Source organism: Miniopterus schreibersii (genome assembly GCF_964146895.1).
Source record: "Miniopterus schreibersii genome assembly, chromosome: 9".
Classification (NCBI taxonomy): Eukaryota; Metazoa; Chordata; class Mammalia; order Chiroptera; family Miniopteridae; genus Miniopterus; species Miniopterus schreibersii.
The window spans coordinates 1,301,933-1,405,231 of NC_138118.1; the positions used below are offsets into that span (position 1 = coordinate 1,301,933).

General features: G+C 46.6%; 1 protein-coding gene across 2 annotated transcripts; it reads right to left on the minus strand.

The window, feature by feature from the left end:
- Window positions 1-3,815: 3,815 nt before the first annotated feature.
- RBM33 (RNA binding motif protein 33) lies at window positions 3,816-91,435 on the minus strand. 2 transcript variants are annotated; one of them, XM_081147440.1, is made up of 18 exons: window positions 90,856-91,435; window positions 79,113-79,191; window positions 77,224-77,272; window positions 76,190-76,266; window positions 74,011-74,323; window positions 63,995-64,166; window positions 58,454-58,662; window positions 57,600-57,879; window positions 53,635-53,693; window positions 38,398-38,530; window positions 37,668-38,011; window positions 36,151-36,429; window positions 34,539-34,826; window positions 31,013-31,627; window positions 18,319-18,525; window positions 15,737-15,925; window positions 9,982-10,070; window positions 3,816-9,665 (listed from the first exon to the last, which is right to left on the minus strand). In XM_081147440.1, the coding sequence occupies exons 1-18, from the start codon at window positions 90,896-90,898 to the stop codon at window positions 9,617-9,619; spliced, it is 3,474 nt and encodes a 1,157-aa protein (XP_081003566.1). In that variant the 5' UTR covers window positions 90,899-91,435; the 3' UTR covers window positions 3,816-9,616. The 2 variants fall into 2 exon arrangements, with proteins under 2 accessions (XP_081003566.1, XP_081003565.1); XM_081147439.1 differs by having other exon boundaries at window positions 18,319-18,528.
- Window positions 91,436-103,299: the final 11,864 nt, after the last annotated feature.

Consider the following 103,299-nt stretch of genomic DNA (forward strand, 5'->3'; position numbering starts at 1 on the left):
GCCCCGGCCCGGCTCAGCGCTGGAAGCGGCAGCCTGCAGAGGGGGGCCCGTCGGTCCCCGGGACCACGACCCGCGCCGGCCTTATTTCTTCCTCTACGATTTAATTTACACAAGCCCGTGCACCCCCTCGTGGGCCCCAACACCTGCCGGGCCGAGCGGTGGACACCGCGTGGCCACACCTGCCTCCCCAGCTGGGGAGCTGAGCTATTTATAGGCAGCGCTGGGGTCCTGAAGTCTAGGGGTTCAGTCACAAACGAGCTTTCTCAGGTCAAGGACGCGAGCTTTAAAACGCTGTTGTCTGCCTGCCGGTGCGCCAGGCAGAGGGAGATGAGCCCCTGTTCTCAGGGGCAACCAGGGGTGGCTGCCCCAGGCGGGCCCTCTAACCAGAGGCCTGGTGACCCACTGGTACACCTGGTCGGACAGCACACCTGGTCACCCACTCTCTCAGGGACCCTGGTCACCCAGCTCTCAGGGACCCTCTGGACAGGTGAGGTGGGGCCCCAGGGCACTGGAGGGGAGGCAGCAGTGGCGAATCCCCGGGGTGCCCACCATCCTGTTCCCCGGGACAAACAGCTGAGGGGCAGGGGCAAGGGGGTGGTTCGCGTCCTGGTGTGAGAGTCGGAGATAAAAGGCCTGGAGAACAGCATTCTGGGTAGTTAGCCGGTGGGTTTCTGGTTCGGGTCCATAGGTCTCCACTGGGAATTTACAAGCCTGTTTCGGGCGCTAAGGAAAACCGTAAGGAATTCACGCTCTTCCTGCACGTTTCTTAGCACAGAGTGGAAAAGCCACATCATTGCAAGCGAGACAAGTCGCGAGGGAGTCCCCTCCTCCCTGCAGGCCCCTCCTCCCCTCCTGCCTGTCGTCATCAGCAGGTGAAGCGATTCTGAACCGGGCCGCGTTCCGGCCCTGCTGATGGTTACAGGTGAGAAAGTTAAACTTGAAGAAGGAAAGAGTTTTCCCAGGTTGCTCAGGGAAGGAGGCGGTTTGAACCGCCCGCCCTGGGACTCAGGTGTACGGTGTTTGTGAACGCACCCCAGTGGGTGGCGGGGGAGACAGGACCTCACACCGCTGCGCACACACTGGCAGCCCTGGGTCACTCTCCCCAGGGACCCCTCTGTGGGTGCAGTTCAGCCTGGGTACCTGGCCTTTCCCCCAAACTGGAGACGACACGAGAGGGCTTCATGAGAACATATGCACAACATATATTACATGGGGAAAAGCTGGCTCCAAAACATTACGTACAGTGGGGTCCCATTTATGTGTGTACATGTGTGCATGTGTTTGCGTGCACGTGTGTGCGTGTGTGCACGTGCATGTTTGTGTGTGCTATGTGCATGTGTGCATTTCTGTATTTGCATGTGTGCATGTGCACCTTTGTGGGCATGTGCATATGTGCATGTCTGTGTGTGTGTACATGCATGTGTGTGGTATACACACACACACACACACACACACACACATACGCCCTCTTAGAAAAAGTTGGGCAGGATGCACACGGACATCTTCCCAGTGACTCTGGGTGAACTTACAAAGTGACCTCATTTGTCTCATGATAATTTAGTCGGCTGCAAGCAAAACGAATATGTTTTCATTTGAAAGGGTTTAAGAAGTTTCTTGTTTTGTTTCCCCTCCCAGCCCGTCCTAGTGGCTCTCGGTCACAGTAAACCTGGGACAGCCACTGAGACACCGATCCTCCTGCAGATGTGGGCCCTGCTGTAGCCGCGGCTTCCGGAGCCCGCCGTGGACTAAGGAACCTCTGGGACGGTGGTGAGTCTCCATCCTTGAGGGAGCCTTAGTTCTTCTGAAGGGTCAGGAGTCTCAGAGGGCGACCTGGTGGGGTCCGGGGTGAGACAGAGCATGGGACGTCCATGAACTGATGAGACTCGCCTGCCCCGACTCAAAGCCAGCGCCCAAAGGGCATCCCCCAAATATTCTCATTGTTGAGGCAACTCCTGGGGCTGAGCTAGGGTGACCTGAAGAGCCGGGCTCCGTCCTGACCAAGCCACACCCGCTCTTCAGGCTCAGGTCCCCATGTGTGACAGGAGGAGTCGGTCCCCAGACCGAGGTCTGGCCCAGCTCTGACATTCTCTGACTTGTCTGACTGTTGGGGCAGTGCTGGGACTGGCTTGCTCTGTCCTTGGTGCCCGTGGCGGGCCCTCCATGAAGACTGGGTGAGTGGGGGGGGGGGGCGGCAAGCAAATGAAGCGGTGACGGCAGAACGGGCATGTCAGGGAAAGCCACCTTAATGTCCTGCTTGGCCTCTCCCGTCTGGTCCCCAGGGAGGCGGGCTGTCCCAGTAGTCGAGCGCCACCTGCTGGGTGGCTCTGAAACCTGCAGTCAGGACCGCTGACAGCTCCAGGCTGTCTCCGGGAAGAGCCCAGACCCCACCCAAGTAAGCCCCACAAGGAAGGGCACTCAGGAGCCTCCCCCAAAGCACAGAGACCCCTAAGCAGATGAAGACAGAAGGAAATGGCACCTCGAGAAGTCGGATGGGGAGCGGGTGTGTGCACGAGACAGGTTTCCTGGGAATCCTCACTGTGGTATTTTCAACAAAAAAGGGGGGTGTCAAAATGTGGGATTCGCTGTAAATTGTTTCTGCCTCTTCATAAGGCTTCACAAATCGGCAACAACACTCCGGAGACACTGTGTCCCGCATCGTGGCCAACTGCGCCGTTTGTGGGTGGCTTTGGGAGCTTAAGGGATACAGGGCGAGGGTTCTTGTGACCACACTTCCGCACAAAATTAAGGTGCTTACTGTAGCTGGGAGTTGCCTGCTTCAAATCAGTGTGGGAACAATACTTACTGGGAAAGGAGAACATGAGCTAGGTCAGCCACCGGGGACAACGTGGCCCTCGGGAGGGCAGCGACCCTGGGTGGTGGTGGCCCTGGTAGATGACCACAGGTAGGAGGTTCTGGGTACAGGTTCACCTCCGGTTCTTCCAAGGATCTGGGGTCTCAGGAAGCAAAGTGAGGGAGGGCCGTCCCCTCCATCCGAGGCCCCAAGAGCTGGGGGAGGAGGCGGAGCCAGCAGACCTCCTCTGTGGTGAGCTGGGCAAGGCCAGGCCAGAGAAGGAAACCCAGCTGCAGGGACTTTGCTGGGGACAGGCAGCTTGTCAGTGGGAGGGTTGCTGCAGCCTGGAACCTTGCTCCTGCCACCCGCCTCTGCTGGGGGTTGGGGTGTGAGGGAGGAAGGGAGGGAGGATCTGTCACTAGATGTCCTCACCCCTCCTGGTCTCAGTCCCAGGGCCCTGCCCCTTCATCACGGGGCACAGGTTTGGACACAGGCTCAGATGCCCCTTGCCCCTCTCAGATCTGAGTCCCTCCCGGGCCGGCCAAGGCTGCTCTCGCCGCCCCGTGGGTCCGCAGCAGTCCCGTCCCTCTGTAACCCAACAGCACCGGTCTCTGCGCACTGAGAACCCCAGGGTGGGGGGACCACAGATGCAGGTGGGGCCAGCATGGAGCTGAGGATCCCTGAGGGGCACGACCAGGCTGAGGGCTGATTTCCTTGTTTGGATCTAACGTAGACCACAGGCGAGACCGCTGCCTCTCAGTGCAGCCACCCAGCCCATCGGGGAGTCTGTTCCGACTCCTGCAGACCCTGCAGCAGGATGAAGAGGTCACCTTGACCTCAGACGGGAAGGCCCATCGCTCAGACATGGGTTCAAGGCAGAGGGCTGCACCGAGGGGGCTCGCCCGGAAACAGCGCCCGGCCATCCTCGGAGGGATGGTGGCTGAGCTCTCTGTCCACATGGGTAAGAGGCAGGCTGGGCCGAATCTGAGCGGCCAGATAAAATAAAAGCTACAGAAAAAAAGCAGAAACTTCAAGATACTTTATTAACACATCTTTCAAAATTACAGTACAGCTCAGAACACATTTCAGCATGGATCACAAACGATACACAGCAATACATTTCCAGCTCTGTCACTACTGCTCCCACATCTACTCCTGAGGCCGCACAGCGACTGGCATGTGGGGAGTGGGGGAGACAAGGCAGTGCCACCCCGCCAATGGAGCATGTGAGCTCAGAAGGACACACGAAGTAGGTGAACCCAGAGGAAGGAAGCAGTCAGCTGGCTCCGAGCGCTCACGGCGCCCACAGCTTCAGAGCGGACAGCGGAGCCGCCCACACCCGCGTGCGGCGCGCACTAGGTTAGCAAGGGCCAGTCAGCCTGAGCCGGCACCTCCCAGCGGAACAATAGGCGCGTTACTACTAACACTGAACTCATGCAAAAGCGGTCCTGCCTGCAAAGTAGAGGGCAAAACAGAGGGTTAATGACACGCCAACCAGCCAACCGCTGCGCAGGACGCTGGCCTCTCCCAGTCACACTGCAAAGTAACAGAGTCCAGTGTTATTCTGTCCAACCAAAGACCTGGAGGAGAAAGTGAGGAGTGAAACCTGTCGAGGCAAAGGTTGAGGGAATCCAGGGGAAACAGTGCAGACTGGGCAGAGGAGCACAACATCCCACCTCGAGGTGGTGGGCAGACCATGGGCACTGGAGATGGGGAGGGAGGGAGGGCTCAGCGGGAGAGGGGCACGGGGTGGAGGGTGGGGAGAGGTGGTTCGCAAGGGGAGTCCAGAGGAGGCAGGAGCCCAGGGGTCCCAGGACCAGACCAAGCAGCAGCAGCAGCAAGGAGAGAACCAGCTCAGAAATGAGAAAACATCAGGTTTAGGGGCGGAGTTGTTGTTGAACCTGAAAGCTAAACAGTGGAATTAAAGCCTCAGAGTTAAAAGTCCTCACAGAGGAAGGACAATTCTGGATCCCGCGCCTGTGGAAAGCAAAGCGGAATTATAAACCGAAGGGCCATCTGCTCCTCAGGGGACGTGTGAGTGTGTGCGTGAGTGTGAGTGTGCCTGCACATTTAAAAACCTGAGTCCTGCAGACGCGACTACACGGGCAGAACACAGCAGGGCAGCGTCCCCGACAAGCAGCGCCCCTCAGGCCTCGCCGGGCAGCAGGGTGAGGCAGTGGTGCTGAAAGGTGCGAGGCCCGCCTTCCAGAGGATTCAATTACTAAACAGGATATATGGAAATGATACACCTGTCCACTGGGTGGAACACAGTAAAATTTAAAAACCACACACTGTTTCTTTATAAGGGCCTGCATTTTTCTACATACCTTTAAAAATTAGTAAAACAAAGCAGAGCAGAACACCGACAGGAGGCCCTGTTCACACTTCAGTCGGTCAGAAGGAAAAGGAAAACCCTCTTCTCACGAAGGACCTGCCCTAGCTGCCCGTCTCGACTAAAAGGCTTCCTACCAAAGCACGGCACGGAAGAGTGAAGGTTTGCAAGCTCCAGAAAAGGCTACGCCGTGTACAACCAACGGCCCTTCCCAACCACAGGTCAGCGGAAGGTGCACCTGGGATCCAATATGAATCAGTGGGTCTTGCTCTGGTTCTAAGTGCGCAAACCACGCACTTTACGTGATGAGAATTAAACAGGTTGCAAAAGAACCTTACACAGGAATCCGTAGGATTCAGTAGTAAATCAAGGCTCTCACCTCTGGAGAAGCCTTACTTCAGGGTATCCAAAATAACGCTTCACTCACTAGTGTTAAAAACAGTTCAGGAGGGTGATTAAAATACTCATTAAATACAAAAAAACAAACGAAAAACCCCTAAACTTTCCCCCTAATGGATCTGACTCTGGCTTCCTTCATGGGGGCCCTGGTCCTCCCACCCCCCGTGAGTGAGCCCCCTTTAGAATTCTCCCTGAGAAACTGGTGAAAAACCAACAAAACCTTAAGAATTTTCTCTAAATAATCAAACGAGAGGAAGGGGCTCTGCCTGACCAAAGGGAAATAGCAGCAGGTCTGACAGCAAACTGAACTGGAGGCCAGGAGAGGCCTGTAAGCAGGCAGGGAGGGGATTCAACAGGACCCTGGAAAGGGCACTGGGGCAGCAAGGGGGCCCACCGCCATCAGAAGGACAGCAGGCCCGCGCGGGCACCTCCGGACAGCACATGCTGCCTCCAGGCTCCAGTGCACAGACCTCGCTCCAAGCCTAACTGTCCTCAACAGGGTCCCGTCAGTCCACTGGTCTACCAGCACTCCAAGCTTACCTTCGATTCAAAAGAAACAAAACACAAAATAAACAGAACAAACAAAAAAACTGAAAGCCAAAACAAAAGACGTGTAACTGCTCAAAATCAGCTCTACGAGTGGGTCCTGCTCACCTGCCCCACACGAGCCACCAGGCCCTCCTGTGGGGAGAGTGGGAGGGCCACCAAGTGCAAGGTGGCTCTCTGTCCACCCTCCCACCGTCCGGCAGGTGCTGTCCAGCAGACACCTACAAGGCCCCGTGTGCCCACCACCCGCACCCTTCTCGACTGGACTGCCTGCTCCCGAGTGGCTGTGTTAGCAGACGGTCTATGATGAAGTCTTACGGCTGCTTCATTCCACAAAACCGTCCACAAGATGGCTCCCCTTCTTCCTGCCCTTCACCCCACATCTCCCCAGCTCCTCCCAACAACAAAGTTCCCTGTTGGCAAAATTAAGCAAAATGCTGTTTGGAAAAAAGACCCCTGGGTGCAGGATCTAAGCTGTCACAATTTAGCATCGCTACAGAACCAAGCATGAACAATTGTTCTCAGGACCTTTACAAATCACGAGGACAACCCAACTTAAAAGTACTTATGACGAAGCCCACTCCTCCCCTCCTGCCCACCCCCCAGGGGTGAGGCCACAGGCGCCCACTCAGGATGCTGCCTGTCCAGACACGGGACCCTCCACATTGCTTTGGAAAGAGACAAGGTTTCTCCTGTGGAAGAGTATCAGTATAGGATTTAACAGACGTGGCCCGACCAGCAGTACACAAGCTTATGCTCAGGCAGGTGGCCAGGTGAACTTGTTACAGCACAACATCAAACAAGGCAACACGAAGGACAGCGGCTCCACATGCGCCTGCTATTTACCTCACGAGGTATACTGATAGTCACTGTTCTTAGCTCCTTGGACTTGTGAACAAATAATACACAGGTCAGGGTAAACGTATTGACTTACTCCCATCTTTATAAAAATCGAATACACACAGGACACGTCAACAATTACGGAACTGCATCCATCAAACTTGGTGAGACAACACAGAAGAACTAGCAAACAGCTACGGTGCTGCTGGATTGAAAGCATCGCCAATAACACTTTAATTTTAAAAGGTCCGTATTTACAGTGTGTGAAGTGTGCCTGCATCTCGTCTGAATGCATGATAAATAAAGAACAGAGATAATGGTTGCAACAGATCTTCCAAGAGGGCTCAGCTATGGTGCCTGACTTCCCTGCGAGAAGTGCACCGAAAATGGAAATAAAATGACTCTCTAATTCTGCTTCTTTCCTTTTCTGCAGTTTCCTCCAAGGAAACTCAGCTTTGCCCCCAGGCCCGGCTGCACTGCAGGGTCCAAACTCAGGGCTGGTGCCTGCCGGCCAGGCACTGGGCGTGCCCATCAGTGCTCTAGGAAAGGCCTACTTCACCTGGACGGTGGTCTTTCAAGGACAGGGGATCAAGAGAAGGGTGCCCGTGTGTGCACAGTGCCAGCACCCACGTCGTGCTCATGCCAGAGCAGGCCCTGAAGCAGCCGTGGGTAAATCCAAAGCAGCAGTGTCCACACAGGGCTAATTCACCATCACTGACTGGAAGGAAGTACCCTGCCCGCCTGCTTTCTAGAGACAGCATGCGGGTTATGGTTTCCAAGCCACAGCACACGCAGACCATTTCAGAAAGTGGCAAAAGTCTGTCCACTTATCTGACTGGGCCAGCAAGTCCTTGTGACACGGTCCATCACTATGAACCTTCCCGCAGGTGGCCGAGTGAGGCGTGGTCTGGATCTCTCCTAACTACAGCTCCCGGCTACGTCGTCACTCCACTGCCGCTCTCCGCACACTGCACTAACTCAGCCACAGGTTTACGTATGAACACACCGGAGCTGCCTGTGAGAGTGGGCAGTAGCCTGGTCAGGGCACTGACTCTGAGACGGCGCAGGCCATTCAGGGGCTCTCTGGAGCAGGGTGGCCAGGTGCCCCAGCTGGTGGGAGTTCCAGTGGATCCAGGAGTCCTACGCTTTCCTGACCTGAGCTGACATCTCCTGTGAGCCCCATCAGCCTGCACCCCCGTTTTCTAGGCTCACTCTTCGCACACAATGCCACCTGAGAATCAGTGCTACACAAGGTCTCACAGGGGCTGGATACTCCCTCCAGTTATGGTCACTTACTTTGAAAAAGTAAAATAAAATCTACGCTGTGCAAACGAGATGGTACAAGCTCTCACGAGCGGGGTCTCAGTTCCCACAAGGAGGCCAAGACACAAGGAACCTGGATGCACAGGCCTTGGGCTCCCATGTGGTCCCCCTGGGTAACCAGAGACAGTGAGTGGCAAGAAGCCTCTATCAATTCTACGGATAACTCTGACATGACATCTTAGATATAAAATACAGCTAAAAAGTCTAAGTTTGCCCTCATATCATCTGCTCAAATACTCAGGTCCACGTTGGAGTAAGTCCTAGAGTGAACTCCTCCGTGAGCAGAAACACTGTAAGGCACTTTCAATCTCCGCCCAGAATGAATTCTCCTAAAGCTGCTCTACGGGGCATGGGCATCATCTAAAGGAGCCCATGCAGAATCACTCACGGGTGACACAGCCCCCTCACACCAGATGCCTCGGGGAGTGGTATGCCAGGGTCAGTGTCACCTTGCTCTCAGGTTGGCTGAAGGACAGCGCAGCCCTGCTCAAAAGGCCTTCAAAAAAAACAAAAAAGGGTTAATCAAAATAATGACCAGCTTCCCTAAGAACACTGCTGTCAGAGCCAGTGACGCGAAGCTGCCCTGTGGGCTGCATTTAAAAAGGAAAAAAACCCAACCAGGTCTGTTCAAGCTTCTGGCTGGTCCTCCGCCTGGCAGGTGCACTGTGCATCCCACCAGGCAGGGAACTCCCGCTGCCAGAGCGCCACACCCAGCTTCCCTCCCCCAGGGAAGCGCAGTGGTGACAACCTGGTCCTCGCCCTATCTGGGAAGAGTTAAAAGGTGAGGAGTCCCCTAAGGAGCTCAGAATATGCAGCTGGTGCTTTTGGAATCTTTACAAGAACAGAATCGGCTGCCCGGGGCCCCTCCCCCACCCTGCTTTCTGGGACAGGCAGCTGTCAATCACAATGACTGGCGTTTGGCCTGTTTTACCAGAGCCTTTGGAGGGCCTTCTGAGAGGACGGCTGGGTCTAGCCTGCACTGAAGATAAGTGCAACCATTATCAAATATTCTTTGCTGTGAAAGTACTTGGAATTTGTGCTGCTGATGTTCCTCCCTGAACCAAAGTCCCGGTGAGCGATCGATCAGACAGTAAATCACGAAGCACAGTGTCTACATGCATTGTAAGCACTTTGAAAACAAAAGAAAACAAAAACCGGAGTTCTCGGAGATGGCAACAGAATTTGGAGCCATCGAACATGGAACTCCAGCCTGCCACGTCCCGCAAGTTCAGCTCTCCCGGAACCAATGCTGGGCCGCCCGCCGCTTGGACAACAGTGAGCAAGGATGGACAGAGGCCTCAGCTGGCGGGTCCTGTGCAGGCAGCTCCCTCGAAGAAATTCCACAGCGTGTGTGTGCAGTGCAAGGTCATCCTCCCTGCTAGAGATCACTCCACAATCAGGGCCACGTTTATGTGGGACAGGTCTATCATGTGTCTGTGGAAGTGAAACAAACCCTATTAGGTTAACTGCATACCAGTGGTCGGCTTACAGAAGAGGGAACTAGATGGGAAGGGTGGGCCCGTGAAGGAAAGTCTACTCTAGGCAAGCGCAGACTGGCAGAGAAGTCAGCATGAACACAGGGACAGTGTCCACATGAGGGGGAAGTCGCGCCCACTGTGCACTGCTGCGTCTCGTGACAGGTGGACAGGCAGCAGCATGCAGATCAACAGCTGCTGGGACAGAGAGCAGGCCACAGGGGAGAGGTCCCCGCCCGCGCCCCCGGCACCAGAACCAGGGAATCCACTGCTACCTGTGGAACTTCTGCTGAAACGCTAGTGCATGGGCCGGCTCCTTAAACTTAGCTATGGCTTTCCGTTGCTGGGGAAGCATCTGTAAACTCTAGAGGAAGAAAACAAAGACATTTTAACATCACGCTGTATATGGTTTAAAACAACTGTATGTACATGCAAACATTCAATTTAATACAAAATTTGGAGCTCAGACTGATACCTGGATCACTAAAACAAATTAATTCTATCTCCATGGCAATTTTTCTTACCCATCCAGATAATATATCCAAAAACAATCTGCTTCAGCAAGTCATTCCCCTGACCAGCAATCCACCCTCCAAGCCTGGCGCTCAGGCCTTGCATCCCCTGGCCATGCCAGCTGCCCAATCTTCTCTCTAAACCTTCTCTGAGGCCTGGGGGCAGGTACCCCAGAGAGTCACTTTCTCTTCTCATGCCTTCCTGTCAGGCAACTGTCCATGAAAATACTTGGCTCCTCTTCTAGAAGAACGTTTCTGGACTTCAGTGGTGACTCCCCAACGTGAAGTGAAGGCATGAAGCTTCATTTTTACCATCCACCATCTAAAGTGGTAAAACACCTGCTGTAAGAAGACTTGTCTATTTGTACCTAAGTGGCTTACACCTCAGTTTTCTGGAGGACTGTCAGCCAAGACAGCATAATCTGCAGTGAAGTTCCTCAACCACGAGAACGGCTGGTTCTCCAGCGGCCAACACATGTGACGAGGACACTGCCTAAAGTCTGCTTGCTGGCTCTCCCCATATTTATATTTTTGTGCCCTTTCAATAAAACAAGCCCTGTTTTCTAGATATGAGGATGAACTGTAGAAATTGTCACTATTCAACCTACCAAAATGACAAACATTAGGGATTTCTTTGGAAGGAGAGGAAAAAACATGTTGCACTAAAAGGTAAAAAGCTTATGATCACCAGTTTCCACATCTTCCTATAAACACGAATCACTCAGAACAGACCTAAAGCTAAAGTCCGTCTCAAGGATCTTTACTCCGACTCCCCTGCCCCTCACACACAGCTCACTGACACGCCGACTGAAGGCTACACTCATCAATTTTCTCCCCGATTTGCTGTCCATTTTTCAGACAAGCCGTCTTCAGACAATTTCTGAGAAGAGTAATTGTTCTGCTATTAATCACAAAACACTAGCTGGAAGCCTCCTGCGTTCACACTCAGCAGTCCCCGCAGGACCCTGTGCCAGAGCTGCAGGGGACACTCCACTAGCAGAGAACAGGGCACACTGTTTAGGGTCCTGGCCTCTTCCCCTAGGATGAGCTCCTCTTTCTAAGAACAGTCTGTATGTGTCAGTGTTACACAGATAAAGAAAAATGTTGTTGGGTATGAAAACAGTTCTGCAGTCCTGACAGAGCCATTAAATGCTCTTCCCCTTTCGTCAGCGATTCCTCACACCTTCAGGAATCGCCTAAAGCCAAAAAAGATGCTAGTTGTTTTAAACACAAGTGAAACTGCTTCAAAGCATCCCCATTTAGGGGATGGTGGGAAGCCCTGTCTTCCACCTGACAGCCCTGCAGCCCTGGGGGGCAGTCAACCTCATCCCGGCCCAGCGCTTCTCGTAGGAAATGCAAAGGGCCTTGCTCTGGAAGTCTCTTCTGCGCAGGTTCACTGGCCTGTTGCTGGTGGCGGCGTGGCCAGAGCAGCAAACACTGCTCCGAGGGGTCTGAGCAGGAGTACGGGGAAGCTGCAGCAGCACCTTGGGCAGCCCCGTTCCGCCAGCTGTCAAGGACTTGGCAGCTCCTGCTCATGATCACGCCCGCCATCCCGCCAAGCCTGGGTCTCCTCTGACGCAGGTGCTGCCAGTCTCCCGCGCTTCCTCAAGTCCACATCCACGTCCAACACTGGTTGTCCTGTGTTCCCCGTCCTACCGAACAATCCTTCCAAACACACAGCTCAGCTCTTCAGAGCTCTGTCTCCTCACACTGTTCCGAGATCCCCGTTTTCCTCTGGCTTAGTTACAACAGTTCCAGAACTTTGCATGAGAGCCTCCAGCTTACATGTTTTCCATGAGAACTTCAAGTCCTATGGCCATGCCCAGACCTACTTTCAACCTGGGGACGATAGGTTCCAGGTAGTCTATGTCTGACAGTCCTGCTGTCCATGTCTCACTATCCCGCTGTCTTTTTCCTCAGATGTCCTAAATGCAAAATGACTGCCTGCTTTCACTGGAGATGCCAACGATTTTATGCCACCCACTAGCCCTTCTCCATCAGTCAGAACCAGACGCAGTGAAGGAGATGTTCTCATTGGCCCCCGTCACCTTCAAAGGTCAGTGTGTGTCCGCTGTGACCTGCCTTCCTGGCTGCTTAGAGGGCTCCCCATCTGGGTGGACTGGGATGCTTTTGGGGGCTGGCGACTTGGTGTCCTGAAGCAGCTGCAGGAAGATAGCCCTTGGGACAGGACCGGCTGCCATCAGGTGGCCAGCAGGTGGGGCACTGCTGCTGTCCCTGCTTTCCCTCAGTGACATGGGACGTTCTCCTTTCTTGTTTCCCTCCCTGGCAGCTTATGCCAGGGAGCAATGAGGTATGTAGTGGCATTTCCTGTCTTCTGTGGTTTATGAGTCTGATGGAAACACAGACTCACAGAGGTGAAGTGCTCAGTTCGAAAGCTGCACACCAAGAAATGGCAAAATAGGGACTTAGGCTGAAGCGCATCTCAAAGCCCGACTCCAGCTGCTACAGGCTGCATGATACTTCCAAGGATGGTCGGCAAACAACACAGATGTCAGCAGAGAAAGTGACTTTCACAACCCTGGGCAGAGGCAGCCACGTCTAAGCCCAACTGTTACACAGTGAGGATCACAGGGAACCTTAAGTGATCACGAGCTCCACACTCTTGTGAGGAGATGGTTTTCTGTTTTTATACCCTGGTATTTCGTTCATTATAGAACAACAGATTTTTCTTCACACAATTTTAGGCACAGCCCTGCACACAGGAAACAAAGATGACGAAGTGAAGGGGCCTCAGAGGTTGTGACCCTTCTGCTCCCAGATCCTGACAGCTGACTGCTCGGTCCTCCAGATGGAGCAGGAGGTGAGGGCTAGTCCCTGGAGAAGGCGCTCCTGCAGCCCCACCCCCAAGGCCCTGCCCTCGGGTAGGACTGCTGGTGACACCCCATGGCTCTGATTCTCACTCGCCCTCTCATCTGAAATTCTGAAATGCGTTACTTCCTTCTCATGTCATTTCTCCCTTCTGGTTAGAACATTCTACAAAATCTGGTCATTTTTCCTTATTGTGTAAATAACGAATCTATAGACAAGTGTCTTTTTAACAGACTTTCTAGAGAAGTGGAGCATTATTAAGGGAAGAACATAATCTGAGAACTACCTCCTGCCACACGAAGAGAGCCTCTCAGGTCCACAGCTAAGGCAGCAGAGTGACATGCACAGCAATTTTCTACAATTAAAGGGACCAAAAAACAGGGTCCTGCCTAGTGCAGGTGCCACCACTGCTATTACACTACGTGGACACGAGGTGGCGTCACAGCCCAAGGCTCACAGGCTTAGCTGGGTCAGGTGGAGGCCCCTCCACCCCATCCCTTCCAAGTCTATTTATATTTAAAACATAATTATAGCAAAACATTGTTATAAATATCTTTTCAAAATTTACATTCAACAATATCATCCTAACCCTGTCGGAGAAGCCTGTTACATCAGCGTGGTTATAAACTTAAGAGTGTTAGCCTTTGTGACTGCAGCAATTAAGTATCTCCACTCCCACTCACATCCATCCCCCAGAGCAAGGCTGGCAGAAAACAGGAACACAGGCTCAGTTCCCAGGGTGGGCACACAGGCCCCTGCAGAAGTGCTAAATTCATTACTCCTCGGGGGCTTTCTCAGGGACACATGGGACCTCACCTTGTACTTCATTTTAAGGGTAACTGATGTGACCTAGAAAACGTCTTCTTGTTTTCCCCTCTCTCTCATTAAAACAAGCAATTAAGCAATCCAACATGGTTTTTGCTCAGCTTCAAGTGTCCTCACTCAAACTTTATTATTTATAACACAATGATCTCTAACCCTTCTTTCTCAGAACAGGAAAAACAATGGCAAAATGGGAGGGGGAAAGGTCATACAAGAGATCTGTAACTCCAAAATGCAAAATTCAGTTGGCGAGACTAGGGCCAGGTGGCTGAGCTGTTTGCACTGCAGCCACCGAACCTCAGGTGGCGCTGTGGACTTAGCACTGGCCACGCAGACCCAGGTCCAGAAAACAGGAAGGAGGACTATCAAGGGTGCACACTGTCCACCCCACAGAGACAGAAGGACATCGGGCTGCAGCATCAGCCCTCACAGGGAACACTGGGCTCACTGATGACCTGTGACATGACCTCAAATTTTCAGCCACCGTTGGTCCGAGAGTCTCAGATCAGGATGCCCACATTTGTGCACCTGAAATCCTCTAGAGTCAGTTCTGTTCCTGCAAATCAGCCCCAATTCCTAGTAACTGTCTGGGAACAATGACCCCCATGCCCTATGCCTCTGACGACACCATGCCCTGCCCACACCACGGGAAATCGACTCTTAAAAACAGAGGTCAACATTCTTGTTAACTTGTGATTACTACATGCAAATAAAACTAACCCTAACCTCTCTCTGGGAACCCAAAGTGAGGGTGAATGGGAAGGAGAAGTGTTTAGGGCATTACTTACGCCTCACAGTTAGGAACTCTCAACAGTACATGGAGGTTTTTAAACTCCACATTTAAAACAATTACTTGTGTCAACTGTAGTCTGAAAATGTCTCCCATCCACTCATAACGTAGAGACCACTGGTGCTACTCAGAAACCTATCCATCGGGCAGTGTGCAAGTGCTCTGCTCTCACACACAGACCCACTGGGACAGAGAATGCTGGCCACAGCTGACTGGGGGGTGACACTTGGCAGGAAGGCCAAAAACAAATGAGCTGCTCAAGGAAAACCAGGTGAGCCACCTCCTCGCTAGGTGACCGACAGGGCTCCTGAAGCCGCGGGGTCCCAGTGGAAACCTTGTGGACAGAACTGAAAATCCATCTGCAGCCAGTCCTGCAGAGATCGTCAAGTACGCAGACAGCCAGTTTTAGGAGACCAAGTACAGTCCACAGGATTTCCTATTTGTGAAATCTAACCCCAGTTCCACAGCTGTTAACGTGGGAGGCTGTTTCTGGAATTCAAGGTCAAGGAGGCTACATACTTATTATTTTTTTTTTTTATTTTTTTTTTTATTTTTTAAATATAGCTTATTGACTTCAGAGAGAGGAAAGGAGAGGGAGAGAGAGAGATAGAAACATCAATGATGAGAGAGTCATTGATCGAGCTCACAACCTGGGCATGTGCCCTGACCGGGAATAGAACCCCGACTGCCTGGATCCTAGGTCGACGCTCAACTGCTGAGCCACGCCCGGCCAGGCAAGGAGGCTACATACTTTAAAATGTTTTAATTATTACAAACAACGAGTGTGTGACAGGCAAAAAGAACTATATACATAGGTGCATACGTGAACTTTAGGGTAATCTGAGGATTTCAGAGCATCGTCTGTTCAGTTGGATAGTTATTCCACAAAGTTTATACGTTGAGCACCTGAAAATTTCCAAGCAATCGAACTCCAGGGCTGAAGCTCTGACAGCAAGTACACACAGGAGAGACGGCACCTGTCCTCCTCAGATGCATCATTCTAACACCACTTTAAACCAGGAAGCACTGAGTTGGGGGCTGGACAGAGGACACAGGCGCCGTGAGCAGGTGGCCTACCTGAATGGGTCCCACCGACATGAGCAGGCTCTTTAGCTGGGCGTCAGTGGTGGACGAGGACAGCCCTTCGACAGACACGACACAGGGCTGCGGCTTGCACTCCACTACCCGCAGGTTCTGCTTGTTTGGCATTGGGCGCCCGCGGCCCATTGGCCCCGACGCTCCCCGGCCTCTCCCATGCATGAGGACCTGCCAACGACAGGAGGGACTGGTCAAATTGGAAGCTTTGGTTTTTGCACAGCTACTAAGATATAAAAGTGAGCAAATAATTCAGAATCCATTAAAATACACCACAAGCTACAGGATTTTCTATAGTTTTTACCGTGCTCAGAAAATAACAGAATGGAATGGAATAACAGACGTGAATGGAAAAGGCAGGAGCCGGGTGAGAGTCGCACCGGAGACCAGCAAGGACGGGGCGGCATGTGCTGTGTTCTCGCCGTGTTGTGGATAAAGTGGTAGGCCCTTGGGGTCCAGAAATGTGCTGTCAGCAGCACACTTAGGAAAAGCCCAAACTAATGATGGAGAGACCTCATCCTCACCCCCAAAATTATGACATCGCCGGTCTAAGGTGGGGTCCAGACCTCAGGAGTTTTTAAAGCTGCCCAGGCTTCAAACCACTGTTCTGGGATCTTTTATGGAGGACAGAGTGGCTCTTTCTCATACATTCTAACTAGGAAACGAGGCAGAGCACCGGGGCGAAGTGCCCCCTTGCAAACAGAACTCATCCAGCCCAGGTCACAAGTGGAAGGCGGCCAGAGTGGGACTGAACAGCACCAACTTTCCCAGGACTATAACATTTCTTAACACTCCACAGAAGGTAACAAAGTTACTCCTGTGAAGTGGGTATTTCAACGAAAACACAGCAGAAGGTGCAAACTGGGCTGGCTAGAAACCATGGTCTATATATATATATATATATATCGATTCCTGTGCTCTAGCTGTAAATTATGAATTAATAATATCCTTGGCCAGAGCACTAAGCTTAGGCTCCAACAGGAGAGGAACATGACTATCCTCAAGTCACAGGAGAGCAAACAGAGGTGTAGGATGAGAGAACTCGGGAGCTTTATTTAGGCCAGCAATGCTCAACTGGTGTGCCACACACTTTTTGAAACAGACAACACCTGACTATTCAGTCAAGGGCACTGACCTCTGCTCCCTCAGATCGTCAAATTAAAAAATGACAACAGCCAACACAATAATAGCCGTCACTGTGAATGAATCAAAATGATACCATTGTTTGTTTGTTTTTGTCAGATAGGCAATCAATATATTTTTTTGGTGTGCCGCAAAATTTTATAGTGATTTTATGTGCCATGAGATGAGAAAGGTTGAAACTCACTGGGTTAGGCACAGAGCTACATGGGGTGGGGTGTGTTTCTAAGGTCTTTTTCATCGTATGTCCACGACAGCACCTGACTGAAGAAGGGCTAGACTGGACCCATCTGAAGACTGCACCTGAAGCTGTGACTTCCTGGCTCTGCCCACCTGTCTCCTGCTGCCAGAATGGAAGACTCTCATTTGCCCTACCTCATATTATGTTTATAGGATAATATGCCAAAGTAATTAAAATACTTCCAAGACCCAGAACCATCTTCATATGAACACTACTACTAACCCTAACCCCACAAGACAAGAAGGTGGGACAAACTAGTTGACTCCAGAGTGTTCTAGAAAAACAAAGCAGGTGCCACAGCCTCTCCCTCCCCTGCATCACTTCCTCAGACAAAGGCATGTGGATTCTGCATAAGAGAGGACTGTGCTCTCAGTAGAGGATAGTTCTGGGGAAGCTGCAAAGGTGCCCGTGTCTAGGGGCTGAGGGGCAGGACACACCACCACCAGGACAAAGGAGACAAAGTGGCGATGCCTCTCAGAGGGGAGGCCTTAAATTTGGCTCACAAAAGGAGAGTACTCACTCCCCCAGGCGGGGTCCTGGCTGCCCATGCCTCTTTTCTAATGACTGTGCTCAGAGAATAAAACACCCTTCAATCCAGAGGGCAAGGGAAGGAGGCAAGTTCCAGTGTCAGGGCCACTTTTTTGGGCAGGGCACTTCACCCCCAAGGCCTGGGTGTAACTTGTCAGCTGCAGTAATGAGAAGGAAATGGAGAAGCCAACACCTGGCTCAGCCTGCGGAGTCGCAGAACCAGTCGCATAGCTCAGAGCAGCAGGAAACCACCACACCCTGGGTGGCAGGTGTTGTGCAATTAAAAAGTCGTGACAGGAAGCGTGCTCTTATGGCACATCAGCATCCAAAGGGAGAACCCCGGCCGGGCGTGGCTCAGTGGTTGAGCATCGACCTAGGATCCAGGTTCGATTCCCGGTCAGGGCACATGCCCGGGTTGCAGGCTCGATCCCCAGTCAGGGGTGTGACTCTCTCATCATTGATGTTTCTATCTCTTTCTCCCTCTCCCTTCCTCTCTCTGAAATCAATAAAGATATATTTAAAAACAAAGGCAGAACCAAGGAAACTGAGGGCCCTTTATCCCCCTATTTGAGCACCCCTACTATGTGCCAGGCACTCCTTCCTATCAAACCATTCTACCTTCACACCCACAGTACCAACGAGGGCACAGGCATACCTTCTTGGCTGGGTGGATCCCTTGGATGCTCTTGATGCCCGGAGGGCCTGTCGGGTATACATGGGCCCCGACCGGCAGGTGCTGGGGCTGCTGAAGGGCCCCCTTGGTCAGCGTCACCTTGCGGGCAGGCTGCTGTCTCACTTCTGGGGGCTGGGGGGGCCGCTGGGGCTGGCTGTCTGGATGAAAAAAGCCATCGCTCTCCCCTCCCTGCTGGAAGGAACAGGGTAGCATGCTGGTCAGTATCTGCACAACCAGACATCTCTCCACAGCACTGGTCAGTGATCAACTAAGACACAGAACCATCAAACACCAGGAAACCAAGCCCGTCCTTCTACTGGAGCCACTAGGAAATGCCTCACTTGACAGTGTTTGCGTTTTAATAACATTTTTGAAATTAAAAAAGCTAAGATTTTGGATTACTATACTCACTCAAGAGGTCTGTAATTAAAGGAAATGCTGTTTAGGTTAGTGAAATACTGCTTAACTTGAAAAATACTTCATACTTAACATGCATTTTCCCTTTGCATGAGCACTGGTGTTAGAACCTCAGAGTCTGCATAAGCAGTGGTTTTAACTCTCAGCTCCTATTCAAACCTAAAGGTAAGCAGGCTGCCATGTCACACAGCCCTGGTTGTGGTTGTCCACCCCTTCCTTCCTCCGACACAACGCTGACCACTCGGACTCTGGGCACAAGGCTCTTCCTGCAGAGTCACGAGTGCCATCACCAACCAGGGTCTGTGACTACAGGAGGACCTCCTGTATTCTAGTAGGTGCTTTACAAGTACCAGAAACCCAGCCTTCTGCACTTACCTCCCCTCATTTCATGACCTTAACCGTTCATCAGTAAAGAAGCAAGTACACTCTCAAGCCATACAAACAGTCGTGACTCCACCAGGCAGCCTAGAATCCCCCTGGGTAGGCCCATCGGCCACTTTAGGGTGAGGTATAGCATCTTTCCAGCAGGGAGCTGGTGGTCACAAAGCAAGAGTGGATACAAGACAGTCTGGCCTAGCCCTGCTAAGTTATGTCATCTGAACAGAAATGGCTGCTTGAAGGTGAAAGCAGATTCAGCCTTCTGTGAGCACCATGCTCTGCTCCCGACATAAGCAGGAACCTATCTGTCAATGGCTAATAAACCTTCCCATGCAGACTGCTCAGCTATGCAGTGTTTCCAAGAGGAACCTGGTAAATTAGCCCAGAAGCAGCCCATTTATTTTCTGTCTCGTCCCTCTAAACAATCTTTGGAGACAGTTTAATGCAACAAAGGGAAGGAACGGGATGAAACAAGCCAGGTGTAGGCAAAATTTTTGCAAAACCTGCCCGAACTAATGGGACCTAAGAAATAAATGAGATTAAAAGACACTGGGCTTCTGGCTACGGAAGCAAGGAGAAATCGGCAAAACTGCACCACCCTCCACCCCACCCCCATAAGCATGTAACTGGACAAAATGAGCATTTCAGGACTCCGGAAACGGAGCAGCGAGTGCGGTGGATAAAGGGCAGGTGGAGTAGGAAATCCCAGAAGGCTGACCTGAAACACCTAGCAGCACCGTCAGCAAATTCACTGGAGGGGATGGGGAGCACCCACAAATCTGATGACCTCTGGTCTCAGTCCTGTTTGCAACAACAGTCGACTAGCCAGAAATCCTAGCCAGAAATCCGAGAAACCGAGGAAATTCTGGCCATGTAAGAGCTACTGAAGTCCTCCCCACACTGCCGACAGAGCCTCGGGGCAGTGGCAAGAAATAAGAGCCTGAGTGGGCTGCAAGTGTCCCCTCCGACCCACACAGACCACCAGCCGAGGGCCCCAGGTACCTGGACACAATCTCCCTGAATAACTGACCACTAGGCTATGCAGCAACAGGGTCAACCCCTAGGAAACTAGACTAAGAAATCAGAATTTAAAAACTGGGGGAAAAAATACTTTGAACTGAAATAAAAATACAACATATCAAAATCTAGAGGATGCAACTAAGGCAGTTATATCAGAAAGGAAAAGACATCTAAAATCAGTAACGTGAACTCACATCTGAATCAGACAGAAAAACAAAAAGAAATCAAATCCAAACAGAAGGAAGGAAGGAAGGTCCCAGTGACAGGCGTTGACACAGCAAACAGAAAACCAACAGAGAAAATCAATGAAACCAAAACCTGGATTTTCGCGATCAACAACACTGATAAGCCTTTAACTAAACAGACCAAGAAAAAAGGAGAGAAGACACAAATGACAAGATCAGGAAAAGAAGAGGGATCATCAGAACTGGCACTACAAACATTAACAAGGGTCTTGTGAACAACTTTATATCAACAGTTAGACAATTTCAATGAAATAAACTCCATAAAAGAAGCAAGATACCAAAACTGATTCAAGAAGAGACCATTAAAACCCTGCGAAGACAATGAACTCATTAAAAACCTCCCAGAAAGAAAAATCCAGGCCCAGATGGATTCAGTGATGAATTCTATCAACTACTTAAGGGAGAAAGACAAACCTTATCCAATCTCAGGAAATAAAGGACAGTACTGCCTGGAGGGTTGGCCAGTGCAACAAAGGGTCATGAGTGCGATTCCCAGTCAAAGGCACATACCTGGATTGTAGGTTCTATCCCTGGCACTGGTTGGGGTGTGTGTGGGAGGCAACCAATTCAATGTGTCTCTCTCACACCGATGTCTGTCTGTCTGTTTCTGTCTCTCTCTACAACCCTCTTCCATTCTCTCTTAAATAAAAAAAAAAAAATCAATGGTGCCCTAGCCGGTGCTCAGTGGTTAAAGCATCAGCTGGAGGATGAAGGGTCCCAGGTTCGATTCCAGCCAGGGGCACACAGCTAGGTTGCAGACTCGATTCTGGCCCCGGTCAGGGCGCATGCAGGAGGCAACCAATCAATGCCCGCCCCCCCCCCCCCGGAATGCAACAGAAAAAATATCCTTGGGTAAGGATTAACAACAGCAAAATAAAACAGGAAAAGGAAGGACATTCCCACTCATTCCTTGAGGCTGCTATTACCCTGATTTAAAAAAAAAAAAAAAAAAAGCCAGACAAAGACATCAAAAGAAAAGAAAGCCACAAAAGAATATACCTTGTGAACACACATGAAAAAAATCCTCACCAAATATAAACTCACTCAGCAACACAGAAAAAGGGCCATACACCAGAACCAAGTGAGACTTGTCCCAAGAATCAAAAGCTGATTTAATGCTGGAAAACCCATCCAGGGAGCAGACCACTCAGGGAAGGCAGGATCACAGGATCTCCCACACTGAGGTAGGAAAAGCCTCCATCAGGAACCCTCACCAGACCAGGAGCAGGAGGGGCTTCTATCAACCCAAGAAACACCTGCCACTCACATCACACCCAGTGGTGAGAGGCCCAGTGCTCTCTCCTCAGGACCAATCAGCACACCTGTCACCTGGGGAGCGTCTGGATGCTAGTGGTCCTGGGCTTTCATCCAGAACCATCTGATTAGAAGCTCTAAGGCTGGAACCCAGCATGGCATAAACGTCTGCAGTACCAGGAGTGTACCAGGGTCGGCACAGACATTGTCTCCCTCAACCCTCCCCACGGTAAACATCATCATCCTCACTTGGCAAATGAAAACCCAAGGCCCTGGGTCACACAGGGAGCGCTGGGCCTTGCTGCCCCCTGGTAGGGGTGGTGCTTCCAGTCCCACAACTGCTTCCAGCTCAGCTGTGGAAACAGGAAGACTAACCATCACCCAACTGAATTAAACGAAGAACAGCTACGATAATGCTGTGCTTCTGCATTTTTCTAAAAACCATGCTAAGCTGTCAAGGCTTAACTGTAAATAACAATCTTTCATTTTGTAAGAAAACCAAAGTGTTATTTTCCCCAAGTGAGAGAACAATTCTTCCTTCTCAAATTCTTGGGGAAATTTTAAATTCCAGAGTTAAACTACTCTTTATGAGTAAAGGGCCAAACTGTTCCAGGTGTGGCCAGGAACATTTCTTCACACCTAACTCTCACAGAGACAGGCCAAACTGAATGCACACGTTTATGTAGGAGTTTGCTAGAACTCAGACATACGGTTACAGCACCGCAAGCTGGAAACTCAAAAGTACTGTCGATTCAAATTAGGAATTTCAGAATCCTGCTGTCTGAACGTAAGGAAACAACTGGTCATCTGTGGATGGCAGATTATGTTCTAGTCCAAAACAGTGAGCTCACTCTGAAAGTGGATTCCTCTGAGTGGACAGGTCACTTTAAATTCCTCCCACGGCAGTGTGCTTAGACATAATTTTAAATATCTTTCACTTCCTCCAAAACAGATGAGAAATAAAGAAGTTTGGTCTATCTTACACCAAACCGTATATTCTTTGTTGTTTTTTCCCTAAACAATTATCTTTCAATGTATTATAAAAAACGTATTTTTAGAGTAGTTTTTCTTAAATATAAAGGCACTACCTGAATTAAGAAAGCTTAGGGAATACTTTTTATCACCTTAATCATTACAAAAAGTGTGGTTCGTAGCCACCAACATGATGAGCAGGACAAATTTATTTATAACGGATGGTTTAAATGTACAGATAAAAAGGCTTTATTGATACTGTCAGGGCATCCTGCAATTTGACAGATCAAATCTTATTTCCATTCTTGAAGCCCATGAAGAAGTGGTATCACCAACTTGCATTCACTAGTGAGCACATTGATTAATCCCTCTCTATAGAAATCTCAGCTCTTGATTACACCTATCAGACGCTAAGCAGCATTATTCTGGAGTGACAACACTTTGACAAATTCCCCAACCATTTTTCTCAGCCTTTGTGGCCCTGCTAGCTTGTATTAACCCTGATGAAAAATTAATTTTCCTTATCTTCTCCTAAACCCCAAAGTCCAAATCCGCCAAACTGGCAACTCTTTCTGTAAAGGTATTATGAAAACCTCTAAAAGATTAATTGCATGTCTTCAGGTGACATTAAATTAATTTCTGTACTCATGACAGACACTTGATACTCCGTACTGAGAGGACAGATAACATTGTCAGGACACACAGAAGGACAGTGGTTGGGGTCCCAGGGCAGCCTCTTGTGAATTCTCCCTCCGATAAGGCCTACTTCACTGTCACGGCAAGGCACGATCCCACAGCCCCCAGACCTCCGCGCACAGGTTTCTATTAACCACAACAATGCTGGGCCTCACCCTATAATCTTCAGAAGCTCACTGAGAATCTGGACAACAAATATATGCATGCTATATGAAGTTCCTTAGTACAAACACATTTAAGGCTCTATTTTGCCTTTGAAGGAGAAAAGGTAAGAGAAACAAGTGGGCTAACACTCTCATCCAGGTTCCTCGGTCAATTCCCTAATTAAAGCTGCAGCATGAGATGAGAACACTTCACCTTTGCAGCGTTCACCTATTCTCTGCAATAAACTATCCCGACATATGGCGAGCATGCAAATGTTTCAACAATGTCCATCTAAAATGCTTCCTACAAAATTCTGGAATGGGTCCACATGGGATGAGCTGGGACAAACTATGGGGCAGACAGACCTCGGAGCGCTGAGGCTTCCTGAGGAGAGCTTGGGGGGGCACACACACTGGGTTTGACAGCAGGTGACAACACAGAGACTCAAGGGCTCTCTCTCAACATGCTCCCTCCCCGAGATTTGTTAGGTTTGAGGAAATCTTTAAGAAGCAAAATTAACTGGCCTTTGGAGGAACAAAGCAGAGCCCCGAGCCTCTGAGGGAATCCTACCAGACTCTCCAATTCCAGCCACATGAATCTGGGTCTAAAAAGGAGACAACTGCTAACGTGGAACTGTGGTTCCTCCAGCCACGGAGCCATGGACTGAGGCTCTTCCAGCAAGAGCCCCACAAAGGGGTGAGGCCAAAGGCACTGCAAGGCAGAAGCTTCCAGCCTGCCCTGGCTGAAAGCGGCAGGTGGGCAAGATAGGAGTCGGGCTCTCAGGTCCCAAGGTGCCCCCCCCCCACCAGAGCAGTGTCTTCCCCACTCAGTCTCCCTCACCGGCTGATCTTCCCATCACAGGTCTGTCCTTTACCACCTCATGCCCAACTGCCTTCTTCTGGCCCCCAGCGTGGCCCTCCCTCAGTTAGGAACAGGCTGTGGCTTCCCTGCCACAGGAACTTTGCACGTGCTCTCCCCCCTCTGCCCAGAGGGGTTTTCCATCCCCCTGCCCTCTTCACTCAGCCATTGCCTCCTCTCCACTCAGTCACTTCTTTAGGCCTCCCTATCATACACCCAGGTCACACCCAATGTCTGCTCTGACTTGCAATGGTGACACACTGGAGTCTGCTCAGTGCCTGGGTGCTGAGGAATTGCTCTTTCTTTGCAGCTACACACAGAGCTCCTCAGCCCCAAGTCAGGTCTGCTGCAACAGCCACTGCCAAGGGCATCTCCACGTCTGCCAAGGAGGGTGGGGGCCTTAAGAGACCTGCCTGCCACACCCTCCCTCCCTGCCATACCTTCAACCTCAGTCCTGCCATAACAAAATCCCTAACCCTAACCCTGGTCCACAGAGACTCATTTTTAATATTTAAATAGTGGTGTTTAATCCTTTTGGAATTCTCACACAAGGACAATCATTCGAAAAATGAATTCAATGCAGCAAAAAGCATTTTCTACTCATGTTGATGACCTAATTCAAGAAATGTAACATACAACAGAATCCAACCAATGCAGGGGGTCTCCTAATTCACTTTCTGTCTTGAAACTCACTGTAGATGAACAGATATGCTGACAGGGCCCAGAGGCAGTGACACCCAGAGAACAAGCCTGGGTGCTCTCCACCATGAGGACACAGTGCTGCTGCAGAGCGAGGCTCAGAGGTGAAAAGAGGAACCTAACATTCTACACCAGAAAGCACGGCTGTGTCCAAGAAATGCTGGACAGCGCCAGCTTACAGGGGCGCTCCCAGGTCAACCTGGGGCCATTCCAACACCCAAATAAATGGTAGTAACAATTCACTGGATAAAATAAGAACTCAAAGTCCATGTTGCTATAATAAATGAGCAAATAAGTGAGCCAGGGCAAAGAGAAAGCTATCCCAGCAGGAGCACGGCAGCGAACAAGCAGTAAGGCAACGCTGGCACGAGAGATGCCGGTGCTGCAAACACGCTGCAAATCCACAAGCAATGGGATCCTTAGTCTCAAAGCTCTTCCCATGAATTACTTATCCACTACAAAGGGTGAGACTGCAGCTCTACAGCAGGGAGACTTGGCTGACACCATCTGATACAAGCAATCAAAGTGCCAACACTGGACAAACCACTGTTGGGTGCCTGCTGGTAGGACGCCGTGAGGAGGACAGGATATCCTTCTATGCGTCTCTGCCAAAAACACTAGCCCAACACCCATCACGAGGAAACAGGAGACAAAGCAAATTAAAGGACATTCGACAAAATATTTAGCCATGTCTCCTCTTTAAAAAGGTCTGAAGAACTGCTCCAGATTAACAGAGGTTATAACTGAAATACATGGTCCTGGGCTAGATCCTACACTGGGGAAAACAGGACTGTACAGGAAGGACACTGTTAGGATGACCGATGAAATCTGAGTATGTACTGTGGGTTAGGGAGCAGTACGGTATTCATGTTAAGTTTCCTGGTTTTTTTGATCATGTACAACTGTAGCTTTGTAAGAGAATATACCTCTGAGGTAATAATACACTGTGTCTCCAACCTACTCTCAAGTGGTTTAAGAAAAAACGTGTGTGTGTTTATGTGTAAAAGGACAAAAAGTGAGAAAGTAAAAAAACAAAGACAGCAAACACAAGCCACTGGTGACTCTGATGAGGGTGTGCAGAATACCTTACACTTCTTTTGAAACCTCTCTTAAAATTATATCAAAATAAAATGTTTTCTGCCCCACAGACAAGGTCAGATATGTGCACATCACCTCTTCTACCTCTTCAGAGAACACCTGAGACGACCTTCTGAGCGGCAGGAGCGGTTACAAATGCAATGTAACCCCCCAAGACGAGCCCAGGCGACCTTCTGCAGGGGACCTTGGCACTGCGCTCTGGCTGCCCTCACAGTAAAACCTGAGGGCTCACCCTGGACAGCGGGCTGTTCTGCCTGCCGGCTTCGTTGCTGCTCCCACTTCTCTGTGTGGCCAGCAGCACAAAGGAATGTTGACTTAATTTGCTGCCAAATTCTTAACATTTTTATCACCACGATTAGAACAAAGCAGTGAATTCAGAACTTGCTTTCATTTTCTGAAAGAACCCTGCACTGCTGCTCTAAATAAGCCAGGTGCTCTTCCTTAAACTACAAGACAAGGGTGGTACTATTTATTGAGCTACTACCACGTGCTGCAACATTTAACCCTCGCAACCACCTGGGAGGAAGCTAGCCCCATCTTCCTGAGGAGGGAAAAGGTTCACAGGGCCAGGTAACTATGGTCACAAAGACACACAGGAAACCGCAATGCAGACCAGACACATCAAAGTTACCCCAAATTCCCCCTAAGTGAGAGGACAGAACTGCAGGCCGAATTAAATTCCTTAATAAAGGAAATTCCTGTGGCTTGTTGTAATTCCTTTTTCTGGAGTTTAATCACACAAAGAACAGCTGATGAGAACAATAGTACATTCATAATAAATAAACATTTCACAACTTACGTTACTCTGTTATTATCTGAGTAGTTTTTCTGGATTACATATTAGTTATGGACAAAATTATGATTTAACAAGGTTGCTTTGGTGGTTTCTGAGGATTAAATACTTAAAAGTAGCTTTCTCAGAAGTGAGCAAACAGGGAATATTTTCATCTTTTAAGAAATAAATAGAACCATTCCAAACAGTTCTTTAAGTAGATGACTTATACATAACATTTTAGAAGCAATATTCGCCAATACATAACACTCTCTAAAAGCAGCGTTAACTTGTTCCTTTTGTAACCTCACCTAACAAATCTAGACAATAATGTGTGGGGGAAAAACTAAAATTCACACACACAGATTGAGTAGCTTTAACAAAAGGTCTGTTTAAATTTCAGAATCTCCTAATGTTCTCACCCCAAAGTTTCAGACATACAATTTAAACTAATTTGATTTACACAGGAATGTTCTAAGATATATTTATAGCACACAACCAGCTCCAGCTCCACTTAGCCAGGACACACTATCAAGCGCATCGAGAGGCTGGTGGCCAGGTGGCTGCTGGAATGTTACCTGGCCATTCCACACGGGTTCTAGAACAGGGTTGACGGAACCCAGCCACTCTCCAGTCCCACCCGTCATGATACTTTTTCGTACCTCATATCCTCCTCAACACACTCTCAGTCAGTAGTGCCAGTCGGGGTTGGCCAGCACATGAAACTGAGTCATCAACCTGCTCTAGAAGCCCCACTAGAAATTTTCTGAATCAACTCTGACAGCTGCAGACTCTCATTGGAAACAGAGTATTATCCTTAATCAAGAAATAAGCAACACTATGGGAAAAAGCAGCAGCAAAAATAACTATGACAAACAATGGTAAAGAGCAGAGGACTCAGAAGCCTAACTCTACCAGTCAGCAGCTGTGTGGCCCTGGACTACCAACACACCCTCTCTGAGCCTGCCCAGGCTCCCTATAAAGGGAATAACAGCACTGCCTCATAAGAATGCGGAGACTACCTGCTAACACTGGATAAACAGTAGATACTATGACCAGGAGATGGCATGAAAATCAGACTGCATTTCTAGAAGCCTCAGGAGCACTCCGAAAGGAATACGGACGTTGACCAAGTACCTGTGTGTTGGAAGCTCTCATTCATTCCTCACAGCAACCTCATTTACAGACTGGAGACTGGGTCTCAGAAAAATGAAATGCCTGCTCAGGGTCCCAAGGACAATTAATAATAGGCAACCACCCAAACACAGGTCTTCCTCATCCAAAGCCATTGTGTTCACCGTATCCATGGTCGTGCATAGACGCATTCTCTCAGTCCCTCCCGGCAAGGGAGCGCTTCCATCTCTAAGCTCCGTGAACGGGAATTTCCGAATGGCCAACAGCGAACAGGATTCAGGAGAGAGCCCATGAAGAAAGTGAAGAATGACTGTGAGAACCAACAGCAAGAAAGAAACCCTGCTAGTTCTGTGTGAGATGCTTCCTGTGCCCACGATGCACCCGCTGTAACCAAGAGGAAAGATGATTATGAACTAACGTCACGTCAAAGATCATCAATGGAATAGCAGACTAAAAAACCTGCCTTAAGACACAGGCTCTTTCACTTTTCAAAAAACCCAAATGTAATAAAAATCCAAAGATGAATCACTTGATCATAAGTAACGGGATATGGAAACTAACAGAGAGACCTCTGCACTGATGCATCATCGCCTCGCAGGTCAGCACAGAGAACCCTGACTACGCTGTGAGGCACTTCCAACCTGTGTGCAGATGAGGGCGAGCGAGGCACCCTGCTCCCTAACAACCCCAGGACACACCCTGACCGGATCACCACCAGGGCCCTTCCTGGAACAGTACTGCAGACTGTCTCCTGTCCTGTCCAGAGCCAACTACTGGGACCAGGAGACCACTGATGCAAAGAGTGATGTAATTAACTATATCAGTGCCAGTCTAGGTCAGAAAAGAGGGAAGGAAATAAAACTGACTCCAGAGTAAACCTCTCTAGGAAACATTATAAATACAATACATACTGTACTTTTGTACTAACAGGATGTAAAAAAGCTCATCACGAAAATACAAGAAGAGCACAGACTGACAAAATTAATTACGTTAACTAATAATTACCAATTGTTAATTAATTATATCAGTTAGTTATGAACCCGAAATACGTAAAGAACACTCTGCACAGGAACAGTATACAAAATGATCCTCCCAAACGCAGAGCCCCTGCCAGAGCCAGACTGGAGTTGCCAGTTCAGAGCTGGGCTACCAGCCCAGGCCCCGGGCATTACGGCCACAGCTGAGGGGAGAAGAGATAGGACCCACAAGGACAGAAATAAAAGTCAAAAGAAATGTGCACACCCCAACACTTAACAGAACTGTTTCCTTTCATATCACCTGAAATAAGCAAAATTATGAGCATGTTCTCTTAAAAATAGTTCCTACCCACACACACCACACACACCGGCCATTGGAAAATACTATTTATTCTAGTCCAGAGAGACACAAACGAGGCATTTATCCTCTGATAGTCGAAAGAAGTCAACATGCTATTGGAGGAATCATTGGAATAAATTCTAATGGGGATTTCAGACTTACTACCTAAGAATTAAAAAGAGCTAAAAAGCTACTCCAACGTTTGGCAGATAATCATTTTCATGTAAAAGTCCTCTGTTGTTTTTCTGTGTATTGTAAAATTATAAAGCATGGTTTTAGAATATAGCCTGACATAAAATGTCTTTTTTTCCACTGTAGAAAAAGCAAAAATTTAAGTAGATAAATTCTTTGACATGAAAGGTGTTGATTAGTTTGAAAGCTGTTCTTTGACGCGGAGCTGTGCCCCCACCTCCCCGCCGGCCAGGACCCTGAGCACACTTTGCCTTCACCAACCACAGCCCAGCCATGGTGGCCCTGGGAGAGGTCTATTCCCAACCTTGGCCTCATGCCCCCTCCTGTTTATAACTCGAGAAGAAAAGTGAGACACTGACAAAGTGTGCTTAAAACAAAGTGAAAAGCAAAAGGCCACAGACACTGGAAGCTGATTAATCCTTGAGGTCTCGTCTAAAGATACCAAATGCATAGAACAGTAAAATAATTTGATGGAATACAAACCATCTGCTAATCAACATTTCACAATGAATGGAGGTGAGAAAAAAACAGATTCAAGTAAAACAAAATTACAGGTCCTATTGAATACGGAATTTCCACTTCATATTATTCTATCAGAAATTTTAGTCCACAGGCATAGAAATAAAAGCAATTAACACTGTACCAAGTAAACAGCTCACAAGTTTCCCTCAAACAAGCACAGCTCAGGACGTGACACCACATGTGCCCTTCATGGTCCTGCGTGCACTGTCCTCCTCAAGGGCCTGAGGTGTATTACAAGCTGTGGTCTGTAAAGTCATCATTACGGGCTGGTTCCCCTTATTCCCTCAGTTTAGAGACAAACCACACGCACCAGGGAGCACTGTGACAGAGGACAAGGATTCCACAGACCATCCAGTACATGCTGCTGAATCCCCTGTCAGCATAGCAAGGAGAAACCCCCTTTTAGAAGGAAGCAGTATTCTACACTTGGCCTCCTGACAGGACAACCTTCTGCCACGGGCATGTGTCTGCCTCTGCTCAAGTACTGAACTTGTCCAACCTCCCCTAGAAAATGGCATGATTGCCTTAGGGAAAACGACCTAAAAGGGCCACTGTCACAAGGAGACAGAGAGGAGGTGTGCTCACCTCGGACAGACAGCAAGGGGAAGGCCACCATGGTCTCACTCTCGAACTCTGCTCATCCCACTGAATCTAAAGCTACACACAACAAATCACTTGCTTTGTGGTAAAGGAAATTTTATGTTTAAAAAACAAACTTGATAATTCTACCACAAAGTATCTACAAAAAGCAGCTAAAACTGAGGAAAGTCTAAGTAAAGGATCATCACGTGGGCTTCTACTGAGAGCCGGAGACAACTGAACACAGTCAGAAGGGCTGGTCCACGTAACTGTACAGAAGCGACCAGCCCTCCCTCTGCTCACACACCTGCTCTGGGAATCAGGACGCTCTACGTGAAGGACGCAGAGATTGAGAGGCACAGTGACCTTGTCAACTTACCCCGCCTGACAACTTAATCACCCTGACTTTGGAGCTGACATGCGGCCCATCTCCGCCACCGCTGTTCACCCGGTGCATGACAGTTCTTTTGGCACCAGGCTTGGGGTCCGGGGGCCGGCCCTGGAGCGCCGTCACTCGGGCAGTCTGTGCTGGGGGTGGCTCATCCCCGTCCTCAGGCTGCGCCTGCATGACTTTGTGTCGCAAGTGCTTCAGGGGTCTCACCGGCTGCCCGGGGTACTGCATGTTAGCACCAGGTGGCACAAAGTTGGACGTTTTGGGCTGAAGATTTGAAAGAGCAACATCTTGGTTTTTCACAAGAAGTCTGTTTTTCACATTCGGTCGGACCTGGGCACCAGGGAAGGGTAGCAAGGGGTTTCCATTGGTGGGCAACGGCAACACCGGCTGCTCTTCCCGTTCTGCAGGGCCCGCAGGGGCGCAGAGTTGCTGCTGCTGCTGCTGCTGCTGCTGCGCCAGCCTCTCCAGCAGCTCCTTCTTCCTGGCTCCGGCCTGCTGCTGCCGGCGCATCTCCTTCTGCTTCAAGATCTCCTCCCGTAGGCGCTTCTGCTCTTCTATCTTTAGGCGATACAGCCTCGTTTCTTCATCTTCCTCAGGAAACTGGAACAGGGAGCACGCACAGTTTACTTAGTACTGCTACAAACTCAGAAAATGCAAAATTCCAAAACCTTTTCGTTCAAAAATTTGAAAGACACTTTAAGTATAACTCCTTCCTCTGGGGAGGGGGAAAAAATTACACAGCTAAAGCTAATTTGGAAAATCTTATCAGAATATTAAAAATGAAAGAATGTACATTTCTATTCATTTATAAGTTTGAAACCAATTAAACCATTCATTTAAGATATCAAAATATGTTTTGAATGGAAATGGTCACAGCAGGGGCTGTGCTGTCACACAGGTTTTATCTGGCTCTTCTCTGACGAACCAACAAAAGGTGGGTGTAAATGACCTGAAAGGGCCTGATTAGAACTATTGATTTTTCGTACAGAATTTCAGCCTGATCTCACACTCATTTGTCACAGAATAATTGCTTGTAATGAACAGCACAAGTCAATCTCCCTGACCTTGAACTCATGCACTCTCCCCAGAATCAAAATGCTGCCAAAGGCAGTATTGGAATATTAATGGTATATAGGGAAAGTTTTAATATGCCGGCCCAAGCCATTCTGAAAGTCTATCCAAAAAATCTCGGAAAAGTATGGTAATTTTCATCAAAACATGCAATGAGGAAAGTTCATTATAAGTTAAGCACATGTTAAAAATTGCAATAATTTTCTTTAAAAGCATCACAGATACACTCGATCACAGATGCTTCACAAAAGAATGTCATAAGAATTAATCTACTGAGAGGTCATCCATTAACAAACAAACCTTAGGAATTAAGACCAATACGTAGCTGTACACTCCATGGGTGCCCCAGAGCCTGTGCCCTTGCCCTATAGGACAGCGTCAGGCCCTCACCAGGGCTCACTTGTCATTTCTGACCAAGTCGGTTATCTAACTGCAAAGTCTAGGACAGATGTGAAACAGCAAATCTGAAGGCGGATGAGGTGGACAGTGTTAAAAAAGTGCAGGGGACAGGGCACTCCGGGAGGGGCAAACAGCTGGGGAGCAGTGACAGGTCCAGAGTCCCACTGCCTCAGATGCAGGAGCAGTCGCTGAGATGTGTCCCCAAGCAACTGAGAAAGAATTAATGTATGTTCAAGAACACAGGTGGGAATACTTCTAAATGGGTTTGTCACTTATCGTATCATTATCGATTGGGTGAATCTAAGAAAATAAACTGCTAAACAAATACAATCTATTTTAAGAAGTAAAAAAATTTTACTCCTGGTCCATCCAATGTGCACAGAAAACTGAAAGCAAACAAATGAAGACACGACATACACATGGCCACTTGCATGGTCCCTTTCGTGCAGAACACCTGGCTGCTCTACGGAAGACAGATGCTGCAGAGCCTCTGAACCACCGGTATGGAAGAGATGGTGGAGAGTGGCAGGCAATGCCTAAAAGGCCACTCCTCATTTTATTTAGACTCTGTTGTTATAAAAGTGCATGTCACTTGATTTTTCTGAACCAAACCATTTATAATGAGTGGAGAGCTGACTATATGAACTAAAAGCAGGATAAAATTTTTAGCAAAGATTTCTTTTTATAAAGTGCCCCAATCCAGTCTATAAATCTACATTTTTTCATATATTGATTTTAAAACCAAAAGCCACCCTTCTTTTAGTAAGAGCTTATTAAATGTCAACCCAGTATTCTGACTTTGTATTGACACTTCTGATTAGTAACACATTCTAACTGCTGCCACAATTTATTAGCAGAAAATCTGACTAACCTCCAAATTTAACTGATTAAAAGATAAAACTGGTTTTTATATAACTAAGAAAACATGACTTGCCTATATTTTTATCAAAGGAAACTTTTCATGCCATTACTTTTATATTAGTTAATACATGATACTGATTACATTCTACATACATTTCATCAATACCATGTCCCAGGTACACATACCCAAAGGTTAAGGAAATAGAGGCTCATGAGAAGTGAAGGGACTTGCTCAGGGTCACGGGGCTGGCACTGGTGGGTCACCCCGAGGGCGCGTTTCTCACCTATGCTGCACAGTTTGTATCTGCACTTCTGGCAAAGCCCAGGACTAAATCTCGACTGCACGGAAGCATGAGACAAGCACAGCCATGTCTTTTCCAGGAGACCAGTGGCCTCATAGGGCTTGTCCCAGATGCAGATTTTACTCATATTTAACAAGAGCTACTTAAAAAGTCCATGAGCAAATCTGTACTAACACTGAATAGCCCCTACACAAAAATAGTCAAGTGCAAATAAGATCTCAAATCCAGAACCCGTCACATCCGACCTGCAGTTCTGCTCATTCACACATTACCCTGTTACCATCTGCAATAATATAACAAGTCAAAGTAACATCCCTTCAAAAAAACAAACTTATTTAAAGGCCAAAAGTAAAAGTGGTCCTATCTTCCAGTCGTGCACAGTGTAAAACAAGAAAGTCATAGAAACATTAATGGGCCATACTAGAAACCAGCTCACCACAGCTCAGGGGCCAAATGTGGCAAAGCATGGACTGTTAGCAAGGTTTACTGGAACACCACCACTCCTACTGATGCGGGAACTGTCTACATTGCTTTTGTGCTAAAAATGCAGAGTTGAGCATTATGAGAGTTAGACTATCAAGACTGAAATTTTTATTATCTGGGCCCTTTAAGGACCTGTTTGCCAAGCCCCAATACATACAGTCTTTGTAGTGTACAACTATACCTGTGTAAGGACATAAACACCATCTAATATTGCAACCAGTGAGAATGAGGTGTATGTTATATGGACATGACCGTGAGGTTAAAAGAAGGAACCAGTTGAGAGAAAGAAAGATTTGGTGAATACCTCGGAGGATCAGAGTGAACTAAGAGGTACAGGTGGAATATAAGGCTTCCTGTTTGAGGCCAAATATTACTTTTTAACAATAAGGTCCTACCTCTGGTTCTGCTTTTGCTTCTTCCTTAGGTTGACCCTGAGGGCTAACGGGCTTAGCCTTCACGTCTGTCTTCCCCTGTGCGTTTCTGGACCCCAGCCCAGGCCTCGAGGATGGTGATGTGCTGCCCGTCGGCTTTCCATGAACGCCAGGCGTGGATGCGCCACGATTGTTACTCAGCTCCATGACATGCGACGGCGCTATTGGTAACTCACGCAAGTTACTGTTTCTGGGAGCAGTGGGTTGCAGCTGCTGCAGTGGCCGTTTGGTTACATTTTGAGAGGTTGTATTCTATCACAAGAAAGAAATTCAAGTTACAACAGGAAACGGAAGAAGGACCACAGAAAGGTACATTATTAGATACAGATATTTAAAAACCATTCTAATTAGTGACTTCTCTTTCAGGGGCAGACACTTCTCCCATTGGTCAACCCTTTTTCATGATGAATGTTCCATGTTCAGTGCAGAAGCACACCCTGCTGTTAAGGACCAGGACTGCGAAGGGGACAACACTGCTGACAGACACACAGGCTCCAAATTGTGGAACTCACACCAGGGGAGTGCAGGTGGAGCTTGAGTCTGGGGACAAAGGACTCTGTCTGCACAAGGAGTCGGCAGCAACACCCATAAATTTACAGTGGACCAAACAGAGAATCGAGCATTAAGTCAGTGCCCTCCCTGGAGGAGAAAGATACCCAAGCGTTTTATCCAAGAGGAGACACTTGGTCATGTACATCCAACATCTGGGGGTTTACAGACGTGAGATGGCTGGGAGGCTTCTGCTCTCAGATCACTCGCTGGGGTCAATAGGTAAGGACACAAGGTCAGGCATATGGTCTGCCACTGCTCTAACAAAATAAAACCCTACTTACAAACCATCGTCTTCCCAGATCTGGAAATCCTTTCTTACTTCTTATGCCATTTTAGTCTCATTGTTACTTTAAGAAAGATACAGGTACAAGAAAACTTCAGATTAAAAGTAGCTAAATGACATGCTTGAAGCTTGAGGTCACAAGGGACAATATAAAAGGAAAACCCAATTGTCACCTAGGAGCCTACAACTCTTACCCTTAGATTCTTTATAAAAAGGTCAGTTATTTACTGGAGAACGGGTGGTAACAGTGACTACCAACTTTTATTTTTAAAGCCATATGCTCCCCAGTTTCCTTCCATGACCAACCACACACTGCTGACGGTCTCCAAGAGAGTAATCTCACAAGTCAATGCACAACTAAAAACAAGCTCCATGAAGGCAGGAAAGCTGCCCCTTTTGCTCACTGCTGTATTCCCAGGAACTAGAGTGCCTAGCAACGGGACATTCATTCCTGAATTCATTTACTTATTTACTCAGAGCCCGAGAAGGCAGCGATAATCTGTGCATCAAAAAGTAAGCCACTGGCAAAGAGAGAGTGACTATCCCCCGAAACTACTTCCTGAAGTTATGTGTCTGTTACCAGTATCATCACTACAGGAATATGCAGATACAGAAAAGCAAGAGGCTGAAGTAAACAACACAAGGAGAGTCTTTCAGGCACAAAAGAGATGCCATTAATTTCTATAGTCAAGAAAACCAGTGTCTGCAGCTGGTAGACGCTGGAGACAGGCGGACACTCACATGCCTCAGCCCCTGGCGCTGGGGGCACTGCATCCGACTGCTGTTCTGCTGAGGCTGCGCCGTCTGCATATGAGGCCTGAACTGGGGCTGCGACATGGGCATCAAAGGTGGCGGGGGGACAGACAGGTGGTGGTGGTGCTGGTGCTGCTGCGGCTGGTGAGGAGGCTGGTGCTGCGGCTGGGGGGGCGGCGGGTGCTGCGGGGGAGGCTGCAGCGGGGGCTGCTGCTGAGGCTGCGGCGGGGGCTGGTGTGGAGGAGGAAGCGGGGGGTGCAGGGGCCCCTTCCATGCCAAAAGAAAGAGAAACAAGTTTATAAATGCATATACTAGTTACGTTCCTGTTCAGCCATTCCCTTAGAAACCCCAACACCAGAAAGAAACTTGAAGCAGTACAAATTTCATTTCTCATTTGTTGATGAAGATAGTATTATATTTGCCCTAAGTCCTTTTAATCCTAAAATTCCAAGGATTTGTCCTAAGGAAGTTACTAAAGGTGCAAACATGACCTCTAGGATGCTCCCTGCAGCACTCTAAGAACATGTGCAACACAGCGATGCCATAAATGCAGCCTGGGAGGCAGGTCTGTGTGAGTGACAGGTAGTCCCTGACACGAGAGGATCATAACCACAGGCTCACTGCAGAGAGGCATGCTGAGGACGGTGCTCTGGAGACTGAGAACCAGGAGCACTCAAATAGTTCTGCAATAAAGATGTAGTCACCGTACATTTTTTTTTTTTAATAAAAAGAAAATCAGAGATGTAGAAGAGGGTCAAGGGGATATATATGGTACGGAAAGAGACTTGACTTGGGGTGGTGAACACACACATACAAAAAAGAAAAACAAAAAAACCATTTATCCTATTCTAACATCCTATATAATCATTTTCCTCTTTTCACTTCAAATACATACCCTATGTGTCCTAAACAGCTGAGTCAAGCTTACCAGCATCGTGTATTTTGACAGCAAGCTTCAAGTACAAACAGAAACGTGCTGGGTAAGGAGGCACTCAGGCATCAAGGCCGCCCATGAGACAGCCCACCGGCAGAGGGCACTCAACTCATCCAACACAAGGAAGGGACAGCACACTTCCTCCCAGCAGAGCCTTCCCCTGCACATTGCAGGAACATCAGCTGACAGAGAACTTTATCCACTGTAAACCATTTATAACTTCCAGGATTGAGCAAAGGTATTATCAAAACACACCCTAACTGTACTAGCAGTACAGCCACTAATACAATGTAAAAATCTTAATAGTGAACTTTTTCATTTCCCAAAATCGACAATCACCTTTTCTCCTACGATTAGAGAGATAAACAGTATTCTCAAGAGATTGTCTGTTGTACACAGTACATTTAAGATTAATAGCTTATTCTTTAAATAACCTCCACATCCTAGCAGACCAGAATAAAAATGTGAAACCTTGTCTTCAAAAACACCGAACTCAGAACTACAGTAAACTCCCCTCCTCCACGAGGCCCAATGGCTCCAGGGCCCACCCACTCCTACCCTCCATGCCTACCTGCAGGTTAGGCTGTGCGTGCGCGGGCAGGAATGGCTGTCCAGGCCCCGGCAGGAAGGGCTGTCGAGGAGGAATGAAAGGCCGCGTGGCAGCAGACCCTGGCTGGCTAAAATGAAGCAGGCCCACGGGACCTGGAGGCTGCAGGGCGGGCCTCACAGGCCTCTCTCTGGGGAACACTGGCTGCTGTCCTTGCTGATTAAACGCTGGTCCAGGCTGAGTGAATGGTAAGGGACTGGGCGTGGGCACAGGGTGACTGCTGCTGAGAAGTGTAGGAGGGGGTGGCGGTGGTGGGGGGCTTCGCTGCTCCAGAAAGAGATGACTCGGGAAGCGTGGGTCACCTGAAACTGAAAGGCACTGGATGTCACCCTCTGTATAGAACCCGAGCTTCGTAGGAAAGTGGGTGGTGCACAGTCTTCCTATGGACAAAATCACAAGTGGTGGCAGGGTGCGAATGCTTGGAAAGAATCCTAGCTTTTCCCTCTTCTCGATTTGCTTCACTAGTCATTTTCTGTAACTGATTTCCTTTTCTGTATGAGATGTTCACATTTCAGATACCAGTCCTCTCTGATTTTAGTTAGCACTGGAAACAACAGGCAGAAGTGCTAGGGCACAAGAACTAGACACTCTTAGCAAAATCTCCTTGTGGGAGCTAAAGTCAGTTTAGAACAGAAGTGTGTTCACTCACATCACCCACCACAGCTTTGTTCCATTACTCTGCCCCGTCCTTTACCTCCTAAGAAGAAAGGGTCTCGCTCCTGGGGAGGGGGTGGCGCTCTCCACTGGTCCTGGAGAGGAAGCCGTGGGGGTTGGCTGAAATTGTTGGGAACAGGTCCAGGGGTGTGCTGTGGGAATTCTGGAGGGCCCTGAAGAACAACAGAGAAAGATGATGAAAGGCAGGAAAATAACCCATACAAGGTCCCAAGTTTTCCCCTGGAAACATCAAGTAACTAATCTCCCACAGCTCCTACTTCCCCAGTTTATAACTACGTTACAAAGCAAGTGATTCTGCCATATGAAACAGTCAAACATCAAAATGCAGCATCTAAAAATTCCATGTTTTCATACGCCTACAGCACCACAAGACTTTTTAAGCTTACTGAAATCCACGCAATTATTGACCTTCTTGCCCACTCATCCGAAAGACAAAATGTCTCCTTTCCACGTTCCTGACATTTATCTTCTCAAACGTGCTACTCTTTGCTACCTTTTTAACACAACCATAAGCTACAGCTATGATATTGCTTTACTTCAAAAGAAGAAAAAGAAACTGAATTTAGACTGTAACAAAAATTAGCAATCTCCGACAAAACAGGAAAATGTGAAACACTTAAGAATCCACACTACTACAAAAGAAGTATCACACGGCTGGATCCCACTGGATAAAACACTCTAAACTCTTAAAGATTAACATTATTTAGTGGCTAAATGTTACCAGTAGAACTCTATAGATAAAACGAAAATTACTTCATTTTCAGTTGATCTTTGGAGAATTCAAAGATTTTTTTTAAAACAGGCATTTGCTTAAGAAAGCCTCACACTTTTGGAGGCATAGAAAGGCCTCACAATGTCTTCCCTTCTCCAGAAAGAACTGCATATCACATCAAAATAAGTTTTATTTAATAACTCCTCATTCCTTGATACTCAGCCGTTATTTCTCAACTTTTAAAACCACACTCCGTTCTCATAAAATTCTAATGCTGCTTCTGTCATTTTATTACTAATACAATCAGCTGTTCCCTCTAGATGTGACAACATTTCAAAACACTGAAAATGCTTTTGCGAACTACACGTGCCTTCCTTCTTACAGTACCCATGGCACTGTAAAAACATTGCAACATGAGCACTAGTATAATCACAAACACCTAAGACCCATGACATTATATGACATTAAAAGATTATGTTTAAACACAAATATTACACCTTTATAAAAACAGGTTATTAGGTATTCATTGAAACCCCTCAAGGTTAAATTCTTATCGTCTTTGTTACTTTAGGTGAAATCTAGGAAATTCTCACCTTACCAAGGCTTGACCTTAGGGACTGTCACTTCTCACCTCTAGATTAAAGACATCCACTAAAATACTACCAAAGCAATAAACGTCAGAAACTGAGAAGTGTAAGACTTACAAGAGAATACAGAAGGTATGCAACCATCTTACATTAGAAAGCTTCTCCACCCCTCACAAACGTATACATTTCCTCATGCTAATCTGGGACTTCACTGACGTAATGCTGTGACACAGATATCCCTCAATATTTAATGCTTTCACTACGGCAGCGTGATGCTAGGAAGAATGCTCTGACAGCATGGCTGCCGCACACTGTTGCTTATGTTCAGGAGGACTTCCAGTGAACCTGCCTCCTTTCTGCCACGGCCACATTCTTTCTTCTTGTTTTTGTTTTGTTTCATTTTTATATATTTTTTTAATCCTCACCTGAGGATATTTTCTCCATTGCTTTTCAGAGAGAGTGGAAGTGAGAGAGAGAGATTTGATGTGAGAGACACATCAAGTGGTTGCCTCCTGCACGCGGAGATCGAGCCTGCAACCAAGATACACGCCCTTGGCCAGAACTGAACGTGGGACCCATCAGTCCATGGGCCGATGCTTTAGCCACTGAGCAAAACCAGCTAGGGCTTTCTTCTTGTTTTAAAAAGATTGTTATTTTGCCCCGGACGGTGTGGCTCTGTGATTAGAGTGTTGGCCTGTGCACCAAAGGGTCTCAGGTTTGATTCCTAGTCAAGGGCACACAACTGAGTTGCAGGTTCAATCCCCGCTCAGGTCAGGGCACCTAGGGGAGGCAGCCAATCCATGTGTGTCTCTCATGTCAGTGTCTCTCTCTCTCGTCCCCTCTCCTTCTCACCCCATCTAAAAATCAATGGAAAAAATATCCTCAGGTGAGGATTAATAAAACAAAAAAATTCTTATTTTTTGTTTGAAGTCAATGAAATAGGTACTGTGCATTTGACATGTATTTCACCAGGTAGCTTAGATAAAATATGTGTTATTAAAGGATTCTAAAATTCAGCATTACTATTCTATCTTTAGTTTCATATACCTGTAATATTTGTGTTTTTTCTCACACATACACATATTTGAAAGCAGTTTAAAATCCATCTTCAAAATTTTCTGATGATAATAAATTAGCAACCAAGGTCCTGTTATTATTTCAAAAAATAAAATGTTTAAACCATTTTTCTTGGAATGGCACTGAAAATAAAGTTAAAAACTGCCTGCACTCTGGTTGGCAGCAAGGTTTGACTGGTCACCCGGTCTCCACACATGCAATCTGATGACCAATCAGCAACCCTCATCCTCAAAAAACCCTCTTTCACTTAAGCAGCTGATTTGAACTATTTCCATGTATACATGACAGCCCCTCTTCTCGGAGAAGGGACACCAGGAGTTTCAAATAGGTAAGGGACAGGATAAGATTCGTTAAAATAATTTACAGGGAGAAATGCAAAACCCACATATCACAAGCATGCTAGTGAGACACCTAGAAGGACAGCACCGCAGCCTGAAACAAGCTACTGATGTAAATGGTTGAAGAAATCACTGGAATTAAATCTGTTAAAATGAAAAACAGGTATTTTTATGAGGTTTTAGCTTACAAATTAGTAAAATATTAACACCTACCTGAAGACAAATGACAAAACATTTTCTACCTTTAAAGTGCGATAAATGATAGCTTTCCCCAAATACTTGATTGTGGCCACTTACAAACAGATGTGTGCTGGTCTGCACAGGAGATGGGTTAGGTGGGGTGGATCTCAGCAACGCAAGGGTGCCTATGAAAAGCCCCCAAAAAGCCCCTCTCTACAGAAGTGGCCCATCAGCAGAGGAACTGCTGCCATGGGGACGGTCCAAGGGAACTGGCCTGGAGAGTCTCGGAGTCCAAGCCAACTCTTGGGGACAGCAAATTGAAAGACCACTCTCTTACTACATCCGGTCAGATTTTTCATTCAAAAATAGGAATGGTGCACTGTGTTACAGCAGGCTGGAAGCATTAGGCTACTGGGTCTGTACCTGCATCGGTCACCACTACTGAATGAGCTGTGACTTTGCTCACAATCACAAGATGCGTGGAAGAGGGCCCTGGCTTTGTCCTGACGGGAAGCATGGCTTTCCTCTGTATTTACTACAAGACGCCCTGGGAGTTACTGCTGCTTCTCTTACCAGGCCCACAGGTAACTGGAACATACTTGGTTTCTCCTGAAATCCGTAGTTATTTATAAATTCCAGGATTGCATCTTACTGCCTCAAGTCTCGCCCTGCTGCTGAGGCTCTGAAGAGTACTGGTCATGCGGCTGCCCCCCAGGGCTCTTTATAACCTCCTCTGCCTTCCATTAGAGTTAATTCCCAGCCCTCCCCACGATAGGTTTCCTCATTATAGATAAGGCCAAATGCAACCTGAAAGCAGACTGGCTTCCCCCTTGTAAGCAGGAGGCCTGCCAAGTTTAGATTTTGACTCTGCCATGGCTGAGCTAAGAAAAGTGTTCCCTCCTTAACCCCCTCCATCACCTTCCAGAAGGGCCTGCTAAACTACGAGAACAAATTCAAAGAGAGACTGAAGTCGTTAGTTTTCAATAAGAATTTCAAGCTGTCTGAGAACTAGGTACATTACTTCTTGGGTCTCTAAGCACTTTCAGGTTTCCTGGGAGATTATTTTAAATATTCATAACTTCTAAAGACATTTTTTGGTATTAAATTGAAAATATAGTGGGATCACATATCTTGCCCCCTTTGGAATTTTAATAGTGATTTTCATCACTTCTCAAACCATCTTTTCTTTTACTAATTTCCTTGTGCTGTCTAACCACATGCACACAGGCATTCAACTCTTTCGTCAGCAGCAGTATTTAACCAGAACTTTATTCTAACTTCTCAGTGATCCTTTATCTTAAAGGCGTTCATTATCTAATACAGTAACTGAGAATGCTCGACTGACGGGCCTGTGTCTGACCTTCCCACGCACTAGCACAGCCTGGAGCACGTGACTGAACCTCTCTGGGCCTCAGTATTCCCATCTGTAAAACAGAGACAACAGACAGTCTTATCTCCTGAGAGAAAATAAAGAACACGCACCAAGTACTCAAGACAGTCCCAGCAATAAGGAAAGCTCACTGGGTCTGGCACTGCCGTTTTTACACCACTTTCTGCAGACAGCATCCCACCATGAGCATAATATACAGCTTCTGACAATGACATGTCTCCTTATCAGATGAAAGACAAATCAGCGGTTCCCTTCTTGCACCCTCATTCTGAGTTCAAACCAGAGAGCCCGCACAAAGAAGGTGTTCCCCATCCCAGTAATGTACCTCCTAATCTCTCTCAACTCTGCTCCCACTTCTCTGTGCCCCTCAATGCTGGGTGATTTCCATGCTTAGCACAGAGCCTGGCGTGCAGATGCTTACAAATATTTAATGGATGGAGGGACGACCTGCCTATTTCTGAGAGCAAGGGGGGTCCCAGCCCCACTGAAACCTAGAATATGAAGCATGTTCAAAAGCCAGCCACCCAAAAGGCAGCATCAGTCAGTGAGTGGCTGGACACTTCAGGAAGGAAATAAAATCGGTGAGAACACAGCAAGGAGAGGCTGGGCACGCAACCCTGAGACTCCGGGCTGAGCAGACTTGGTGCACACACAGTGCACAAGGGCCCTCGTAAGCTGATGTGAACAGAACCTACCTTTCAGATTTAACTCTAGGACAGAAATCACTTAACTGGCACCATAATGATGTCACGTAATTAGAGAGAAAAGTGAGAGAACAAGGGAGAGTCTCCCTCACCTGGTAACTATCTGCCCACTTTTAGAGAAAGGTGCTCTCTGAAGAATAAAAGCTGGGAGGAGAACATGGGGCCCAGGTCCAGCACTGCAAAGAAGGGGCAGAGTACAGGCCAGCTCCACTTCCTGACTGCAGATCCAACCAGAGTCACATGCCTTTAAGATGCATGATACCCATAAAAACCACACAAGAGGTCCGGTTCATAAAAACCAGGAAGGACTCAGTGGTTGAGCATCAACCTAGGATCCAGGAGATCACAGTTTGATTCCCGGTCAGGGCACATGCCAGGCTCAATCCCCAGCAGGGGATGTGCAGGAGGCAGCCAATCAAGGACTCTCATTGATGTTTCTCTCTCTCCCATCTCCCTTCCTCTCTGAAATCAATAAAATATACATATATATATATATATATATATATATATATATATATATATATATATATTTTTTTTTAAAAAACACACAGGAGGCCCTGAGTAAAATGAGAAACCCTTCATTTTACTGAAAAGGTGGTGCTCAGTCCTAACTGCCCGCCCACATACACAGCATCCACCAGGCAGTTACACAGAGTCCGTACTAACAGTAAACACAGATCAACACTATAAGCCAGAAAATGCTCCAGAAAAAGTGACTATAGAAGTGAGCCTGTACAATGGCGACCATCATGCCACCCACACAGTACAATACAGATATAGGTAGACATCTATAAATAAGACAAATGTATAGTCATTCATAAAAATAAAATACATATTTTACTTTATAAAAAATGTTATAAGTATAAAAATATAAAGTCATTATACACACAGATATGTGTATCTAAATTTGCCAAAGTTCTAAGAAATGGCGATGACCTGAGAATAGACATCAACAGGAAAGAGTGGAAACTGCTGCAGGACTAGGGGTGCTAACAGAACACACACCCTTATTTATGGTGCTGCTGGTTTTACGGAAACACTGGCCTTCTTCCTCTAACCAGGATGGACACTGGGGGCTCCCCTGTCTGTGCTGAGGCTCCTCCCCACCCAAGCCAGACTGCATCTTGCAGCTGGTCCTGCAAGGACGGTGACATGTGGCCAAATTCTGGCAATGGGATGTGATCAGAAGTAATGTGGGACAGTCCACACCTGGTCAGTTAAAACCGACCTGCCTGATCAATCCCCACTCTTCCCCTCCTGCCAGAATGGAGCGGCCTGAAGGCCAGAGGAAGGAGCCTGGAGGGTGAGAACTGAATGAAGCCACTTCCCAGTGCCAAGCCGCCGAGGGTCTGGGGAGATCAGTCAGTGATCTCCAGCTGATACCCCTGTGCTGACACCAGAGGCTGCTCTCCAAGACTGTCTGACAAAGCCCCCGCTTGGCCTTCCACCAAAGGGCAGACAACTGGAAGGCTCCGCCCCTTCCCGCCCTGCAGCCCCAGTACCCTTACCAATCCTGGGCACCCAGACCCACCTGGGCTATGCTGCTGCCACACTCAGGCTCAGCCCACACTGCTGCTGCTTGAGTGGGTCAGTCCCCCCTACAACAGCCCTGTGGGGCAAACACTCCACTCACAAAAACCTTTCAAGCAGTTACACACCTTGCACTCAGCACCAGGTTAGAAAGCGATAGGGCCTGGGCACCGACCAGAACCACTACACTCTCTGTTGCTTGTTATCAACAGCAAGTGGCAGAAACGCATCTTCATGTTCCCTTACCTGTGCCAATGTTGGATGATCCCAGATGTATCTCACCTGTGGAGATCCCATGGCTGGCCTGAATGGGTAGAAGGCCTTAGCGGTTCTTCCCTGATCAACCTATGAGAGACCGTGGAAGGAGGTGGGACCAGAGATGCTATCTATAGCCTGAAAGAAAAAGTTGACTCAAGTTGAGTCAACAGGAAACTTCTGGCTCTCGAAGTTGGTTCAGCAGAGTAAGAATGGAAAAAAAGGATTTTGTGGGCATAATCTTGAACCTGTGACACTGGCAAAGTGTGGTACCCTGGGCCAGCCAGGTGGAGGAATGCGGGGGCCAGGCCCCAGAGAAGCTAACAGGCTGAGCTGTACAAATGAGGGAGCCGACCCTGAGAGAGACAGGGTTTGTGGTCAGCGCAGCCAGGCCCACCAGGAAGAAGCCCGTCTCCAAGATGACATACACCAGCATAGGACCAGGTGGCAGCAGGTTAGGAAAAAGTGCGGATAACACAAGACACTACTTAGAAGGCCAGTCTGTGCCCAGACAGTGCGGCTCCTGCTAGACACAGCCAAGAACGCCAGAGAGGACGCCAGGCCCTTCACAGCCACGACATGTGTCTATGGGCAAGAGAGCTCAAGAACCTGAACATTGAAATAAACTTGAAGACGCTAAGCCTTAAGGTCCTGAAAGCTGTTCAGGGACTGCTATCAGCATTGCCTTTGAGAACAGAAGAACATTTCACAGAGGGCAGGTAGCACTGTCCCCACACTGTTTTGTTTTGGACAAAGACATCCTTCTTCTACACAACTTACATTTGACCTCATGGAAAACACTGCTCAGTGTGTACCCAGTGTCCACTCTCACTTCTTCTTCAGTGACAGGCAGACAACACTGCTCAGCTAAACACTTCAAATTCCAAGCTATAGCAAAGGTGGCCCTGTGACTGGGCTGGGCCAACAAGACAAGCTGGTGTGTCAGATGGAACACGACTGCCTCACCTGCAGCACCTTCTGTCCCACCCACCTCCTCTTTCACCTGGAATTTGGTAAAAAAAAAAAAAATTATATATATATATATATATATGGGCAGGTCCCTGATAACATCACAGAATAGCTAATAGCTATACCAACCCAGAACTTTCTCATTTTTTATGTACAAACTAAGAAGCTTGGTATCTAAAGTCGCTGTTAAACTGAGGTTTCTGTGACATGAGAACAGTGTGTCTTCCATGAATGCAGTGGCAAGAAACAGGCAAAATAAATCACTTTTCCCTTAAAGGAGGAAGAAATTCGGGTTTACAGAGTTAAAAGTAAATGATCCAAAGTTACACCATCAATAAGTAACCCAGGACAGGAACCACATTTCCAGCCTCTGGGTGTATGAAGTGAGTGTTCTTCCTTCCCTGGCCCTGCTTCTGCTGGGACCAATCTGTCTTCACGTGGCTCAGAAAAAACCAGACTCCAAAGTCTGACACTGCCTCAGAGGTCCTCTTGATGTGACCATTATGTAACTTCCATCATTTCATGGGTATCAAGGATAATTACCAATTCCCTCTATCAAATACAGAACTACTTTAAGACTGTTACTGCTTTATGAATACCTCACTTAACACAACGTTTAGTACTAATGTAAATCTACCTTTTGAAAGAAAAGGCCACCTTAATCCTTTCAAATAATTGCTGTTTTGCTTTTCTTTATATCCCTTTAAAAATCCAAGGTAAGAAATTATCTTCTCTTTCACATAATTCTTATACAAATGGTACTTCCACGTCTTTGCATCTCTTGCTAATTACGTGATGTTATCTACACTAAGCCTATTCAGGAAGAACTGGTAAGTTCCCTTATAAAAAAAGGAAGCAAACGTGGCATAAATTGCTTAGCACGAAGTTAATCATATAATTCGGAGAATAAAGAGGCTCTAACAGCTATTATATGACTTATCAGCTTTCCTAAAAGGGTCAGTCGGTCTATTTTAATAAGACTAATTAAATACCTTAACAATATCACTGGAATTTCATGAATCTTTCAATAAATTACAACCTTCCTGTACATATTTTCATTTCTTAATCTCGTTTAAAATGCAAAGAACTATATAAGAAACCACAGACACTTAAGAAGCCCCGAGTTAACTCTGATTAAATGGATTAAATGGAAAAAAAAAATAAAGACCACTAGTGACCCCTGACAATTAAAGTTAGAGCCCTCAAGGACAATGTTAATCCTCTTATTTCAATATTTCCTTAGGCTTTTTTCCTTCAGGTTGTACCTATCTGTTTTCCTAGAAGGTACTGGCGCAGTCACAGATGCACTGTAAACACTCTGAAGCAGCACACGCCCAGTGCCATGCCAGGTCTCACAGTGGGGGAGGGAGAGGCCACAAGGACTTGCGCAGCACGCACTGAAGTTACAGCATCTTCCCTTTAGTACAAAGTACTGCTGTTGATAAACCCACTAATGGCTATTTATTTACATTATTTCATAAAGAAAAAGCCCTTTATTCCCGCACTTCACCCCCATTCTCCCCACAACAGCCCGCCCAGTGACAGGCCCTGCACAGCAAACTGTTCCGCTTTAGTGCCCAGTGACGGTCACAGTCTGACATAGTGATGACTCAACGTACAGACGCCCAGTTCACTGAGCTGCATCAGTGCTGAGGGAGGGCGGGAGGGGGGGCAGCATGGTGAAGAGACTCAAGCTGCCTGGCTCCAGCCCACCTCCTGCACCCAGTGTGTGAGCCCCAGCAATCTCATCTCCAAGACGGGCTCACCACCTGTGCGGTGGAGAAGAGGGCACCTGCACAGCTGAGCACAGGCCCTGAGAAAGTCTGGAGCACGGTTCTCACGCCTGAATTGTCCTCACCGCCCCTGGCCTTCGGCAGTGCACACTCTAGGACTGATTACAAAGGAGGCTGATTACAGCAGTACAGGTTCTGTCAACGGAAGGCACAGTCTGCCTGCTGCAAAACCCTCATCCGGGAAGTGACCTACACACAACTCACAACCCCGCTCACAAACCTAGACACAAATGTTTACAGCAGCTTCATTTGTAACAGCCGGAGATCAGAAATAATCCAGAGTCCAAATGAGGAACAAATAAACAGTAGCACGTCCAGACAATGGAGCATCATCAGTAAAAAAAGAGGCGCTGCTGGACAGGTACCACCAAGCAGGTGAGGGAGTCCCCAGCGCGCCGTGCTGAGTGAAAGAAGCCAGGCTAAAAGCGCAGTGCCACACGGTCTCAAGTGCACGGCACAGTTCTGGGCTCAGAGCGCAGAGCAGAGGCTGAAGGCTGAGGGCTGAGGGCTAAGGAGAGGGGCTGACAGCAAAGGGGCGGTCTCTGGGGGAGAGCACTGCTCCCCATCCTAAATACACTGATGACACAACTGCACACATTTGTTAAAACTCACAAGCTTGTACATCAGGAGGACTACATTTTTTTAATCCTCACCTGAGGTGATTTTTTTCCATTGCTTTTTTCAGAGAGAGTGGAAGGGAAACAGACAGAAACATCAATGTGAGAGACACACATTGGCTGGCTGCCTCCCGCACAAGCACAGACGGGGGGGCTAGGGATGGAGCCAGCAACCCAGGTATGTGCCTTAGACCAGAACTGAACCTGGGACACTTCGGTCCGCAGGCCAACGCTCTAACCACTGAGCCAAACTGGCCAGGGCAGGACAAAATTTTTTAAATGAAAAAGTCTAATCTTTTGGAAGAAGTGCTCTCAGGTACTTTATGATAGAATAGGGTCTCTTTCAAAGTTTATCTTAAAAATGTATCTAAACCGAACTATGGGTCTTCAAAACCTGTGGGAAGTAAATATTAACAAAACAGATGGTGTGCTTTGCAGGACACAGCCCTAGAGATCTTGGACAGACAGGAGTCCTGAGATTGAGACTCTGTGTGGTCCACGTTTCACTGGGTGAATTCATGAATTACAGATGGCAAACTGCACTCAAAGCTTAAATCTACTACACATGACACTATACCTCTGGGAAGGGTTTGTGGGCGGTTTTCATTCCAATGTAACAGTTTTACTTAGCCAAACATTAAACAAAATAGTTTACCAAACACTTTCAGAATGCAGTCTTCACAACGGGACGAAGAGCTCAGTGACTGCACAGAGCCTACTCATACGATTTCCATGAGTATTACCCGCCTCTGAGGTATTTGTGTGGGTCTCACCCATCCTATCTCTACCAACACACAATGTATGCTGACAGGACACAAGTCCAGCCGACAGGGCACTGCATTTTACAGCCTCCGCATTTAATCGCCGTTACACAGTGTTTAGCTGCTCCTCTTACTGCTGCAGATGGGAATTCACTGCTATGATTAAACTTGATGGTATGATAATATATGGTAATCATGATTAATCAGAAACCCACCAGCAAATGGAGAATGGTGGGTATTATGTCACCTGCATTTTAAACTGCATTCTCTCCATGCAACCTGACAACGTCTGACAGCTGGAAGGACCTCGGCCCATGTTCCTGCTACCACTCCTACATCTGATAAGATGCCCATCGTCCCTTCCCCACTTTAAGTGCTAATCATTAGGAGGCACTGCAAGCAAGCTGTAACAGGACGGGTTCAAAAGAAAGACTAGTATCCTAGATGGAATGGCGCCGGGTTCACAGCTGCACGGACCACAATCAAGAAGGGATGGAATTGGACGCAGCAGTCTCATCAAACATGATTTGCATGAAACGCCACATAGAACACATCCAGGAGCTGTCAATCACCACCACCTGGTCCCATGTGCCCTCCGCCCCCCAAACACAGGGATACAGAATGCAGTCAGACCTACCTGTGAGCGCTGTGCCTGCACAGGAAAATGCCAATGGAAACTGCATTACTGGGTCTACCTAAGTAGTAATGTAATAGCTAAGAAGGCTAATTTAAACTGAAAAGTGAAGTCTTTTTTTAACATAATTTTTAGTTTTAAGAAAAGATCACCAAGAAATTATTTAGCAGCCAAACTACTATTTAACTGGCTACCTTTGAAATACTCGCATTTCCTGACAGGTCAAAGCAAAATCCATACTGGATAGGTTTTAGAACACCCTTGGTCAAGAACCTTGACAATGTGAGTGACTTGGGAGTGACTCCTGACTAAAAACAGCAGGTGCAATGACTCTGAAACCAACTAGGTTAGTAAAGTCTCAAAGTTGCACTTTCAGTTATTATTAATCGACATTTTTGTGTTACTTTTTTAAGTGGGTAAATGTTAGAAACAACCACCATCTCTTTGAGGACAAATATGTAACTGGAAAATATAGTTATACACAAGGAAAGGACTTTATTATATTAAGGACAAAAACATTAGGAAGAGCCTTTGTGGAAAGTGAAACCTATTGGACTAAAAAAAAACACTGGGAACTGAGGACAGAATTCAGACAGACACAAAGACAGTGTCTCACATTAGGATGGCCAGTCAGTGTGATTTTTAATTTAAAAAGTAGAGGCATTATCACCACAATTTCTAGGCATACTAGTTTTAAATTAAGAATTTCTGAAGTTTTCGTAAGACTGTCAAACAAAATGGACTTTTAAGGAAGTAAAGTTCTCCACTGCTGGAGAAGAGGGGAAAGCCGTGGCTTTAATTCCAACTGTACCCCAACTGTATGCCTTCACATGTGGAAATCTAGTGGTCCTGCGCCTCCTGTCTGCCTCTTCTACTTTGTAGTCAGTTAGGGAGAGCTGAATTCCTGCAGAGGTAAATGCACGAATTCACATCTGTATCCTTGAAAATAACAAAAAGTAAGCAAGTACTACTTTTATGGAGTTCCTAATAAATAGCAAAATCACGCAATACTAAATTCCTGTGTGCACTTACTCAACAACTACTCATCTGCACCCCTGTGAACCAGGTGCAGGTGGCTCCAGTGGGCACAGGACAACTGGGACTTCACAGAAGTTTCTCTAGAACCAGGTGCTCAGGAAACAAGCAGCATGAAGCTGTCAACAGGACAGTACCTCTCCCAAGAACAATGGGAGCTCACTGCAGGGCTCCAGCTGGGGACAGACAAAATCCCAGTGATCTTCATTCTTATTCCACAGATTTCTGTATTTTACATCTTCTGTGTAACAAGAAGGTGTGCTGATTCAAACATACCCTACAATGAATCTGAAGTTAGGCTTCCTAACTTGAATGTTTTATCCATTTATTTGTGTATGTACATGCTCATTTTACAAAGCAAAACTCAGTTTAGCACATGCTGACCAGAGTCCCCTACTGGAAAGTACCAGGACAGAGCCCACAGGGCACAGTTCCATCAGTAAGACATCTCCCAGGGGCTGTGGAAGCCACAACAACACTGTCTTCACTATTCGTAAGGCTGGCTGAGGGACGAGAGTTGGGCTTCTTTTAACTGTGCTGGGTCCATTTTATGGTTGAGGGACTAGCAATATGCAGAGCACGATGCATGAAGGAGAAACTCACTAAATGTTCACAAAACTACATTTATATTCACAGCAACAAGTTTAACCAGGTTGTACAAAAGGGAAAAATATTATTACTCAAAAAAGATCTGGCATAAGTAAAACAACAGAAGATGACCAAGAATTAACCTCGTGTCCCAACAATATTTTGACGGACATTTTAAAAACATAATACCTCTCCTGTATGTTTTGAAAATAGATTCCACATATGATTATTTTCTCTGCAGAAGACTGATTACAGAAATAAACAGAGCACTGCATTTTCAAGGACCCAAGTTTAAAGTAACCAGCTTAAGATCTAGCATTTGGGGTTTAAGAAAAGATACATGTTAAACAGCAGTAAATAACTGAGCAGAAGAAAACATTTCTCAAATCATATCACCCACATGATGACATCCTAGTGCAACTACTTTCTGTCATCCAAGTTCAAAAATAACAAAACATTAGGCCTGGCAGCCACTGGCATAAGCAGCACGACAGTATTAGCACCTCGGAGCACCATGTAACTTAAACTAAGTTCAGTGTCTCTCATTACCCTCTTATAACACACTCAGGTCTGAGGCTGCTGCTTCTGTGTCAGACAGTTACATCTGCCCAACTGGAAAATACAAGTGGGTGAAAACTGCAAATGATTATTCTAGCTTTATATAAGTAAACAAGTTTTTGCAAAAATATCAATTAAATACATTACCTTATGTTTTTCTTTAACTACAATTGCTTTTTCATGTCAAATTTTATCCCTATAATGCAAATTTTTTAAATTCCAATAATAATTTTAACACAGATGCCCACAATCCCGAAAAACAGCAAAAAGTGCCAAAAAAAAATTTAGTGCTTTACAATAACAAGCAATTAAACTACCTCACAGAAAAAGTGTATCTAAGGAGTAAACGCCTGCAAGTTTATTCTGGGGTAATGCAATCAATAATCTAAGCTATTTAAGTAAACTCACTGAATAGGAAATTGTACTATATCATTTGATTTTTAAAAATTTTTTTAGAACTTGATAAGTAATTTAAAGAAAAAATGAGCTCAGACTAAGGGAATGAAATCAGTAAGAATCAGTTTTAGAAACCGTTTCGTAATTCATAAATAATAACTACAAATCAAGGAACTTTCTAAAAAACTCTGACCCTTAAACCCAATACTGACTTTACTTTTGAATAATCACCTGACTGTACATTTAGACCCTTCATGAAAACCTTTTGCTAAATGCCACAGATAAATATATCTACTGGAGTTCAAAGCCACAGATAAACATACCGGAGTCAGAGAGGTCACCTAGCTAGTTCCTGAAAATCAGCTTGTCTAGCCTAAGCAAAAGTACATTTGTTTTACATACAAATCACATTTTTTATAGTCTGGTCCATTTTTCCAGCATTGTTTTTAGAAATACTATGTCCTCACTGATTTAATAAAACCCTGAACCAACTATAAATGGAACCAATACCTCAAATAAACAAAATTTACTTAAACATATAAATTACTTATGGACACTTTTCTTCTGGTTAAGACACACTGGAAGAACACGTAGTTATGGCAAGTACAGGAAAGTATGTGGGTACGGGTAGGAGGAAATGTGTACTTTCTTTTAAAGGTATTTTTAAAAGAAAACTTTCCTTTTAGAATATAAAACCAATGCTCATTAGACCTTTGAGGGCTCGGTAAAAACGAGTAGCGACCTCATCACTATCCCCTAGAATGTCCCACCAACCCACATGTACATAAACACACATGCACACATACACATAGGCGCACACATTATAATAAAGCAAGGCCCTTCCACACTTACCATTAGGCAATAAAAAAATCAAGATTCATATTCTTTAAGATGAAAGGCATTCCACTGATGATCCTGATTCAACAATCTTACAGTTAAACAAAATTAATTCCATTCTCAAAAACCCATTGACCTTAAGCTTTTAATAAACATTTCCCACTGCAAAAATTACAGTCAATATTTACAAACCCTTAAACTTATATTTAGCTGGACCCACTTTTATTTGCTATATTAGTATTTCTTAGTAGGCGTGTGCTCATTGTCTCAAAGCAGAAGAGCAGCTGCTACTCACTGGAAATCTTTGGGGACCCACAGCAGGTCTCGGCTGGCTCGGGACGGGCAGCAAGGGCACTGTGGAGAAATATCTCTCATTAGAAACACGCTATACTCACACTCAGGTCAGTTGCCAAAGGAAGACGATATCCTAAATGTAACATAAAACATACACGATGTGTACAACATAAAATACATTAGGTTTCCATCAAAGGAAAGGGAAGAGCGGGGCTTCTGCCTCACACAACAGCACAAGCGGAAGCTACATTTCAGCTGTGAATTCCCATTCAGAGGTAAAATATTTTGCAACGAAAGGACTTCCTTTTTCCTTTCACTTCCATATCCAGGTTACTCAGGTTATCCAATCCCAGCCATATCTTCCTACTCCACGCAAGTACAAACTGAAATCTAAATCCTCTAGAGTCACGAGAGAGCAAGAGGGAGGCAGGCAGAGCAGGGAACACACAAGCCCAGGGCACTGTTACAGAGAACCACCTACTCTGCTAAAACTTTTAGTTGTTTCTGTTTTATTTTGAAACAAGCAGAACTCCCACTGACGTGCGGGGAGGACAGGAATCACTTCTGTAATGGGGGGAGCCATATGTTAGTTCCACACCTGGGGCTCAATCGGGCATGTTCAAACTGTATAAAACGTTTGCAATCTACGGATCCAGATGTGGGGGGGAGCCCCCCACCTGAGTGGTGACTGCTGTGGGTGGCAGCTGTACCTCTCACTAAGATGTCCCATGCATCTGGGAAGTGTCAGGTGTTATGGTCTGACCCGTGCCCCGCCCCCCCAAATTCATATGCTGAAAAGTCCTAACCCCAGTAACTCAAAATGGGACTGTATTTGGAAAAAGCAGTGATTAAGGGTAAAACAAGGTCATGTGGGTGAGCCCTAATCCACTGCGACTGACTGGTGTCCTTGTAAGAAGAGCTTACAACACAGACATGCAGAGGAACAACCAAGAGAGGCCAAAGCAAGAATAAAGAGTGTAACTTATAAATTAGAAATATAACAATAATTATATAACATTTTAAAATAGTATATTTTAAAGAAATTTCTGGTAAATAAGAAATATAAAAATGATAGTTTAAAAGTCAATCAAAGCTGCTTTAGACACAGAGTGCTGAGATATACTGTGTCTGTACTATGATTACTCTAGGCATCCTGTACACTGAGCCTTGTAATAACATCACAGGGCCATAGAGCCAACTTAGAGTGATAGTGCAGATGGGCCTGAAAGATCTCTTGATCAAAGCAAAGTGTGACTGAAAAAACTTATTTTGATAAAATGTAAAAAAGGCAGAAGTACATCCCTCTCCTGAGAGCCTAGTCCAATGAGTCAGAATTTCAAAACAAGTCAATTTGCAAGGCTTCCTATAAAAAAGCATCCAGCCCCTCCTTCTATGCAGCTGGCAAAAAGGCTCTGGGTTACATCGATTACACACCTGAAGCAAAACAGATCATGAAGCAGAGAAAGAAAAACTATAGAGCACCTCTGACCTCAAAAGTGTATCATGAAAGTAAGAAAGAAAAAACTTACACATTGAACAATAAAAAAACAGCATTTTTGAAACTATGCACCAAATTTTCAAACCCGGGGTTTAAACATCAATTCCTATCAAATTATCCCAATATAATGAAAGGTAAAAATTTTAAGTCTCTTGAACTGGGGGGGAATGAGAGCAAGAAATCTAGGGAGATCTCTGGGAAGAACCCAATTATAATTAAGAGATTTCTTACACAGCAGCCTTCGGACTGCTGGCATTCTTTGTTAGTAAGCCATAAAAAGCAACCAGAGAAAGAGAAGAAAAAGAATAAATGCTGGAGAGAGCATCTGAGAACGTGTGGTGGGCAGCTGGGCAGCTGCGCAGCTCGCCAGGCCCGAGAGGAGGCCTTGGGAGAGCCAGGGAGTCTGCAACCTGTCCCCACCCACAGGGCGCCTCGTCTACAGGCAGGAAGACGAGTCCACCTACCAGAGAACTGAAAACTCGCACTGTTAACAGACCACTCCAGTGGAACCTTGAACTCTGAGTAGTGGATATTAATATCTTCTGTTGTCCCCTGTATTTAATGGACTAGATTAGTTTCTAATTCACTGCTACGGTTGTAATAGTGAACATCTGAAGAATACGTTAGATTTCCATCAGAACTGGTTAATTATAATTTGATGGAACACTTCATCCTCGAAAAGGAAATGTGTGCCATCAAGAAAAAATGTGCACACGCTGTTACCTTTTACAAAATGACTTCTAGTGTACCTTCTACCTGCCTACACACTGAGACCCACTGAGTTCCTGGCTTACTGTGCAGCAGGCAGCTAGACACTCAGCCTCTCTCAAGAACTGCTTTCTACCTAAGCTCATTCACCTGCAACTCTCCCACATCGGGAAATCTCGAGATCAGAGGTGTATCAAAGAGAAGGACTGTGATGAAACCACTTATCTAGTTCTGAGTGTAAAACCTGCCGGGTAGCTGATGTGTGCTCACTGTGCCTGCATGAGCTCTGGGTGCCAGGCCTGTGTCTACCCCCGTGAGGCTGCTGACTCAGCAGGGCACATGATCATCACGCCTGGAGGACATTCTGGGGTTTCCTTAGCACTCTCCCACTCCACAGGTTCTCCCACCACTTATTTCTATCAGCCTACAGGAATCTGTGCGCCTAACTGCCAGTTCTCCCTTCAACTGTGCAAGGAAATTAACAATGCCGACATCAGTAACATTATTCCCACAAACAGTATCTCCTGCAGGTGTACTTCTGGGGCAGCCACTATGGAAAGGGCTGCTTTCCTGCGCCCTCCCTGCACCTCCATACAGCTCACATTGGTCCTTTCCTCCCACAGCTGCTGAAGGAGACATAGGCAGTGTGCTGGTCACATGGACTACAACACTGCCCACCATGGGAGCCTGGAGCCTTGCAAGAGGTCACAGAGCAATTCTAATACAGGGCAGGGACAAGCGAAGGGGTCAGTCAGGGGGTCAGTGGCCCACAGCGCTAACCCCCGACCCCCCAGGTGTGCCAAACAAGAGCAGTGTGTGTCAAACAAGGACACTGACGCCCCTCCACCACCACACAGCCAGCCAGCCATGGTCATAGCCCTCTGCTCCAAGGCTGCAGCTCAACTTCACAGTGCCTCCAGGCCACTGGCCCTCTCCACACTCCAAGTCCTATCACAGGCTTCTCCCCAAGTTCCAAAATTTCTCAACCACACCTTTGGAATTCCAAGTTCACAGCCCCAGAACCCATGCTGGCCTCAGCATGTCCCATTCCAGATCTACTGGAAACCTAGCTGTCCCAAAGGATGAGACTGTTTCCCCTTTACCTTGCCCCAACTGGCTCTGGAGGTGGGGAGGGGTCCTTCTTGACCCTCAGGTGCTGTTTCAACCCCAGGTGTTCCACACTAGCTACCTGTTTCCACACTACCAGCTGCCCTGCCTCCTTAAACTCTTACCTTCCCAGTGAAGCCAACCCAACCCTACCTGCCCCGTCTGCCACTGCTTGGCATCCTCAAACCTGCCACAGAAATCAATGTGTCTATGGCTCACTGTCTGCTAGAACGGAGGACCAAGACTGCAGAGAATCTGTCTGCTTTGTGCACCAATATATCTCAGTGCCTGAGACAGGAGTACCCCATTCCACATGTGCTAGACAGAGGCACAATGATGTGCTCCTTACCAACTGCACAGAAACAGTTTCCTCAGGTCAAGAAATGGTAGCATGCAAGATTATCACTTAGAACTCACGAATGAAGGTGAATCTGCGCACGCACGCACGCACACGCACACACACACACAGCTAACACAACACCTCTGCTGCCCTCCAAAGTTAGTGCCTGCCACCCAATCAGAAACTAAGATACACATTTGAGCCTAAGTGGGCAGGGAAGGCACCAGGAAGCCAGTCGTCCTTGCAGACTGGAGCATGGTAGCTCTTTGGCCACAGCAGCCTCTGACTTTACAACAGCAAAGCAGACACATACCTTGCACAGGTGTCACCACTGCCCCTTTGAAGTGAGGGTTGATGTGGATGTTCTTGGGCTGCTGTGGGGTCACGGGCGGAGGGGTCATCATCACCCTGGGTGCCTCCATCTGGGGTGGAACGTGCATGCCTTGTGGAGGGGAGGGGTGGTGCGGGTGCTGCAGGGGCAGCAGGGGCTGCAGGGGCTGCTGCTGGAAGAGGCTCCGAATGGGCTGCTGCTGGGGCGGCGGAGGTGGGGGAGGCTGAGGCTGGGTTGGAGGAATTAATCTTGGAGAGTGTGTCTAAAACCACCAAAAAAAGACAATTTCACAGGAATCAACATTTAGAAGCAAAGTAAAAGACTGGTCACATGTTACAGATCTATACTGACTGAACTGTGAAAGTTATGAATTAGAACTAAGTTCACAGTAACAAGCTGTATGAGACAGCAGGTAAGGAGCTGCTCCCCCACCTGTTCCATGTACATCTCACTGTGCGCTCAATCTCAGGGCGTGGGGGACACAGCAGCTCACCAGCAGAACTGTCCCCAGTGAGCCAAGCCAGGCGCAGAGGCCAGAGCCCGGGCTGCCCCAGCCCTCTCGTGGGGCCCCTCTGGGGCTGTCCCAAGGACGCAGGTCTCTCTCACTGTGACCTTCTTCACCCACGGTCATAACAGAGTGATTCTACTGCCCAGTACTGGAGGACGGAATCTATACGACCACACATGAAATCCTACCACAGACTATAAAGAAACTTCAGTTGTATTCCTACTACTAAACTTCACCCCCAGACTAAGTGATGGACATAAAATGCACACCCACAAAAGCCACTTCCAATTGTTGTAGTTGTAGACTCTTAATAAAACTGTAACCTTACCACCACGGGAGGCTGTGTGGGGAGAAGCGCAGGTCGGTGGTCCTTCATCCGGCCCCTCTCGCTGTTCTCTCTTCTCTGGTCCCCCATCCCACGACACATTAAAGGACCTCCTCTCCTTCCACCCCGCCTTGAGCCATAGCGGCCCTGCTTATGCTGGCGCTCTCTTTCTTCAAACTCGAGCAATGCAGCTTTGGCTTCTGCTGAAAGCTCTGTGTGAAGAGATGCACGTTAGAATCATTCACAGGGTGGGAACGAGACTCATGGGGAGAACATAGGGTAGAAACACATGACAACAAACCTCTGCTTCCCCACAACAGACAACTGCACCAACAGGAGCAAGCAGGACAGAGTGGTGACCCCCACCCACTGGGGAGACCTGTTTGATGAGGGCACACTCTGCCATGGAATACAAGTGCCTCCTTTGTACACAGACTGGAAGGTATTTTCACTTGGGACCACTAACGTGTGCTCAGGGAGCTGAAAAAGGGGGGCTCAAGTCGAAGTTAGCCACTGCCCTGCAACGGCCAGGCGTGTGCCATCACACTCTCTCTCTCACCAACAGCCAGCCAACAGCACTGCTCAGGACCCACTCCCCGATCCCAAGTCCCACCCAGCACAGCTGTCTAGTGACAACAGCACAAGCATTACTAATACACAGCGACACAGACTCGGAAAAGTACATACAACAAAAAAATATTCCTGACTCTTGTGGTTTTAAAACAACACTATTAGTGAAATCACTCCAAAGTCAAATAATTCAAGTTAATTTCAGACAGAATGGAAAACATGTATGGTTATCATTTAAAATATTCAGTTTTATAAAAAGAAAAATTCTTTACTGGGTGAAGAAAAACTTTTATTTGTGCCTTCCGATGAGCCATATCAAATGAGAGCAAAGTCACACGAGACAACATAAACCCACTCATGCAACCATTTGTGGGGCACCAGTAGGTACTCACCTGTCTAACCATCACTTTAGGGCAGCGATTTTCAACCTTTTTGATCTCACAGAACATAAACTAATTACTAAAATTCTGTGGCACACCAAAAAATATATTTTTTGCCAATATGGCAATAAAAAAAAGGTATAATTTGGATTCATTCACACTGGACGGCTATTGTTTTGTTGGCTGTTGTCATTTTTTCACTTGACAATCAAAGGGCAAAGAGGTCAGTGCCCCTGACTAGTCAGGTGTTACAAGTTTTAAATATTTGTATGGCTCATGGTTGAAAATCAGGGCCTTAGGGATAAGAAACACATGGACTCTGTCCCTAAGAAACTTCAGGTGGCACATTATCCTAAATTCATAAAAGAAAAAAACTGACTTACTCAAATATGGTTCCTGTATTTCAAAATATTATCTGAGTTGTGACAATATCTTGCATTAATAAATGTGTCCTGAGGAGATTCTCAAGCCTTCTTCCATAGTGAAGGGTCACTGTAAGTATTACCAGTTTATCTCCTACCTTGGATTACACAGTCATCTCCAAACTTCCAAAATCTCTAAGCCACACTTCATTTCCTTGAAATGGTTTCTATGGTAACCCCTCCCCTTCAAATGAACTGAGACCCCATTCGAAGGAAAATTTAATCTCTCCTTAACAAGTGCAGACTTCTACTCTAATCCTGACTACATGACTGGTTCACACACACATTCTACGCGGTGAATCAGCAATTACTTTCTAGTGGTTCTAAGTGTCAAGATTAATTTCACCATCCCCAGTAATAAAATGGTTTCAAATGACATCTTTAATCAGCAAGTAAAAATGCTTTCCTCCAATTGAGACAAGCTGTCACAAAAGGTCACCAAAATATGACAGGATGGAAATTACATTTGTAACTTCAACTGAAATGTTAATTTCCCTTTAAGTGTTTTCTGAACTATGTCCAGATTCAAAAGTAAAGACATATAGCTCAATGGAACAAAGTTGTTGTCCCTTTCTGGGTTTTTTACATGGTAACCGATCAGGAAATGTGCACAAGCCTAAAACACAGGACGTGTGGACACTATGTGGACACAGGGCAGTGTGCTGGCACAAGCGATCTGGACTGCTTGCGACCAGATGGGAACATTTCCACACAGATCCTGTGCCTTAAACAAAATTAACCAAGGGTATGATTTAAAGAGAACATCATGCACCACAAGCTCTTCTTTTGGCTAAAGCAGTAAAGCATAATTAAACATAATAAACGTGCCAGTGAAGCTCAGAACATCAATAAGTCTAACTGCCCACTCACACACAATGGAAAGGCCCAACTAAAATAAACACGGTCTTCCCTTTATTGCTTGAACTGCTTTGGAGAACGGAGGTCCACCTCCTAGAGCAAAACAGCAGCAGCTCTGAGCTTCTGTGCTGACAGCTCAAGGACGCCCACGTCTTAGTGACGGCTTCTGATTACCATTCGAAATGAGTCATTCCCTCACACACACATTCTAGAATCCCTTCTCAACTGGGCTCCATGAGAGAAGCCCTTCCAACCTACACCATCCTTTGTGTGTAATGATTGAATTTATCTCCCAAGTATAAAGTTTTGTGCCACCCTTGGGAAAATTGAGAAATAGACACATATTTTGTAATGTTTAATTCCCAGAATCCTGGCTAAGGAAAAAGATTCTAATTCTAATCCAATCTGAATTCAAAATACAAAACCGCCAGCTCTGTTAAGGCTCCACAACTGCCAAGACGGTCACATATGAAGTGGTATTCTCCATTTTTAAGACTGACATCATACATTCGTGTGTGAAAAGAACTGACAGTGACCCAATCGCCCTTCAGATCCTAAAGGAAACTGCTATTCCACATGCGGACTAAAGGCTCAGAAATGGGGACACCAGGGCCTCATTTCTTTCTTCTTTTAAAAGTGTGGGGTGTTCTCATATTAATGGTTTCACAAAATAACTATTTGTAGTCAAAATGTTAAAAGACTTCATTTGTCAAAAAAATATACCACATGACACAATATATGTATTTTGGTAGCAAGATATTAAAAATAAAACCCATTACAAAGAGTAAGTAAACAGCTTTGTACACTCAAACAACTGCATTACTTCTACACAGAACCTGAAAGTACTGTTTCCCTCACCACGAGCACACAGATGAATGGTCAAGTAATTTCTAGTTTACCAACTACTGCAGCAACCTCTCTAAGTATCTTACTTATAAACAAAACTAACCTTTTGCTGGGGGGACAGGAGTATTCAAATAATAAGGGAGCTCACTGTTTTAGGAACCCAATCTTTAAATGGAGAGTAAAATCCTGCTTGTACTGAGAATAATCCTCTTCTCAGGTTCTAGAAAACGTATGTTTCCAAAACCTAAGCTTTCCTAGGTTAGGGCTCACACACACAGAGCCAAGAAAGACACTTTTAGCCCCATTTTCATTTGCCCCATTATCTAATCAATTATTTCTGCACAAATGTGTTTAAAGCCTTTTTTTTAAGTTGAGAGAATGATAAATGGTCAAATTGTTTATGCTTAAGCCACAACGCCTCGAAAGACCTCAGGCCCACTCTCCCACATTTGAGGAGGCTGACTGGCCCACCACTAACTCCTTCCAGCCTCTGGTCTCAGGATGACATGGCTATAAAGCTGCCAGATGCCTTAAAAAGGAAAAAAGAGATCCTACACGCGCTCTTCAATAAAGGAAGTACAAAGGACCCTGAAAAGAATGAAATGAGGCAAAGGTCCTGAAAACAAAGAGAAGACAAAGACAAAACGAATCAGGAACACAGGATGCTGGACGTCTCACCACTGTCAGGCCTGGGTCAGGTAAATGGACAGGACAGGATGGCCCAGCTGAGGAGAGGGAATGGGCAGAGGCAATGAGGGTCGGGGAGGGAGACCCCGAAATGCACGGAGGCCTATAAGGAACTGGCTGCAGAGGGAAAAGTCTCTCCACTCTTAATGGCAACTATCGGGTGATCTCACAGCCTTCCCATGTGCGGCGACCCCAGTTATTATGACTAGGTACGTAGGGTTCCCAAGGATGCAACAAAGCCATCCCCTCTAACATAGCAGCGGTAACCAGATGAATGACCACCCGCCCCCAATGAGGCAGCCTTCAGCTCCAGAAGGCCCCAGGCCACTTCCCTACTGAGCCGCTGCTGCTCGCTGCCCTCTGGTGCTCAGCCACAGGCGTCATTTTGCCCTTGTCCGCGGTCCCAGCCCAAGACTGCGATGTGCAATGCCACCGTTCTCCTGCTGAAGGGACTTTTGTTTCCTCCCATGTTTTAAGACCTGTGCTTCACCTCCTTTTGCCCAAGGCCAACTTCAAATCATCCCTCTTAGAAACTTATACTGTCCTGGACCAGCAACTTTATACCTTAACTTGAGAAAAGTCTAGGGAAATGCTGGTTGGGCCGAAGACGTAGAGATGAAAGAAACTGTTAGGGGAAGAAGTGGAGAGCGGTACGATTCTAGAATACTCGCTCCAAGAAGCTCACTTGTAAAGTAACATGACATGACTGGCTCACTGCTGTTAACTTGTGCACCTTGGGGGCTTAGTGTCCTGACTTGGAATTCATATCTGCCACTTACAGATACACGCTCATGTTTCTAACCAAAAAATGGCGACAAATAATGTTCTAACCAAAAATGGCTACAAATAATGGCTACAAAAAAAGTTACTACCTTATTACTTTTAAGAAGTAATAAAGGTAGAAACTAAGGGCGTCTTGATTATTATTCTGACTGAGCCCAGAGAGCAGGTACAATCCTCTAGCCTTCCACCCTCCCCCCGCCCCCAAATGTGGTACAATATCGCAGCTGTTCTCAAAGTGGGGTCCGGAACAGCGGGAGCAGCATCACTTGGCAATGCATCAGCAATGTACCTGTGGCCCTAGCTGGTTTGGCTCAGTGGTTAGAGCATTGGCCCAAGGACTGAAAGGTCCTGGGTTCGATTCTGACCAAGGGCACATACCTCAGTCGCAGTCTCAATCCTGGCCCCAACTGGGGCACGTGCAGGAGGCAACCAGTCAATGTGTCTCCCACATTGATGTTTCTCTCTTTCTCTCCCTCTCCCCTCCCTCCCCTTCTCTCTCCCCCTTCCACTCTCTCTGAGAAAGCAATGGGAAAAATATCCTCCAGTGAGGATTAGAAAAAACAAACGCACACGGGTTGGGCTCTGCCCTCAGTGCCTGAATCAGAAGACCTGGGAGTGGGTCCAAGAATCCGGGCTGACGAGCCCTCTGGGTGCCTTGCCCACTCATATTTGAGAACCACTGCTTTATTCTCTGCAGCGGACATGGGAAGGAAGGGGGGGGGGGGGGGGCCTGAAAAAGGCTCTCTGTTGATCAGCAACAGCCTGCTGTCAATCTTTAATAGCGGGGCCTGCTCAGAATGACGGTCAAGTGACTGCATCTACGAGTCACCCCGCGCTTCCACGGAATGGCCTGCTGGCACCGCACTCGACTGTGCCCATGGCCCGCCTACGGCACGCCCGCGACCTACAAGGCCGACCATTCTTACCTGTCTGACGACCCGCAGTAGTGCTGCGGAGGAAGCTGAAACAGGAGGAAAGATGGGGCAGGAAAGGCTCACCCAGGGTTTCCGGGATGTTGCGGCGCTCCCGGGTCACGTCCGAGAGCCTGATGATGGTGCCCTCCTTCCGCTCCGTCTTGAAGCGCAGCCGCCCGGACCCCTCGTCCTCGTCCTCCTCGTCCTCCGACTCCTCCTTCGCCTCCTTCTGCAGCTCCAGGGTCTCCATGCTCCCCTGCGGAGCACACAGGGGCTCAGCTCTTTACAGCCAAGGCGTAAAAGCACTGCGAAACACCCTACCCGAGGCCATGCGGAGCACTGCACCACATCCAGGAGAAACAGCCTCGACCATTAAAACTGACCCAATGTTAGAGGAAGAAGATTAGATTCCAGCACGCTGCTAAATGCACCTCAGAGAGGAAAGGGAAGTCAACCCCCTGCGGGCCTGGAGTTGGATCCGATTCGAGCAGAGTCCGGTGTACTAGCTAAGCTAACACTCGAGTTCCACGGGCTCGCTCAGCAGCACGTGGCCCCCCCTGCCGCCTATCTCAGATGACAGCACCCTCCTTGTTCCACAGGCTTGGCATGTCCCATAACTGCAGACCCAGCCCCTCGAATGCCTGCTGCTGCCGATGCTCCCACCTGCTGGAGGGCTGATCTGCTTGTAGCATCCAAAGTCCACCCTTCACCACTCCCCTCTGCTCCATGCCTGTCTGCGGGTGGCCCACCACCACCTCAGCTCCAACCAGGGCACCAGCAGGACTAGTTTTTCTCCTCAGTCACTGCTTCTCACAAAAAATGCTTGTACCTTACATTTCACTGCATCACTATACCTACAAAAGCTCTGCCTGATCTAGTCCAAACCAAATGTTCCTCTTCGTCAACAATTCTCACTGCCCGTATCACTCACGTTCCTATTGACACCAACTGCTTTTCACCTACTGTTAGATACCTACTGAGTGCTGGGTTCATTTAAATACCTTTTATAAACTTTCAAAAATTTATCTCTTTATTTTCATGTCATAATATTTAAATGCCCTTTACACATAACAGAATGAAAAATGAAGTTTCACTTACAAATGCACAAGAAAAAAAATTAAACTAACAATGCAATCATTCTGCATTCTTTCCCCAACATTTTCTGTGTAAAAAGATCAGCTACAAATGCACATACTCGTTGCTATAAATCCTACAAGTAGATACACATCTTCAGGAGCGCAAATGCCTGAAGAAAGAATGATGAATGCAAACTGTAACTTTACTTTAGGGCTAGTGATCACAGCACCCTTCAGCATTCAGACACTCACTACTACAGGGCTGTGAAGTACCAACATCTTGGCACTTTTTTGGTCTGACACCATTATTTCTGTATTATTCAATAGCTGAAACCAAAATGAGTGATGTATGAGATGGATCCAGCTGGGTGTGCACTGAACTACACTCAAACTGAACAAAGGAGAGCTCATCCTCCACCTCCACCCACAGTGCGCCAACAGCATGTTTCTACCAATGACAGGGAATCTGATTCTGAAGGCTCAGGGCGGGGCCTGAGAGTCAGCATTGCTAACAAGCATGAGGTAAAGCCCACATGCTGGTCCACAGACCACACTGGGAAAGGCCACTGAAGAGGAAAAGAAATGACTACCAACAAAGCAAAGGCTCTATCACAACTGTCACTTCTACTTCAACCATTAACAGTAATAATAGTTCAAAGACTTTCCAAACAAGCTGAACACAAACCAAGACAGAACGAAACTGTTTATTCTGTACCAACACTTCCAGCCAAGAAATCTAAAGAGAACAAGGTGAGTGAAAACTGTTTATTTGAAACAAATACAGGTGACCCTTGAACAATACGGGGCTGGAGCACTGACCCTCTGTGTGGTCGACATATCTGAACATCCCCCACCATCAAGAACAAGTCAAGAACAGATGCTCTCAAATGTAAGGTTAATAAGGCAAAAAAAAGAAATTAAAGGACAGGTTAGAAATGAAGGATTAAACTGTGTTTATTAACAAGCAACATGACCATTAGTCTTTCCCCAATGTGATCTAAAGATACAATGCAATCTTCATCAAAGCCCAACCAAATTTTTAGTAGATATCAACAAGTCAATTACAGACTTTATATAGAAATTCAAAGGTCCTAGAACAGCCCAAACAATCTCAAAAAGAAGAACAAAACTGGTGGCTTTACACTACCTGATGTAATGTCACAGTAACTAGGACAGGACAGCGCTGGCAATGAAACAAAAAAGAGATTCCAGAAAGAGATCCAAACTTAAATGGTCAATTGGTCCTCAACAGAAGCATAACGCAATTAAGTCAATGGGGAGGGAAAGTCTTTACAACAAATAATGGTGCAAAAACTAATAAACATACAGGAAAAAATGAATCTCATACCACACACATTTCTTGGTTGAGACAGACCATGGACCTAAGCTAAAAACAGCTAATACTATAAAGCTTCCAAAAGAAAACATGGACTATCATCTGTGAAACTTTGGGGTAGGCAAAGCTTTCTTGGGTAACGAAATTAGTGTTCATCAAAATAGAAATTTTCTGCTCATTAAAAAATAGCTTTATGAAAATTAAAACACAAGCCACAAGCTCAGAGAAAATATTCATTATGTATATATGCCAATGGACTTACATCTAGAATATATAGATATCTAAAATACACAGACAATATGTAGAGATACTACAATCTTCACAAAAAATCTACAGAGAATATATATGTCTGTATGACAATACATATTTTCTGTGTAGACTATATAGACTATGTATAGCATATACAAAAATTAGAAAGACAACCTACTTTTTAAAAAGAGACCAAAAATGGATGCAAAGAAGGTATATAAGAGCAGCACCCAGAAAGGTATAAAACATCATTAGTGATCAGAGAACTACAAACCAGACCATGGTAACATGCCTACTAGAAGTACATACTGAATGGACACGACTAACAACATCAAATGACAGAGAACTGAGACTCTCACATAGGGCTGGTGGGGGAGAAGAATATGGCCACTTTGGAAAACCATGTGGCGATTCTGTACAGAACTGAGCATAACTCTACCTGGTCCCAGTAACTCCACTCCTAGTTAATACCAAGGGAAAGATACAGCCACAAAAGGATGTGTAAAATAATTTCTACAGTTACTTTATTCATAGCAAAAAATGGAAACCACCCAAGTATCTATCATGAGGACAATGACCAAGTAAAGCACATCATAAAGTGGGAGGCACTGCTGACACACACACACTGTGCTGAGCAAGAAGCTACACAGATACCACTGTACCATCACGTTCCACTGGACGACACTGACAGAGTTCTAGTAGGAAAGACTAATTTAAGGTGACAAAGTAAGAACAGTGTTTGCCTCTGAGGAGCCAGGACTGACTGGAAAGAAGAGGGAACTCTCTGGGGTAATGAGCTGTTTCTTACCAATGAGAGGATAGTGACTTGGATGGACTCACACATCAAAACACTGAACTGCACACTTCATATCTGTGCCCATCACTGAACGTAAATGTTATCACAACTGAGAAGTAAATATTTAAACAGTGCAAAGATTTTTAAAAACTTCTCTCATCTCTTCCTCTATATGTGCCAAAACTAAAATAGCAAACCTTTTAAACCATTTTTGAAGACAACAGCACAATGGCACTGATGTGGCCGTACAATTAGAAAAACCGATCATCTTCATAATTAGATCTTTCTAATTTGTTTTGAGTATAGTGATTTCTTTGTATTAACAACCAAGAACATTCGTTAAGTAAAAGGAGCCACCTAAAATAGGCTTTTCAAGTTGAAATTACTTTTTAGTTCCATAATTCAGATTCTAATACAGTATGTGCTTAAACACAGCTCCTGAGATGAAGTCATCTGAACTGCAGGATGCTCTCCCCCCGTCTGAAGCAACCCAGAGCCATGTGCACTGCCAGGCAACATGAGCCAAGCGCTACTGGTTCATCAACACCCAGCAGGCATTTAAGAAAATGGGTCAAAAACTAGGAAGACGCCTTTAAGTGGTAAATTAAAGCGGCTGGTCCTCCCTGAGGACTATATAACTTAGACTTCTAAAAAAGATGCAATGACAGCCCTCCAAAAACAAAGCTCTCTAAAAGGTGCTGGAACAGCACAGGACACCAACTCCTGAGCACATGAACAGGACAAACAGCACAAGACACCAATTCCTGAGTACATGAACAGAACCAGGCCCCAGTGCTAAATAATGGTCTTTGTGACTGCCTGCCAGACAGTAATCCCACTCTAAGAAAACAAGCCAGCACACCCCTGCCTCCAAGGACTGGTAAAAGTCCTAAGAACAAAGAGCATTAGTACAAGGAATCGTCAGTCAACACAAAAACAAGCAGCATAAACAAGGTAAACCAACAATCAAGGACAGAAGGCTAAGAAAGTAAATGTATGTGTGACTTTAAAAAAAGTCTACCTCCTAACAGGTGGTATAAAAAGATCAACTATTTAATCTAGATGAGAGTTTACTTTCTGTTCTACAAACAGATTTGTACTGAAAACAACCCATAGGTATTTCATGTGAGAGTTACAGCAAGTAGAAATCCCAGGAGTTAAACAAATGCAATCTAGTTCTGAGCCTTCCAAATTAAAGGGTCAACATTTTTTTTTAAATATGTTTTTATTGATTTAAGAGAGGAAGGGGGGGGGGAGAGAGAGGGAGAGAGGGAGAGAGACAGAAACATCAATGATGAGAGAAAGTCATTAATGGGCTGCCTCCTGCACGCCCCTGACTGGGGATTGAGCCCGCAACATGGGCAATGTGCCTTGACAGGGAATCGAACCTTGATCTCCTGGATCCTAGGTCGATGCTCAACCGCTGAGCCACGCCAGCTGGGCTAAAGGGTCAACATTTTAACCACCCTGTGTTTCTGTGTTGACAGAAGTTATTCTCAGAGCAAAAACAAACCATTTAAAAATGTTTGGTGTACAAAACATAAAACATCCCCACCACCTCAAGGTACTCACTATTACCATTTTTGTCTTTATCCATAGATGGTTTTTGAGTCTCTCACACACACACCTATGCACAGTTACTGGGGAACTTAAGCAGGTAATTCTGTTATCTTGCTCTTCTCACCTGACACATCATGAGCCTCTTTCCATGTCCGACAGAGAGGTGCCCTACAGTCCCTGTAAGGTAAGGCCACCATTTACTTGACCTTCCAGAAATATCTACATGGTTCCATTTATTCTCAAGGCTGCAGACAAATACCTGTGCTATCTTTAAACACATCCCAGATGAACTTTCAGATGACTTTGTCAAAGTGGATAAAACCAAGGACTCTAAGGCTTTTGATACTGTCGAGAACAGTGAAGAGTCTAAGACTTTACCCTCTTGTATGCCACTGTTTGGTGGGTGCTGCGAGAAGACACAGGCTCCAGGCCGTGTGAAGGTGGGGGTGAACCTGCACACAGGGGATCCTGAGTCTGTGACGAGCAGAAAGCATGCCTGCCCCTTGCTCAGGAGGAAAGCACTCAGTCTCTCAAGGCTGTTTATGTATCAAACATCCTTGAGAAGACACCCAGGAACAAAGGGCAGTCAGCTCTTCGCTCACAAAACACCCAGACATGACAGACCAAGGAAAACTGCCTCCTGGCAGTCACTATTTGCACAAAGGTTCCTCAACTGAATGAGACTATACCTGACCAATAAGTTTTATTTTTGCCAATATTAAAATAGGGTAAAATTCTAAATTTTGTTTTAACTTTTATGTTACTGAATGTATTTTACATACTTCCTGGTCATTTCCTTATCTAATTTTTGGATTACTTTCTCACATTATTCACCCTTTCTATAGGGGCTCATCTGTATACACTGAACATACCATACACTGAATATAAGGCACAGCTCATGAGACGGGACAAAATGTCATGCGCAATTCCGAGTGGCCCCACTGCCCTGGGGAGGACAACGCCAGGTCTGAAATGCCCCCTGGACTTCTGTACACTGGTGGGAAATAAACTTCTAACATTCAGTGAGTATTCCGATTTACTGGTAAACATAAAGCTAAACCCATCATTGTTAAAATGTCTCCTTCTAATACATGTACATTTGGTGTCTGTGCGTGCATGTATGCTTGTTTGTTTTTCTTACACTGAAATCTTTTTAATATATCTTTACTGATTTCAGAGAGGGAAGAAGAGGAAGAGAGGGGGAGAGAGAAAGAGAAACATCAATGATGAGAGTTATTGATCAGCCGCCTCCTGCATGCCCCCTGCTGGGGATGGAGCCCGCAACCCGGGCATGTGCCCTGACTGGGAATCGAACCCCAATCGCCTGGATCCTAGGTCGATGCTCAACCACTGAGCCACGCCCAGCCGGGCTACAGTGAAATCTTTATTCAATCTGAGATCCACATAGGTATAAGGTACAAGGAGAGATCCAACTTTTCCCAAAATGATCAATCCTTTCTAAGTATGTATGACATATGCTGCCTTATTAACTCACACATATTATGAGGTCATTTATACTCTAAGGCTGGGTCTAATCATTAACATTCCTCCAAAGATGTCCCTTCATAAGCCTGCAAGAATGCTTCATCCTAACAGCTATTAAAGAGAAAATAAGTATTTCTCATAGAGCTTTTGGGGAATTTTCAGCACTTTTCATCTTGCTGGCTCATGCTTAATTGTTTTAGCACATTTTACTACAGCAGTTACCTGCCTGAGGAGAAAGAACTAAGCACAAAGGAAGGTGACCTCCCCTGTGCTAATGAGAACAGAGCACAGCATGTAACCCAACTGCTACAGCCAGTGACAGGGGCTCTGCTCCAAACTCCAAGTGCCCTGAGAAATCGCTCTAATAAAATCAGCACTAAGGAGAGTAACCTAAAAAGAAAGTGACCACATGCTCCCAAGGAGAGCTTGGCAGCAGTAAGGGGCGGGGACCACGCCTGGTTCAAACCACTCTCATAGCGACGGAAGACAACAAAAGAACGACAATTTGATTCAACACAGGTGCTGTATGCAATAGAAGGAGTACATCAGCAGGTAGGAGGCCCTGAGGGCACAAAGAAGGAAGCAGCCAAGCTGAGAGAGAAAGAAGGGTTCCTGCAATTATCGCCAACAAGTGACAAGAAGATCTGACCCTATCTGGGGGAGATGGACTTCCAGCGTCCCCTGGCCCCCCAGTAAACAAACACTGGATGGTTACAGGCAGGCAACAAAGAGTGAATGGGCCATAGAGCTTGAAGGACCTGTACAGTATAAAGAGAGAGGAATATCCACTGTCCCAATGTAAACAAGCTTCCAAAATGTCCAAGGCAGACGAGACCGTCAGAAACCAACTATCACCACTCATGAGTCACAGAGAGCAGAACAAATACGGCCAGATGATGCCAATCAAAAGTTCAGCTAACAGACACCCGAGTACAGTCTGCACCACTGGATTCTCACTGGGAAACAAACTCTGCTACCCTTTTCATAAAATACCAGCCTGAAACTGTTCTTACACAATGTTTTATGAAGTGTCACTGTGTTCATTTCAAAGGCCCCAAATAAACTGACTGTGCTTACAGTGGAAATCACTCGACAAATAATTTTCTAACATTTTGTTAAATAATAAGCGATATACACTCCACTCCTTCCTAAGTACAAGTTTTTAAGCCAAATTCCATTTCACTCTCAAGAATAGAACCAGCAAAATCTCCAGCATGTAAAGACTCGCACTTTTGAGAATAAGGGGAAAGAACACCAGCTGCTCACCAGTGCAGACCTGCTTCTTCACATGTCAAGCCCTGTGGTTTGACTCTGCCCGTGGTACACAGAATCTTCCACATGCTCTCCAGTGAGCTCAAACTGACAGAACGTGCTCGTGGTCAACACTGCGCAGAGCAGGACCCACAACCACAGGTAAGTAAGCATTTAATAAACTAAACTCCATGGACACACAGGCATGCGATCTACTCATGTGCTCGTTAGTCTAATAGTGAGGAATGAATGAACATGAGCACCAGCGCCGGCCTCCTCGCTACAGAGCTGGGGGGAGGATTTCACAGTTTAAGTCCTCCTACTGACCACAGAAGTAATGCCAGATTCTACCGCTATGAACTATAAAGACACCAATCATCTTAGAGAAACACGGCAGAAAGGAAAGCATGACCATGGCTGTAAAGCTCCATGTATAGAGGTGAGCTGACACCACTCACGGATAGACACCCAACTACTCAGCTCATCTTTAAAGTTCATAACTCTGAAAATACTACACTTTCAGAATTTCTAAGTAAATCTTTTAAATTCTGAAAAGAATTCATTTTAACATAGAAAAGTACTTTGTGTATATTCAATTGCAACATTTTTTTCTTTTGGATACCTGAATCTCAGACCACAAAAGGAGGGATATTTCAGATGGACCTGATAAACCAGGGGCCTAAATGTAACCTCAGTACACTGATGGAATACAAGTAGGGGAAACTCACTTACTAGAAATTCTCTTCAAAACAAACTATGACGGTATGCCACAGTGAGGGTGCCCCATGTGGCCATGCACACTCACGTATCGAGTGCTTTCTAGTTGTGGTCTGTTCCACTAAGTTCTAAGTTCACAGAAGGCAGAGGCCATGCTTCATGTCTTAGCAATATTTGTGCCCCCAGTGCTTACACATCAGTCAAGACTTGTTGAACTACTGCATTTACAAGGGAGAGGTCCAGGTATAACTAGCCAATCACCTTACTGATGATTACTAGTAAGAATAAAATGCTACAACTAGGAAATCAGTAGGCACAATTTTTAAAGAGCGTGGCTTAACTTTTTAAGAAGCATTCTAAGTAGTGTCCCACATTAACCTGGTGTACAAACACATCAGGAAAGCAGAGGGCACCTGCCCATACTCGGGAAGGATGACCAAGACAAATCACTACAGGTTTAGCAAAGAACAAGTACCCAGGATGCCTTTTCTGTGCCTCTGTTTACCAAAACTTCAGTTTTCATTACTATACCTACTGAAAGGAAAGCATTCAAAAAGAAGCAAGTCTTAAAAATAACTACAGAGATACGTAAACACAATTATGACTGGAACTAAGTATTCTAAGATTCCGCATAAACAAACCCTCTTTGAAATTATATACATATATACATATATATATATATATATATATATATATATATATATATATATATATATATATCTCATTGGCCAAAATCCAGCAACTTTTGCACTTTTCTCAAATGCAAGCTTCCTCTGAATGAGAACGTGAGGATAGGGCAGAGCTCCCCCACCACGGAGCTGTGGACAGCCCAAAACTCTGCACCACCACCACCACAGCCCTAGTTTACCATGCACCTCAGTGCAATCCCAGTGTCCTGAGAACCCCAAGATCCTACTGCAGCCATGGAGATCACATCCTTCCGCGTGATCTTGTTAAGAGTTTGTTTCAAAAACAAGTCTCTTTTAATGATGAATCACTAAGGACAGATGAGCAACCTTTCGCTAGCACTGTTTTCTCTGTGGATATTCAACTTAAAAAAAAAGCTGTATGAAAATCATCTTTCTGAAATAAAAATCAGTACAATCTCCGCTTCCAGATTGCAGATAACGAATTCCTATGACATTCCCTAAAATAACCTCCCATCTCTTTATTCCTGTTTGGACAGCTCTCGGCACAGAAAGGATGAATGAACAGGACATCAATCACTGTGGAATATTAGCACCTTAAAGATGTCTTTAGCAGGTCAATAATCTTTTCACCTTAGGAGGACTTTATCAGATCGTGTCTAAAGCCCGGATAAAAGCTCTGCATTAAGTACTTCCAACAATTGACAGTGTATCTCCACCACACAAAGCTGTTTTCTTCCTGAGGGTGCAATCCTCAAGGTCACAATTCTGCACAGCCTTCCAGGATGACAAAGGAGCATTACCTCCGCCAAACAAGCTGTCAACACAAACTTTGTCACAGCTCAGATAAAGAAACTGGCAGACAGCGATAATAAGGTCTAATTTCCCGCCCTCCCCAGGGAAGGAAATACATTTCAAATCAGTCTAGAAACCTGTGCCCTGGCAGCCAGGTTATCTTTGGCGTACAAAGGAGAAGGACTCACTGTGAATTCATCTAAAGGCTCATTGATCTCGATGTCCAGCACCTCGTCATTGTACAGCTGCTCCTCCTCTGGCTCTTCCACATACTCCATGTGGTCCTCTGTCAGCTCGGCATCCTGGCCTTCGTACTGTCCTTCCTCTGGGTACTCGTGAGCGTACAGTTCAGACGCATCGGACTTGTGATAAACCAGTTCATCCTCTCCTTGCTCATACTCAGATTCCTGCTCCCCAGACTGGTCGTTAGTGCTGTCAGCCAGTTCGTATGATGAGACCATGCCAGATGTGTTTTCCAGACTAATTGTGACACCCTGAGAACTAGAGGGCAAAAATACAGAGGAAGGTGCCAATCAATCAGAATGGAGCCCAAAACCAAATCACATATCAGTTAACTGTTGCAAGGACAAACCTTGACTGGAGAAGTTATTCCAGTTCTTACAAATACACACACTCCAACAATGACTGAAAACAGAGCCCGTGTGCTGTGCTGAGCCAGCACCCCACACTCAATGGGACAGCATGCCCACTATCAGCAGCTGCAGGTTACATGAGCAAGAGAATCAGATCAACCATTTGGGAAAACAGGTCTGACTTGACTGGCAAACGCTGAAGTCTGAATGTTTAAGTGCAAATAAAGTGTGTTTCATTCTAACTACCAGAATGGAAAGGACGGCATGTTTTCTAAGATTTCCAAGTAAAAACTGGAGTATTACCCTATAAAGAGAAAGTCAAAGATGGAATTATAAGAACAATTTATTTTCTTTTTCAAAATCAATGGTGCAAATCATAAACTCCTATTTAAAAATCAAAATATTAAACATGTGTATTAAAACTACATTTTAATGTTCAAATAAACAAAATTTATCCTAGTCACAAATAGGAAAAAACTAGTTCGTAATTTCTGAGTAACATACCAGGGGTTTTAAAACTGCAAAAAAAAAATCATTCTACCTATTAAGTCACAAAAGCTAAATACCATTTTAAGTATAATATACACTTAAAAGTAAGATTTTGCAGATAAATAAGTCCCACGTATTAAGTACCCAATCCTAACAAAACACTGAATACGCCACATAGACATCGTGTGGCTCAAAAACTCCAAAAGTCTGCTCCTTAACATTCAAAAAAAAATTTTTTTAATCCTCACTCGAGGATTTTTCCATTGATTTTTTTTTTTAGGGGGGGAGGAAGAGAGAGAAAGAGAGAGAAACATCAATGTGTGAGAGACACAGTGATTGGTTGCCTCCCACACACCCTGACCAGGGCCAGGGACCGAGCCTGTAACTGAGGTACCTGCCCTTGGCCAGAATTGAAACCGGAACCCTTTAGTCCGTGTGCCGACACTCTAACTACTGAGCCAAACCCGCTAGGGCTCCAAAGGTCTCTGGTCAAGGGCAACCCCCAATGTGACAGCTGGTGTGTAGAGGAGAAGGCTTTGGGAGGTGCTTAAGTCATGTGGTTTGAGCTTCATGATGGAATTAGTTCCCTTATATAAAGGATCCCAGAAAGCCCCTCACCTCTTCCACCACGTGAGAACACAGGGAGAAGGCACCATCTGTGAACCAGAAAGCGGGTCCTCACCAGAACCTTGACCGAGCTAGCACTTTGGCCTTGGACTTCCCAGCCCCCAGAACTGTGAGAAATAAATTTCTGCTGTTTATAAGCTACCCAGTTTATGGTATTTTATTATAGCAGCCCAAATAGACTAAAACAATTATATTCAGATAGTCAACTGGAGCCTAAAGTACAGACCAAAGGAATTTCAAAAATGGCAAGTCCCAAACAGGAAACAGCTAGGTATAAGCAAAAACTGTCCATGAGAAAACAAAAGCAGCAAACTGCAACAAACAAGATGACAAGTCCAGAGTCATTGCTCCATCCAGATACAGGAATTCTTTAAAAGAGTGGTGCATACCTGTACTGAGCCTTTCTATAACCTGCACTCAGCAGAACCCACAGAGGTCAATAAATGCAAGGCCAACACAGACTTTAAACAGTTGATCTACTTATAGAAAAATATATATGGCTTTCACATCAGTTACATTAATATCCCACTTAGAATATAATCATATGTTAAAGATATAATACCACATTAAGTTATCTCCATTATAATTATCAATGACAAACAGTTCTTACCAACTTAGTTAAATGAAGACCACTTTAAGGAGCTAACGTTTTGAGTACCTGAAATTCTCGTCGTCTTCATTATCACTTTGTAAAAGATCATCGTTCAGCTCTTCATCTGACAAATCCGACTGATTCTAATTAAAATAAGAGATCTACTTAATGCGTGTCACTTCTACAAAAAGACTTCTTACGAAAGTACAAAATTATGTTGACTGGATTGTTTCTAACTTAGTTTTTAAACACTTGCCATTCAGAAAGTTTTCTCAGTTTAATATAACAGTGACAAAACAAGAAATCCCACATATAGCAAACTCACACCCCAGACTAATTTTTAGATGCACAGTCAAGTAAGTATAGAAACAATAAGCATAATGACCATATTTACTCTAATTCTAACAGAAAAGGAAAGTCTTTTGGTGGCATCCAACAAAAATTTTTCTTACACACAAAAAAGAATGGTATCCTTAAGATTTTACTAAATTTAACACTGTTAGTATCCAAAACCTAAAGACTTTTTAAAGAAAAAAAGTGAAATTTTAGAAATAAGCAGATTTTAGATAACTGGATCACCAAATTGAAATGATAAGGGATTAAAATAAAAGTATGGTTTGTCCAATAGAGATGGCATGTGAAAATAAACTGACTACTCCAGTCCTCACTGCTGTTCCTGATGCCGTGTGCACTCATCATGTCAGTACACAGAAGCAGCTGGTGACTCTGTCAACTGGTCATGTTTCTACAGTTCCAGGTTAAATATACACCAGTATCTTAGAGGGGTGGGCAGGGGGGAACTTCACACTTTCCTTCCCTATTAAAATAATTTTGTATGGTATATATAAATTACCATTCCCCCTCCCAAAAGACAATCAAAGCCCCACACACAAACATTAGGGAAAAAGACTTAAGAAAAGGAAGACTTGGTTTTCTACTTAAAGATGAAGCAAATGAATAAGTAGTCTTTTCTTAGCATTTTATAGGTTATAAAAATAGGTTTTACTGCTTGAGTTATAAGTTATCAGAGAATTTATTCCTATATTTTCAGTGTAATTAAATGACTACCATTTAGTTTCAGAAAGACCTGTTTTTCTTACCTTTTTGCCAGACAGCAAATCTTCTCCAAGTAAGTCATCTTCCAGTTCACTGGGGAGAAGAGACAAACCAATGTATCACCCTATTACACTGAAGCCTGTAGGTGCTGGGAATCTACCAGGACTCTGGGGCTTGGGTACTTTCACCTTACATTTGCTATACTCTCCCTTCTTTATTAATAATGAACTTATTTTCAAACATTTAGGAAACATTGGTCCTCTTAAGTATGAGAGGCTATGCTATGGGAGGTGGCTCTTACTAGACCTCTAAGCTTAGTTTCTCACCTCAACATGGGATCTTTCGCTTTTTTTTTTGGACTTGGTTCAGTAATCAGTAAAACAATAAAATATATAGTAATATCTGTGCTTTCTCCTACCTTTAAAAATCTACAAGACATAGGAAAAGATGCCCAACATCATTAACTAGGAAAATTAAAAAGCAAAACCACTGAGAATTTGACATTCATCAAACTGCAAAAACTGAAAAAATTAAAACGTGGAACAATAATGTTGCTGACGACATACAAGGACATCGTTAACAACTGAGGGAGTTATTTCTGTGCGACACGGAAGGCCTATCAGTCATCTGCAGTCTTCTGTTAGCATGTTTATGTTCTGAATGATGGGAGCAGGCTTCCTCACACTACAGAGACCCTTAGCAGACCTACAAGGGCATGTCAGAGTTTTGTGCTAGTCTTGCAGATATATATTTTATATCTTAATAAAAAAGAATAAACAAAACCATACAGGGAAAGATTAAGATATTCACATTACTTAGAAAAACCTATTTAGAGACTGTGTATTGTTCAAGGGAACACAGTCCACAGACTGGGAGGAAATCTCTACAAGCACAAAAAATAAATTTCCCAAAGCACAAAGAATCCCTAAAATCAACAAGGAGAAGATAACCCAAAAGAAAAACAGACATAGATGTGAAAAAATAGCTGACAGAAGAGAAAATCCAAATGATGAGTAAACTGCTAAAATACACTTTATATTTTATTCAGCTCCCCAGGAGAGTCTTCTAAACAAAACCAGTTATCACTACTTCCCGGTAAAACCACTTCTTTTACAGGTGACTGACTGTGTTCTAAGCTCTGAGTAACTTCTTATAGGTTAAGAGTCACTGGAGAGTACTGAACTTTATAAAGGCTGTGAGAAGTAGTTTCCAATGCAGAGTATTCCATGAAACTTCTGGGACACCCTAGTTTTCCAACAGGAATCGGGCCTCGTTTTACAGCATTGCTGTTCTTTAGTCTACCTTTATATTAAACTTTCTGACAGCAATCCAAAGTCATTTTCACATTTTCAACACAGTATTGAAAATGGTAAGATGTGTAAACAGAACTCCACCCCCAGCTTCCATCCTGTGGACTTCTCCCAGTACACATCCCTCTGCCCGGTGCCCAGCTACTCATCGGAAGCACTACACTGAACTGACATCTATCATTACTGGGGACTGCCCTTATACTTCCAGTGTGTGTGTGCCTGTGCGTGTGTGTGTGCATCCTAAAAAGATACAACATATTTTCATCTTCACTAGGATTCAGGGAAATGCAAATTTAAAATACATATTAAAATGGCAAAAATTTTAGTCTACCAAGTATTGGATAGGATGTGGACACAGGGACTCTTGCGGACGAGTACTCCAACAACAACTCTGGGTGTCCACCAGGTCAATACCATCAACGTATAGAAACACAGAGAGATATCAGAAAACCAGTATCCCGCTGGCCACCCAGCACAGGCCTGCAGTGCCCGCCCTTGCTTTCCAGCCCATTTGGGAAGAGCCTCAGGCAACCAACACACTGTTTTCAGAGAAGATCTCTGCACAGCCAAGTGGAAGAATGAGATAAACCAGCGTGGACTCCGACACGAGAAGGTGTCTGTACCTGTCCCAGTCCTCATCCGCAGCCCTTCTCCTCCAGGACCGCTCTGCACCAGGCTTGTCAAATTGATCAAAGTCATCATCTGTGAAGGAGAGGCCATAAAGTCAGTCTTCCAAAATTAAAACACATCCACATATTCAAATACTGACACAACCTTTCTTTTGAGGATCCCTGGTATGACATTTTAAAATACAAAAGTTCCATATATAACTCTTACAAATACTTTAGCCATTTTTAATAATTAAAAAACTTTAAAGTACAAAGCTACTCAAAGAAAATCAATTTAGTGAACATCATTAGGCATGAAAAAACACTAATAAAACAGGTTTTTTTAATCATAAAGTTTAACAAAATACTCTTTATAAAAGAATGGTTTCTGAGTATATATTTTTACTACAACTACACAAAAGGAAAAAGTTGCTGACTTGCTAATAGTTATAATACTTTTTGTAATCTTTACATTCTTCCAAATGAATCATAGAGAACAAAGACCCTCGTTGAGGGAGTCATTAGAACAGTGTAGAGAACTGCTCAACAGCGGGAACACGACACAAACATACAATGCATCCTGAACAAGGCAGGGGTTGCGGCACCAAAACCCACCCATGCCCATGCAGTCGAAAATCCATGTATAACTCTGGCCTCTGCCAAAACTTAACAGTCATCCTTGGTACCCATGGGAGGCTGGTTCCAGAAACCCTGAGAATACCACAATCCACAGACGCTCAAGTCTCTCCTATAAAAAGGCCTAGCACAATGCATAGATAAGAGTCTGTCCTCTGCATCTGCAGATTCCCAACCACAAACCAAAAATACTGTTTTTGATCCATGGTCGGTTGAATCTGTGCTAGGGATTCAGACTGCCAACTACACATTTATCAAAAAAAGTCCGTATATGTGTATCCGTGCAGTTCAAACCATGTTGTTCCAGGGTCAATTGTACTTTTAAATTCTCCAGTAGCCAAATTTAAAAGGTAAAAAAGCATGAAACTTTAACAAGTGAAACTTAAAAACATTTTATTTAACCCAGAATATCCAAAAAATACCACCATAGCATGTAATCAGTGCAAAAAATATTAGTATTTTACATTTTCCCCCATACTAAACATATATTTTGCACACACAGCATGCTCCACATCTCTCTTTTTTTTTAATCCTCAGGGGAGAATGTTTTTTTAATTGATTTTAGAGAGAAAGGGAGGGAGAGAAAGAGACAGAAACATCGATATGAGTGAGGAACGTCCATCAGCTGCCTCCCATACATTCCCTGACCAGGGACTGGGGACTGAATCCACAGTCTGGGTATGTGCCCTGACCAGTAATCGAGCGTATGACCCTTCAGTGCACATGACAACACTCCAACCAACTAAGCCACACCAACCAGGGCTCATACCTTATTTTTAAATTTACTTTTATTATTTGGAAAAGCAAAGACCTGAAATTAAAGTTTTTCATCTCAGATGCACACACATGCAGCAAAGAGACCTGAGAAGCACCAGCACACAGATACCTCCCCAGAAAGTCCACCTAGGGAGCCAGGGGATATAAACACCAACAGAGACCCTGCAATGTTTCTAGCCTGGGGCTGGAATTAACCAAAGAAGTTCTTACTAAGTAATAATACATCAATTCCTACTACATGCTACCGAACAGGACAGGTGCTTTATAGACCCAGGAACGGAAGACGTTAAAGACAGAGTCCTTGAGGAGTTGGCTCCCAGGAGAGCATGAGGAGCTCCAACCCCTGGCCTGGGAAACTGGCCAAACTGTTTTTAATGAAATGACTATTTAGAGTCTCTGGAATTGACCCTAAAGGCATACATCAAATGAAAAACAATTATTCAAGAAATTAATTAAGGTGAACTAGACATTCACAGATAAACAAAAACAGAAAAAGACAAATTCTAAAGAAACTATGATTAAAAAACCAAAGCAGGGCATGATGATAATATTGCATCAAATAGAAAAATTATTAACAAGAACCAAAAGAAAATTCTGGAATTGAAAAATACCTGAATGAAAAACTCACTAGGGGGCTCACCAGTATATATGAACTGGGAGAAGAACCCATGAACTTGAAAATAGATCAACAGAGACTGTCCAGTCCAAAACGCAGGTGCACACAGAACACTGTGCAGCATGCACGTGAGGCCTTAAAACAATTCTTAATAAATTTTAAAAGGTCAAAATCATGCAAAGCATAGTCTGTAAAATAAAATTAGAAATCAATAAAAAAGAAAAACTGGAAAATTCACAAATACATGGAAATTAAACAGCACACACTTCATCAACTAACAAGTCAAAGAAGAACTAACTAGGGAAATGGGAAATGCTTTGAGACAAACGAGCACAGGAGGCAGCAAAACTGGTACTTGGAGGGAAATTTATGGCTGTAAATTTTTTCCTAATTACTAAATGTAAGCAACTAATTCAAGTTTTGTGGTTTTTTTAATCTGCAGGTCATACTTTGACAAGCAGCCAAAGTATGACCTGTGAGAAAAGCAAACAGAATCAAAATACCTATTTTCACTGCTTTCCCTTCTACCTCCTGCTGGACTTCAGGTCAATGCCACATATTTTACACTTATTTTCTAAAGGGTTTCTATGTTCCTTTTCCTTCCCCCACCAGATTATATACTTCCTGAAAATGGGGAGCATTCCCTATCTATGAAAACATGAACAAAAAGTTTTGCTTATGGCTTCACATTAGTAGACTGTGAAGGAATTAATACTTAGTCACAATCAGCCTTGGCAGATAGTGCTAATAAATTACAGCACCCAATTCTGCTGAAGCCAGAAAACCCTACACCAAGCTAGCTAATAACAATCACCTACAAACACTGCTTAAAATTGTAAAATCCTTGGCCCCATCCTGATCTGATTTGGTGGGCTCTATTTTTTTATTTTTAAAACTTCCCAGTAATTCTGATAGACAGCTAGGGTTGGAAATCCCTGTGGCCTGAATCAAAAGCTATCAATCAGAGCAGACCCTCCAGAAGAAAACCTAACTGCCATCTTGCCACATAAATACTTTCTGGAGTGAGTTAAATCCCACAAAAGTCAAAATTAGAGGCCAGGGTCATGCAAAAATAATTAAAATAAATACTTCTCCAAAAGAGACACCCCCCCATAACATATCCAAAAGAAAAAGGCTATAAAATTATTCCAAAATAAGGAAGTGCAAATTAAGCAACAAAAACACAGACTCAAACTGAGGCCATGAAACCTGTTCCCTTTATTTATTCAATGATTATTTCTTGAGCACTTAATGTATTCCAGGCATCATTCTACACACCTGACATACAGGGGAGTCCAAGACAACAAAAACCTCTACCCTCCAGTAGGTTGCCGTCTAACAGGGAGAGACAAACAGTAACCCCAATACATACATATGTAATCTAACTTAAGGTCTTTACTGGGAAAATAGAACAGGAGAGTAAAGATAGAAAGTGAGGAGGGACGTGAGTGGGACCTAGATGTGGTTGCTTTATGCAGGTGCAGTCGGCTCTCCCAGGCAGCTCTGGCTGGAAATGCAGGGAGCTGGAACAGCTGGTGAAGGGGGCTATTTACAATAAAGGTGTGTTTGTTTTTTAATGTGGAAGCACACTGACCACGTGTAGGTGTACACACTGAAGAGATAAGTGATTCCAGGGGAGGGTGAAGAAAGGTGGGAATAACTACTGGGAGTGAGGGGCTTAGAAGGCAAAGAGCTGGGACTCTGAGCTTGGAGTGACTTATTGGAAAGTGAAGAGAAGTTTGTGTTGAAAAGGCAAGTGGAGGCCTCTATTTTCTGAAAAAGAAAGCAATCTCATCTCCTGACACAGAGTGAACAGGGAAAGTTGTAAAAGCAGCGCAGTGAGATATCGCTACAGCAGCAGGTGGGAAGAGGGAAACATACAATTCCCAAAAGAAGTTAGGGTGGTGGCAAACGTGGGCAACCCTGAGCTTGGACAAAGGCATGTAAAGCAAAGGAAAGACCACACCTAATGAAGCAAAAGCAAGAACATCCTCTCTCTCCCCCAGAATATAAGACAAGAACCTCGTGCCTCTCTTTATTCTTCTCACATTTTCTGCAGTCATTTCTCTTCTGTCCTCCATAGACAGACCCTTTTTCGTATCTGTCATTCTCAGCAGAAGCACGAGAACAAACTGTGTCCACATTAGCCCAGGGTTCTCAAGGAAGAGCAGTGCATTCCTGAAGAACCTGGAACTTGGATTAGAATCTTTAAAGATTAGCTTGGAACACGGTTCTAGCAACTGTCTAGTCCAAGGGTGAGGAAACTACAGTCCTGGCCACCTGTTTCTGTCCAGATTTGGCCAGTGACTGTTTACATACATAAGTGTCTACTGGAACATGGCATGCCAATTCAATACGTACTGCCTACAGCTGCTTTCAAGCCGCATGGGCAGAGGAACTGCAACAGAAGCCATGTGACCCACAGAGCCCACTTTGGGCCAATACAAAGTTTGCCAATCTTTGCTCTAGTCCAGCGATTTTCTCATCTCATGGCACAAATAAACTAATTACTAAAATTCTACACAACACCAAAAGATACATTTTTTGCCAATCTGACAAAAATAGGTATAATTTTGATTGACTTCAAAAAATAATTAGCCCTGGCTGGTTTGGCTCAGTAGTTAGGGCGTCGGCCCGTGGACTGAAGGGTCTCGGGTTCAATTCCAGTCAAGGGCATGTACTCGGTTGCAGGCTTGACTGGGGCGTGTGCAGCAGGCAACCAACCCATGTGTCTCTCTCACATCAATGTTTCTGTCTCCTTCTCTCTCCCCCCTCTACTCTCTCTGAAAAGCAATGGGAAAGATATCCTCAGGTGAGGAATAAAGTAAGATAAATACACTTTTTTGCTCCAAAGTGACTTTTTAAAATATCAGATACCTGTATTTGTACATAAAGATTTCTGGTATCAAGAATTAACCAACCAGATGCAACCTTATGCAACGTGACCAATAAGATGCAACTCTATGACCTATATATTTATGGTTCGAGACAGGGCGTTCATATTGATGGCTACTGTTGTTAGCTGCTGTCATTTTTTTATTTGACAACCTAAGGGAAAAGAGGTCAGTGTGCTGACTAAATAGGAATAATCTGACAAAAATAGGTATAATGTAAAACAGTGCATGTGTGAAAAATTCTCCCAGCACATAGGTTGAAAATCGCTGCTCTAGCCTCAAGGTTTTCATCCTCCTTTCTTTTGCCTCAACACCATTCTCATGTATTCTAAATCCCTCCGTATCTTACTGTTTAGAGATCCAGACCCTTTAAATAGAGCTAGAAAAAAGGATCGGGGCAATATTCGAGAACTTTGAAATAAGCTATTAGCCCCACAGAACAACTTTAAATTCTGGGTGGTCAAGCAAAATTTCCAAAAAGAGCCCTCCACATCATGTTGCTTGAAAAGTAACTTATCATTGTTTTAAAACCTCTCATAGGGCCCCTGGACAGGTCGCCCCTGCATGAACTTCAGGTTTTGTTTATGCAGTGTAGTGCACAGGCTATGTTTGTCTTGCAACTGACTTTCCTCTTCCTGCGTTGGGGAATCAACGGCAGCAGGAGGCCTGACAGACAGCAAGGCTCTGCCACCCAACATGGAAGCTGTCCCAGCTGGACCGAGCTCCTGGTCATCCTTGGCAGCCTGAAGAGGATGTGCTGTCTGAGCCTGGCCAGCTGAGTGTTCCCACCATGACTTAGGATCTACAGGAAGTGAAGACCATCCCTCTTTTTAAAAAATGAATGCTTCTAAAATACTAAAGACCAGCCCCTGAACTGGTGAAGTTTAAGAAATGGACCAAGCCCTTCCAGCCATCTTTTTCCTCCCACAGACCGAGTGACAGTGGTGTTTGCTGTGGTCACTGTGCTCCTGAGGTGGGGAAGAGAAAGTCAGCAACGCACTTCCCAGGGACTCCTTCCCTGCTGCTGAGTTAGTCTCAGGGCAAGGTACTCAGGAGGCTTGAGCCACAACCACTACAGCTGTCCTCCGGAGGCAAAGGCAGGACACACACACACAGCGAAGGGAGGCTCTCAGAGGTCAGGGAGCTCTTGCAAACCAGGTGCAGCATCTGGGCTTGTAGGATCTGTGACAGTCAGCGGTGGCTTCTCAAGTCTCAATACCATCAAAAGTCAGCTCCTCCAGGGCTGCAGAATGAGCTTCCCTACGTCCTCAGTCACAAGGACTTGCAGGCAAGGTCCTGGCATCAGGCTGGCATAAACAGAGAAGGTTTTCCTGAGCACCGCACCTCCAGCCCTTCCAGGAGTTGTAGAAGCCTGATTCCTGTATTAAAACCCCCCAAACCTGGAATGCGTAGCACAGCTCCTGTTCTCCTGACTGACAAAACCCAAATAATGCCAGCACCACCGACGAGCTGAACACAGGTCCACTCTACTCCAAGTTAGCATTTTCACATTCGTTTTCTCATTTAATCCATCCCAAATCCTCCTCTGACAGATGTGAAAACTAAGACTAACCAGAATTAATAAATAGCAAACCCAGGTTTCAACTCAGATCTACCAAGTACAAAGCTCTTGAATTTATTTAGGAAGCAACCTCGGTAACACAGCCTCTGATTTCCTATGTCAAAATATTACCGAGCAGTCAGGACTTCCTCAAATTTAGGTAGGAAGATCAATTACACAGGGTATCTACTAAATCACGCAGACAGAACCACTCTGACATACAGGCTGCAATCTAGTGGCCTACAAGACATATGCTCTCTTTGAATTATGTTTTTTTAAATTATTATTAATCAACTTAGTTGCCAATATTTTAAAAGCCAAATTATATGTAAGTACAGAGTTCCATTTTCTCTCGAAAAAGACGGAAAATATCAAAGTATCTAGAACAGTGGACCCAAATTTACCATAGTTAAATCAGCTGAAGATGAACAGCAATTGGCCAAACAGGAAGAAGATTCCCAAGTTTGTAAGAAAAGTAGCGAGAGAGGGAGTGGCAGCAGAGCCTCCTGGGAGAAGGAACTGCAGGGCCTCGCTTCTCCAGTCTGTTCTCCTCATCTTTTACTTGATTATGAACTACCAAGGTACCTATCCTTCCAAAAGAATCTCAAGGAACTGTCTCACTATTCTTAAGGGTTTTTTAAATATAGATCAGTCAAAACCCAATCATGAGTTTCACAAGGTGAGAACAGAGAAAATGAAAGGCAGAAAAACAACAGTAAGAAAATTGCACAGAACTGAGGGATGAGTATTTCCAGACTAAAGCATCGACCAAACGCACGGCATAATAAAGACAAAAAGACCTATGCCAATGACATTTTGGAACACGGGAGGAGGAAAAAACCGTCACACAGAAATAAAGAACTGTCATCAGACTTCTCAACAGAACTGGACAGAACACACACAGTAATACAACCAAAAATCTAAGGAATATGCATTCAAATCTACAGTTCTAGACCTAACAAATCATCACTCAACTACAAAAATAAAGTAAGAATTTGTTCAGAGATACACGGGTCTCAAAAAATTTACCTTCAACACACCCATTCTTAAGAAGCTAAAGTGTTTTATTTTATGTTAATTATTTTGAAATAGAGCACAGAATAATTTTTCCAGAGAAATTTATCAGCATTATCAGTGAATTTAAAAACCTAAACAGACAATAATGACAGAAGGAACTGAAAAGTAACTTAAAGAGGAACCAGACCAAACAGGCTTTACAGACTAGAGTTCTTTCAACATTTAACAAAGAGATCTTTACACTGTCCCAAAAACTTCACACTCATTCTAGGAAGCTACGTATCTAGTAAAAAACAGGATAGCACATGTGCACAAGTACAAAGGAAGACAACTATAAAGCACTCTCTCACAACCCTAAATCAACCCTAAAATGAAATCAACAATACAGCAAAAAGAACTAAACATGCAGAGCAAGGTTTTGAATCCAAGAACATGGGGCTGGTTCAGCTTTGGAAGTCTATCAATACATTACACTACACTAACAGGTGAAAGAAAGGGCCTCATCAATCATCTCAATAAAGGCAGAGAAAGCATCTGGTAAAATTAAAAACCCAACTCAAAAAACAAATTTTCTTAGCTAAACAAAAATATCAGAAACCTACAGCAAACACCATACTCAACAGCAAGAATACTCATTAAACTCAGGACAAGATGGCAAAACAAAGACACCTACCATCACCCGAATTATTCAACATTACAGTGCAGGGCCTGATAGTGAATGCTTCCGGGCAAATATAAGAAAAAGAAATGAGATACAAATATTAGAACAGAAGACACTGCAGATATGACTGTCAAACTAGAAAATCTAAAGCACCAAACTATTAAAACAAGATTCTAATAAGCCATGTGTATGTATATAATTCAATTACCAAAAAATCCCACAAAACTTTCCTACAGATCAGTAACAAATTTGAGAATGTAACAGGATAAACAAAACTATACCATCCACAATAAAAACAAATATAAAATATCTAGGAATTGAACAAACAAAAAAATGAAAGAACTATAAAAAAGAAAACTGTACTAATGTAAGTTCCATTCAAGAAGGAATCTGTGTGGTTTGTCGGGTATGCATCCAAACTCTTAGGTAAATGCCTGGCACAGAGTAGATATTCAATGAACCGGTGGTATATGACTGATAGACAAAAAAGAACTTGACAAAGACATTCTTACTATTGGATGAAAAAACCCATATGGTAAAAACACCAATCACTCCCAAGTTATGTTAATAAACCCAATACAATCCTAATAAAAATTTCAGACTTCTTTATAGAACGTGAATGAAGATTCTGAAGTTCATTCTTTAAAAAATGCAAAGGGCTAATCAAGAAATTTCTTTACTCTGGCCGGTGTGGCTCAGCAGTTGAGCATCAACCTATGATCCAGGAGACCGCGGTTCAATTCCTGCCCGGTCAGGACACATGCCTGGGTTGTGGGCTGGATCCCCAGCAGGGAGTGTGCAGGAGGCAGCCGATCAATAATTCTTTCTCATCACTGATGTTTCTCTCTCTCTCTCCCTCTCTTCCTCTCTCTGAAATCAATAAAAATATATATGCTAAAAAAAATTTCTTTAAAAGAACATGCTGTTTAATAAACACACAATGAAGCAATAATTTTTAAAAATTATAAATGTGAACCTAATGTATTAAAAAGGTGAAGTCAATAAATCATATTAGAACTGTGAGAAGCCCCAAATTCACACCACACCCAAAATAAAATCCCATATGGAATAAAAGATAAATGAAATATTAAAAAGCAGCCCTAGCCTGTTTGGCTCAATGGTTAGAGTGTCAGACTGCGGACTGAAGGATCTCAGGTTCAATTGGGTCAAGGGCATGTACCCTGGTTGCAGGCTCCATCCCCTGCCCAGTCCAGGGGCCGGGCCCATGGAGGAGGCAACCAATCGATGTCTCTCTCTCACATCGATGTTTCTCTCCCCCTTCACTCTCTCTGAAAAGCAATGGAAAGAATATCCGTAGGTGAGGATTTAAAAAAAAGGGGGGGGCATAGGAGCATAAAATATTAAAGCATACAGGAACTCTTGGCATGGCAACACCATTATGAAAAAAAACTTGTATGAAACAATTTCACTAGAGATGGAAATATAAGTTACAACACTGAGGCTATTTTTCTGTCTCGAGATTATAAAAAATATAAAAAACCCTTTGAAAATGTATGGGATATGGGGTGCTCTCATACATTACTGATGGAGAGGATAACGGGGTACCAGCCATTCTGAGGACAAGTTGACAACAGCTATCAAAATTGTAAACATATGTAATTTGCACTTGCAGCATTATCTATCCTCCAGAAGGACCTCAGCACACCAACCCGTCTGCAGATGTCTGGTGCCGCATTTTCCACAGCGGTGAAAACGGAGAAAGACCGAAACGGTTCAACAACGGGGGTCCAAAACGCGCCCCTACCGCAGACGCGGGAGCTCCCGGCCTACCCTGAAGTGCACGAGGCGACCGCGCCACCGCATGCCACGCAGACCACGCGAGGCCGCCGCCTGGAAATGTGCACGGCGTCGAGCCAAACGGGGCTCCCGGAGACGGCGGGCGTTTCACTCCTGACTCGCTCGCGTGGCAAACGCTCGCTGAACGGACAGCCCCGGCCGGGGCCGCGGGACACAGGGCTCCGAAGAGGGAGGCTGCTCCCGTCCGCGTGGGGCCGGGCTGGCGGACCCCGGGGAAGGGAGATTACAAAGCAGAGCAGAGCACTAAATAGCGCCCCCAACGGGAGTTAAGCGTCTGGAGAAAACCCAGAGCCAGAAAACCTCAGGGCAGGGAGGGAGGCAGGGAGGCCCGCAGGAGGCGGCGGACATACTTGACACCGACCTAAAGCCAGGGCCGCCGCCCGGCGGGAGCACGGCCAGGGCAGGGGGTGCTGGCCGGCCGGCTGGGCTTTTTTAACCCTCCCCCGAGGATACTTTCTCCACTGAATTTGAGAGAGGGCGGGAGGGAGAGAGAAGCGAGGATGGGAGAGGGACACGTGGGCCGGTGGCCTCCCCCACACACCCGACGGGGCCTGGGCCGGAACCTGCGCCCCAGGTGCGTGTCCTTGCCGGGAACCGAGCCCCTGGGCCTTCGGGCCCGCAGGCCGGCGCGCTGACCACCGAGCCGCACCGGCCAGGGCAGGGGGACCCTTGAGGGACAGCGAGCGGGAACGGAAGCGGAAGCAGCGATTCCCACACTTCCGGCCGCGGCAGCCGCGCCGAGGACACCGGGAAGCTTCGGACGCCTGGGTCCCACTCGCCGGCCTCTCCCGCTGCGGAGTCAGAAGTCCAGGAGCCCGAGGGGCTGCGCGCGGACCGGGCTACCAGGCCCAGCTCTGAGACCCCCCCAAAAAACACACACAACGCACCACTGGCCCCCCGGCCGGCGCAAGTGAGGAAGGGAGAACCACGGGTTTCAAAGCTGGACTCGGAAGATTGAACACGCAAACATAAAATAAAAAGTAAAATAATAAAATAAAGTAATAAATAAAATAGTAAAATAAATAAAATAATAAAATAAAATCCTGACTTCAAAGGGGCAAGCAGCGGATCCCGTCGCCAAAGGTTCTGACCCCTCGGCCAAGACGCCAGGCTGGGTGGGTGACACGGCCGAAGGGAGGCCCCGGACACGACGCGCGTGGGGTCTGCTGTTTCCATGGCGACCGGGCCTCCCCGGAGCCCGCCGACGGGTCTCCTCCGTCAAACTTCCCATTATCCTTAAAAAGTCTCTTCAGAGTCTTATCCGGTTTTGACCCGCGTTTAAAAATTAAAAAACAAAACAAAGGACAACTCAATCGATAAAACGCGGCTTCGCCAGAAAGCGCCTTTCTGAGGGGCGGGGGCGGGCGTCCCGTCACAGCCGCCGCCGCTCGCCGAGGAGGCGGCCGGGCCCGAGCGGCCGCCCGGGGCCCGCTCGCTCCGTGGCGACGCCGACACGAACCGCTACCCGGCCCCCACCGGGCGGGCGGGCGGGCGGGCGGTCCCCTGAAAACACGCCCGGGAGGTGACCTTCGGGAGCGCGGCCGTGTCCCCGGGCCCCTCGCGAGGGTGGCCTCCAGCTCCGCTCCGTCCCGGGCTCCACACCCACCCGACGGCCGGGCCCCGCGGCGACACCCCCGCCCTCCAGGGGCAGGCCGGCCGCCCCCCATCCCCGCCGCCGCTCCCCGGGCTGGAGGGGGCTCCGTGCGGGGACACGACGACGGCGGCGGGGCCCGCGGGGGCCGCGGGGACGCGACCGGCCCGGCGGGCGGCTCACGTACCTGCAGCGCCGGCTCCTCCGCCCGCTCCCAGCGCGGCCGCCATGCTGCCGCTGCGCCCGGCTTCAGCCTCGCCCCGCCGCGCCAGCTGGGGGCCCGGAGGCCGGCGGGCGGCGGGCCGGGACGGGCGACGCGACGAGCGAGGCGGCGGGTCCCGGCGGCTCGGCCCTGCCCGTCCGCAGGAAGAAAACAACAAACTACCGCAACATGGCCGCCGCCTCGCCGCCGCCGCGGTGCACGCCGGGAGGACGGCGGCCGGAAGGCGCGGCGCGGGCCCGCCCCTCGGAGGCCGCGGCGCCCCCGAGCCTCTTCCTCCGAGGGCGGGAAAGACACGGACGGGCGGACGGGCGGGGTCCCCGCTCGGATCTACAAACCCCAACGTGTAAAGCGGGGCCGCGGGGGAGGCTGCCGGCGGTACTTTGGTCCTCGGCTCTGTCGTAAGCGCTTTGCAGCAGTGGGAGCGCTGTGCTTTACGGCAGGCGGGTCTCCCGTTGACGGCGGGAACGAGTAGGCCGCGCGTACGGCGGCGGGGCCCGAGTTTCGTTTCAGCGTCTGGACAGGGAGGCGGGAGCCGGGGCGGGAGGAACTGCGGCTGGGACGGATACGAAGGGAGAGCGCGGTCCGGCGCCCCGTCCGTCAGTCCGGCCGAGCGTGGCCGCGCATGCGCGCGGCTGAGTCTTCGCCCCCGCGCATGCGCACCGCCGGGTCTGCGCTGGGGCAGGTGCAGCGCTGGTGGAGCAGGTGCGCGGGCCCCGGTGCACCTGCCCTGCTCTCGGCGCCGTCCTGAGACCCGGTTAGATACCGGGTTTTAAGTGAGAGCCGGCGTTTGCATTTCTGAGCAGCTCCTGAAACGGGGCGGTTATAAGTGACATGAAATAAAGGGGAGTGGACCAGGCAGTGATCAGGGAAAGCTGAGAGCTCCTCGGCATCAGGCGCCCAAAGAAGGCTCGTCTGAGTCGGCAGCGGGGAGCGGGGGGTGCGGGGGTGAGCACCATCGGGTCTGCAAATACACACAAGCTGCACGCGTTGATGCCGCCACAGTGAGCGTGGGGGTGACGGGGAAAGGAGAGGGTCCTTTTAAATAGAAAGAAGGCTGCGCAGAGGCTCAGAGACGTCAGGTGACTTGTGTGATGGAGACCTGGAAGCGGACCCTGCGGCGGTGGGAGTGTTGGGATGCGCTGGAAAAGTATGCAAGAGCCAGAAGGCATTTTTCTGCAGCTATAGGGAGTTCGGGACGGTTTTAAGAACAGAAGTCCCATTGTAAGATTTGGGTTTTAGAAAGAGGCTCTGACAACACGAGAGAGAATGGGCAGCAAGGAGAGGCGCGAACTGGAGGTGTTCACGCCAGCTAATGACAATGGCAACAGTCCCTGCAGGAGATAGGTCCCTGGATGGATAGAGAGAGGGGCGGGTGAGGAAACAATGTAGCAAGTGTTAATGGTGGCGACAAAGAACAAACAAAAACTCAGAGACAACCGTGTGGTGGTTACCACAGGGCAAGGGGGTAGAGGGAGGTAGAAAGGGGTAAAGGGGATTAAATATATGGGGACAGAAGGAGATTTGACTTTGGGTGGTGAACACACAATACAAGATACAAACGATGTATTAGAATTGTATACCTGAAACGGATGTAATTTGATTAACCAATGTCACCCCCAACAAATTTAATTTAAATTTTTTAAAGGAAGAGTTTAAATTTTTAAACTTGACTTTTTAAAATCAATCTTTTTCAAATATTGGATTAAGAAGGGATATATCCTGGGCAAGCCGTTCCAAATCCAATACATCCAGTTTGTGTGGTGGGTGGGTAGCAGATACACTTAAAGGAATTTCAGAAATAGAGTAGAATGGCCAAAAAACAGAAAAGGAATGATAGAATCTCGGTGGCCGAAAGAATGTTTACTTTGAAACTTTTCCAACTTTTATATATATTTGAAATTTTTAATAATAAAACATTTGAAAAAATTAGTATTCCTGGTTTTATAACTAATGTAATACTCATCTAAAATTTTTTAAATTGTTTTAAAACAACTTAGTTTGATTCAGCTACATGTAATCTCTACAAAATAACAATATGCTTAGCAAGCAAAGTCAAATAACTGTCTCCATCACAAAGAACATGAACACACCCAGACTTTTTTTTTAATTGATTTTTAGAGGGAAGAGGGAGGGAGAGAAACATTGACCTGAGAGGGAAACATCCATCAGCTGCATCCTGCATATGACCCAACCGGGGATCAAACCTGCAATCCGGGCATGCGCCCTGACCAGGAATAGAACCGCCGACCTTTCGGTGCACGAGACATTGTTCAACCAGCTGAGCCACGCCGGCCAGGGCTAGCACACGCAGATTTAAAATGGCTTGCACACCTAATTACTTTCCCTTATTTTTTGAACTATGGAGGTTGGAATTCTTAACTCAGGAGATTTTTTCAGGATGGTTCCACTGGTGACCTCCAGAAGGATGCTTCAAAAAAGCAAATTCACAAAGCTGAAACCACCTCATAGATACTTTGTCACCCTGTTATACTTCAGGAAAGACATGTATCTCAATTACAAACCACCTGAAACTAAGTTTCCCTAAGACTAGAGCCTCTAAACTTTTTTGATCCAGCACCCATTGGAAAAACATTTGAGCATAGACACCAAATATTTGAAGATCCTAATAAATTATTGTGAGTAAAGGTTTAATAAACCCATTTTTCCTCTCTACCGACAAATATCCTTTTGGGCTGACTTTCTTCTACCTGGCTCTAGAAACCTGAGGAAGGTGGAATGTCAACTGTGTTATAAAATAACATTGTTTGTGTCACAAATGCCCCCTGGCTGCTGCTGAACTGCTTCTGGCTTGAGAGGATTGAATAACCTCTAGACACCTGTCAGGAAGCCATACCCTTAGGCTCTCTTTTACCTGAGTGTGCAGATCTAATAAACTCAGGTAACCATTATAAGAAGTATTCGTTCCCCTGGGTGAAGGGTTTCTAAGCCAGAGCAGCTCCCACACCCTAATCTTCTTGCACCTGAGTTGCATCTCGGGCGCCAAATAGCAGCTCGTATGAGCGGAGCTCATGCACACCTGGATGGTCGGCAGCGAAGGGCACCCCACACTGTCCTGCTAGCGCGAGGGGTTCTTGTCCGTCTTCCTGAATGAAGCCGCTGCCAATGTGACATCGTATGAATGTAAATGCCAGACCCGAGTAGACCTCCCAGTGAGCGCTTATGATTTCACACGCATCCTGCTGAAAATGTAACAGCTCGGCTTTGCTTATAGTTCAAAGGGAACCCAGGAGCTTTCCTCTTCTGTCAATATGATGGGCTGGAAATTCAGACCTGCGAGCAGCGCCCGCCTGTGGTGTAAGCCACTCAGGTCTACAGCGGTCAGATTACCGTTTTCCAAAATTACTCAAGTGAGTTCTTTTCCTGCCCACCGTTGTTTATTTGTAATACAGTCACGGTCTCGGGTTCTGTTTGTAGTTCGCTGGGGTTCCTCCCTCATCTTTACTGATTGATTGACATGTGAAAACTCTGCTTGGCTCTAAAGTCAGAGCTATAGGAAGGGTGGACCCCGAGAGGGATCCCTCCCTCTCCCTGACCCCTGTGCCCACTCCCCTCTCTCCCCCTCACACTCCACCATCCCCTGTCGGTAACGATCTCATTTGTTCTGATTTCTCCTTCCTGAGTTTCTTTTTTGTTTGGGGTTTTTTTGCACACATGATCAGATAACTCACATTTTTTATTTTTTCCCTTATTTCTTACGTGAAAAAAAAAAGCAACACGCACATGCACACCAGAGCGCACACACGCACATGCACACACACACACACACAAACACGGGTTGGCCCCTCTCTTTCGGGGAGTCCTGTGCTCTGTTTTGCCTCTTGAACCTGTCGGTGGTGTGTTCCTGCCCCTCAGGAAGGTGACGGCCGTGGGTCTGCCCCTTCTCCTGCTCTTTCCCTTGGATACTCGCCTCCACCTTGGGTGCTGTCAGCTCAGGTCGGGAGCCCAGAGAGCCCTCCGGGACTCTGAAGCTGTTGTGGGCAAGTCCCCGGTGGGGCCCCTCCCACTGCGATGCTCCCCACAGCGGGGGGAGTGCTCTGGAATGAGCCCATCATCTCGGCAGCCCTCCCACGGAATCACGGAAACAGATGGTTCCCGGGCAGTGCCAGGGCCACCTCACCCTCAGCCCGATCTGGACATGCGGCTGCAGGTCCCACGCTGTCACACAGCACTCGGCCGCGGCCACGGGCCCCACTTACCTGTGAAACCTCGAGCTAGGGCTGAAGTCTTCTAAGGAGCGCAGAGGGGAGGGAGGGGGTCACTGGAATTGCAATAGGCACTTTCAAGGTGGCCCACAGCAGTGTCCACGGCCCGGGTGGTGTCGGGAGAGCAGAGGGAGGCAGGAAGCACGCTGCGCATAGGGAGGTAATCCTGTCGCCCCGGGCACTTGGGGAGCTGGGCCCAGGCGATATTAGGGTGCAAAGACGGGCAGGGCAACCCTGGGAGGGTCTGCTCTCAGCCTGAAGCCAGCTGCTTGCTCACACAGTGGCAGGGAGCTGTATCAACCTGCAGTCTCCCCGGAAAGGCCCAGCAGGCGGGGGACAGGCCGCGGGGTCACACCAGGGGTCCTGAAGGCCCAGCATGCAGAGACCCACAGTGTGGGATTCATCCCTCCTGCCTTGCCCAGAGCACAGAGCAGCGGGGGGGGGGGAGAAAGAGGAGACCCCGGGCCTCCCCTGTGGGTTAAGTAACAATTTATAAAAACCGATCCTCTTTGAATAATTCCTACTTTATTTTATTTGACCTAATTGTAGTTTTGTGTTGTTTTTTGTGTTTTTTTTTGGTCTAAGATGAGAAAATAAGATATCTTTATTTTTATTTTAAAGAAATGGAGGTTTGAATCACACGGAAGGCCATAAATAGTATAATCAGGAAAGCTGATCAGACACAGTGGGCTTTCATTTAACCAGCCTGTGGCCTCAAACAAGTCACATCCCTGCTCTCTGCCTCCCTGTCCTCAGACTTAGGGGGATGGTAATAGGTCCAGTCTCCAGGGCTGTGGAGGGGATTAAATGAGTTAGTGCACTTAGGTTGTACCTGGCATTGGCTAGGGATTGATCAGTGCCAGCAGCTTGATTACTCCCATCATCACCACCATCAGCATCTCCACCATCACCACCATTCCCATCATCACAATCATCACCACCATCACCATCACCACCATCACCACCACCACCACCATCATCACCACCATCACCACCACCATCACCACCATCATCACCATCATCACCGCCATCACCACCATCATCACCAGCATCACCATCACCACCATTACCACCACCACTATCATCATCACCATCACTATCACCACCATCACCACCATCATCACCATCACTATCACCACCATCACCACCATTACCACCACCACTATCATCATCACCATCACTATCACCACCATCACCACCATCACCACCACCACCACCACCATCGCCATCACCGCCACCACCATCACCACCACCATCACCACCATCACCGCCATCACCATCACCACCATCACCGCCACCATCACCACCATCACCGCCATCCCCATCATCACCATCCCCATCACCACCATCACCACCATCACCGTCACCACCATCACCGCCATCCCCATCACCACCATCACCACCATCACCGCCATCCCCATCACCACCATCGCCACCAACATCACCACTACCTCCACCTCCACCCCCAGCTATCGCTAGCAGTGTGCACACTCTGAATTGGTCTGACAGCATGCAAATAGCAGTGAAGTTCAAACAGCTGATTAGTACCAAGCAATGGATCAGAATCCGTTTCCTGACTCACATACTCTTTCCATGGTACCAATGATTCACTTGGTCTGGGCTTATTTAAAATACAAACTCCTGGGTCCTTCCATTAGTTAGTCTATTTCAGTGGGTCTTGAACAGAGCCTGGCAATCTGCAATTTTAGAAGCATGATAAGTGATTCTACTTCAGATATTCCTTGAGTTCGAACTTTGAGAATCGCTGTACCAGCATGGGCCTGGAGGAAGAGGGCATGGGTAAGACCCAGAACCTTGTGCCACCTCCCCTAGACCAGATACAATGCACAGCCTGTCATTCATCCTAATTTGTAGAAAATAGGTAAGAAATGAACCCACCCACCCATTCATTTACCTGACATTCCATAAGTACCTATTTAATTCCTGCCCACTGCTGCTATTCCCGCTGGAATGAGTTAGTGGAGAAAAGATGAAGGTCTGCCTGGCCAGGCGGCTCAGTTTGTTGGAGTGTCGTCCTGTGCACCAAAAGGTTGCAGGTTCAATTCCTGGTTAGGGCACATACCTAGGTTTTGGGTTCCATTCCTGGTTGGGGCGTGTATGGTAGGTAACCGATTGATGTTTCTCTCTCCTCCCCTTCCTCTCTCAAAACCAACAAAAACAAACAAATCGCTTCTCGAACAGACTTCCTGAATGAATTAAGTTCGAGAACCGAGGTTCCACTGCAATTAGTGATGGAAATGGTCCGGTATCCAAAAATCCACAGGTAGCTTCGGGCAACAAACACCTCTGCTGTGACTCAACAAAGGGACAGGAAGCCTCACCTTTGCTGGATGGAAGTGAAGTTACCCATTGGTGCTGATGACATGGAGGGCAAGGGCGCCACCTGCAGGCTGCCTGGCTTAGGTCACCAGGCCGCCAGGGCTGTTTTCTGACCTGTAAAAGGGGGTCATTGGAAGCCCCAGGGGGCTTCATTGGGGTGGTGTAAGCATCCATAATGTGACAGAAATAAATGTGCTTTAAAATACAGTTGCTACACAAATGGGAAACAGGATATGTTAAAAAATTAATGACTAGTAGTTAGGATTTTATAGTGGTAAAATGTACGAACCGCACAATTTCCACTTTCACCACTCTGAAGTCTGCAGTTCAGCCCATTAAGTACGTTCGCATCGCTGTGGGGCCCTCACCACCACCCTCATCGCCATCACATCCAAAACGTTTCCTCTCCCAAAAGTCAGGAACCCTCGTCCATGAAATGAAAAAGTATAATTCATTGTTTTTAGCCTACGGTTCTGAGTCCTGACAACTACATAGTCATATATCCTCCGTGTCAACCACGGTGTAGAATAGTCCCAGGGCTCCCCAGATTGCTCCCCCACCCCGGCCCCTGGCAACCCTTGAGCTGTTTTTGCCTTTATCTGGCCTTTTCGAGGATGTCACGTAAATGGGATCGCAGAAACGGGCTCACTCACGGTGGCATCTCCTAAGGGTGGCTTTCTCCGCTCAGCGCGTGGCGCGTTCGAGGCTCAGCTGCATTGCTGGGGGGCTCCGCGCGGACGGCATTTCACTGTGAACATGACCCCCGGTTCTGTTCTGCACCCGCCAGCCGATTCGGGTTGTGCCCAGTTGTTGAAGGTTAGGAGTAATTGCGATACACACTCATGTACGGGCTTTGGGGTGAACATACGTGTTCCTCTCCTCCCGGTAAATAGGAGAGAACTTGCTGGGTCACGCGGGGGGCATGTGTTTACCTACAGGAGCTGCCTCGCTGGCTTCCCGAGGGGCTGGATCATTTTGCATTTGCGACATTCGGGTGGGAGGGTGCCAGTGCTCCGGATCCTCACCAGCACTTGGTATGGTGATGCGGGGGGTTGTTGTGGTGGTGGTTGTTGCTGTTGTTAATTCTCACCCGAGGATATTTTTCCTATTGATTTTTAGAGAGAGTGGAAGGGAGGGAGCGAGGGGGGGGAGAGAGAGAAACATTGATGTGAAAGAGAGACATCGACTGGTTGCCTCCCACCTGCACCCCAAGCAGAGCCAGGGATGAAACCTGCAACCCAGATGTGAGCCCTTGACCAGGAATTGAACCCTTGACGCTTCCATGCTCGGGCCAAGGCTCGAACCACTGAGCCACACCAGCCAGGGCTGCTATGGACATTTTTAATGCTCTTGAGTCACTGGCTATAACCCCTCCCTCAAAAAGGCTGGATCGACTACGTCCTCTCCCACGGAACTTGTGATTAATACGTTTTGCGTGTGATCGCGTGATCGGGGAATCTCAGCGGAGACTTTCACTGTATCTGATTGCCGCTGAGGTCAAACACATTTTCCAAGGCTGAGCCCCCTCCACAGCGGCCTGATTCGCCTGCTAGTCTTCTTACCTGCACCGTAGCATCTCTATTAGCGGGCGTCCCGAGGCATATTCACCTTTGGAAAGAAAACATCGCCTGGCCCTGTCAGCCTGACACCTTCCCCGTCTAGTCTAACGCGCGGAATGGGGGGAAAACGTATTCCCATCAATCTTGGTGCTGTCGGCCTCTTGATTTCTTGAAAAACACCAGAGAAACAAAGTAGAATTTTTGACCTTTGAATTCTCAATTACCAGGCCAAGCTTTCGAGACAATTAAGACATAAATATTCCTCATCGAGGATCTCGTTCTCCTCGGCCCGTGATTGACGCCTGGCGCGAAGGAGCGCGCTGATGGGCACAGCGCCGTCGGAGGAAGCAAGTGCTGATAGGAGACGGGTTGTCGGCTATGTTTGGGAAGAAAACAGCAGCAAAAGAACATAATTTGCCGTTTTTGGATGTCCTGATGAGATCGAGGTGGGCACTTAGCATCGCCGGCCTCCCTCCTGGTGGTTGTCCCGTGTGAGCCTTGGGGATGGCGCCCACGGGCCACCACCAGCCCCACGCGTGGACAGCTCCCTGGGAAGGACCTGTTTCGGAACGTGGGCGGAGGTGATGTTTGCAGATTTAAGCCTGACTCCCATTTCTGGGTAAAATACGGTGCATTATGTGAACATAAGCTGTTACAGGCCTGCTCATTGGGTTAATAATTGAATAAAAGCTCCCAAACCAGCCAGGTCCACAGCGATTCTCTAACTTTGTTTGTAAACAGCGCCAGCAGCTAGCCGTCTGGTGGCGATGGGGAGGGGGAGGAAGGCGATTAGAGAGTTGGTTGGTTCTTGTATGTGCCCTGCCCAGCATCAAACCCACAGCCTTGGCCTGTCGGGATGATACTAACTGACCGAGCTACCCTGCCAGGGCCTAAGGATTTGCAATTTTAAAAGATATTCCTGTTTGGACGGCCAAGTTCTCGACTTAATGGTTTATTCTGTCTAAGGCTGTTATTCTCGGGCGCTCCCAGTCCATCAAGTGGGTGTTCAAATCAAAACCACACAGAAGTGAGCTTTGGGGACTGAAGAGCCACATAAGCCTGGTGTTGCGACGTTTACGTTTTCAGTGCATGGGGAGCCCTTCTCGAGGGCCTGGCCACCAGGTAAGCTGTCGGGATCCTGAGACCCAGGGCAGTCAGCAAAGACACAGCCCGGTTGCTCAGTGCTGGCGGGCACTTGTGGGGTCACCTGTGTGGAAGCTCAAAGCTGACGTCCCCTCTCTCTGACTGTGTGTGGTGCCTCCACGGGGTGGGGACTGAGAAGCTCAGGGGACATAGTAGCCTTTAAGCAGCGTTTTTGCAATTAAGGAGCAGTCGTGACAGTGAGCCAGGAGCCTGCCTGCTTCGTGCCGTGATGAACCGGCCCCTCCACCTTCCGGAGAGCGGGCTCGACTGGCACTGTCAGCGGAGAGGCGCTGTGATCCCTGTAGACACGCTCCTTCCCGGGGCTGGGAGGTGAATGAGCATGTACATATTTCAGCTTGCAAAACGACTCTGAGTAATTGCAGAACAGTTTTGCATCTCCCTTGCTCCTGGAAGCTGCCACAGACACTAACACAGCCGTTTTCCGAGGCACCGGGGAGTTTATTGATCTAGGCGGACAAAAGACAGAACTATGAAAAATTACTCCGACAAGCATCCCTTTCATCTTCAGGTGGTACAGCACCCCTAACATCTGATTAAATCACGCTGCAACAAATAAAATCGCTTTTGGTTTAACAGCAGCCCTGGATGTAGCAATCCCATGGGAAAACCCTCCATGGATTCCCCCGAGGTTCTCAGTTCCAAGAACGCATGCTGGAGAGTCAGAAATTGGAGGTTGTAAAATCTTGAGCCTGAATTCTCGACTAATTTTTCCTTTGTTACCCTTTTGCAACCACTGTTGCAATTTAGTTCATTGCAATTTGCAACATAGTTGCGATTTAGTTCATTGAATTGGTGCAATTGCACCATTGTTGCAATTTGGTTAATTGCTGTTGTTGCAATTGCAACATTGCTGCAGTTCAGATAATTATTTCTCCTGTCTCCTGTTTCTCCTCCTGGGTACTATGCAACCAGGGTCTAGGCACCAGTTGCTCCAAGGGTTCCAGCTTCCCTGCAATCAAGGAAATGGGCTCAGATTGCGTGAATGACTAGGGCAGAGGGGCAGGGATGGCAGAGCACAGGGGGAGGGACCAGGCTGCAGAGTAGCAACCAGGAGCTGATGCAAATGATGACCAGGCAAATTCAGCTGCTCCTGCCTTCCTCCCTCCCCTCCCGCCATCCTGAAGGTAAATGTCAGCCTGATGCCACAGATGTAGCTCTTTTTCAGGGACACACCCTATGACTCGTTCCCGTGGTTTGAAGGTAGAGAAACCCCGGGGACCTAGCCATACTTCCCAAAGGGAAATGAGTGTGAATATTGTTGAAATCACCTGGCCTGTCCCCTTGGGGAGGAAAGTGAGACCCAAGCTTCTGCATTCTGCAGAGGCTCCAACGGTCCCCTGTCCCCAGACCCCCCTGAGAACTGCTATTGTTCTTTGAGTCTGTAAGGGGCCAGAAAATCAGTCAGAATTCAAATTAATAGTCACATCTTACTTCCCATATTGGGGTTGATGGAACCTTAATACCAAAGCCCCAAAGCCCTGAGATCAAGGAATGTTCACCAGCCAGCGATAACTTGTTTCTTGCAAAACACTTTTTCTCATCAGGGACTGTGATTTTGTAATTTTTCCCCTCTGAGGTTGTTTACTGAAATATATTTGTTTTTAGGAGGAGTTTGAATTCAGGATTACAAATCATATGACTCCTTTATTTTTCTTTATTTACTTTTTTAAGTCCTCACCTGAGGATATTTTTTCCTTTGCTTTTCAGAGAGAATGGAAGGGAGAGAGAGACATTGATGTGAGAGACGCGTCGATTGGTTGCCTCCTGCACACACTCCTGTCCGGGGCCAGGGATTGAGCCTGCGACCGAAGTACATGCCCTTGACCAGAATCGAACCCGAGACCCTTCAGTCCACCGGCCGACGTTCTAAGGACTGAGCCCCACCAGCCAGGGCCAAATGACTCCTTTAAAATGTTTCTTTCATGGGGATACTTTATACACCTAGTGAGTTTTTCTATAAAGCTGATGCGTCAGGTTTTTAAATCAGTCTGCCTACAATGTGCACAGGAGGCCCGGCCTCCCGGATAATGCGAGCTCGCTCACCCCTCAGGGCGCCAACCACCCGAGGGCTCCGCGGGACCGGGGCACCCCCAATGATGGACAGCTGGGGGGCAGCTTTAGGGAAGAATCACAAGGTAAAACCTGTGCAGACTCAGTGAGGGACGTGCCCCCGGTGTGACCATGCTCCCAGGAAGCGCCACGTTGGTCGTCGCATGTGGTCCTGACGGCAGCCTTGGCGTCGCTTCATCTGGCTTCCCTGCGATCCTGGGCCCGGAGCTGACACACAACTGAGGCCTCCAGGGCTGGGAGAGGGCAAGGAGGAGCATCGACGGGTAGCACAGAGGCCTGGGTGCCACACCACACCCTTCTCACCCCTCCGTCAACCCACAGACCCTGGTGTCAGGGCCCCTCTCTGCCCCCACGTCCCCATTCTTCTTCCTCGGATCCCTTGAGCTTCACCCTCCAACTCCTCCTCCGAGGAGTCCACCCAGCCTGCCCCTAGTGCTCCAGCTCTCTCTAGAGAGACCGACCTACAGGGCCGGCTCAAGGGCCAAATGCCGCCGGTGGCACCCACGTTTCCCTGGGGATGGATGCCCCCAGTCTTATACGTGACCAGACCGCCCGCTTCTCCTTCCCCCTCCCCTCCCTCTCTCCCGTCCCTGCCCCCATTTCCCTCTAAGTTCTCTCCCCTCTCCAGTGGGCCAGCATCGCTTTGGGGCGCACACAGCCCTGAAAACCAAACAAGACTCTAGTTCATAGCTCTGGGCACTCAAGCAATGGCCAGCAGGAGGGTAGGGAGGAGCTGGTTCAGATTATTTGGAGGAAATTGAAAAAGCATTTTCCCGCTGTACTAAAATACTCATCCTTCCCCCACTCAAACTCTGCCCTGCGGGCACCTTGGGGTGGGGCGGGTGGCCCTGGAGGGGACGGTGCTGGTGGCAGTAGAGGTGGGAACCCAGAGAGGAGCTGGGTGCTCAGCTGCTTTTCATACTGGGGTTTCCAGGAGCCTCACTTGGGGAAAAGTATGCCCTGCTGACTTTTTAGGGCGCCGTCCTGTCCAAATGTAAATGTGATCATTCATTCATCAGCTATTCACGGTGCTTAGCTTATGGGGGGAGGGG

Bases quoted from the DNA above. Each gene is read 5' to 3' on its own strand.
- RBM33 (XM_081147439.1), bottom strand. From the start codon at position 90,898: ATGGCGGCCGCGCTGGGAGCGGGCGGAGGAGCCGGCGCTGCAG. The intron at 53,694-57,599 runs GTATGTGTCTGC...ATTTCTCCACAG, and splicing joins AGTGGTGACACCTGTGCAAG to TGCCCTTGCTGCCCGTCCCG. The intron at 15,926-18,318 runs GTATGCCTGTGC...TGTCGTTGGCAG, and splicing joins GGATCCACCCAGCCAAGAAG to GTCCTCATGCATGGGAGAGG.